At 40.7% G+C, this 128,763-nt stretch overlaps 2 protein-coding genes and 1 long non-coding RNA gene across 6 annotated transcripts; 1 reads left to right on the plus strand and 2 right to left on the minus strand.

Moving 5' to 3' along the window:
* Window positions 1-4,024: 4,024 nt before the first annotated feature.
* On the minus strand, window positions 4,025-12,634 carry LOC307134431 (E3 ubiquitin-protein ligase TRIM39-like). The gene is made up of 7 exons (XM_079830172.1): window positions 12,376-12,634; window positions 8,695-9,266; window positions 8,425-8,520; window positions 7,004-7,234; window positions 6,774-6,912; window positions 5,639-5,674; window positions 4,025-5,002 (listed from the first exon to the last, which is right to left on the minus strand). The coding sequence occupies exons 2-7, from the start codon at window positions 9,262-9,264 to the stop codon at window positions 4,455-4,457; spliced, it is 1,620 nt and encodes a 539-aa protein (XP_079686298.1). The 5' UTR covers window positions 9,265-9,266; window positions 12,376-12,634; the 3' UTR covers window positions 4,025-4,454.
* On the minus strand, window positions 4,187-120,749 carry LOC307134426 (E3 ubiquitin-protein ligase TRIM39-like). 4 transcript variants are annotated; one of them, XM_079830167.1, is made up of 8 exons: window positions 120,523-120,638; window positions 114,972-115,561; window positions 114,696-114,791; window positions 86,306-86,539; window positions 86,076-86,214; window positions 84,949-84,984; window positions 84,454-84,797; window positions 4,187-4,659 (listed from the first exon to the last, which is right to left on the minus strand). In XM_079830167.1, the coding sequence occupies exons 2-8, from the start codon at window positions 115,557-115,559 to the stop codon at window positions 4,621-4,623; spliced, it is 1,476 nt and encodes a 491-aa protein (XP_079686293.1). In that variant the 5' UTR covers window positions 115,560-115,561; window positions 120,523-120,638; the 3' UTR covers window positions 4,187-4,620. The 4 variants fall into 4 exon arrangements, with proteins under 4 accessions (XP_079686293.1, XP_079686291.1, XP_079686292.1 ...); XM_079830165.1 differs by lacking the exon at window positions 4,187-4,659 and having other exon boundaries at window positions 83,978-84,797; window positions 120,523-120,749; XM_079830166.1 differs by lacking the exons at window positions 4,187-4,659; window positions 120,523-120,638 and adding an exon at window positions 120,212-120,293 and having other exon boundaries at window positions 83,988-84,797.
* Window positions 99,315-101,825, plus strand: LOC307134440. Its single transcript, XR_013817568.1, has 3 exons — window positions 99,315-99,398; window positions 100,663-100,785; window positions 100,879-101,825. It is a non-coding gene; the product is annotated as an uncharacterized lncRNA (long non-coding RNA).
* Window positions 120,750-128,763: the final 8,014 nt, after the last annotated feature.

Below are 128,763 nucleotides of genomic sequence, written 5' to 3' on the forward strand. Positions count from 1 at the left end.
GCGTTCATCATGTCTGTTATCTGGTAAAGCGCTTCGCTGGGCAGAAACTCTCTGGTCTCAAAATAACTTACTAACCCAATCTCTCACCAGTTTCACCACCCATTTTAAGGAAGTGTTTGGAAAACCCTCCTGGGACTCAGTGATAGGTGAGCAGCTTTACCATTTAAAACAAGGATCAATGTCTGTCAATGAGTATGCCCTCCAGTTTAGAACCCTCGCTACTGCCAGTGGCTGGAACGAGCAATCCCTGCTAACGACCTACCGGCAGGGTCTGGATCCTCGGGTGTGGTTGCATCTCACTGCATACGAGGATACCATCGGGCTCGAACGCTTCATCCAACTCTCCATCCGCTTCGCCAGTCGTGTATCGAAGAACACCAGGGCCAGCCGTTGTTTTGTCCGACCCTCCGCCGACCAGAGTTTGTCAGTCCTCCAGAACCAGCCCACGAACCTATGCAACTGGAGAATTCTTGACTGTCGGCCGCTGAGTGGCAGAGGCGGCTGACCCAGAATCTATGTTTGTACTGTGGCACTCCAGGCCATTTCATCACTGAGTGCCCCATTCGTCCTCCACGTGCCATGGTGAGTGCCATTATCCCTTCACTAAGAAAAATGCAACCACTCACCACTACTGTAAACCTTACTGCTGCCGGTCTGTCTCTTCCAGTTACTGCACTCCTCGATCAGCCGGCAACTTTATCTCGGGCACCCTCTGCCGCCAGCTCAAGCTCTGGACATCAGCCACTCCGACAGTCTATCAAATCCAGTTGATAACCGAAAAACCACTCAGCCGACGACGGGTATGCTCCTCCATGGGTCCCATCAGCATCCAAGTGGGTGTCCTCCTCGTGGAAGATCTACATTTGCTGGTTCTGGAGGAATCCACTGCTGACATCATCCTAAGGTGCCTGTGGTTGGAGCAGCACAATCCTGTCATCTCCTGGAAGACGGGAGAAGTCCTGAAGTGGGGCGACAGTTGTTTTCCGGACTGTTTCTCTGCACTTCCAGCACGTCGATCTCCAAGTTCTCAAGATCACCCTGTCTGTGCCAAGTCCATTGAAAGCCCCGTAGAGAAACGTTCGTTGGACGTCCCTTCCTGCTGCGCCCCCTTCAGCTACGTCTTCTGCCCCAGACGTGCTTCCAAGCTGCCTCCATACCGGCCATGGGACTGTGCCATTTATCTGCTGCCGGGTGAACCAGTGCCCCGAGGAAAAATTTACCCTCTGTCACTTCCGTAGGAGAAGGCCATGGAGTACATCAAGGAGGCACTGGAGCAAGGCTACATTCGTCCATCTACTTCCCCTGCTGCGTCGAGCTTCTTCTTCATGGCAAAGAAGGACGGAGGCTTGAGGCCCTGCATAGACTACCATAGACTTAACAACATCACAGTCAAGTTCCGTTATCCCTTTCCTCTCGTCCCAGTTGTCCTGGAACACCTCCGTGGTGCCACTGTGTTCACAAAGTTGGACCTCCGCAGTGCATACAACCTCATCCGAATGCATGAGGGAGACGAGTGGAAGACTGCCTTCGTCACGCCCACCGGCCACTACGAATACCTTGTGATGCCGTATCGATTAGCCAATTCCATATTGGCTCCATATTGACTCCGTATTCCAGGATTTTATCCATGAGGTGCTCCAGGAGTTTCTCCATAAGTTTGTGCTGGTCTACATTGACGACATTCTGATCTACTCCCGGAGCATGGCCGAACACCGCCACCACGTTGCAGAGGTCCTCCGACGCCTGAGGAGCTTCCAGCTATTCCTGAAAGCCGAGAAATGCTCTTTCCACCAGCCCTCGGTGCAGTTTCTGGGATATAACATCGACCGCAGTGGCACAATCCACAATCAAAGAGCTCCAAAGATTCCTCGGCTTTGCTAATTTCTATCGTCAATTCATCCAGGGTTACAGTTCCATCACCAGTCCACTCACCAGCCTCCTCCGTAATCAGCACAAGTCTCTGTCTTGGACTCCATCTGCCACCGAAGCCTTCAAGACTGCCTTCACCACCGCTCCCCTCCTCGTCCACCCCGACCAAGAGCTGCCCTTCGTCGTGGAGGTGGATGCATCTACAACTGGAGTGGGAGCGGTCCTGTCGCAGCAGCAGGGGAACCCCAGTCGTCTCCACCCATGTGCCTTCTCGCGCAAGCTCAACCCGGTGGAAGTTAACTACGACATCGGCAATCGGGAACTCTTTGCCATCAAGCTGGTCTTGGAAGAGTGGAGGCACTGGTAAGAGGGCGCTCTATCAAAAACCTGAAGATACCGAGCCCATTCTGCCCAACCAGTTGTATGTCAACCCCATCGTCTGATCAGAAGTGACCCAGCCCTCTGCCAATGCCTCCACCAACGCTCTGCCGGGTTGCCCACCAGGCTTGCAGTTCGGCACCCGTCCACGACGCACTCCTCCCACACATCACTGGGCACTGGCCACCCCGGGGTCAATGAAACCCTCTCGTTGCTAAAACAGCACTTCTGGTGGCCACGCATGATATCCAATGTCAGAAGGTACGAGCAGGGATGCAAGGAATGCGCCATGTCCAAGAGCCCTCGTCATCTACCTGCGGGTAAACTCCATCCTCTGCCCATTCCTAACCACCCCTGGTCACACCTAGGAGTGGATTTCATCACGACCTCCCATGTCTCAGACAACTGTACCTGCATCCTCGTGGTGATAGACAGATTCTCCAAGTCCTGCCGCCTACTTCCCTTACGAGGTTTACCCACCGCCATGGAGACTGCTGAATTGAAGTTTAATCATATCTTCCGTTATTATGGCATCCCTGAAGACATCATGTCGGACAGGGGGCCCCAGTTCCTATCAAGGGTATGGAAGGCCTTTTTTACCCTCCAAGGTGTGACCGTCAGCATCTCACCGGGATACCATCCTCAGTCGAACGGGCAGACGGAACGTAAGATCCAGGAGATTGGCTGCTTCCACCGTACCTTCTGTCACGGCCACCAGGACTCCTGGAACCAGTTCCTTGGATGGGCCGAGTACGCACAGAATTCCCTACGGCAACCTTCCACCGGACTCACTCCATTCCAGTGCGTACTCGGCTATCAACCTCCTCTGTTCCCGTGGTCGGGAAATCCATCGGACGTACCCGCGGTCGACTACTGGTTACGGGAGAGTGAGAGGGTCTGAAACTCTGCACATCACCAACTTCAACGGGCCCTCCGCAGACGCAGGATGACAGCCGACCTTCGCCGCTCCAGAACTCCAACATTCCAGGTTGAGCAGAAGGTCTGGCTGTCGACCCGGGACATCAGACTGCGTCTGCCGTGCAAGAAGTTGAGTCCCAGATTCATTGGCCCCTTCACCATCATCCAGCAGATCAACCCCGTCACCTTCAAGCTCCAACTTCCTCCACAGTACCGTATTCACCCCACTTTCCATGTGTCTCTCCTTAAGCCTCACCAGCCTTCTGTTTGTGACCCCACAGAGCCTGGCACTACCCCAGAGCTTGTAATGTCACAAGCACGCCAGGCTCCACCCTCTCCCAGTCACAGCGCACTACATCACCAGAGTACTGATCACATGCACCTGCACCTCATCATCACCGTAATCACTGTCTGCACTTAAGCACCACGCTCACAGTCATTCACTGTCCGGTCTCGTTCGCAACAAGCTTACGCTACTGCTTACCTCAAGGACTCCTCTACGATACTTACTTGTTCCCATTGTGTCTTCAAGTCTCCAGTGTGTCTCCTGTCTCCATAGCTCCTTCTGCCTAAATGCCATCACCATCTGCAAGCAAGAGTATAGTATTACCCAGTTATCATCTATCATCATCTGAACTCTCTCACCTGACACTCACCTGATCCGCTCACTTCCTGGTTTCATCAATAAACATGATGAAGGTAAACAGATGATGGAGGTAAACAGACCTCCATCATCTGTTCTCCGTGTCCCTATGCTTGTAACATTAACTCATTTCTAATTTGTTCTATTCTTATGACAAACATGCCTAGTTTTAACATGGGGTTAACATTTGATATGGTACCTTGTTTTTTTTTTATTGTATTATTATTATCATTATTATACCTTGAAGTACCATAGAGTTGTGTATATGAATATGGTAATCATACAGTTCTATGATATACTGTATATCTGATGTACCGCAGTAATATCACAGAACATTTTGTAATTGAAATGGTAGAAACAGCCTTGATACGATTTATTAGTGTTATCATAGTTTGGTTTATTTTGATTAAACCATTAATCACAGGCAATTTCACTTTGTCAGGTGGATATGGTAAAAAAAATAGCATGAATAATTATGAAAAGCTAAAAAAAAGTATTAGTTAAACAAGCGTTATATTTTTACATAAAAAGTTTAGTTATAAATGATAGAGTTTAACAATGAAAAAAATAAAACGTTTTAGTTTTTTTTTTATATATATAAATCATTATTTTCCTTGTGTATTTCCTATTAGTGCAGTAAATTGATTCATTTATTGTAATTGACAGGTGTGATGATCAGAGGAGTTGAGTTTTTACCTACATCATTAAAGCATGGGCTAAAAAATGGATAGAGTTTCCCAGTGAAAGACTGAGCAGTGAAAGAGTAGATATGAGAGCTGGACTCCACATCATAAAAGGAGACCAGACCCTCCTCATAATCCACAAACACACCGACCCGCTGCGGCTTCACTCTCAGAGAAAGAGAGACAGAGAGATCATCACAGGCCAAATATTCATTCCCATTCACCAGAACCACAGTCCAGTATCCATCCTCAGGACTGAGTGTGATCTCTGCCTTCCTGTTACTGGATTCTCTGACCACTCCTAAATCCCATCCAGTCTTTCCCTTCACCAGCACCTCAAAGTAAAATCTCCCTGAGGAGAATCCCTTTTTTCCCATGACATATATACATGTATCAAATCTCTGTGGTTTGTGTGGGAGTTTCTGTCTAATGTCTCCATGTCTCACTTGTTTTCCATCATCAGACAGGATGAGTTCAGGATGAGCTGTATCAGGATCCAGAGTCACATCCACTGAGAAAACAGAGAATATGCATCACAACACAGATATTTTGTGATGTTTGTAATATGTAATCAGTGTTTAATCAAACTGTAGGTCAGTGATGAAGCTGTGAGTGTATGAATGTAATCTAGTGTAGTACACAGACACACACACACACACACACACACACACACACACACACACACACATGTTTGTTTTTGTGAAATGTGAGGACATTCCATAGGCGTTATGGTTTTTATACCGTACAAACCGTATTTTCTATCCCCTTACACTGCCCCTGCCCCTAAACCTAGCCCTCACAGGAGACTGTGCAGTTCACTTTCTGTGGAAAAAAACTTGTTTTGTGTGATTTATAAGCATTTTGAAAAGTGAGGACATGGGGAACGTCCTCATATTTCACCCTCTTTTTGTAATACCTATGTCATACCCATGTCATTATACACATTTGTGTCCTGATATTTCACAAAAACATGCCCACACACACACACACACACACACACACACACACACACACACACACACACACACACACACACACACACACACACACACACACACACACACACACACACACACACACACACACACACACACACACACACACACACACACACACACACACACACACACACACACACAGACTGTACCTGCATACTGCTGCATCCTCTTCAGATCTGTAGAAACTGATGACAATAAAACATCATCAGATCTTTGACATGTTTATGTGTGGAATTATAGACAAAGTTTAAGATCATATTTAAAGAATTGTTTACAACAGCGGTTTTCAGTCTTTTAGATGCCACACGGACCCCTGAATATGATCATCCCTGTGTGAGAGACCCCATCTTAAAATTTACAAGCATCTGTCTTTTATGAACACTCAATTTATACACAAAAAAAATTATATTATAAATATAAAATTAGTTTAAATTACATGATTATATATTTTGTTTTACTCATTGTATTAAATGTATAATTTATTTCTTGCTTATTTTATTTATTTTAATCAAATTGAATTAATTTAATAGATTAATAACTAACTAATATATCTTTTTTAAATCACATTTTTATTTATTTAGATCAAATGTATTACTTTATTAATTTATTTGAATCTAATTATTATTCTTTATTTTTCTAGTCTTCTCCACAGAGCCCCTGTCACTCTCTTGCGGCCCCAGTTTGAAAACCCCTGGTGCACAACATCATGTTTTATCTGATCAGTGTGTGTCTCCTTCACCCCTGTGTGTTTGAGCTCTAAATACTCCTACTTTTAAGAACATCTTTGTGAATGTTTTGTGAAACATTTCAGAATAATCTCAGTTTTGGATTGGAATAGTGCTGGGTTTATTCAGCAAAGACAACACTATAAAAGTAAACTTTAATCAAATTAAAATGAAAGCCCAGCACTGCAAAGCTCTTTGAACTACAGGTCTGAAATTCTCCTCTAAAGAAGAACAAATGTGCATTTTAAATCCATGATGTCTATTGATTTGATTTTCTTCTGCTAAACTGATTTTATCTGACACATAATCACAACATTTAGATGAGACGGCTGAAAAGACCAACAGAAAATGGCAGAAAATTAGTGTGTTTGGAGATGTACTAAAGCCTCAAGTTTCTGGTTACAGTGATGAAGCTTCTAAAACAAGATTTACAATTTACTGCATGTTTCTGAAATTAGAGCTGAAAATGAGCCACAAACACACAACATTCATTCTTCATTACTGATATTAAAAGATGATGAATATCTGTATCTGTACGATGTATTTGATATTGTCGTACCAGTTAGTGTGAGTTTCTCCTGTAGAGTGTCCTGCAGTTGAATCAGAGCTCTCCTCAGAGTCTCCAGACTCTCATCAGTCTTCATACTGATCTCAGGCCAGTTCCTGGTGTTTCTAGAGCTGCACAGGGATGAGTAAATCTACAGCAGGAGAGAGGAGAAATCCTTCAGCATGGGGAGTGTTATGGTGTCATATACTGCATTATCATTGATCAGAGAGATGTTGACTGACCTGTAGGAGGTGGAGGTGATCTTCAGTGTGTGAGAGCTGCTCCAGCTCAGTGTTTCTCATCTTTAGCTCAGTGATCTGCTCCAGCTCTTCAATGAGCTCTTCCTCCTGTTTCTCTGCTGCTTTCTGCTGCTCCTCCATCATCTCCAGCAGTTCAGTCTGACATCTCTCAATGGAGCGGATGAGATCAGTGAAGAGCTCAACACGGGCTGCTTTCTCCTCCTCTGTGTTTCTCTGCTCAACCAGGACAATCAACTTAATATTCATTACTATTTCTCATACTTCAGTGTTTTTAGAGAGGTTTCAAAATCCCTTAACCAAAATATTTAACTTCATCCTGCACTGTTTGCACTGAATGATTCCTCAAATCACGTCTTGTTGAGGAGAGGTGTGTTATAATTTTACTAAGTGATCAGGTGATCGCAGACATGTTGATATTCAGATCAACAGCGCGACTGCGAGTCTGATTTTGAACAAGAAGTTAATATTAAATAACTTACATTTTAGACAAATGATTGTCCGTTACTTTGTGTATTTGTCCGGACCACCAAAAAGAGATTCAAACAAAGCAGCAACACACTGGCTGCGTCTGAAATCACACACTCTCTTGAGTAGGTTATTTTGAATATGTGATTACTTCACGGCCGCTAAAAAAGTAGTATGTATAATATAGTATGAATGTGTGTAGTATGAATGTAATCTATTCTAGACGTACTACATCCGCCATGTTGTCATTATCATGTGACATACCAGCATCAGTTACATCACTTCACTGTCATTCATAAATCCTCTCCCGTGGCCTCATGGGATAGTAAAGTGTCCATCGTATGCACACTTCAGAATCTCGCCAGAAGCAGTAGGTCATCCGGGGACTTTTTGTCTACACTTTTATGAGTACTGTGAATTTGGACTTCTCTTGTCATTAATGTTATTCACCTACTATATAGTAGGGAAGTATGCGATTTCAGATGCAGCCAATGTAGTGGTGATTCGTTCCGGAATGAATCTTCTGTTTTTAATCATTTGAGTGAAATCAATGACTCTCTCATAAAGACACAAGTCACTTGTCGCCACCTACTGGTCTATCGATGTAACCTGCACAACGAGTCTCAAATCCCCAGCACTAAAACACAGACTGAGACAACAGCCAGACCTGCAACTGTCCATATTGTAAAGAAACATTCAAGCACAGACCTGATCTCAAGATTAATACCACACTCAGAGAGCTCGTAGATCACTATAAAAAGAAAAGTCCTGAGAAAAAACCTGAAGTTCTGAAAAAACCTGAAGTTCGTGACAGACTGTCTGTAACAAACACAGACAAGCGGAGTAATACAAACAGTGAAAAGTCCCAGTGCTGTTGGACTGTATATCAGGACTCTTGGAGGACCTATTTAACTTAAATTAAATTATTTTAAACTCACTTTTCTGACTTCTGCTGAGTGTTTGACGTCTTGAATCTTCTTGATTCTGTCCTGGATCATCTGCTGTCTGTCTTTCTGTATCTTCATCAGTTCAGTCTATAGACAGAGAACACACACACATTTATCATAACAGAGATTTACTGTCTTCTGAAGGAAACACACAATTATTTTCATATTAAGCTTTTATTACATAAGATTAAATAAAATGTTTTTCATCTTGATTTGAGCCCTTAAAAACCCAATAAAAGTAGCTTTAATAGTAACTTTTACCTTCTTCTCTTCACACTCCTCTTCTACAGGAACAGTGTTGTGGTTCTTGTGATCTCCGTCAGTGCAGGACAGACACACGATTGTCTGATCATCTCTACAGAACAGCTCCAGAGGTCTCTCATGTTTCTGACAGATATAGTCCTCCAGATTACTCACTGGATTGATCAGTTTGTGTTTCTTTAAACCTGCCACTCTCAAATGAGGCTCCAGGTGAGTTTCACAGTAAGAGCTCTGACACACCAGACACGACTTCAGGGCTTTCTGCTTTCTTTCCACACAGTAGTCACACACAACTTCAGGTTTTTTCAGAACTTCAGGTTTTTTCTCAGGACTTTTCTTTTTATAGTGATCTACGAGCTCTCTGAGTGTGGTATTAATCTTGAGATCAGGTCTGTGCTTGAATGTTTCTTTACAATATGGACAGTTGCAGGTCTGGCTGTTGTCCCAGCACTTATTCAGACAGGTCTTGCAGAAGTTGTGTCCACATGGAGTGCTGACTGGATCAGTGAACACGTCCAGACATATAGAGCACTGAAGCTCCTCAGTCAGTGGACGGCTGGAGGAAGACATCGCTGGAGAGAGAAATGATGAAGATAAATAACTTGCAATACTAGTCTGAAGCACACTGAATTCAAGTTTCTCATGATCTTAAAGATATTTAGTTTGAAGGGCTTCTTTGTAAAGTATTGAAATTATGATGAAGATGATGATGATTTTTTTTATATGGATGAGTTGGAGCAGACTGAGAAGGAAAAGAATCAACAAGTTTAAAAAGAATCCCATGATTCACCTCATGAATTTGGTTGAATGTAAAGAGCAGCTTTGAAGAAATCAAAAATTATTCTCAAATATTGTGTGACAAAGTCTAGTTTGCATGAAACGTGTAATTTTAATCGTGTTTAATGTAAATGTGATTTTCAGCTGCAGTTTAGCCAAAACGTTGCAAAACGTTTTTTAAATGGAAACGGTGCTGCGTTGAACCATTGAACACCCTGTTCTGATGTCGCAAGAGTTGCAACCTTGGCAGCTGAGAAGGCCATTCTTTGTGTTCTTTAATACTGCAAAATACGCTCGATGCAATCACTGCCCTTGCCGTCCAGAATAAAAGAGAACATCCCCATTCCATCTAATGAACTTTTTTATCTCCTGGTAATCAATTCTAATTTACATCATTTTATTTCTAGTTCTTACTTTATTAATACCTTGTATTTTCTTTTTCATTTTTATGTAAAGCACTTAATAACCATTGTGTATGCAATTTGGTATGAAGCAGTGGCGGCTGGTCAATAGAGGGCGCTGGGGAGCCTCCCCCATCAAAATTCCAGAAATATACATGTATACAAAAATGATATAAAAGTGAAATAAAAATAAAATAATTTACTCATACGATGTGCTGGCTGTTAGTAAGAGCCTCAGCATTCAATAAAAACTGTCTTTGATGGGTTAACTATTTTATGTTCTTCAATATGTTTCATGCGGTTTCATGTGTGAGGGACGCCGGACAAATGGATGTCTATCTGAGTCTAAAAATATACGGGCAGCATGTGACCTGAAGCTGGTCTCTAATTGGTTCTTAAAGATCCTCCTCCGGACACAGGTCGTTGCGTCCCTGGCAAATCAGAATTGGATGCATGTTATTTTATCCAATCTGATTGGTTCTTGTCACCTGTCATTCAACTTTCCGTTCTTGGCCACTAAAGCGGGCAACACAGTCACTCCGACTCCGCCAAAACCTTGCTAGAATGATCAGTTTCGTAGAGATAACTGCAGTTTAACCAAATTCTTTCACAAGGCGTTCGTTGGAAGATCCCGAACCGGACCAACGTGATTTACAAATCCAGCAGCAGGCCATTGACAGAGGATGAAGCTGCACTCGGAGCTTCACACACTTGTTATGAGAAACGGAGGTGGCTGACTGGATGTGTTGTTAGCAATGCCCTTTATTGCTTTCCCTGTCTTTTATTTCAAAGTGTCGGTACTGAAGTTTTGTGGACAACAACGGGGGTAAGAGACCTCAAATATCTTACTGAACAATGCAAACGTCATGACACTACTGAGATGATTGACTTTAATCAGAGAGTCATTGAGAAATTTGCTGGCCAGAAAGAAATGTATGTTCAAGTAGTCAACATGCTAGTCTGTTGTGGCTGTTTTCTTATGTTTTTCATTTCCTCATTCAATTATATGTGGGAAATGAATGTGTAAAAAGATAAAAGTGAAGACACTGTTTTCTCTTTTAATGCTTGAATTTAGTCAACATGCATCTTGATACTGCCCCCCCACCCCCACCCCACAAAAAAAAAAAGCCTATACTTAATAATTATAATTATCACCAGCCGCCACTGGTATGAAGCTAAAAATATAAACAACTACATCATCATGTTGATATGCTATGTTTACTATAAAACTCTTACGACAATAGGCTTGTTTGAGATGAGCGAAATCTGCGCAGAACCGATCACCGGTGATCAGCGCGAGATGCATTCTGGTAAGAAAAGTGTCCGAGGGCGGTCCGCCTTGCTCTGATGTCATGCTGACGTATGTCAAAAAACTCTCGCGAGCGAAAGGCGGATGTGTCGGATTTTGCAGTCGAGCGCAGTTGCTCTCCACCGACTGCGCTGAGCAAAAGCATGATGGGAAACGACTTGCTGACGACACAGCTTAATCCTTATTGGTTTAAACAACTGTGATGTATGGTTCTTTTTTTTAAATGTTTGATTTTAAAACTCTGATATCATGTTTTTATGTGTGAATATTCCCAAACTCTCTAACAAAGGCGATCTCTCTGTGGGTTATGTGATTGTTGTCATATTTATAAATATATATATATAAAAACATGTATGTAGGCCTAATTAAAGTAAAAATGATTGATAAACACGTCTTTCGAATGGAAATAAATAACAAAAACTTTGGGTGTCTTGTTCATAATATTTTATTTTCATATAAAAGTAACAGAACAAATTACATCAAGTTTATCAGCAACAAAGCGCACGAGTGTGAATCCCGCGATATCCGCCTTTGATCTCGCAGGTGTCTGATCCACTACGAGAAGAGAGAACTGTCCGGCTTGCCTGCACTTTTTTCACTCCTCCCCTCACTGCAGCCGCCTAGTCTCGGCTGAATTTCAGGCCAGGCGAGGCGCATCTCAAACAAGCCTAATGACGTCTTCTAATATCTTCAATTGTTGTGTATACTGAGCTGCAGCGGACACACTTGTAAACAACTTTACTTGGACCCATTGTGCGAGCTGTCTCTTTAATACCGCGCTGATTGGGCCGACAAACGAGAGAAAACGCATCTCAAACCCGTTGCACACCGTTTCCAGGAAACATGACGTTCAACCAGAAACCGTTGCAAAACGTTGCGCACCGGTTTGAGCTTTGAACATGCCCCAAGTTTGTGTTCAGTCTGTCTGCAGCTCATTTACTTCCTGTTTCTTTAGTCTTTATGTCACGGGACAAAATGACAGAAACACCAAACTTTGCTTCACAACCAATCAAATTACAGACTTTTAAATACAATTCTGAAACCGTTTCAGTGCAGTAAACAACTAAAGTAGTTGAGTATTAGACATAAACCTGGTTGTGTTCAACTTATTCCAGTTTGACATAAACCTACTGAACCAGATCACTTCCATTAGAAACCTGTTCAGTTCAATCTCTCTTATATTTCTATCATTACCTGTGAGGATCAGATGTGTCCACAAGACTCTTTGAACGGCTCTTGTTTGAAGAGGTTGATCGTTTCAGGCGTCCGTATTGTTGTTGAGTTTCACTTTCTCTGAATCTCTCTCTGAACTGCAGTGATGTCAGAGCTCCTCCTGTATTCACACTTTCATTTGTCACACATTATGACTGATGTTTCTTTCAAAATAATCTCATCGTTTGTATTTTAAACCAATGAAGAAATTGCTCCCTATAGAGCTATAAGGCCATCTAGTGGCAAGAGTAATGGAATAGTATAAGTCATATAAGGTAAGCATACGCACACGCGCACGCACACCTCTCAAAAAATTTAACACAGTGATCTGAACACTTTGTAATTGTCCTACACAGATTGTAAGTAGGCCTAATACAAATCATATGCATAATGTTCTCAAAACATTCTCAAATGTGTTCACAATAGTTCACACAGCCAACCAAAATTGTAATATTGGAAAAAACAACTGCAGTTTTTTTTATTGGTTGTACAAAAATCACAATCCTTTGTGCACCATTTTCCCAAACACAACAAACTAAACTCTGTTATTTGTTAAATTCTCAGATGCACTCAATTAGAAACGTGTGTGTTACTAATACACACAACACAGGAAATGCACATTCCCTGTTACTGTAACACAGCTACCTCAATTACAAAAACTACAAAAGGGGAAAAGAAAAACAAACAAAAAAAGAAGAATGGGAAAAGGAAGAGGTGTAAGAATGAGAGGATAGAGGGACAGTGTGTGGCGGGAAGGGCTCCTGGCAAAAGGGGACACTCTACAATGTTGCTGACTACGCCACATGATGACCAGGGAAATATTAGTACTTATGAGTTAATCACAAACGTTTATTTATACAATATTCAGCAGTGATCATAAATAGGGTTGGGTACCGTTCACATTTTAACTGGTATCGGTACCAAACGGTACCTTTTTTCAGTACTTTTGGGATGTTTACATAAATAACTGTAAAGAAGTAATTTATAAAAGTGTTATTGACATTATGCCAGAGCTGGCCTGGTCGCTGTCTGCCATTGTCTGTAATGTTTGATTACTGTAATATTTACTAGTAAATAGTAGGCTACTAGGTACTTAATTTAATTAATAAAAACAACCATATTATTATTTTTTCTTTTTAATTTAATTTCTATGAAAATATTTGCCACAAATTATGTGTTATGTATTTTCTGGTAATCAAATGAAGACATAATTAATAACATTTATTTTAATTTAAACTTTTTTGTAAAACAAAGTGCTGCACAACTGAGCTGTATATGGTTAAAATTAAAATTAATTTATAAAAAAAAACTTGATAATTTATTATTATTACATTAGTGTTAGTATTATTATTACATTGAGACATATCCAAATTCTACTGTACAACAGTCATTTATTTGTCAAGTTAGCCAAACTTTTATTTTGACGGGTTGAATACCTTTGAGTTTCTGTGTGTTTATGACATGACGTTAGTTTTTCTCAAATGTAAAATGCTCATGAAGTGACTCAGTGGCTCTGGAGATGACGTTCGTGCGTTCATGTCCTCATATGAGAGGCAGAGATGGAAACATGCGACCGTCACGTGCGATTCTGAGTGAGAGTGTGTGAGCCCAGCAAGCAATAGCCGTCATTTCACCGTCTAGGCTAACTATAGACCCGATATAGTCCGGCTATGAGTAGCCCACTTTTAGCCAAAATAACCTTGAATTTGGTTACATGTAATTTTTGCCCAAATAACTTGTGAGATGTATGATATTCCATCATGTAAGCAAACTCAACCATGATTACAAGGTGTTTGGTTTCATTTCTTTAACATGTTCTATGCGTAGGCTGTGCGTAGCCACGATTTAGCCCCTATACAGACCGGCTATTTGTAGCCCACTTTTAGTCAAAAGACAAAACTGATTAATTGTAGTTTTTGGCAATGTAGCGCATGATATTGTTGATATCCCATCATGTTCGCAATGTCAATAATATCTGCAAGATGTGTCATTTCATGACATGGTCTATCTGTAGCCACGATTTAGATCTGAATTGGACGGGCTACGTGTAGTCTGCTTTGAGCCCACCCATTTGTAAACATTTGAATTAGTAGTGCTGTCCCGCATAACATTCACTTAAATTGTAAGACAGTCAAATAATATCGTAGATATTACTGGTCTCTCTACCATTTTAAGTTAAATAAAAAATGCAATTACAACTCTCAACCGCTAGATGGCAACTGTATCCTGTACTACTGGCAAACGGCAGATATCGTGAAAAACATTTCTGTCGTGTCAGTTTGATAGGGGTTTTTTACACAAGAGGAGGAGAACAACAGCGGGCAACAGCAAACGTTAATGGACATTCTTTGGCCTTGTAAGTATCGGTTTTTTCCGTTTTGACGTGTTCATTGAGTTTTGTTATCATGTGTAGGAACCGTGAGATTTTAGCTAGTAATTGTAGAATAAGCCATGTGTGGTTAGCTTAACATGCTACATGTACCTGTAGGTACCTTCAAGGGGATAAACATGAAACATGTGCAACCTATTATAATTTGTTATGAAAGCCACAAATATACTTTTACTCTTTGGATCATTATATGAAAATATGTGTTTTTAACTTGGCAAGGCAAATTTGTATAGCACATTTCAACAAGCCAAAAGTGCTTTACATAAAACATAAAATAAACATTGGGTAATGTAAAAAAACAATATAAGAAGACATTTAAAACCACTTTAAAATAGTTAAATAGAAAATAAAAACATGATAAAATAGGAGAGTAAACGTTACAGTGTAAGAAATGTATCATCATTCTTTTCCAGTTAATAAAAGGCAGCGGCAAACAGTAAAGTCTTAAACCTTTATTTTAAATAATTAAGAGTTGCTGCAGAACTGCAGTTTTCTGTGAGTTTGTTCCAGATAAATTGTGCAAAAAAAAAAAAAAAAAAAACTGAATTCTGCTTCTCCATGTTTAGTTTTGACTCTGGGGACAGAAAGCAGACCTGTTCCAGATGACCTGAGAGGATGGTTCATAATGCAGCCGAAGATCAGAAATGTACTTTGACCTTAAACCATTTAATGCTTTAAAAACCAGCAATAGTATTTTACAATAAATTCTTTGACAGACAGGAAGCCAGTGTAAAAACCTCAGAACTAGAGTGATGTGATCCACTTTCTTGGATTTAAAGACACTAGGTTGATTGAAAATTATCCAGCAATCAGTCAACAAAGCACAACAATAAATATACAGAACACTTACATGCACAGCACATTGCACACACACACAGGAATAAAATCAGCTTTCCCAATTGTCTATCTCGTTGTGTTAATGCAACTTGGTGGCTAAAACATGTTTTAAACCCAAAAATGAAAATTCTGTCATTTACTCACCTTCGAGTGGTTTCTTTCGTCTGTTGAACACAAAATATATTTTGAAGAATGTGGGTAATCAAACATATTTATTTTCCTACTATGAAAGTCAATGGCTATCAAATGTCTGGTTACCAACATTCTTCCAAATATATATATATATATATATATATATATATATATATATTTGTGCGTGTTCAACAGAGGAAAGAAACCCATGCAGGTTTTAAACAACTTGGGGTGAGAAAAGGATGGCTCTCTCTTTAAACATGCCACACACATGTATCTAAAGAGAATGACTTTGTCACAATTACTGTAAATAAAGTAAAACATTATGATGTCAACAACGCTTTTCTTGTGCAATATTTTGCAGATGCCGTGATGACCGACTTCCCAGCGGCAACAGAGTTTGGGTTAAGGAATGCAATAAAGCCAACAAAGATGTTTTATAAACCAACAAAGGGTTAACTTTATATTTTGTCATTCTTTATATATTTTTTTTATTATTTTATGTTGTTAATATTCCATATTTCTTATCCTAATTTTATATTTAATTGTATTTTTAACATTTTATTTGGTCATTTTTATGTTTTGATCTTTTTGTATTATCTTAAGTTGTCTATGTTGTTTATGTTATTTTTCTAAATAAAACTTTATATTTAATTTGGATGGATTGTTATTTATGAAAACCTGTTATATTTGAGTGAAAAGAATCCTTTAGCCATGTTGTTGTCTTTTAGATGTATATGTACTAGTAGTAGTCACTAGTCATTCGTTAGCAGTCTAATTGATGACTAATCTATTCTTGGGCTATGATTAGACGTCTATTAGATTTTCACTGACAGCCCAAATTTAGCCTTGTTTTAGCCTAGACCCATATTTGCTGTCTATTAGACGTATATATGTAGTCGTTCAATAGCCGTCTTTTCTTGGGCTATGATTAGACGTCTTTTCTTGGGCTATGATTAGACGTCTATTAGATTTTCACTGACAGCCCAAATTTAGCCTTGTTTTAGCCTAGACGTCTGGGCTGTGTTTTGACGGCTATTAGACGTCTTTTAGACGCAAAATTGCTTGCTGGGAGGTAAACCCATAGACTGTAAACCGCACGTCTACGCATTCATTCGCACAGAGACACGCATGATTCATATTTAAATGGTCTTTTTGCAGTTTAATATTCACAGACACTAGTCTATTTCACAATATGCGTTCTCAGGTACCGAAATTTGGTACAGATTGATTTAATGTGAATCGGTACTCTGTAGTACCGACGTAATTCAGTGGGTGCCCTTAAAAGTAGAGTTCCCAACCCTAATCATAAAACACATAGACACACATAGAAGAGACTGGATCTGAGTAAAGGAGTCTGAGGCTTACCAATGGCAGGTGAGCAAGTTTAGTGAGCACCGAGCTCTTATATCAAAATCTTACCACCTTGTGCACAGGTCTCATCACACCACACACACACAACAAAATCCCACCACTGTACACGAGGGCCTACCAGAGGCCTGCCCTGAAGCCTCGGCTCCTGCAACGAAAGACAAAATGAATCCAAGCGGTTTTCAAAATTATATAAATAATACTGTTTAACCTAGATGAGCAAAAAAGACATAAAACATAGTAACACAAAAGAAAAATAACCACCTCCAATGAGGTTCAAACTCAAAGCACCAAAATTGGAGGTAGATCATTTACTGCCCTTTCACATAAACATACAAATACCAAACAAACCAACCAGATATGCAGAAGCCGATGCAAAAAACAAATTGGAAAACAATTATAACAAAACAGCAAATCAAGACATATACATGCTGAAGAGCAGGTTTAATGCTAGACAAATAAACCAAGCGAATTCGCGCTGGAGAGCAGGTTGTAATCACAGAATGGATACAGCAAATACACGTAGATCAAACAAGCTCGCGCTGGAGAGTAATTTATAGTCACCGGAGAAACTAATGTAGACAAAGCAGCAGCATCAAAGAATGTTGCCCCACAGGCTGTACTGAACACAATGGGTCCCAACTAGTTCTCCGAAAATGAATTAAAACATACAATTACTTAACACATAAATGGATGTGTGTGAATAGCGACCATTACACATACCTTCGTGTGCACAAACAGACGTCAGGCCAATAAGGCACTGGAATACAGCGGGAGAATGTTTGAACAAGACAGCCGCCAACAACCCACAAACAACTGTCCAAAAGGACGCTATAAACGACATAATTTAGCAAGTGACCTCAAGCCACACATCTCAATATTACTTAGAAGCCTAACGACACATACCTGAAGCGGAAGGCAGGCGAAACCGAAAAGGGCGGTCCACGGGCAGTGACGCACAAATGGTGTTCTGACACACGCAGTGCCTTAAAGTCCCCGTTTATATACCCACTACACAGTATGTGATTGGATAACGCGCATACAAGTTTCCAATAAAAAAAATATTAAAAACTCAAGGCACCGTTTATCCCACTACAAGTGGAAGTAGAAAGAGATGAGGGGAAAGGAATAGATGGTATAGGAAGAGGAGATGGAGCAAGATGAGCTGAGGAAGAGGAGAAGAGATGGAAGAGTGGAATGCAATGGTTTTAATGGAAAGTGTCTCAAACACAGAAGGAACAGACGGTGGATGAGAAAACAGTGAAGTTTATTAAACAGAGCCGGGTAGAGCACAAGAGGGACACGGCACAAGAGGGATGAATCACAGGGCGGATGCAGATGACTGCAACTTAGCTGACGAAGACAGACTTGAGGTGGAGGCTAGGAACAGGGCAGACGAGACGATGAAGACCAAGGACTGACGAAGGGAACAGATGAAGATGAACAGGGAATCTCAGGTGAGCAGGTTGGGTATGTGTTGTCTTGACGAGATCAGATGTGGGACTGAGGAGTGAGCGTGGTGATATAGTGCTGGTGATGAGGAAGGACAGGTGCAGGTGATCAGAACTCTGGTGACTGGGAACGAGGAGGCGTGGCAGGTGCAGGTGGCTGAGTGCAGGGAGAGAGTGACTCTGTGACAGTACCCCTCCTCCACGGCCGGCTCCTGACGGCAGAAAACGACGACAGGGACGGCCTCAACCTCTGGGTGCTGAGTGGTTAGGATGATCTTGGTGGAACTGGGTGAGTAAAGTGGAGTCTAGTACATCCTCACGAGCGACCCAGGAACGTTCCTCAGGGCCGTAGCCATCCCAGTCAATGAGGCATTCGATGCGTGTCCCACGTCGTCGGGAGTCCAGGATGTTGTTGACCACCCGGTAAATGGTGTCCTCCTCAGCGATGTCGGGAGGAGGAGGTACGTCGTCACCGGGTTCTGTGGGGAAAGACACGGGGTCAGTGTAAGGTTTGAGCAGGGAAACGTGAAATGAAGGTGCTATCCTGAAATGTGAAGGGAGTTCCAAACGGCAAGTGACTTCGTTGAGCTGCCTCTGCACTTTAAATGGACCCATGTAGCTTTAAATGGACTCAGCTTCCGGCAGGGCCACACCTCTCGCTCTGGTGAAACCAGTGGTTGACAGCTGGAACCTCGGATGGTTAGCCAGACCAGGGGAACAGAGGTTGTTGGTAGCCAAGAACACATTGAAAAGGGGTTAAACCGGTAGTAGATTGGCGAAGAGAGTTTTGAGTGTACTCAGCTCAGGGGAGGAACCGTTTCCAGCTGTCCTGGTTCTGGTGGCAGTAGGACCGCAGGTACCTCCCGATCTCCTGGATCAGTCAGTCTGGCCGTTGGTCTGAGGGTGGTAACTGGAAGATAAGCTGATGGAGACACAGAGGAGTTTAAAGAAGGTTTGCCAGACACGGGAGATGAATTGTGGACCTCGATCCGAGACGATGTCTTCGGGGAGTCCGAAATGACGGAATACAGACTGGAAGAGGGTTTCTGCGGCTTCAAAGGCGGTTGAGAGTCCTTTCAGGGGGATGAGTTTGCATGACTTGAGAACTGGTCGACTATTGGATGGAGGCAGATCTGTCATAAAGTCGATGCCCAGATGGGACCATGGGTGGTTGGGTATGGGCAGTGGTGTGAGTTTGCCTTCTGGAAGGCGACAGGGAGTATTGGTGATGGCACAGACTGAGCATCCCAACGGGAGATATCCTGGGCCATGGCGGGCCACCAGTAGCGTTTGTTAAGGAGCGAAAGGGTTTACTCGCTACCTGGGTTTCCAGAGCCCGGAGAACAATGAGCTGAGTTCATTAGGGAGCAGCGGAGAGAAGATGGTACATAGATGCATCCCTCAGGACCTCCCGGCAGAGCAGGTTCGAGCAAGGTGGCTTAGCGGATCTGTTCATCGATAGCCCACTGGATGGGGCTGAGGATAATGGCTGGAGGGAGAATGGGTTTAGGCGTGACTGGTTCAGGATCAGGCTGATGAAGACGGGAAAGGGCGTCAGCCCTGCCATTCTTGTTTCCAGGTCGCTAGGAGACATTGAAGTCAAATCTAGTGAAAAATAAACCCCAGCGGGCTTGGCGAGGATTCAGGCATTTGGCGATATAGTGCTGGTGATGAGGAAGGACAGGTGCAGGTGATCAGAACTCCGGTGAAATTTTCATGGGCGGGACAGCGGGGCTGGAGCCTGGACGGGGCCGTGGGCTGGAGCCTGGACGGGGCCGTGGGCTGGAGCCTGGACGTGGGCTGGAGCCTGGACGTGGGCTGGAGCCTGGACGTGGGCTGGAGCGGGTACTGTGGGACAGTGGAGCTCCTCATCCACCGTTCCCACAGTAAACGAGGAGCCACCCAGCAGGATGGCATGATCAATATAATCCACCAAAGTCCATGGGACACTGCTAACAGGCATTAGGAAATTTAAAATGTCACTAAGACCATTTCGAAAAATCCCTTTGAGGGCCACCTCATTAAAGTCCACCTGGTAGCACAGTCCACAAAACTCCTCCACATAGTTCTCTATGGCTTGATTTCCCTGGCGTAGATAAAGCAAAGATACAACTGCTGGGTCCATTTTGTAGGTCAAGTATTCTGTAACAAAGGTATCCACTGGAGGCAAGTTGAAGGACCCATGTGCAGTTCTTTATTCCAAACAAAAACAAGGACTTGGCAAAAACAAACTATCAAGAGCTTTAACTAAAAGAACTCACCGACAGCAGGTTACAACATTCAATACTTGACAAAGACACATGGCAAACATGAGGGCTTAAATACACACAGTCTAATGACAAGACAAGTGACACCTGTGAACAGTGATGAGACAATGAACCAATGACATGACAACACATGAGGGCATGGGAATCACATGACAAGACCAGGAAGTGCATGACAAGACTGTGAACATGACACTAAAACAAAGCAAGAACATGATAAACTAAAACATGAACAAGGAACAATGAACATGAACCAACACCAAAACACCCTGTGACACTAATACTGTGTTTGACCCCCTTTCGCCTTCAGAACTGCCTTAATTCTACGTGGCATTGATTCAACAAGGTGCTGAAAGAATTCTTTTGAAATGTTGGCCCATATTGATAGGATAGCATCTTGCAGTTGATGGAGATTTGTGGGATGCACATCCAGGGCACGAAGCTCCCGTTCCACCACATCCCAAAGATGCTCTATTGGGTTGAGATCTGGTGACTGTGGGGGCCATTTTAGTACAGTGAACTCATTGTCATGTTCAAGAAAACCAATTTGAAATGATTCAAGCTTTGTGACATGGTGCATTATCCTGCTGGAAGTAGCCATCAGAGGATGGGTACATGGTGGTCATTAAGGTGGACATGGTCAGAAACAATGCTCAGGTAGGCCGTGGCATTTAAACGATGCCCAACTGGCACTTAGGGGCCTAAAGTGTGCCAAGAAAACATCCCCCACACCATTACACCACCACCAGCCTGCACAGTGGTAACAAGGCATGATGGATCCATGTTCTCATTCTGTTTACGCCAAATTCTGACTCTACCATCTGAATGTCTCAACAGAAATCGAGAGCAGAGCATCAGCATCCGGGCAACATCAGACCAGGCAACATTTTTCCAGTCTTCAACTGTCCAATTTTGGTGAGCTTGTGCGAATTGTAGCCTCTTTTTCCTATTTGTAGTAGAGATGAGTGGTACCCGGTGGGGTCTTCTGCTGTTGTAGCCCATCCGCCTCAAGGTTGTGCGTGTTGTGGCTTCACAAATGCTTTGCTGCATACCTCGGTTGTAACGAGTGGTTATTTCAGTCAAAGTTGCTCTTCTATCAGCTTGAATCAGTCGGCCCATTCTCCTCTGACCTCTAGCATCAACAAGGCATTTTCGCCCACAGGACTGCCGCATACTGGATGTTTTTCCCTTTTCACACCATTCTTTGTAAACCCTAGAAATGGTTGTGCGTGAAAATCCCAGTAACTGAGCAGATTGTGAAATACTCAGACCGGCCCTTGTGGCACCAACAACCATGCCACGCTCAAAATTGCTTAAATCACCTTTCTTTCCCATTCTGACATTCAGTTTGGAGTTCAGGAGATTGTCTTGACCAGGACCACACCCCTAAATGCATTGAAGCAACTGCCATGTGATTGGTTGATTAGATAATTGCATTAATGAGAAATTGAACAGGTGTTCCTAATAATATTTTAGGTGAGTGTATAGCCTCGTTCAGACTGTCAGTCCAAATCCAATTGGAATCTGATCTAATGTTAAAGGGTAACTAAACCCCTGCTCAGAGCTTAACTCCACCCACTGGCAATTTTCAAAAAATGCTGGAAAAGTGGGCAGAGCCCGGCGGACACAGAGGGGACAAACCGAGGGCGGGGCTGAGCGGAGGGCGTGCACCTGAGACCCGCAGTGATGGGTTGATTGACAGCTGTCAGACTCGCGAGTCGCAAAGAGGGAGAATGACTGGAGTGACGCCAGCTTTGCAACAGAGCGGTCATTCTCCACCTTCACCTGAAGTGGAGGAGGGTGGATTGTCTGTAACAGACACAAACCCGGAGCCTTATCAATGCGAGCCGCTGCTCAAACTGCGTTAACTCCCGATGCCGACGATGCTAGTGAAGCAGCCGCGCAAGAGAACTGACCTAATCTATCTGCGTCCGCGGCAACCACTTGTGTCAGGGTTTGAAAGCGCGTCGCCTGTATGAAAATTATCTGTACACATGACGCGCGGCAATAATATCGCAAGAAAAGCCTGACGTGTAGTGACAACTGCATTATTTAACCGTATTTTCTTCAATACAATGTTAAAGCAAGTGTCAAGTGAGTTTCATTCATAATGTTTCCACTTCATGTAACATGACAGTTCATACTGGAGTGAAGCCGTTCTCATCGTGTGATTGGGGGAAACATTTCTGAGGGCGTGGTGAGCTCGTGCCAGGGGCGCGGATAGTGAGCCGTTGGAGGTACCATCCTACGTCACGATGTACCACAACGTCCAATAGGAAAATTCAACTGCAGTAGCCACCGTTCAACCTTAAGAGGGCAGCACTTTGGCGGTTTTACACCATATTTTATAGAATTAAAACACTTTATACTCAAATGTCAAAACATTTACTCGAATCAATGAACAGCATTAATAAAGCCCCAGTATTACAGATCATTAACTAAAAAAAGTTGGTTTAGGGTTTAGTTACCCTTTAAACGAGGCTTATGTCGGGTGTGATGTAATTTACAAGGCAGGAAGAAACAGTGTTTGAGAGGACAGCTGAAAGAAAATATCTGACTATATAAAAGGAAGTGAATCAACTGAATTTAAAGAATAATATATATAGGTTCTCAAAGGGCAAGAGTCCAAGACGCTTGAAGAAACCATAAGTCTAAAGCTGGAGTACTGTGAAAAGTTTTAGGCACTTGTGTAAAATGCTGTGAAGTTAGGATGCTTTCAAAAATAATGTCATAAATAGATTTTATTTATCAAGTAACTTATTTTAGACAAGATGTCCTTGTTGTATGGCCAGATCCCAGTGCAGTGAAATCCTTCTTGACATTCTGAGGTGACGCTGCCAGGTGCAAGATTTTGTGGACCATCTCTGGCAGGTCATAGATGGTGATCGTTGTTCCAGGATGCCTCTGGTGCCACTTGTCCATCTCACTGTTTAGGTGTTTCTTTAGTGGCCCATAAACAGTTCTATCCAGTGGTTGCAGTTGGTGTGTGCAGTGTGGGGGGGGAAAGACAATAAACCACACCATTCGCCCGACAGAAGTTGACAGCTTCAATTTATACATGAGAGGAGTGGTTGTCCAACAGGAGCAAGACTTTGTTGTCTTTTGTTGCCCTGGTATACTGAACAAAATTCTGGAGGAAGACAACAAAGTCCTGCTCCTGCATCCAGCCACTACCATTGGCTGCGCAAATTGAGCCCTCTGGTCGACCTCTGATGAAATGATGTAATGTTACCCAGGGCATTTCCTACCAAGGCCATGGTAACAAGGACCCCCCTCTCTGCAGATGTTACACTCCCAACTCTTCTCTCTCCCTTAGTTGCAACAACGCGTCCAGGATTCTGGACTGTTGTTTGGCCTGTTTCGTCCATATTCCAAACGTCCAAATTGACCTTTAGAGGGAGTAAAGTTTAAATGCGTATTTGGCCCGAACCCAGAGTACCCCTCCCCCCGTCTCTGTTAAACCCATCAGAACTAAAAACTGCAATCACTCACTCCATCATGTTTTAAATACTGCAATACACACTCAAAACACAAACAGTGCTTTAAAATGTGACTCCAATACATTCAGCCATTAATGAGTGGTGCAGGCGTCATTATTAATCATAATTAGGACTAAAGATACACAATCAAAAATAATTTACCAGATATAAAACACTCACAAAGAAGTAAACTAGGAGACCTGGGCGGAGCAGGAGACCTGGGCGCTGGGCGGCCATGGCGGGTCAGGAGCCGAGGGAGGCCATGGTGGGACAGGAGTCCTTGCTTCATTCTTATTCTGTGGCGCGCAAGTACACGACTTAGTGCAGAAATTTTTACACTGTGTATATTTTGAAAGATGGTGTCATTATCAATTATGCGCTGCTGTATTTCGCGCAGTCTTATTGCATTATTGGCAATCACCATGTTCACTATATGGGTCTCTTGCTCTGGAGTGAACATTCTTCCTCTGCCCCCAACATCTGGACGTCTAGCAATTCTGTAAAGTAACAATTTCAGTATTTTTGCATGTATGGTACTGTTAAGTTTCTCATTAGAGTATGGCAGTGCTACAAAGTACTTACCGATTCTCATTTCGAAATGTCCTAATGATGCTTGCCACAGTGTAGCGGCTCAAATTAGGCTGAACCAGTTGGCCAGCTTCCCTCAGGGTCATCCCATGGTTGATGACATGGTCCACTATTGTAGTTCTGATGTCATCAGTTATTCTATTTCTTACTCTTCTTACCCTTCCTCTTTCCCCTCCTCGTCATCTTCTTACTCCTCCTTGTCCTCTTCCTCTAACTTCCTTTAACCCTCTCGCTTCTTCAACTCCACGTCCTCTTCCTCCTACTTCTTCACCTCCACGTCCTCTTCCTCCTCCTACTTCTCCACCTCCGTGTCCTCTTCCTCCTCATCCTCTTCCTCCTACTTCTTCACCTCCACGTCCTCTTCCTCCTCCTCTTCCTCCTACTTCACCTCTGCGTCCTCTTCCTCCTCTTTCTTCACCTCCACGTCCTCTTCCTCGGCCTCCTCTGATTCTCACTCTTCTCACTCTTACTGCTCCTTCCATTGTACTCAACACAGACAGCTTACCTGTGGCTTATTTATAGTGCTTAGGCTGATTGCAAAGTGAACTAATTATCTAAAACAGTTTTCACATGTGAAAGTGTGCCAGACAGTTGGCAAAATAGTGTTAATGATAGCCATACATCAGGGCTCGACATAAGCAATGGCCCGATGGCCCGGGGCCAGTAAAAGAGTATGTTGGGCTAGTTGAATGGCCAATCACTGGCCCGCGCGGGCCAGTGATTGGCCATCCGCAAAGGCAAAACAAACGTCATACCGTCACAGAATTGGGAAGGCGTTGGCTCTCAGTACCTCACCGATGTAGCATGTCGAAGGTAAGTTACTCAACTAGCTAGCTAATATATCACCGTAACTTTGCTCATAAATGATAGATCCAAAGTGCGTGTAGCCTACTTGACTTGTGTCATGAGTGAATTTGGGTGTCATTCCAAAGGCAGCGCGCACGCTCCGAAACAGACCGAGACGAGTAAATTATACTTTCGGTTTCATGTGCACGTCAGGGATGGCTGACACAAAACTGTAGTTCCGAAGCTTTGCGCGATCAGAAGCACAGATGTTTCGAGTCGAACGATCCGAAGCGTGATTCAAAACACCTATGTCACGTGACTACGGCTAAATGAAGCCAAAAATATCTTATATAATGTGTATCTTTGTTAATTGTTTATCTTTTGTATATATAAAAACAATTAACAAAGATACACATTATATAGGCAAACACAGTGCTAACATTACTGGTCAGGCAATAAAAAATTCAGTTACAATGACAATTTGGTTATTTTTGCATGTCTCCAGGGGCTCTCTAGCTCTTAATTAATTTACTCCATTTGCTGTAGGCTATTGATTAATCCTAATGTATACAATACATACAGCTTAATGGAAAAGTTTTCCTTATATTTCTTTCAGGGCCAATAAAAATATAGAAGGGGCCAGCAAAACTCTGATCTACTGGCCCCAGGGGCCAGTGGGAATTTTTTTTATGTTGAGCCCTGCATATATGTGTATAATTTTGCTAGGAGTGTGTTGGAAATTTGGTAATTGAATGTAAGCAGTGAGTTGTGTTTAAAGTTCTGCAAAAAGAGTGTTGTGCAGTGAATTGTGCCTACAGTTTTGCAAAGTTTGTGTTACAAAAGTGCATACTGAGTGCAAAGCAGTGTTTGTGCTTTTAGTTTTGCAAACTCAGTGAGTGGTTTTGCTATACATATTAATAGTTTTAGAAATTGTGCTACAAGAATCACGATTAGCGCTTAAGCATTCAGAAAAAACTGTAATGTAAAGTAAGTACTTGACATCCAATATTTTATAGGATGGGGGCTTACATAACCTGACATTTTGAATGTGATAACCAGTAGCTTCCTTAAACACTTTCAAGCTTAATAAACACTAACCAAGTAAAGTCATAATGTTTGTGCTTGGCTCCTCAGAGAAACAACTTGATAATAAATGTAAAGAAATATTTATGGTTGTTAACATAATCACATATTTAAAATAAAGAGATGATGTTTGCATAATTAGTTAGAAAATAAGCTTACCCGCTGTTGATATTTTATATATTAAACTGGCTTTAAGAATATTCATTCCTTTTTGGATGACTGTATAGTGACTAATACAAAGTTACCAGTGTATTGTAGCAATAATCACTGTTTTATGTGAGGGTAGTCTTGGGGAAAAAAAGCGCTTATTGATCAAATGACCTTGCTAGACTTAATGTTTTTTCTTTTTCTTTCACAGACTGCTCCTTCTGGGGCAATATTGCAAGCTCCATCTGCAGTTCGACTGCATTGTTTGTGGTCGGAGACCCTGCCACAGGAAGACCACAGGTGGATTGCCAACAGACTTTTTAAAACGGGGCCCAAGGGGAAACCAGAGCTTCGTGAAAACTTACAGCTCTGGTATTACCCACCACAGCCAGCACTTACCTACAATCAGGCTCCAGCTCCAGACAGATTTTTTTGTCATGCTCTGTTGCTGTGGATGCCATACAAGCTGTGGAGGGTAAAGGTTCTCTGTCCCAATCCTGCCTGTAGACAGCATCAGCTGACAGGTGGCGGTCTGCACAAAAGGGCACTGCAGGTTCTGGACATCGATAGAATGTACAACATGGTCACAGAAACCCTAATCTGTGCCAAGTGTAAAGCCACGCATGTGTCTTGGAGTCAGACTGTCCTGCAACAGCTGGATCTGGGTCATCGATCTGAGTTTCGGGTCATCCTCACGCGGAAGTAAGTACACTTTCATTCCACATCCACTTGATAGCCCTTCATCACATTTATTTTCAAATACCTTAATAAATTGGATTTTGCTTTTCCTAAGGTATTCCTGTGATATGTGGGTCATTCCGTTCCTGCGCGAACGTGGCCTAGGCAACAGTCCAACGCGGATCATAAAACAGCTGCGTGAGAACCACAGTGAGGAGTGGCTCCAGCGTCTGGCCCGGTACACCACGCAATGTTTGGACTTCCTCAATGCACCTGGGGTGTTGCCAGTAAAATTTCAGGAACCCCCAGAGCCTACAGTGGTGCCAAGCTGCAAGTGGCTGCTTACAGTGAACAGTCAAGACATCCTGACAAGGCTGGATGAAATCCATGCCAGGATAACATCCACCTATGGCTCTATCTTGAAGATGGATTCCACTAAAAAGGTTAGTGGTGGATTTTTGTTCATTTATGATGCTGTTTATTATATCACAGCATGGCACTCTATCTGTGGTGTGCAGTTTCATTACATTCACAGCATGCTTCATATCATGTCTGTTACAGATCACCAAGAAGCTGGCTGGGACGGCGAGGGGAACGGGACTCAGGCTTACCTCTGTTGGCAACGAGTTTGGTCAGGTGCTCATATCATAAGTGTGCTTACAGCCCAGGAAGGAGCAGGACTGGACATAATGGTAGATGGTCTGGTGAAACGGTACCAGAAGGCTGGTGTGGACCCACCTGCTGTGTTGTACGTGGACTGTGGCTGCTGCACTGAGGTGGGCGAGACCAAGCTGAAAACAAGATTCAGAGGTTGGCCAGATCTCATGGTCCGCTTGGACATCTGGCATTTTATGTGCAGGATTGCCTTGGGTAGTACAACTGATGCCCATCAGCTGTATCCCATCTTTATGTCACGGCTGTCAGCATGCATTTTTGAGTGGGATGCGGCTGATGTTTCTGAGCTTCGCAAAGCAAAGAGAGAGCAGTTGATATCTCAGGGTTGGTCTGCGCTGACAGATGAAGATGTCAACAAGCATCTTACCAGGATGGAGCTGGCTCTCCATTGCCGGAGGAGGACCCATGGAGTGGAGACTACCATCCTTCTCCTTGAGCAGCTGCTTACAGAGCTCCTGAGCAGCAAGGGCAATGACTCCCTGGGTGTTCCTCTCCTGGACAGAGAAAGGATGGAGCACATCTGGAATGTCCTGAAGAAGCATGTCAAATGCATTCAAGATCCCCCTGGTGTTGTGCTTTACACAGAGACGGGGAGCTTAACCAAGGGTGGCATGCTTCTGAAGACATACAGATGTGCAAGAGGCTCCACTTCTCTCGAGTCCTTTCATTTACATCTAAACCGTTTCATCCCAGGTAAGTCTTTGTCACACAACTTGTGCATCTGTAAAGAAAGAGCATTATGTGTCTTTGTATGTTTCTTTAACACCTTCATCTTTAACACACGGTTGTGTCTATTTACAGGGACCAGTGCAAACAGTCTGAATTTTCAGATTTATCTGCTGGAGGGTCTACACCGGTGGAACCAGGACCGGGAGGCTGCTTCCCTGTCATCGGAGCCATCAGCTTTGCGCAGCTACACAGGAGAACTAGTTCACTGTGTAAACGGCAATTATGAAAAGCTGTTTGGCAGGAAAGTGGTCCCCACATTTTGTGCCCCTGCATGTTACACTGGTGAGTGAATTTGTTATTGTTTATAAATTTGCCATTTCTGTGTAATCTCAGTCTATATATTAGATTATAGTCTACTGTATCATATTTTAATGCAAATTTCTAAAGGCCTCTACATTTTAAACATGATCAAAACTTTTCTGGAAAACTTTTCATGCCCTCTGTCATCTGATTGATATTCCATATTTTTTTTAGCAAGTAAAAGGCCTTTTATTATAATTGTACAAACAACCTCCTTCAGCTCGTGCTTCACGTGTCTTTCTGCTGTGAAATCTGCACTGATTTTTAGAAAGTAATTCTAAAGAATAACTTTTAAATTATTAGTAATATTTGATGAACATTTACTGGACTGAAGCAACACAGGTTTACTTGATTAGAAAAATCATTTTACAGGTAAATATCAAATAATGGTTATCAGGCTTTTGAGGAACGTTTATTTGAACATCTCTCAATCATCATTGTATTGCATTGCATTATGTTTTGCCACCCACAATTACAGTTTTCAATTGCTTAGGGGGGGTAGAGAGGGGAAGAGAGCAGAAGGGGTAAGAGGGTTAGAGAAAGTAAGAGGGGTAGAGAGGGTAAGAGGGGTAGAGAAGAGGGGTAGAGAGGGTATATCATTAGAAAAGTAGAAATTTTACAAATGTTTAAGATTGAGAACAGCCGTGTGTAAATGAATCAAACAGAATCAGATTGTATGAGCCAGGTGTGTGCCATACGGTGTCAGAATTGGGTTTTGTTCAATTGTTGTACAATTTTGAAAGAAGCGTTTCATTTTGCAAAAGAACTGAGGTGTTCTGCTACTTGATGTGTGAATTGTGTGTAGTGTTTTGACAAAATGAGCCTTGTTTTTTAAATTGTACTTAAGCAATCGTAAAAAAAACTGTAAAGGTTTTGGGCCTCTGAATAAAAAAAAAAAATGTTTTTCTTCTCCTCAACTATGAGCTCCATATTCTCACAACATTACACTATATCAGTGGTTCTCAACCTTTTTTCAGTGATGTACCCCCTGTGAAATCTTTTTTCAGCCAAGTACCCCCTAACCAGTGCAAATCATTTTTGGTTGGAAAAAAAAGACTTTAAACAGAGCACTGTGCCATCAGTGTCTGATTTATTAAACTTTGGAAAAGATAAACAAATACAAAATTCAAACATTTGAAAAAAATTAACTATTTCGAACATTTTAAATGATAATAATCCATGACATTTATTGCAAATATTTATCATCATTAAAATGTAGTGATTCAAACTAATGTAGTGAAAACAGTGACCATATTTCTGAAATTGAAACCAGGGACATTTCCTATTTGAGTGGTCAAAATATCACTAAAATCTAATTTATTATTATATTTTAATTAAAAAACAGGGACAATACATTTTTGAATGTTTTTGTTGTTGTTGTGGAGTCCTATTATATTAGTATATTATTATTAACATTAATAAGTATTATGATTTAGTTTGATTATTAGGATTTTTGGTCTGGATTTAATACAATAAAAAAACACAAAAAACACAAACAATGAAAACAGTTAATGGTAAGCTAACCATTGTAAAAGCAGTTCAAAACAATATTGTAACATGAATTGATAAATAACATTGTATAATTAGGGGCCAAGCACCGAAGGTGCGAAGGCACCTATTGAAACCGTTCCCGTTCCTATTATTATTAGGGGCCAAGCACCGAAGGTGCGAAGGCACCTATTGAAACCGTTCCCGTTCTTATTATTAGGGGCCAAGCACCGAAGGTGCGAAGGCACCTATTGAAACCGTTCCCGTTCTTATTATTATTATTCATCTTCTTCTTCTTCTTCCGCCACGAAGTCTATGGCAGCCCATAGAACCGTATGGTAAAAAGTTGTGAAATTTGGCACACTAATAGAGGACAGTCTGAAAAGTCACCATAGCAAATTTGGAGTCTCTAACTCAATCCCTCTAGCGCCACCATCAGTCCAAAATTTGACTCATGTTTATGCTAATAACTTTTGAACCATATGCACCCTATGACGTCATTTTCCGTCATAAAAATTTTCCCGCCATTTTTTATTTTCCGAAAAACCTACTTTTGCGAACTCGTCCTAGACGGTTCATCCGATTTGCACGAAAATTGAACCAGATCATCTTCAGACCATGCTGACAAAAAATCTTGCAAATCAAGTTGATTCGTCAAATCATTTGCGATAAACGCGCAAACAAATTTTACGTAGCGGTTGCAAAAGCACTCTTAAGGCAATATCTCCGCAATGCTTTATCGTATTTAAACCAAACTTGGTACATGTCATCACAAGCATGACTTGAGGCAACATGCAGTGTGTCGGCGCAGCGCCACCTACTGGTCCGGAGATACAAAAAATGGCTGTTTTTGCTTATAACTTTTGAACCGTTTGTCCAAAAATCATAAAAGTGGTCTCGTTAGATTCAGGACGGCATGCCGAGTCGTCTGATATTCAATTTTACCATATCGGCCATTTTGGCTGTCGGCCATTTTGAATTATGTGCTAAAATGCTATATTTTACAAATGCATTAGTGTATTGTTACTAAACTCGGTATGTGACTTCCACTCCATGCCCTGAAGGTACTCAAAAAGTTTTGGGGCAGTGCCACCTTGTGGTCAAAAGTTATAACAAACTTGACAAAAATGCTAATAACTTTTGATTTAATTAGCTTAGTATAATGAAACTGGTCATAATACATTCATTGGCTCATGCCGATTCAATTGCATCCTATAACTTCATTTTCGGTCATGATAATTTCCCCGCCATATTTAATTTTCCAAAAAACCTACTTTTGCGAACTCGTCCTAGACGGTTTGTCCGATTTGCACGAAAATTGAACCAGATCATCTTCAGACCATGCTGACAAAAAATCTTGCAAATCAAGTTGATTCGTCAAATCGTTTTTGATAAACGTGCACACAAATTTTACGTAGCGGTTGCAAAAACAATCATAAGGCTATATCTCCACAATGCTTTATCGTGTTCAATCCAAACTTGGTACATGTCATCACAAGCATGACTTGAGGCAACTTGCAGCGTTTCGGCGCAGCGCCACCTACTGGTCCGGAGATACAAAAAATTGCTATTTTTGCTTATAACTTTTGAACTGTTTGTCCAAAAATCATAAAAGTTGTCTCGTTAGATTCAGGACGGTATTCAGAGTTGTCTGATATTCAATTTTACCATATCGGCCATTTTGGCTCTCGGCCATTTTGAATTATGTGCTAAAATACTATATTTTACAAACGCATTAGTCTATCGTTACGAAACTTGGTATGGGTCTTCCGCACCATGCTTTGAAGGTACTCAAAAAGTTTTGGGGCAGTGCCACCTTGAGGTCAGAGGTTATAACAAAATTTACAAACATGCTAATAACTTTTGATTAAATTAGCCTAGTTTAATGAAACTGGTCATAATACATTTATTGGCTCATGCCGAGAACATAGATACTAATTTTGCCATATTTGGTCAAACATCCTGTCCTCAATGTTCTTATTTGATCAAAACCTACTTTTTCAAACTCATCCTAGACCGTTTATCCAATTTCCACCAAAATCGAATCGGATCATCTTCAGACTATGTCAACAAAAAGTTAGGGATTTTGCATCAATAGATGAAATTGTTTTTGTAAACCGCAGTGACGAAGTTGAGCCATGATGCCAAAATGACTCTTGAGGCTGTATCTCTGCAATGCTTTGACATATTGGCATCAAACTTTGCATGTGTCATTGTTCCCTTATTCTGACTACACCACATCAATTTCGTAACTGTGTCACCTATTGGTCAAAAGTGATAAACCATTAACTTATATTATCAGTGACTCTATATATGATATTTCAGCCATTTTGCCTAATCTTCTTAAACTGTATAATTGTTAATTGTTGCAGTTGGTCTGACACTCTCAGACTACAATGCATTTTTCAGCCTTTTTGCCTAAAATCATCTTAAAACGTGATTAATTGCTTATTGCTCCAGTTGATCTGACACTGCCAGCCATTTTGGCATGTCTTGTCTTCTTCTTTGCGCTTGGCCCCGGTATTGCTGCTTGCAGCTATATTTAGGGGCCAAGCACCGAAGGTGCGAAGGCACCTATTGAAACCGTTCCCGTTCTTATTATTATTATTCATCTTCTTCTTCTTCTTCTTCTTCCGCCACGAAGTCTATGGCAGCCCATAGAACCGTATGGTAAAAAGTTGTGAAATTTGGCACACTAATAGAGGACAGTCTGAAATGTCACCGTAGCAAATTTGGAGTCTCAAACTCAATCCCTCTAGCGCCACCATCAGTCCAAAATTTGACTCATGTTTATGCTAATAACTTTTGAACCATAAGGGCTAGAAACAAAATTCTTTTTTCCTCTGATTCCTTGGCTCAAGACGATTCGATTGCACCCTATGACGTCATTTTCCGTCATAAAAATTTTCCCGCCATTTTGAATTTTCCGAGAAACCTACTTTTACGAACTCGTCCTAGACGGTTCATCCGATTTGCACGAAAATTGAACCAGATCATCTTCAGACCATGCTGACAAAAAATCTTGCAAATCAAGTTGATTCGTCAAATAATTTGCGATAAACGCGCAAACAAATTTTACGTAGCGGTTGCAAAAACACTCTTAAGGCAATATCTCCGCAACGCTTTATCGTATTCAAACCAAACTTGGTACATGTCATCACAAGCATGACTTGAGGCAACATACAGCGTTTCGGCGCAGCGCCACCTACTGGTCCGGAGATACGAAAAATTGCTATTTTTGCTTATAACTTCTGAACTGTTTGTCCAAAAATCATAAAAGTGGTCTCGTTACATTCAGGACGGCATGCCGAGTCGTCTGATATTTAATTTTACCATATCGGCCATTTTGGCTGTCGGCCATTTTGAATTTTGTCAAAAAATGCTATATTTTACAAATGCATTAGTATATTGTTACTAAACTCGGTATGTGACTTCCTTGCTATGCCCTGAAGGTACTCAAAAAGTTTTAGGGCAGTGCCACCTTGTGGTCAAAAGATATAACAAACTTGACAAAAATGCTAATAACTTTTGATTAAATTAGCCTAGTATATTGAAACTGGTCATAATAGAGTCATTGGCTCATGCCGATTCAATTGCAACCTATGATGTCATTTTCGGTCATGATAATTATTCAAACCAATCTTGGTATATGTCATCACAAGCATGACCTGAAGCAACATGCAGCGTTTCGGCGCAGCGCCACCTACTGGTCCGGAGATACAAAAAATGGGTGTTTTTGCTTATAACTTTTGAACCGTTTGTCCAAAAATCATAAAAGTGGTCTCGTTAGATTCAGGACGACATGCCGAGTTGTCTGATATTCAATTTTACCATATCGGCCATTTTGGCTGTCGGCCATTTTGAATTATGTGCTAAAATGCTATATTTTACAAATGCATTAGTTTATTGTTACTAAACTCGGTATGTGACTTCCACTCCATGCCCTGAAGGTACTCAAAACGTTTTGGGGCAGTGCCACCTTGTGGTCAAAAGATATAACAAACTTGACAAAAATGCTAATAACTTTTGATTTAATTAGGTTAGTATAATGAAACTGGTCATAATACATTAATTGGCTCATGCCGATTCAATTGCACCCTATGACGTCATTTTCGGTCATGATAATTTCCCCGCCATTTTTAATTTTCCAAAAAACCTACTTTTACGAACTCGTCCTAGACGGTTTGTCCGATTTGCATGAAAATTGAACCAGATCATCTTCAGACCATGCTGACAAAAAATCTTGCAAATCAAGTTGATTCGTCAAATCGTTTTTGATAAACGTGCACACAAATTTTACGTAGCTGTTGCAAAAACACTCATAAGGCTATATCTCCGCAACGCTTTATCATGTTCAATCCAAACTTGGTACATGTCATCACAAGCATGACTTGAGGCAACTTGCAGCGTTTCGGCGCAGCGCCACCTACTGGTCCGAAGATACAAAAAATGGCTATTTTTGCTTATAACTTTTGAACCGTTTGTCCAAAAATCATAAAAGTTGTCTCGTTAGATTCAGGACGGTATTCAGAGTTGTCTGATATTCAATTTTACCATATCAGCCATTTTGGCTCTTGGCCATTTTGAATTATGCGCTAAAATACTATATTTTACAAACGCATTAGTCTATCGTTACGAAACTTGGTATGGGTCTTCCGCACCATGCTTTGAAGGTACTCAAAAAGTTTTGGGGTAGTGCCACCTTGTGGTCAAAGGTTATAACAAAATTTACAAAAATGCTAATAACTTTTGATTAAATTAGCCTAGTTTAATGAAACTGGTCGTAATACATTTATTGGCTCATGCCGAGAACATAGATTCTAATTTTGCCATATTTGGTCAAACATCCTGTCCTCAATGTTCTTATTTGATCAAAACCTACTTTTTCAAACTCATCCTAGACCGTTTGTCCAATTTCAACCAAAATCGAATCGTATCATCTTCAGACTGTGTCAACAAAAAGTTAGGGATTTTGCATCTATAGATGAAACCGTTTTTGTAAACCACAGCGACGAATTTGAGGCATGATGCCAAAATGACTCTTGAGGCTGTATCTCTGCAAAGCTTTCACATATTGGCATCAAACTTTGCATGTGTCATTGTTCCCTTATTCTGACCACACCACATACATTTCGTAACTGTGCCACCTATTGGTCAAAAGTGATAAACCATTAATTTATATTATCAGTGACTCAATTTATGATATTTCAGCCATTTTGCCTAATCTTCTTAAACTGTATAATTGTTCATTGTTGCAGTTGGTCTGACACTCTCAGACTACAATGCATTTTCAGCCTCTTGCCTAAAATCATCTTAAAACGTGATTAATTGCTCATTGCTGCAGTTGATCTGACACTGCCAGCCATTTTGGCATGTCTTGTCTTCTTCTTTGCGCTTGGCCCCGGTATTGCTGCTTGCAGCTATATTTATTATTAGGGGCCAAGCACCGAAGGTGCGAAGGCACCTATTGAAACCGTTCCCGTTCTTATTATTATTATTCATCTTCTTCTTCTTCTTCTTCTTCTTCTTCTTCTTCTTCCGCCACGAAGTCTATGGCAGCCCATAGAACCGTATGGTAAAAAGTTGTGAAATTTGGCACACTAATAGAGGACAGTCTGAAATGTCACCGTAGCAAATTTGGAGTCTCAAACTCAATCCCTCTAGCGCCACCATCAGTCCAAAATTTGACTCATGTTTATGCTAATAACTTTTGAACCATAAGGGCTAGAAACAAAATTATTTTTTCCTCTGATTCCTTGGCTCAAGACGATTCGATTGCACCATATGACGTCATTTTCCGTCATAAAAATTTTCCCGCCATTTTGAATTTTCCGAAAAACCTACTTTTACGAACTCGTCCTAGACGGTTCATCTGATTTGCACGAAAATTGAACCAGATCATCTTCAGACCATGCTGACAAAAAATCTTGCAAATCAAGTTGATTCGTCAAATCATTTGCGATAAACGCGCAAACAAATTTTACGTAGCGGTTGCAAAAACACACTTAAGGCAATATCTCCGCAACGCTTTATCGTATTCAAACCAAACTTGGTACATGTCATCACAAGCATGACTTGAGGCAACATACAGCGTTTCGGCGCAGCGCCACCTACTGGTCCGGAGATACGAAAAATTGCTATTTTTGCTTATAACTTCTGAACCGTTTGTCCAAAAATCATAAAAGTGGTCTCGTTACATTCAGGACGGCATGCCGAGTCGTCTGATATTCAATTTTACCATATCGGCCATTTTGGCTGTCGGCCATTTTGAATTTTGTCAAAAAATGCTATATTTTACAAATGCATTAGTATATTGTTACTAAACTCGGTATGTGACTTCCATGCTATGCCCTGAAGGTACTCAAAACGTTTTAGGGCAGTGCCACCTTGTGGTCAAAAGATATAACAAACTTGACAAAAATGCTAATAACTTTTGATTAAATTAGCCTAGTATATTGAAACTGGTCATAATAGAGTCATTGGCTCATGCCGATTCAATTGCAACCTATGATGTCATTTTCGGTCATGATAATTTCCCCGCCATTTTTAATTTTCCAAAAAACCTACTTTTGCGAACTCGTCCTAGACGGTTTGTCCGATTTGCACAGAAATTGAACCATATCATCTTCAGACCATGCTGACAAAAAATCTTGCAAATCAAGTTGATTTGTCAAATCGTTTTCGAAAAACACGCACACAAATTTTGCGTAGCGGTTGCAAAAACACTCATAAGCCTATATCTCCACAACGCTTTATCGTATTCAAACCAATCTTGGTACATGTCATCACAAGCATGACCTGAGGCAACATGCAGCGTTTCGGCGCAGCGCCACCTACTGGTCCGGAGATACAAAAAATGGCTATTTTTGCTTATAACTTATGAACTGTTTGTCCAAAATTCATGTCTTCCGCACCATGCTTTGAAGGTACTCAAAAAGTTTTTGGGCAGTGCCACCTTGTGGTCAGAGGTTATAACAAAATTTACAAACATGCTAATAACTTTTGATTAAATTAGCCTAGTTTAATGAAACTGGTCATAATACAGTCATTGGCTCATGCCGAGAACAGAGATACTAATTTTGCCATATTTGGTCAAACATCCTGTCCTCAATGTTCTTATTTGATCAAAACCTACTTTTTCAAACTCATCCTAGACCGTTTGTCCAATTTCCACCAAAATCGAATCGTATCATCTTCAGACTGTGTCAACAAAAAGTTAGGGATTTTGCATCAATAGATGAAACCGCATAGTTTTTATAGTTTTTTTAAATAGTTTTTGTAAACCGCAGTGACGAAGTTGAGCCATGATGCCAAAATGACTCTTGAGGCTGTATCTCTGCAATGCTTTGACATATTGGCATCAAACTTTGCATGTGTCATTGTTCCCTTATTCTGACCACACCACATACATTTCGTAACTGTGCCACCTATTGGTCAAAAGTGATAAACCATTAACTTATATTATCAGTGACTCTATATATGATATTTCAGCCATTTTGCCTAATCTTCTTAAACTGTATAATTGTTAATTGCTGCAGTTGGTCTGACACTCTCAGACTACAATGCATTTTCAGCCTTTTGCCTAAAATCATCTTAAACGTGATTAATTTCTCATTGCTGCAGTTGATCTGACACTGCCAGCCATTTTGGCATGTCTTGTCTTCTTCTTTGCGCTTGGCCCCGGTATTGCTGCTTGCAGCTATATTTAGGGGCCAAGCACCGAAGGTGCGAAGGCACCTATTGAAACCGTTCCCGTTCCTATTATTATTATTATTCATCTTCTTCTTCTTCTTCTTCTTCTTCTTCTTCCGCCACGAAGTCTATGGCAGCCCATAGAACCGTATGGTAAAAAGTTGTGAAATTTGGCACACTAATAGAGGACAGTCTGTAATGTCACCGTAGCAAATTTGGAGTCTCAAACTCAATCCCTCTAGCGCCACCATCAGTCCAAAATTTGACTCATGTTTATGCTAATAACTTTTGAACCATAAGGGCTAGAAACAAAATTCTTTTTTCCTCTGATTCCTTGGCTCAAGACGATTCGATTGCACCCTATGACGTCATTTTCCGTCATAAAAATTTTCCCGCCATTTTGAATTTTCCGAAAAACCTACTTTTACGAACTCGTCCTAGACGGTTCATCCGATTTGCACGAAAATTGAACCAGATCATCTTCAGACCATGCTGACAAAAAATCTTGCAAATCAAGTTGATTCGTCAAATCATTTGCGATAAACGCGCAAACAAATTTTACGTAGCGGTTGCAAAAACACTCTTAAGGCAATATCTTCGCAACGCTTTATCGTATTCAAACCAAACTTGGTACATGTCATCACAAGCATGACTTGAGGCAACATACAGCGTTTCGGCGCAGCGCCACCTACTGGTCCGGAGATACGAAAAATTGCTATTTTTGCTTATAACTTCTGAACTGTTTGTCCTAAAATCATAAAAGTGGTCTCGTTACATTCAGGACGGCATGCCGAGTCGTCTGATATTCAATTTTACCATATCGGCCATTTTGGCTGTCGGCCATTTTGAATTTTGTCAAAAAATGCTATATTTTACAAATGCATTAGTATATTGTTACTAAACTCGGTATGTGACTTCCTTGCTATGCCCTGAAGGTACTCAAAAAGTTTTAGGGCAGTGCCACCTTGTGGTCAAAAGATATAACAAACTTGACAAAAATGCTAATAACTTTTGAATAAATTAGCCTAGTATATTGAAACTGGTCATAATAGAGTCATTGGCTCATGCCGATTCAATTGCAACCTATGATGTCATTTTCGGTCATGATAATTTCCCCGCCATTTTTAATTTTCCAAAAAACCTACTTTTACGAACTCGTCCTAGACGGTTTGTCCGATTTGCACGAAAATTGAACCAGATCATCTTCAGACCATGCTGACAAAAAATCTTGCAAATCAAGTTGATTTGTCAAATCGTTTTCGATAAACGCGCACACAAATTTTGCGTAGCGGTTGCAAAAACACTCATAAGCCTATATCTCCACAACGCTTTATCGTATTCAAACCAATCTTGGTATATGTCATCACAAGCATGACCTGAAGCAACATGCAGCGTTTCGGCGCAGCGCCACCTACTGGTCCGGAGATACAAAAAATGGCTATTTTTGCTTATAACTTTTGAACTGTTTGTCCAAAAATCATGTCTTCCGCACCATGCTTTGAAGGTACTCAAAACGTTTTGGGGCAGTGCCACCTTGTGGTCAGAGGTTATAACAAAATTTACAAACATGCTAATAACTTTTGATTAAATTAGCCTAGTTTAATGAAACTGGTCATAATACAGTCATTGGCTCATGCCGAGAACAGAGATACTAATTTTTCCATATTTGGTCAAACATCCTGTCCTCAATGTTCTTATTTGATCAAAACCTACTTTTTCAAACTCAACCTAGACCGTTTGTCCAATTTCCACCAAAATCGAATCGTATCATCTTCAGACTGTGTCAACAAAAAGTTAGGGATTTTGCATCAATAGATGAAACCATTTTTGTAAACCGCAGCGACGAAGTTGAGCCATTATGCCAAAATGACTCTTGAGGCTGTATCTCTGCAATGCTTTGACATATTGGCATCAAACTTTGCATGTGTCATTGTTCGCTTATTCTGACCACACCACATCAATTTCGTATCTGTGCCACCTATTGGTCAAAAGTGATAAACCATTAACTTATATTATCAGTGACTCAATATATGATATTTCAGCCATTTTGCCTAATCTTCTTAAACTGTATAATTGTTAATTGTTGCAGTTGGTCTGACACTCTCAGACTACAATGCGTTTTTCAGCCTTTTGCCTAAAATCATATTAAAATGTGATTAATTGCTCATTGCTGCAGTTGATCTGACACTGCCAGCCATTTTGGCATGTCTTGTCTTCTTCTTTGCGCTTGGCCCCGGTATTGCTGCTTGCAGCTATATTTCATCTTCTTCTTCTTCCGCCACGAAGTCTATGGCAGCCCATAGAACCGTATGGTAAAAAGTTATGAAATTTGGCACACTTATAGAGGATAGTCTGTAGTGTCTCCATAGCAAATTTGGAGTCTCTAACTCAATCCCTCTAGCGCCACCACCAGTCCAAATTTTGACTCATGTTTATGCTAATAACTTTTGAACCATAAAGGCTAGAAACAAAATTCTTTTTTCCTCTCATTCCTTGGATCAAGACAATTCGATTACACCCTATGACGTCATTTTCCGTCATACAAATTTTCCCGCCATTTTGAATTTTCCGAAAAACCTACTTTTGCGAACTCGTCCTAGACGGTTCATCCGATTTGCACGAAAATTGAACCAGATCATCTTCAGACCATGCTGACAAAAAATCTTGCAAATCAACTTGATTCGTCAAATCGTTTTTGAAAAACACGCAAACAAATTTTACGTAGCAGTTGCAAAAACACACTTAAGGCAATATCTCCACAACGCTTTATCGTATTCAAACCAAACTTGGTACATGTCATCAAAAGCATGACATGAGGCAACATGCAGTGTTTCGGCGCAGCGCCACCTACTGGTCCGGAGATACAAAAAATGGCTGTTTTTGCTTATAACTTTTGAACCGTTTGTCCAAAAATCATAAAAGTGGTCTCGTTAGATTCAGGACGGCATGCCGAGTCGTCTGATATTCAATTTTACCATATCGGCCATTTTGGCTGTCGGCCATTTTGAATTATGTGCTAAAATGCTATATTTTACAAACTCATTAGTCTATCGTTACGAAACTTGGTATGTGTCTTCCGCACCATGCTTCGAAGGTACTCAAAAAGTTTTGGGGCAGTGCCACCTTGTGGTCAAAGGTTATAACAAAATTTACAAAAATGCTAATAACTTTTGATTAAATTAGCTTAGTTTATTGAAACTGGTCATAATACATTCATTGGCTCATGCCGATTCAATTGCATCCTATGATGTCGTTTTCGGTCATGATAATTTCCCCGCCATTTTTAATTTTCCAAAAAACCTACTTTTGCGAACTCGTCCTAGACGGTTTGTCCGATTTGCACGAAAATTAAACCAAATCATCTTCAGACCATGCTGACAAAAAATCTTGCAAATCAACTTGATTCTTCAAATTGTTTTCGACTAACGCGCAAACAAATTTTACATGGCGGTTGCAAAAACACACTTAAGGCAATATCTCAGCAACGCTTTATCGTATTCAAACCAAACTTGGTACATGTCATCACAAGCATGACTTGAGGCAACATGCATCGTTTCGGCTCAGCGGCACCTACTGGTCAGGAGATACAAAAAAAAATCTATTTTTGCTTATAACTTTTGAACTGTTTGTCAAAAATCATAAAAGTGGTCTCGTTAGATTCAGGACGGCATGCAGAGTTGTCTGATATTTTCTGACAATTTTACCATATCGGCCATTTTGAATTATGTGCTAAAATACTATATTTTACAAACGCATTAGTCTATCGTTACGGAACTTGGTATGTGTCTTCCGCACCATGCTTTGAAGGTACTCAAAAAGTTTTGGGGTAGTGCCACCTTGTGGTCAAAGGTTATAACAATATTTACGAAAATGCTAATAACTTTTGGTTAAATTAGCCTAGTTTAATGAAACTGGTCATAATACATTTATTGGCTCATGCCGAGAACAGAGATACTAATTTTTCCATATTTGGTCAAACATCCTGTCCTCAATGTTCTTATTTAATCAAAATCTACTTTTTCAAACTCATCCTAGACCGTTTGTCCAATTTCCACCAAAATCGAATCGTATCATCTTCAGACTGTGTCAACAAAAAGTTAGGGATTTTGCATCAATAGATGAAACCGTTTTTGTAAACCGCAGCGACGAAGTTGAGCCATTATGCCAAAATTACTCTTGAGGCTGTATCTCTGCAATGCTTTGACATATTGGCATCAAACTGTGCATGTGTCATTGTTCCCTTATTCTGACCACACCACATCAATTTCGTATCTGTGCCACCTATTGGTCAAAAGTGATAAACCATTAACTTACATTATCAGTGACTCAATATATGATATTTCAGCCATTTTGCCTAATCTTCTTAAACTGTATAATTGTTAATTGTTGCAGTTGGTCTGACACTCTCAGACTACAATGCATTTTCAGCCTTTTGCTTAAAATCATCTTAAAACGTGATTAATTGCTCATTGCTCCAGTTGATCTGACACTGCCAGCCATTTTGGCATGTTTTGTCTTCTTCTTTGCGCTTGGCCCCGGTATTGCTGCTTGCAGCTATATTTATTATTAGGGGCCAAGCACCGAAGGTGCGAAGGCACCTATTGAAACCGTTCCCGTTCTTATTATTATTATTCATCTTCTTCTTCTTCTTCCGCCACGAAGTCTATGGCAGCCCATAGAACCGTATGGTAAAAAGTTGTGAAATTTGGCACACTAATAGAGGACAGTCTGAAATGTCACCGTAGCAAATTTGGAGTCTCAAACTCAATCCCTCTAGCGCCACCATCAGTCCAAAATTTGACTCATGTTTATGCTAATAACTTTTGAACCATAAGGGCTAGAAACAAAATTCTTTTTTCCTCTGATTCCTTGGCTCAAGACGATTCGATTGCACCCTATGACGTCATTTTCCGTCATAAAAATTTTCCCGCCATTTTGAATTTTCCGAGAAACCTACTTTTACGAACTCGTCCTAGACGGTTCATCCGATTTGCACGAAAATTGAACCAGATCATCTTCAGACCATGCTGACAAAAAATCTTGCAAATCAAGTTGATTCGTCAAATCATTTGCGATAAACGCGCAAACAAATTTTACGTAGCGGTTGCAAAAACACTCTTAAGGCAATATCTCCGCAACGCTTTATCGTATTCAAACCAAACTTGGTACATGTCATCACAAGCATGACTTGAGGCAACATACAGCGTTTCGGCGCAGCGCCACCTACTGGTCCGGAGATACGAAAAATTGCTATTTTTGCTTATAACTTCTGAACTGTTTGTCCAAAAATCATAAAAGTGGTCTCGTTACATTCAGGACGGCATGCCGAGTCGTCTGATATTTAATTTTACCATATCGGCCATTTTGGCTGTCGGCCATTTTGAATTTTGTCAAAAAATGCTATATTTTACAAATGCATTAGTATATTGTTACTAAACTCGGTATGTGACTTCCTTGCTATGCCCTGAAGGTACTCAAAAAGTTTTAGGGCAGTGCCACCTTGTGGTCAAAAGATATAACAAACTTGACAAAAATGCTAATAACTTTTGATTAAATTAGCCTAGTATATTGAAACTGGTCATAATAGAGTCATTGGCTCATGCCGATTCAATTGCAACCTATGATGTCATTTTCGGTCATGATAATTTCCCCGCCATTTTTAATTTTCCAAAAAACCTACTTTTACGAACTCGTCCTAGACGGTTTGTCCGATTTGCACGAAAATTGAACCAGATCATCTTCAGACCATGCTGACAAAAAATCTTGCAAATCAAGTTGATTTGTCAAATCTTTTTCGATAAACGCGCACACAAATTTTGCGTAGCGGTTGCAAAAACACTCATAAGCCTATATCTCCACAACGCTTTATCGTATTCAAACCAATCTTGGTATATGTCATCACAAGCATGACCTGAAGCAACATGCAGCGTTTCGGCGCAGCGCCACCTACTGGTCCGGAGATACAAAAAATGGGTGTTTTTGCTTATAACTTTTGAACCGTTTGTCCAAAAATCATAAAAGTGGTCTCGTTAGATTCAGGACGACATGCCGAGTTGTCTGATATTCAATTTTACCATATCGGCCATTTTGGCTGTCTGCCATTTTGAATTATGTGCTAAAATGCTATATTTTACAAATGCATTAGTGTATTGTTACTAAACTCGGTATGTGACTTCCACTCCATGCCCTGAAGGTACTCAAAACGTTTTGGGGCAGTGCCACCTTGTGGTCAAAAGATATAACAAACTTGACAAAAATGCTAATAACTTTTGATTTAATTAGGTTAGTATAATGAAACTGGTCATAATACATTAATTGGCTCATGCCGATTCAATTGCACCCTATGACGTCATTTTCGGTCATGATAATTTCCCCGCCATTTTTAATTTTCCAAAAAACCTACTTTTACGAACTCGTCCTAGACGGTTTGTCCGATTTGCATGAAAATTGAACCAGATCATCTTCAGACCATGCTGACAAAAAATCTTGCAAATCAAGTTGATTCGTCAAATCGTTTTTGATAAACGTGCACACAAATTTTACGTAGCTGTTGCAAAAACACTCATAAGGCTATATCTCCGCAACGCTTTATCATGTTCAATCCAAACTTGGTACATGTCATCACAAGCATGACTTGAGGCAACTTGCAGCGTTTCGGCGCAGCGCCACCTACTGGTCCGAAGATACAAAAAATGGCTATTTTTGCTTATAACTTTTGAACCGTTTGTCCAAAAATCATAAAAGTTGTCTCGTTAGATTCAGGACGGTATTCAGAGTTGTCTGATATTCAATTTTACCATATCAGCCATTTTGGCTCTTGGCCATTTTGAATTATGCGCTAAAATACTATATTTTACAAACGCATTAGTCTATCGTTACGAAACTTGGTATGGGTCTTCCGCACCATGCTTTGAAGGTACTCAAAAAGTTTTGGGGTAGTGCCACCTTGTGGTCAAAGGTTATAACAAAATTTACAAAAATGCTAATAACTTTTGATTAAATTAGCCTAGTTTAATGAAACTGGTCGTAATACATTTATTGGCTCATGCCGAGAACATAGATTCTAATTTTGCCATATTTGGTCAAACATCCTGTCCTCAATGTTCTTATTTGATCAAAACCTACTTTTTCAAACTCATCCTAGACCGTTTGTCCAATTTCAACCAAAATCAAATCGTATCATCTTCAGACTGTGTCAACAAAAAGTTAGGGATTTTGCATCTATAGATGAAACCGTTTTTGTAAACCACAGCGACGAATTTGAGGCATGATGCCAAAATGACTCTTGAGGGTGTATCTCTGCAAAGCTTTCACATATTGGCATCAAACTTTGCATGTGTCATTGTTCCCTTATTCTGACCACACCACATACATTTCGTAACTGTGCCACCTATTGGTCAAAAGTGATAAACCATTAATTTATATTATCAGTGACTCAATTTATGATATTTCAGCCATTTTGCCTAATCTTCTTAAACTGTATAATTGTTCATTGTTGCAGTTGGTCTGACACTCTCAGACTACAATGCATTTTCAGCCTCTTGCCTAAAATCATCTTAACACGTGATTAATTGCTCATTGCTGCAGTTGATCTGACACTGCCAGCCATTTTGGCATGTCTTGTCTTCTTCTTTGCGCTTGGCCCCGGTATTGCTGCTTGCAGCTATATTTCATCTTCTTCTTCTTCTTCTTCTTCTTCTTCCGCCACGAAGTCTATGGCAGCCCATAGAACCGTATGGTAAAAAGTTATGAAATTTGGCACACTTATAGAGGACGGTCTGAAGTGTCTCCAGAGCAAATTTGGAGTCTCTAATTCAATCCCTCTAGCGCCACCATCAGTCCAAAATTGGACTCATGTTTATGTTAATAACTTTTGAACCATAAGGGCTAGAAACAAAATTCTTTTTTCTTCTGATTCCTTGGCTCAAGACAATTCGATTGCACCCTATGACGTCATTTTCCGCCATGATAATTTTCCCGCCATTTTTAATTAACCGAAAAACCTACTTTTACGAACTCGTCCTAGACGGTTCGTCCGATTTGCACGAAAATTGAACCAGATCATCTTCAGACCATGCTGACAAAAAATCTTGCAAATCAAGTTGATTCGTCAAATCATTTGCGATAAACGCGCAAACAAATTTTACGTAGCGGTTGCAAAAACACACTTAAGGCAATATCTCCGCAACGCTTTATCGTATTTAAACCAAACTTGGTACATGTCATCACAAGCATGACTTGAGGCAACATACAGCGTTTCGGCGCAGCGCCACCTACTGGTCCGGAGATACGAAAAATTTCTATTTTTGCTTATAACTTCTGAACTGTTTGTCCAAAAATCATAAAAGTGGTCTCGTTACATTCAGGACGGCATGCCGAGTCGTCTGATATTCAATTTTACCATATCGGCCATTTTGGCTGTCGGCCATTTTGAATTTTGTCAAAAAATGCTATATTTTACAAATGCATTAGTATATTGTTACTAAACTCGGTATGTGACTTCCATGCTATGCCCTGAAGGTACTCAAAAAGTTTTAGGGCAGTGCCACCTTGTGGTCAAAAGATATAACAAACTTGACAAAAATGCTAATAACTTTTGATTAAATTAGCCTAGTATATTGAAACTGGTCATAATAGAGTCATTGGCTCATGCCGATTCAATTGCAACCTATGATGTCATTTTCGGTCATGATAATTTCCCCGCCATTTTTAATTTTCCAAAAAACCTACTTTTGCGAACTCGTCCTAGACGGTTTGTCCGATTTGCACAGAAATTGAACCATATCATCTTCAGACCATGCTGACAAAAAATCTTGCAAATCAAGTTGATTCGTCAAATCGTTTTTGATAAACGCGCACACAAATTTTAGTAGCGGTTGCAAAAACCCACTTAAGGCTATATCTCCGAAACGCTTTATCGTATTCAAACGAATCTTGGTACGTGTCATCACAAGCATGACCTGAGGCAACATGCAGCGTTTCGGCCCAGCGCCACCTACTGGTCCGGAGATATAAAAAATGGCTATTTTTGCTTATAACTTTTGAACCGTTTGTCCAAAAATCATAAAAGTAGTCTCGTTAGATTCAGGACGGCATGCCGTGTCGTTTGATATTCAATTTTACCATATCGGCCATTTTGGCTCTCGGCCATTTTGAATTATGTGCTAAAATGCTATATTTTACAAACTCATTAGTCTATCGTTATGAAACTTGGTATGTGTCTTCCGCACCATGCTTTGAAGGTACTCAAAAAGTGTTGGGGCAGTGCCACCTTGTGGTCAAAGGTTATAACAAAATTTACAAAAATGCTAATAACTTTTGATTAAATTAGCTTAGTTTAATGAAACTGGTCATAATACATTCATTGGCTCATACCGATTCAATTGCACCCTATGACGTCATTTTCGGTCATGACAATTTCCCCGCCATTTTTAATTTTCCAAAAAACCTACTTTTGCGAACTCGTCCTAGACGGTTTGTCCGATTTGCACAGAAATTGAACCATATCATCTTCAGACCATGCTGACAAAAACTCTTGCAAATCAAGTTGATTTGTCTAATCGTTTTTGATAAAGGCGCACACAAATTTTGCGTAGCGGTTGCAAAAACACTCATAAGGCAATATCTCCGCAATCCTTTATCGTATTCAAACCAATCTTGGTACATGTCATCACAAGCATGACCTGAGGCAACATGCTGCGTTTCAGCGCAGTGCCACCTACTGGTCCGGAGATACAAAGAATGGATATTTTTGCTTTTATCATTTTTTTAACCGTTTGTCCAAAAATCATAAAAGTTGTCTCGTTAGATTCAGGACTGCATGCCGAGTCGTCTGATATTTAATTTTACCATATCGGCCATTTTGGCTGTCGGCCATTTTGAATTATGTGCTAAAATACAAACGCATTAGTCTATCGTTATGAAATGTGGTATGTCTTCCGCACCATGCTTTGAAGGTACTCAAAAAGTTTTGGGGCAGTGCCACCTTGTGGTCAAAGGTTATAACAAAATTTACAAACATGCTAATAACTTTTGATTAAATTAGCCTAGTTTAATGAAACTGGTCATAATACATTTATTGGCTCATGCCGTGAACATAGATACTAATTTTGCCATATTTGGTCAAACATCCTGTCCTCAATGTTCTTATTTGATCAAAATCTACATTTTCAAACTCATCCTAGACCGTTTGTCCGATTTCCACCAAAATCGAATCGTATCATCTTCAGACTGTGTCAACAAAAAGTTAGGGATTTTGCATCAATAGATGAAACCGTTTTTGTAAACTGCAGCGACGAATTTGAGGCATGATGCCAAAATGACTCTTGAGGCTGTATCTCTGCAATGCTTTGACATATTGGTATCAAACTTTGCATGTGTCATTGTTCTCTTATTCTGACCACACCATATCAATTTCGTAACTGTGCCACCTATTGGTCAAAAGTGATAAACCATTAACTTATATTATCAGTGACTCTATATATGATATTTCAGCCATTTTGCCTAATTTTCTTAAACTGTATAATTGTTCATTGTTGCAGTTGGTCTGACACTCTCAGACTACAATGCATTTTTCAGCCTTTTGCCTAAAATCATCTTAAAACGTGATTAATTGCTCATTGCTCCAGTTGATCTGCCACTGCCAGCCATTTTGGCATGTCTTGTCTTCTTCTTTGCGCTTGGCCCCGGTATTGCTGCTTGCAGCTATATTTATTATTAGGGGCCAAGCACCGAAGGTGCGAAGGCACCTATTGAAACCGTTCCCGTTCCTATTATTATTAGGGGCCAAGCACCGAAGGTGCGAAGGCACCTATTGAAACCGTTCCCGTTCTTATTATTATTATTAGGGGCCAAGCACCGAAGGTGCGAAGGCACCTATTGAAACCGTTCCCGTTCTTATTATTAGGGGCCAAGCACCGAAGGTGCGAAGGCACCTATTGAAACCGTTCCCGTTCTTATTATTATTATTAGGGGCCAAGCACCGAAGGTGCGAAGGCACCTATTGAAACCGTTCCCGTTCTTATTATTATTATTCATCTTCTTCTTCTTCTTCCGCCACGAAGTCTATGGCAGCCCATAGAACCGTATGGTAAAAAGTTGTGAAACTTGGCACACTAATAGAGGACAGTCTGAAATGTCACCGTAGCAAATTTGGAGTCTCAAACTCAATCCCTCTAGCGCCACCATCAGTCCAAAATGTGACTCATGTTTATGCTAATAACTTTTGAACCATAAGGGCTAGAAACAAAATTCTTTTTTCCTCTGATTCCTTTGCTCAAGACGATTCGATTGCACCCTATGACGTCATTTTCCGTCATAAAAATGTTCCCGCCATTTTGAATTTTTCGAAAAACCTACTTTTACGAACTCGTCCTAGACGGTTCATCCGATTTGCACGAAAATTGAACCAGATCATCTTCAGACCATGCTGACAAAAAATCTTGCAAATCAAGTTGATTCGTCAAATCATTTGCGATAAACGCGCAAACAAATTTTACGTAGCGGTTGCAAAAACACACTTAAGGCAATATCTCCGCAACGCTTTATCGTATTCAAACCAAACTTGGTACATGTCATCACAAGCATGACTTGAGGCAACATGCAGTGTTTCGGCGCAGCGCCACCTACTGGTCCGGAGATACAAAAAATGGCTGTTTTTGCTTATAACTTTTGAACCGTTTGTCCAAAAATCATAAAAGTGGTCTCGTTAGATTCAGGACGGCATGCCGAGTCGTCTGATATTCAATTTTACCATATCGGCCATTTTGGCTGTCGGCCATTTTGAATTATGTGCTAAAATGCTATATTTTACAAATGCATTAGTGTATTGTTACTAAACTCGGTATGTGACTTCCACTCCATGCCCTGAAGGTACTCAAAAAGTTTTGGGGCAGTGCCACCTTGTGGTCAAAAGTTATAACAAACTTGACAAAAATGCTAATAACTTTTGATTTAATTAGCTTAGTATAATGAAACTTGTCATAATACATTCATTGGCTCATGCCGATTCAATTGCATCCTATGACGTCATTTTCGGTCATGATAATTTCCCCGCCATATTTAATTTTCCAAAAAACCTACTTTTGCGAACTCGTCCTAGACGGTTTGTCCGATTTGCACAGAAATTGAACCAGATCATCTTCAGACCTTGCTGACAAAAAATCTTGCAAATCAAGTTGATTTGTCAAATCGTTTTTGATAAACGTGCACACAAATTTTACGTAGCGGTTGCAAAAACACTCATAAGGCTATATCTCCACAATGCTTTATCGTATTCAAACCAAACTTGGTACATGTCATCACAAGCATGACTTGAGGCAACTTGCAGCGTTTCGGCGCAGCGCCACCTACTGGCCCGGAGATACAAAAAATGGCTATTTTTGCTTATAACTTTTGAACTGTTTGTCCAAAAATCATAAAAGTTGTCTCGTTAGATTCAGGACGGTATTCAGAGTTGTCTGATATTCAATTTTACCATATCGGCCATTTTGGCTCTCGGCCATTTTGAATTATGTGCTAAAATACTATATTTTACAAACGCATTAGTCTATCGTTACGAAACTTGGTATGGGTCTTCCGCACCATGCTTCGAAGGTACTCAAAAAGTTTTGGGGCAGTGCCACCTTGTGGTCAGAGGTTATAACAAAATTTACAAAAATGCTAATAACTTTTGATTAAATTAGCTTAGTTTATTGAAACTGGTCATAATACATTCATTGGCTCATGCCGATTCAATTGCACCCTATGACGTCATTTTCGGTCATGATAATTTCCCCGCCATTTTTAATTTTCCAAAAAACCTACTTTTGCGAACTCGTCCTAGACGGTTTGTCCGATTTGCACGAAAATTAAACCAAATCATCTTCAGACCATGCTGACAAAAAATCTTGCAAATCAAGTTGATTCGTCAAATCGTTTTCGAATAACGCGCAAACAAATTTTACATGGCGGTTGCAAAAACACACTTAAGGCAATATCTCCGCAACGCTTTATCGTATTCAAACCAAACTTGGTACATGTCATCACAAGCATGACTTGAGGCAACATGCAGCGTTTCGGCTCAGCGGCACCTACTGGTCAGGAGATACAAAAAACAATCTATTTTTGCTTATAACTTTTGAACTGTTTGTCAAAAATCATAAAAGTGGTCTCGTTAGATTCAGGACGGCATGCAGAGTTGTCTGATATTTTCTGACAATTTTACCATATCGGCCATTTTGAATTATGTGCTAAAATACTATATTTTACAAACGCATTAGTCTATCGTTACGGAACTTGGTATGTGTCTTCCGCACCATGCTTTGAAGGTACTCAAAACTTTTTGGGGTAGTGCCACCTTGTGGTCAAAGGTTATAACAACATTTACGAAAATGCTAACAACTTTTGGTTAAATTAGCCTAGTTTAATGAAACTGGTCATAATACATTTATTGGCTCATGCCAAGAATATAGATACTAATTTTGACATATTTGGTCAAACAATCTGTCCGCAATGTTCTTATTTGATCAAAATCTACTTTTTCAAACTCATCCTAGACCGTTTGTCCAATTTCCACCAAAATCGAATCGTATCATCTTCAGACTGTGTCAACAAAAAGTTAGGGATTTTGCATCAATAGATGAAACCGTTTTTGTAAACCTCAGTGACGAAGTTGAGGCATGATGCCAAAATGACTCTTGAGGCTGTATCTCTGCAATGCTTTGACATATTGGCATCAAACTTTGCATGTGTCATTGTTCCCTTATTCTGACCACACCACATCAATTTCGTAACTGTGCCACCTATTGGTCAAAAGTGATAAACCATTAACTTATATTATCAGTAACTCTATATATGATATTTCAGCCATTTTGCCTAATCTTCTTAAACTGTATAATTGTTCATTGTTGCAGTTGGTCTGACACTCTCAGACTACAATGCATTTTTCAGCCTTTTGCCTAAAATCATCTTAAAAGGTGATTAATTGCTCATTGCTCCAGTTGATCTGACACTGCCAGCCATTTTGGCATGTCTTGTCTTCTTCTTTGCGCTTGGCCCCGGTATTGCTGCTTGCAGCTATATTTATTATTCATCTTCTTCTTCTTCTTCCGCCACGAAGTCTATGGCAGCCCATAGAACCGTATGGTAAAAAGTTATGAAATTTGGCACACGTATAGAGGACGGTCTGAAGTGTCTCCATAGCAAATTTGGAGTCTCAAACTCAATCCCTCTAGCGCCACCATCAGTCCAAAAGTTGACTCATGTTTATGCTAATAACTTTTGAACCATAAGGGCTAGAAACAAAATTCTTTTTTCCTCTGATTCCTTGGCTCAAGACGATTCGATTGCACCATATGACGTCATTTTCCGTCATAAAAATTTTCCCGCCATTTTGAATTTTCCGAAAAACCTACTTTTACGAACTCGTCCTAGACGGTTCGTCCGATTTGCACGAAAATTGAACCAGATCATCTTCAGACCATGCTGACAAAAAATCTTGCAAATCAAGTTGATTCGTCAAATCATTTGCGATAAACGCGCAAACAAATTTTACGTAGCGGTTGCAAAAACACACTTAAGGCAATATCTCCGCAACGCTTTATCGTATTTAAACCAAACTTGGTACATGTCATCACAAGCATGACTTGAGGCAACATACAGCGTTTCGGCGCAGCGCCACCTACTGGTCCGGAGATACGAAAAATTTCTATTTTTGCTTATAACTTCTGAACTGTTTGTCCAAAAATCATAAAAGTGGTCTCGTTACATTCAGGACGGCATGCCGAGTCGTCTGATATTCAATTTTACCATATCGGCCATTTTGGCTGTCGGCCATTTTGAATTTTGTCAAAAAATGCGATATTTTACAAATGCATTAGTATATTGTTACTAAACTCGGTATGTGACTTCCTTGCTATGCCCTGAAGGTACTCAAAAAGTTTTAGGGCAGTGCCACCTTGTGGTCAAAAGATATAACAAACTTGACAAAAATGCTAATAACTTTTGAATAAATTAGCCTAGTATATTGAAACTGGTCATAATAGAGTCATTGGCTCATGCCGATTCAATTGCAACCTATGATGTCATTTTCGGTCATGATAATTTCCCCGCCATTTTTAATTTTCCAAAAAACCTACTTTTACGAACTCGTCCTAGACGGTTTGTCCGATTTGCACGAAAATTGAACCAGATCATCTTCAGACCATGCTGACAAAAAATCTTGCAAATCAAGTTGATTTGTCAAATCGTTTTCGATAAACGCGCACACAAATTTTGCGTAGCGGTTGCAAAAACACTCATAAGCCTATATCTCCACAACGCTTTATCGTATTCAAACCAATCTTGGTATATGTCATCACAAGCATGACCTGAAGCAACATGCAGCGTTTCGGCGCAGCGCCACCTACTGGTCCGGAGATACAAAAAATGGCTATTTTTGCTTATAACTTTTGAACTGTTTGTCCAAAAATCATGTCTTCCGCACCATGCTTTGAAGGTACTCAAAACGTTTTGGGGCAGTGCCACCTTGTGGTCAGAGGTTATAACAAAATTTACAAACATGCTAATAACTTTTGATTAAATTAGCCTAGTTTAATGAAACTGGTCATAATACAGTCATTGGCTCATGCCGAGAACAGAGATACAAATTTTTCCATATTTGGTCAAACATCCTGTCCTCAATGTTCTTATTTGATCAAAACCTACTTTTTCAAACTCATCCTAGACCGTTTGTCCAATTTCCACCAAAATCGAATCGTATCATCTTCAGACTGTGTCAACAAAAAGTTAGGGATTTTGCATCAATAGATGAAACCGTTTTTGTAAACCGCAGCGACGAAGTTGAGCCATTATGCCAAAATTACTCTTGAGGCTGTATCTCTGCAATGCTTTGACATATTGGCATCAAACTTTGCATGTGTCATTGTTCCCTTATTCTGACCACACCACATCAATTTCGTATCTGTGCCACCTATTGGTCAAAAGTGATAAACCATTAACTTACATTATCAGTGACTCAATATATGATATTTCAGCCATTTTGCCTAATCTTCTTAAACTGTATAATTGTTAATTGTTGCAGTTGGTCTGACACTCTCAGACTACAATGCGTTTTTCAGCCTTTTGCCTAAAATCATCTTAAAATGTGATTAATTGCTCATTGCTCCAGTTGATCTGACACTGCCAGCCATTTTGGCATGTCTTGTCTTCTTCTTTGCGCTTGGCCCCGGTATTGCTGCTTGCAGCTATATTTAGGGGCCAAGCACCGAAGGTGCGAAGGCACCTATTGAAACCGTTCCCGTTCTTATTATTATTATTCATCTTCTTCTTCTTCTTCCGCCACGAAGTCTATGGCAGCCCATAGAACCGTATGGTAAAAAGTTGTGAAATTTGGCACACTAATAGAGGACACTCTGAAATGTCACCGTAGCAAATTTGGAGTCTCAAACTCAATCCCTCTAGCGCCACCATCAGTCCAAAATTTGACTCATGTTTATGCTAATAACTTTTGAACCATAAGGGCTAGAAACAAAATTCTTTTTTCCTCTGATTCCTTGGCTCAAGGCGATTCGATTGCACCCTATGACGTCATTTTCCGTCATAAAAATTTTCCCGCCATTTTTAATTTTCCGAAAAACCTACTTTTACGAACTCGTCCTAGACGGTTCATCCGATTTGCACGAAAATTGATCCAGATCATCTTCAGACCATGCTGACAAAAAATCTTGCAAATCAAGTTGATTCGTCAAATCATTTGCGATAAACGCGCAAACAAATTTTACGTAGCGGTTGCAAAAACACTCTTAAGGCAATATCTCCGCAACGCTTTATCGTATTTAAACCAAACTTGGTACATGTCATCACAAGCATGACTTGAGGCAACATACAGCGTTTCGGCGCAGCGCCACCTACTGGTCCGGAGATACGAAAAATTTCTATTTTTGCTTATAACTTCTGAACTGTTTGTCCAAAAATCATAAAAGTGGTCTCGTTACATTCAGGACGGCATGCCGAGTCGTCTGATATTCAATTTTACCATATCGGCCATTTTGGCTGTCGGCCATTTTGAATTTTGTCAAAAAATGCGATATTTTACAAATGCATTAGTATATTGTTACTAAACTCGGTATGTGACTTCCTTGCTATGCCCTGAAGGTACTCAAAAAGTTTTAGGGCAGTGCCACCTTGTGGTCAAAAGATATAACAAACTTGACAAAAATGCTAATAACTTTTGATTAAATTAGCCTAGTATATTGAAACTGGTCATAATAGAGTCATTGGCTCATGCCGATTCAATTGCAACCTATGATGTCATTTTCGGTCATGATAATTTCCCCGCCATTTTTAATTTTCCAAAAAACCTACTTTTGCGAACTCGTCCTAGACGGTTTGTCCGATTTGCACAGAAATTGAACCATATCGTCTTCAGACCATGCTGACAAAAAATCTTGCAAATCAAGTTGATTTGTCAAATCGTTTTCGATAAACGCGCACACAAATTTTGCGAAGCGGTTGCAAAAACACTCATAAGCCTATATCTCCACAACGCTTTATCGTATTCAAACCAATCTTGGTATATGTCATCACAAGCATGACCTGAAGCAACATGCAGCGTCTCGGCGCATCGCCACCTACTGGTCCGGAGATACAAAAAATGGCTATTTTTGCTTATAACTTTTGAACTGTTTGTCCAAAAATCATGTCTTCCGCACCATGCTTTGAAGGTACTCAAAACGTTTTGGGGCAGTGCCACCTTGTGGTCAGAGGTTATAACAAAATTTACAAACATGCTAATAACTTTTGATTAAATTAGCCTAGTTTAATGAAACTGGTCATAATACAGTCATTGGCTCATGCCGAGAACAGAGATACTAATTTTTCCATATTTGGTCAAACATCCTGTCCTCAATGTTCTTATTTGATCAAAACCTACTTTTTCAAACTCATCCTAGACCGTTTGTCCAATTTCCACCAAAATCTAATCGTATCATCTTCAGACTGTGTCAACAAAAAGTTAGGGATTTTGCATCAATAGATGAAACCGTTTTTGTAAACCGCAGCGACGAAGTTGAGCCATTATGCCAAAATGACTCTTGAGGCTGTATCTCTGCAATGCTTTGACATATTGGCATCAAACTTTGCATGTGTCATTGTTCCCTTATTCTGACCACACCACATCAATTTCGTATCTGTGCCACCTATTGGTCAAAAGTGATAAACCATTAACTTACATTATCAGTGACTCAATATATGATATTTCAGACATTTTACCTAATCTTCTTAAACTGTATAATTGTTAATTGTTGCAGTTGGTCTGACACTCTCAGACTACAATGCATTTTCAGCCTTTTGCTTAAAATCATCTTAAAACGTGATTAATTGCTCATTGCTCCAGTTGATCTGACACTGCCAGCCATTTTGGCATGTCTTGTCTTCTTCTTTGCGCTTGGCCCCGGTATTGCTGCTTGCAGCTATATTTATTATTAGGGGCCAAGCACCGAAGGTGCGAAGGCACCTATTGAAACCGTTCCCGTTCTTATTATTATTATTCATCTTCTTCTTCTTCTTCTTCTTCTTCTTCTTCTTCTTCCGCCACGAAGTCTATGGCAGCCCATAGAACCGTATGGTAAAAAGTTGTGAAATTTGGCACACTAATAGAGGACAGTCTGGCATGTCACCGTAGCAAATTTGGAGTCTCAAACTCAATCCCTCTAGCGCCACCATCAGTCCAAAATTTGACTCATGTTTATGCTAATAACTTTTGAACCATAAGGGCTAGAAACAAAATTCTTTTTTCCTCTGATTCCTTGGCTCAAGACGATTCGATTGCAACCTATGACGTCATTTTCCGCCATGGTAATTTTCCCGCCATTTTTAATTAACCGAAAAACCTACTTTTACGAACTCGTCCTAGACGGTTCATCCGATTTGCACGAAAATTTAACCAGATCATCTTCAGACCATGCTGACAAAAAATCTTGCAAATCAAGTTGATTCGTCAAATCATTTGCGATAAACGCGCAAACAAATTTTACGTAGCGGTTGCAAAAACACTCTTAAGGCAATATCTCCGCAACGCTTTATCGTATTCAAACCAAACTTGGTACATGTCATCACAAGCATGACTTGAGGCAACATACAGCGTTTCGGCGCAGTGCCACCTACTGGTCCGGAGATACGAAAAATTGCAATTTTTGCTTATAACTTCTGAACTGTTTGTCCAAAAATCATAAAAGTAGTCTCGTTACATTCAGGACGGCATGCCGAGTCGTCTGATATTCAATTTTACCATATCGGCCATTTTGGCTGTCGGCCATTTTGAATTTTGTCAAAAAATGCTATATTTTACAAATGCATTAGTATATTGTTACTAAACTCGGTAAGTGACTTCCATGCTATGCCCTGAAGGTACTCAAAAAGTTTTAGGGCAGTGCCACCTTGTGGTCAAAAGATATAACAAACTTGACAAAAATGCTAATAACTTTTGATTAAATTAGCCTAGTATATTGAAACTGGTCATAATAGAGTCATTGGCTCATGCCGATTCAATTGCACCCTATGATGTCATTTTCGGTCATGATAATTTCCCCGCCATTTTTAATTTTCCAAAAAACCTACTTTTGCGAACTCGTCCTAGACGGTTTGTCCGATTTGCACAGAAATTGAACCATATCATCTTCAGACCATGCTGACAAAAAATCTTGCAAATCAAGTTGATTCGTCAAATCGTTTTTGATAAACGCGCACACAAATTTTAGTAGCGGTTGCAAAAACCCACTTAAGGCTATATCTCCGAAACGCTTTATCGTATTCAAACCAATCTTGGTACGTGTCATCACAAGCATGACCTGAGGCAACATGCAGCGTTTCGGCCTAGCGCCACCTACTGGTCCGGAGATATAAAAAATGGCTATTTTTGCTTATAACTTTTGAACCGTTTGTCCAAAAATCATAAAAGTAGTCTCGTTAGATTCAGGACGGCATGCCGTGTCGTTTGATATTCAATTTTACCATATCGGCCATTTTGGCTCTCGGCCATTTTGAATTATGTGCTAAAATGCTATATTTTACAAACTCATTAGTCTATCGTTATGAAACTTGGTATGTGTCTTCCGCACCATGCTTTGAAGGTACTCAAAAAGTGTTGGGGCAGTGCCACCTTGTGGTCAAAGGTTATAACAAAATTTACAAAAATGCTAATAACTTTTGATTAAATTAGCTTAGTTTAATGAAACTGGTCATAATACATTCATTGGCTCATACCGATTCAATTGCACCCTATGATGTCATTTTCGGTCATGACAATTTCCCCGCCATTTTTAATTTTCCAAAAAACCTACTTTTGCGAACTCGTCCTAGACGGTTTGTCCGATTTGCACAGAAATTGAACCATATCATCTTCAGACCATGCTGACAAAAACTCTTGCAAATCAAGTTGATTCGTCAAATCGTTTTTGATAAAGGCGCACACAAATTTTGCGTAGCGGTTGCAAAAACACTCATAAGGCAATATCTCCGCAATCCTTTATCGTATTCAAACCAATCTTGGTACATGTCATCACAAGCATGACCTGAGGCAACATGCTGCGTTTCAGCGCAGTGCCACCTACTGGTCCGGAGATACAAAGAATGGATATTTTTGCTTTTATCATTTTTTTAACCGTTTGTCCAAAAATCATAAAAGTTGTCTCGTTAGATTCAGGACTGCATGCCGAGTCGTCTGATATTTAATTTTACCATATCGGCCATTTTGGTTTCGGCCATTTTGAATTATGTGCTAAAATACAAACGCATTAGTCTATCGTTATGAAATGTGGTATGTCTTCCGCACCATGCTTTGAAGGTACTCAAAAAGTTTTGGGGCAGTGCCACCTTGTGGTCAAAGGTTATAACAAAATTTACAAAAATGCTAATAACTTTGGATTAAATTAGCCTAGTTTAATGAAACTGGTCATAATACATTTATTGGCTCATGCCGTGAACATAGATACTAATTTTGCCATATTTGGTCAAACATCCTGTCCTCAATGTTCTTATTTGATCAAAATCTACATTTTCAAACTCATCCTAGACCGTTTGTCCGATTTCCACCAAAATCGAATCGTATCATCTTCAGACTGTGTCAACAAAAAGTTAGGGATTTTGCATCAATAGATGAAACCGTTTTTGTAAACCGCAGCGACGAATTTGAGGCATGATGCCAAAATGACTCTTGAGGCTGTATCTCTGCAATGCTTTGACATATTGGTATCAAACTTTGCATGTGTCATTGTTCCCTTATTCTGACCACACCACATCAATTTCGTAACTGCGCCAACTATTGGTCAAAAGTGATAAACCATTAACTTATATTATCAGTGACTCAATATATGATATTTCAGCCATTTTGCCTAATCTTCTTAAACTGTATAATAGTTAATTGTTGCAGTTGGTCTGACACTCTCAGACTACAATGCATTTTCAGCCTTTTGCTTAAAATCATCTTAAAACGTGATTAATTGCTCATTGCTCCAGTTGATCTGACACTGCCAGCCATTTTGGCATGTCTTGTCTTCTTCTTTGCGCTTGGCCCCGGTATTGCTGCTTGCAGCTATATTTAGGGGCCAAGCACCGAAGGTGCGAAGGCACCTATTGAAACCGTTCCCGTTCTTATTATTATTATTCATCTTCTTCTTCTTCTTCTTCTTCTTCTTCTTCTTCCGCCACGAAGTCTATGGCAGCCCATAGAACCGTATGGTAAAAAGTTGTGAAATTTGGCACACTAATAGAGGACAGTCTGACATGTCACCGTAGCAAATTTGGAGTCTCAAACTCAATCCCTCTAGCGCCACCATCAGTCCAAAATTGGACTCATGTTTATGCTAATAACTTTTGAACCATAAGGGCTAGAAACAAAATTCTTTTTTCCTCTGATTCCTTGGCTCAAGACGATTCCATTGCACCCTATGACGTCATTTTCCGTCATAAAATTTTTCCCGCCATTTTGAATTTTCCGAAAAACCTACTTTTACGAACTCGTCCTAGACGGTTCATCCGATTTGCACGAAAATTGAACCAGATCATCTTCAGACCATGTTGACAAAAAATCTTGCAAATCAAGTTGATTTGTCAAATCGTTTTCGATAAACGCGCACACAAATTTTGCGTAGCGGTTGCAAAAACACTCATAAGCCTATATCTCCACAACGCTTTATCGTATTCAAACCAAACTTGGTACATGTCATCACAAGCATGACTTGAGGCAACATGCAGTGTTTCGGCGCAGCGCCACCTACTGGTCCGGAGATACAAAAAATGGCTGTTTTTGCTTATAACTTTTGAACCGTTTGTCCAAAAATCATAAAAGTGGTCTCGTTAGATTCAGGACGGCATGCCGAGTCGTCTGATATTCAATTTTACCATATCGCCCATTTTGGCTGTCGGCCATTTTGAATTATGTGCTAAAATGCTATATTTTACAAATGCATTAGTGTATTGTTACTAAACTCGGTATGTGACTTCCACTCCATGCCCTGAAGGTACTCAAAAAGTTTTGGGGCAGTGCCACCTTGTGGTCAAAAGTTATAACAAACTTGACAAAAATGCTAATAACTTTTGATTTAATTAGCTTAGTATAATGAAACTGGTCATAATACATTCATTGGCTCATGCCGATTCAATTGCATCCTATGACGTCATTTTCGGTTATGATAATTTCCCCGCCATATTTAATTTTCCAAAAAACCTACTTTTGCGAACTCGTCCTAGACGGTTTGTCCGATTTGCACGAAAATTGAACCAGATCATCTTCAGACCATGCTGACAAAAAATCTTGCAAATCAAGTTGATTCGTCAAATCGTTTTTGATAAACGTGCACACAAATTTTACGTAGCGGTTGCAAAAACACTCATAAGGCTATATCTCTACAATGCTTTATCGTATTCAATCCAAACTTGGTACATGTCATCACAAGCATGACTTGAGGCAACATGCAGTGTTTCGGCGCAGCGCCACCTACTGGTCCGGAGATACAAAAAATGGCTGTTTTTGCTTATAACTTTTGAACTGTTTGTCCAAAAATCATATCTTCCGCACCATGCTTTGAAGGTACTCAAAACGTTTTGGGGCAGTGCCACCTTGTGGTCAGAGGTTATAACAAAATTTACAAACATGCTAATAACTTTTGATTAAATTAGCCTAGTTTAATGAAACTGGTCATAATACAGTCATTGGCTCATGCCGAGAACAGAGATACTAATTTTTCCATATTTGGTCAAACATCCTGTCCTCAATGTTCTTATTTGATCAAAACCTACTTTTTCAAACTCATCCTAGACCGTTTGTCCAATTTCCACCAAAATCGAATCGTATCATCTTCAGACTGTGTCAACAAAAAGTTATGGATTTTGCATCAATAGATGAAACCATTTTTGTAAACCGCAGTGACGAAGTTGAGCCATTATGCCAAAATGACTCTTGAGGCTGTATCTCTGCAATGCTTTGACATATTGGCATCAAACTTTGCATGTGTCATTGTTCCCTTATTCTGACCACACCACATACATTTCGTAACTGGTCAAAGTATTGGTCAAAAGTGATAAACCATTAACTTACATTATCAGTGACTCAATATATGATATTTCAGCCATTTTGCCTAATCTTGTTAAACTGTATAATTGTTAATTGTTGCAGTTGGTCTGACACTCTCAGACTACAATGCATTTTCAGCCTTTTGCTTAAAATCATCTTAAAACGTGATTAATTGCTCATTGCTCCAGTTGATCTGACACTGCCAGCCATTTTGGCATGTCTTGTCTTCTTCTTTGCGCTTGGCCCCGGTATTGCTGCTTGCAGCTATATTTATTATTCATCTTCTTCTTCTTCTTCTTCTTCTTCTTCCGCCACAAAGTCTATGGCAGCCCATAGAACCGTATGGTAAAAAGTTGTGAAATTTGGCACACTAATAGAGGACAGTCTGAAATGTCACCGTAGCAAATTTGGAGTCTCAAACTCAATCCCTCTAGCGCCACCATCAGTCCAAAATTTGACTCATGTTTATGCTAATAACTTTTGAACCATAAGGGCTAGAAACAAAATTCTTTTTTCCTCTGATTCCTTGGCTCAAGACGAATCGATTGCACCATATGACGTCATTTTCCGTCATAACAATTTTCCCGCCATTTTGAATTTTCCGAAAAACCTACTTTTACGAACTCGTCCTAGACGGTTCATCCGATTTGCACGAAAATTGAACCAGATCATCTTCAGACCATGCTGACAAAAAATCTTGCAAATCAAGTTGATTCGTCAAATCATTTTCGATAAACGCGCAAACAAATTTTACGTAGCGGTTGCAAAAACACACTTAAGGCAATATCTCCGCAACGCTTTATCGTATTCAAACCAAACTTGGTACATGTCATCACAAGCATGACTTGAGGCAACATACAGCGTTTCGTTGCAGCACCACCTACTGGTCCGGAGATACGAAAAATTGCTATTTTTGCTTATAACTTCTGAACTGTTTGTCCAAAAATCATAAAAGTGGTCTCGTTACATTCAGGACGGCATGCCGAGTCGTCTGATATTCAATTTTACCATATCGGCCATTTTGGCTGTCGGCCATTTTGAATTTTGTCAAAAAATGCTATATTTTACAAATGCATTAGTGTATTGTTACTAAACTCGGTATGTGACTTCCATGCTATGCCCTGAAGGTACTCAAAAAGTTTTAGGGCAGTGCCACCTTGTGGTCAAAAGATATAACAAACTTGACAAAAATGCTAATAACTTTTGATTAAATTAGCCTAGTATATTGAAACTGGTCATAATAGAGTCATTGGCTCATGCCGATTCAATTGCAACCTATGATGTCATTTTCGGTCATGATAATTTCCCCGCCATTTTTAATTTTCCAAAAAACCTACTTTTGCGAACTCGTCCTAGACGGTTTGTCCGATTTGCACAGAAATTGAATCATATCATCTTCAGACCATGCTGACAAAAAATCTTGAAAATCAAGTTGATTTGTCAAATCGTTTTTGATAAACGCGCACACAAATTTTGCGTAGCAGTTGCAAAAACACTCATAAGCCTATATCTCCACAACGCTTTATCGTATTCAAACCAATCTTAGTATATGTAATCACAAGCATGACCTGAGGCAACATGCAGCGTTTCGGCGCAGCGCCACCTACTGGTCCGGAGATACAAAAAATGGCTATTTTTGCTTATAACTTTTGAACTGTTTGTCCAAAATTCATGTCTTCCGCACCATGCTTTGAAGGTACTCAAAAAGTTTTGGGGCAGTGCCACCTTGTGGTCAGAGGTTATAACAAAATTTACAAACATGCTAATAACTTTTGATTAAATTAGCCTAGTTTAATGAAACTGGTCATAATACAGTCATTGGCTCATGCCGAGAACAGAGATACTATTTTTTCCATATTTGGTCAAACATCCTGTCCTCAATGTTCTTATTTGATCAAAACCTACTTTTTCAAACTCATCCTAGACCGTTTGTCCAATTTCCACCAAAATCGAATCGTATCATCTTCAGACTGTGTCAACAAAAAGTTAGGGATTTTGCATCAATAGATGAAACCGTTTTTGTAAACCGCAACGACGAAGTTGAGCCATTATGCCAAAATGACTCTTGAGGCTGTATCTCTGCAATGCTTTGACATATTGGCATCAAACTTTGCATGTGTCATTGTTCCCTTATTCTGACCACACCACATCAATTTCGTATCTGTGCCACCTATTGGTCAAAAGTGATAAACCATTAACTTACATTATCAGTGACTCAATATATGATATTTCAGCCATTTTGCCTAATCTTCTTAAACTGTATAATTGTTAATTGTTGCAGTTGGTCTGACACTCTCAGACTACAATGCATTTTCAGCCTTTTGCTTCAAATCATCTTAAAACGTGATTAATTGCTCATTGCTCCTGTTGATCTGACACTGCCAGCCATTTTGGCATGTCTTGTCTTCTTCTTTGCGCTTGGCCCCGGTATTGCTGCTTGCAGCTATATTTCATCTTCTTCTTCTTCCGCCACGAAGTCTATGGCAGCCCATAGAACCGTATGGTAAAAAGTTATGAAATTTGGCACACTAATAGAGGACAGTCTGAAATGTCACCATAGCAAATTTTGAGTCTCTAACTCAATCCCTCTAGCGCCACCATCAGTCCAAAATTAGACTCATGTTTATGCTAATAACTTTTGAACCATAAGGGCTAGAAACGAAATTCTTTTTTCCTCTGATTCCTTGGCTCAAGACATTTCGATTGCACCCTATGACGTCATTTTCCGTCATAATAATTTTCCCGCCATTTTTAATTAACCGAAAAACCTACTTTTGCGAACTCGTCCTAGACGGTTCATCCGATTTGCACGAAAATTGAACCAGATCATCTTCAGACCATGCTGACAAAAAATCTTGCAAATCAAGTTGATTCGTCAAATCATTTGCGATAAACGCGCAAACAAATTTTATGTAGCGGTTGCAAAAGCACTCTCAAGGCAATATCTCCGCAACGCTTTATCGTATTCAAACCAAACTTGGTACATGTCATCACAAGCATGACTTGAGGCAACATGCAGTGTTTCGGCGCAGCGCCACCTACTGGTCCGGAGATACAAAAAATGGCTGTTTTTGCTTATAACTTTTGAACCGTTTGTCCAAAAATCATAAAAGTGGTCTCGTTAGATTCAGGACGGCATGCCGAGTCGTCTGATATTCAATTTTACCATATCGCCCATTTTGGCTGTCGGCCATTTTGAATTATGTGCTAAAATGCTATATTTTACAAATGCATTAGTGTATTGTTACTAAACTCGGTATGTGACTTCCACTCCATGCCCTGAAGGTACTCAAAAAGTTTTGGGGCAGTGCCACCTTGTGGTCAAAAGTTATAACAAACTTGACAAAAATGCTAATAACTTTTGATTTAATTAGCTTAGTATAATGAAACTGGTCATAATACATTCATTGGCTCATGCCGATTCAATTGCATCCTATGACGTCATTCTCGGTTATGATAATTTCCCCGCCATATTTAATTTTCCAAAAAACCTACTTTTGCGAACTCGTCCTAGACGGTTTGTCCGATTTGCACGAAAATTGAACCAGATCATCTTCAGACCATGCTGACAAAAAATCTTGCAAATCAAGTTGATTCGTCAAATCGTTTTTGATAAACGTGCACACAAATTTTACGTAGCGGTTGCAAAAACACTCATAAGGCTATATCTCTACAATGCTTTATCGTATTCAATCCAAACTTGGTACATGTCATCACAAGCATGACTTGAGGCAACATGCAGTGTTTCGGCGCAGCGCCACCTACTGGTCCGGAGATACAAAAAATGGCTGTTTTTGCTTATAACTTTTGAACTGTTTGTCCAAAAATCATATCTTCCGCACCATGCTTTGAAGGTACTCAAAACGTTTTGGGGCAGTGCCACCTTGTGGTCAGAGGTTATAACAAAATTTACAAACATGCTAATAACTTTTGATTAAATTAGCCTAGTTTAATGAAACTGGTCATAATACAGTCATTGGCTCATGCCGAGAACAGAGATACTATTTTTTCCATATTTGGTCAAACATCCTGTCCTCAATGTTCTTATTTGATCAAAACCTACTTTTTCAAACTCATCCTAGACCGTTTGTCCAATTTCCACCAAAATCGAATCGTATCATCTTCAGACTGTGTCAACAAAAAGTTAGGGATTTTGCATCAATAGATGAAACCGTTTTTGTAAACCGCAACGACGAAGTTGAGCCATTATGCCAAAATGACTCTTGAGGCTGTATCTCTGCAATGCTTTGACATATTGGCATCAAACTTTGCATGTGTCATTGTTCCCTTATTCTGACCACACCACATCAATTTCGTATCTGTGCCACCTATTGGTCAAAAGTGATAAACCATTAACTTACATTATCAGTGACTCAATATATGATATTTCAGCCATTTTGCCTAATCTTCTTAAACTGTATAATTGTTAATTGTTGCAGTTGGTCTGACACTCTCAGACTACAATGCATTTTCAGCCTTTTGCTTCAAATCATCTTAAAACGTGATTAATTGCTCATTGCTCCTGTTGATCTGACACTGCCAGCCATTTTGGCATGTCTTGTCTTCTTCTTTGCGCTTGGCCCCGGTATTGCTGCTTGCAGCTATATTTATTATTAGGGGCCAAGCACCGAAGGTGCGAAGGCACCTATTGAAACCGTTCCCGTTCCTATTATTATTATTATTCATCTTCTTCTTCTTCCGTCACGAAGTCTATGGTAGCCCATAGAAACGTATGGTAAAAAGTTATGAAATTCGGCACACTTATAGAGGACGGTCTGAAGTGTCTCCATAGCAAGTTTAGAGTCTCTAACTCAATCCCTCTAGCGCCACCATTAGTCCAAAATTTGACTCATGTTTATTCTAATAACTTTTGAACCATAAGGGCTAGAAACAAAAAATTATTTTTTGCTCTGATTCCTTGGCTCAAGACGATTCGATTGCACTCTATGACGTCATTTTCCGTCATAAAAATTTTCCCGCCATTTTTAATTTTCCGAAAAACCTACTTTTACGAACTCGTCCTAGACGGTTCATCCGATTTGCACGAAAATTGAACCAGATCATCTTCAGACCATGCTGACAAAAAATCTTCCAAATCAAGTTGATTCGTCAAATCATTTGCGATAAATGTGCAAACAAATTTTACGTAGCGGTTGCAAAAACACACTTAAGGCAATATCTCCGCAACGCTTTATCGTATTCAAACCAAACTTGGTACATGTCATCACAAGCATGACTTGAGGCAACATGCAGCGTTTCGGCGCAACGCCACCTACTGGTCCGGAGATACGAAAAATTGCTATTTTTGCTTATAACTTCTGAACTGTTTGTCCAAAAATCATAAAAGTGGTCTCGTTACATTCAGGACGGCATGCCGAGTCGTCTGATATTCAATTTTACCATATCGGCCATTTTGGCTGTCGGCCATTTTGAATTATGTGCTAAAATGCTGTATTTTATGAACACATGAACGGATTGTTACGAAACTCGGTTTGGGTCATCAACACGGTGCCCTGAATGAGCCCAAGAAGTTTCGAAACAGCGCCACCTAGTGGAGAATTTTTTTTTTCAAATGCTTATAACTTTAGGTGAGATTGACTTATTTTCATGAGAGTAACTTTTTTTGTCTCCTGAATCCTCGCCGAGTCCAACGATACCAGACTTGCCAGGTTTCGGTGTATTATTTGTGCAGCGTTGTAATTTAGCACTTTAAAAACATTAGCTGATATCTTCGAAACCGCTAGTCCGATCGAGACGAAACCAGCATCAGAAGTTCGGAAACATAGGTCGATAGCTATACAATAATGCCCAAATGTCAAAATATTGATAGTAAGGGGGTGTAAAATCCAATCAAAGTCAGGTGTCAGTCATTTTTCATGTGTTTTTTCATATAAATGTATATAACTCCAAAACTAAACAAGATATTTTCACCAAAATTGACACAGACATGTATGGGCTCACTCCAAGGACACATAAAAAAATGATAGGATTGTGCCACTTGGTGGCGCTATAATAGAACAAAACATGAAATTCCCATTGACTACAATGCAGTTTTATGATATAAAATGCTATGCTTCACAAATGAATTGGTGTATCATTACGAAACTTGAAATTGGCCATCAGCACCATGCCTTTAAGCTGCTTAAACGGTTTCAAAACAGCACCGCCATGTGGTCCATACTTATAATGAAAAGGCCTCTTGAGGCTATATCTCTGCAATGACATATTGACACTATATTGACACTCTGCTTTGATATATTGACACCAATCTTTGCATGTGTCATTGTTCCCTTATTCTGACCACACCACATCAATTTTGTAACTGTGCCACCTATTGGTTGAAAGTGATAAATCATTAAATCATTATTATTGACTGTATTTATCATTTTACAGCTATTTTGCCTAAAATCACCTTAATAGGTCTTTAATTGCTCATTGCTGCAGTTGATCTGACATTGCCAGCATTTTTGGCATGTCTTGTCTTCTTCTTTGCGCTTGGCCCCGGTATTGCTGCTTGCAGCTATATTTATTATTAGGGGCCAAGCACCGAAGGTGCGAAGGCACCTATTGAAACCGTTCCCGTTCCTATTATTATTATTATTAGGGGCCAAGCACCGAAGGTGCGAAGGCACCTATTGAAACCGTTCCCGTTCCTATTATTAGGGGCCAAGCACCGAAGGTGCGAAGGCACCTATTGAAACCGTTCCCGTTCTTATTATTATTATTCATCTTCTTCTTCTTCTTCTTCTTCTTCTTCTTCCGCCACGAAGTCTATGGCAGCCCATAGAACCGTATGGTAAAAAGTTATGAAATTTGGCACACTTATAGAGGACGGTCTGAAGTGTCTCCATAGCAAATTTGGAGTCTCTAATTCAATCCCTCTAGCGCCACCATCAGTCCAAAATTGGACTCATGTTTATGTTAATAACTTTTGAACCATAAGGGCTAGAAACAAAATTCTTTTTTCTTCTGATTCCTTGGCTCAAGACAATTCGATTGCACTCTATGACGTCATTTTCCGCCATGATAATTTTCCCGCCATTTTTAATTAACCGAAAAACCTACTTTTGCGAACTCGTCCTAGACGGTTCATCCGATTTGTAGAAAAATTGAACCAGATTATCTTCAGACCATGTTGACAAAAAATCTTGCAAATCAAGTTGATTCGTCAAATCGTTTTTGATAAACGCGCACACAAATTTTACGTAGCGGTTGCAAAAACCCACTTAAGGCTATATCTCCGAAACGCTTTATCGTATTCAAACCAAACTTGGTACATGTCATCACAAGCATGACTTGAGGCAACTTACAGCGTTTCGGCGCAGCGCCACCTACTGGTCCGGAGATACAAAAAATGGCTGTTTTTGCTTATAACTTCTGAACCGTTTGTCCAAAAATCATAAAAGTGGTCTCGTTAGATTCAGGACGACATGCCGAGTTGTCTGATATTCAATTTTACCATATCGACCATTTTGGCTGTCGGCCATTTTGAATTATGTGCAAAAATGCTATATTTTACAAATGCATTAGTGTATTGTTACTAAACTTGGTATGTGACTTCCACTCCATGCCCTGAAGGTACTCAACAAGTTTTGGGGCAGTGCCACCTTGTGGTCAAAAGTTATAACAAACTTGACAAAAATGCTAATAACTTTTGATTTAATTAGCTTAGTATAATGACACTGGTCATAATACATTCATTGGCTCATGCCGATTCAATTGCACCCTATGACGTCATTTTCGGTCATACAAATTTTCCCGCCATTTAGAATTTTCCGAAAAACCTACTTTTACGAACTCGTCCTAGACGGTTCATCCGATTTGCACGAAAATTGAACCAGATCATCTTCAGACCATGCTGACAAAAAATCTTGCAAATCAAGTTGATTCGTCAAATAATTTGCGATAAACGCGCAAACAAATTTTACGTAGCGGTTGCAAAAACACTCTTAAGGCAATATCTCCGCAACGCTTTATCGTATTCAAACCAAACTTGGTACATGTCATCACAAGCATGACTTGAGGCAACATACAGCGTTTCGGCGCAGCGCCACCTACTGGTCCGGAGATACGAAAAATTGCAATTTTTGCTTATAACTTCTGAACTGTTTGTCCAAAAATCATAAAAGTGGTCTCGTTACATTCAGGACGGTATTCAGAGTTGTCTGATTTTCAATTTTACCATATCGGCCATTTTGGCTCTCGGCTATTTTGAATTATGTGTTAAAATACTATATTTTACAAACGCATTAGTCTATCGTTACGAAACTTGGTATGGGTCTTCCGCACCATGCTTTGAAGGAACTCAAAAAGTTTTGGGGTAGTGCCACCTTGTGGTCAAAGGTTATAACAAATTTACAAAAATGCTAATAACTTTTGATTAAATTAGCCTAGTTTAATGAAACAGGTCAAAATACATTTATTGGCTCATGCCAAGAACATAGATACTAATTTTGCCATATTTGGTCAAACATACTGTCCTCAATGTTCTTATTTGATCAAAATCTACTTTTTCAAACTCATCCTAGACTGTTTGTCCAATTTCCACCAAAATCGAACCGTATCATCTTCAGACTGTGTCAACAAAAAGTTAGGGATTTTGCATAAATAGATGAAACTGTTTTTGTAAACCGCAGCGACAAATTTGAGGCATGATGCCAAAATGACTCTTGAGGCTGTATCTCTGCAATGCTTTGACATATTGGCATCAAACTTTGCATGTGTCATTGTTCCCTTATTCTGACCACACCACATAAATTTCGTAACTGTGCCACCTATTGGTCAAAAGTGATAAACCATTAACTTATATTATCAGTGACTCTATATATGATATTTCAGCCATTTTGCCCTAATCTTCTTAAACTGTATAATTGTTCATTGTTGCAGTTGGTCTGACACTGTCAGACTACAATGCATTTGTCAGCCTTTTGCCTAAAATCATCTTAAAACGTGATTAATTGCTCATTGCTCCAGTTGATCTGACACTGCCAGCCATTTTGGCATGTCTTGTCTTCTTCTTTGCGCTTGGCCCCGGTATTGCTGCTTGCAGCTATATTTATTATTCATCTTCTTCTTCTTCTTCTTCTTCTTCTTCTTCTTCTTCTTCTTCTTCCGCCACGAAGTCTATGGCAGCCCATAGAACCGTGTGGTAAAAAGTTATGAAATTTGGCACACTTATAGAGGACAGTCTGAAGTGTCTCCCTAGCAAATTTGGAGTCTCTAACTCAATCCCTCTAGCGCCACCATCAGTCCAAAATTAGACTAATGTTTATGCTAATAACTTTTGAACCATAAGGGCTAGAAACGAAATTCTTTTTTCCTCAGATTCCTTGGCTGAAGACAATTCGATTGCACCCTATGACGTCATTTTCCGTCATAAAAATTTTCCCGCCATTTTTAATTTTCCGAAAAACCTACTTTTGCGAACTCGTCCTAGACGGTTCATCGGATTTGCACGAAAATTGAACCAGATCATCTTCAGACCATGCTGACAAAAAATCTTGCAAATCAAGTTGATTCGTCAAATCGTTTTCGATAAACGTGCAAACAAATTTTACGTAGCGGTTGCAAAAACACACTTAAGGCAATATCTCCGCAGCGCTTTATCGTGTTCAAACCAAACTTGGTACATGTCATGACAAGCATGACATGAGGCAACATGCAGTGTTTCGGCGCAGCGCCACCTACTGGTCCGGAGATATGAAAAATGCCTATTTTTGCTTATAACTTTTGAACCGTTTGTCCAAAAATCGGAAAAGTCGGCTCGTTAGATTCAGGAAGGCATGCCAAGTCGTCTGATATTCAATTTTACCATATCGGCCATTTTGGCTGTCGGCCATTTTGAATTATGTGCTAAAATGCTATATTTTACAAATGCATTAGTGTATTGTTACTAAACTCGGTATGTGTCTTCCACTCCATGCCCTGAAGGTACTCAAAAAGTTTTGGGGCAGTGCCACCTTGTGGTCAAAAGTTATAACAAACTTGACAAAAATGCTAATAACTTTTGATTAAATTAGCCTAGTATATTGAAACTGGTCATAATAGAGTCATTGGCTCATGCCGATTCAATTGCAACCTATGATGTCATTTTCGGTCATGATAATTTCCCCGCCATTTTTAATTTTCCAAAAAACCTACTTTTGCGAACTCGTCCTAGACGGTTTGTCCGATTTGCACAGAAATTGAACCATATCATCTTCAGACCATGCTGACAAAAAATCTTGCAAATCAAGTTGATTTGTCAAATCGTTTTCGAAAAACTCGCACACAAATTATGCGTAGCGGTTGCAAAAACACTCATAAGCCTATATCTCCACAACGCTTTATCGTATTCAAACCAATCTTGGTAGATGTCATCACAAGCATGACCTGAGGCAAAATGCAGCGTTTCGGTGCAGCGCCACCTACTGGTCCGGAGATACAAAAAATGGCTATTTTTGCTTATAACTTCTGAACTGTTTGTCCAAAATTCATGTCTTCCGCACCATGCTTTGAAGGTACTCAAAACGTTTTGGGGCAGTGCCACCTTGTGGTCAGAGGTTATAACAAAATTTACAAACATGCTAATAACTTTTGATTAAATTAGCCTAGTTTAATGAAACTGGTCATAATACAGTCATTGGCTCATGCCGAGAACAGAGATACTATTTTTTTCCATATTTGGTCAAACATCCTGTCCTCAATGTTCTTATTTGATCAAAACCTACTTTTTCAAACTCATCCTAGACCGTTTGTCCAAATTCCACCAAAATCGAATCGTATCATCTTCAGACTGTGTCAACAAAAAGTTAGGGATTTTGCATCAATAGATGAAACAGTTTTTGTAAACCGCAACGACGAAGTTGAGCCATTATGCCAAAATTACTCTTGAGGCTGTATCCCTGCAAGGCTTTGACATATTGGCATCAAACTTTGCATGTGTCATTGTTCCCTTATTCTGACCACACCACATCAATTTCGTATCTGTGCCACCTATTGGTCAAAAGTGATAAACCATTAACTTACATTATCAGTGACTCAATATATGATATTTCAGCCATTTTGCCTAATCTTCTTAAACTGTATAATTGTTAATTGTTGCAGTTGGTCTGACACTCTCAGACTACAATGCATTTTCAGCCTTTTGCTTCAAATCATCTTAAAACGTGATTAATTGCTCATTGCTCCAGTTGATCTGACACTGCCAGCCATTTTGTCATGTCTTGTCTTCTTCTTTGCGCTTGGCCGCGGTATTGCTGCTTGCAGCTATATTTCATCTTCTTCTTCTTCTTCTTCCGCCACGAAGTCTATGGCAGCCCATAGAACCGTATGGTAAAAAGTTATGAAATTTGGCACACTAATAGAGGACAGTCTGAAATGTCACCATAGCAAATTTTGAGTCTCTAACTCAATCCCTCTAGCGCCACCATCAGTCCAAAATTAGACTCATGTTTATGCTAATAACTTTTGAACCATAAGGGCTAGAAACGAAATTCTTTTTTCCTCTGATTCCTTGGCTCAAGACAATTCGATTGCACCCTATGACGTCATTTTCCGTCATAATAATTTTCCCGCCATTTTTAATTAACCGAAAAACCTACTTTTGCGAACTCGTCCTAGACGGTTCATCCGATTTGCACGAAAATTGAACCAGATCATCTTCAGACCATGCTGACAAAAAATCTTGCAAATCAAGTTGATTCGTCAAATCATTTGCGAAAAACGCGCAAACAAATTTTACGTAGCGGTTGCAAAAGCACTCTTAAGGCAATATCTCCGCAACGCTTTATCGTATTCAAACCAAACTTGGTACATGTCATCACAAGCATGACTTGAGGCTACATGCAGTGTTTCGGCGCAGCGCCACCTACTGGTCCGGAGATACAAAAAATGGCTGTTTTTGCTTATACCATTTGAACCGTTTGTCCAAAAATCATAAAAGTAGTCTCGTTAGATTCAGGACGGCATGCCGAGTCGTCTGATATTCAATTTTACCATATCGGCCATTTTGGCTGTCGGCCATTTTGAATTATGTGCTAAAATGCTATATTTTACAAATGCATTAGTGTATTGTTACTAAACTCGGTATGTGACTTCCACTCCATGCCCTGAAGGTACTCAAAAAGTTTTGGGGCAGTGCCACCTTGTGGTCAAAAGTTATAACAAACTTGACAAAAATGCTAATAACTTTTGATTTAATTAGTTTAGTATAATGAAACTGGTCATAATACATTCATTGGCTCATGCCGATTCAATTGCATCCTATGACGTCATTTTCGGTCATGATAATTTCCCCGCCATATTTAATTTTCCAAAAAACCTACTTTTGCGAACTCGTCCTAGACGGTTTGTCCGATTTGCACGAAAATTGAACCAGATCATCTTCAGACCATGCTGACAAAAAATCTTGCAAATCAAGTTGATTCGTCAAATCATTTGCGATAAACGCGCAAACAAATTTTACGTAGCGGTTGCAAAAACACACTTAAGGCAATATCTCCGCAACGCTTTATCGTATTCAAACCAAACTTGGTACATGTCATCACAAGCATGACTTGAGGCAACATAAAGCGTTTCGGCGCAGCGCCACCTACTGGTCCGGAGATACGAAAAATGGCTATTTTTGCTTATAACTTCTGAACTGTTTGTCCAAAAATCATAAAAGTGGTCTCGTTACATTCAGGACGGCATGCCGAGTCGTCTGATATTCAATTTTACCATATCGGCCATTTTGGCTGTCGGCCATTTTGAATTTTGTCAAAAAATGCTATATTTTACAAATGCATTAGTATATTGTTACTAAACTCGGTATGTGACTTCCATGCTATGCCCTGAAGGTACTCAAAAAGTTTTAGGGCAGTGCCACCTTGTGGTCAAAAGATATAACAAACTTGACAAAAATGCTAATAACTTTTGATTAAATTAGCCTAGTATATTGAAACTGGTCATAATACATTTATTGGCTCATGCCGAGAACATAGATACTAATTTTGCCATATTTGGTCAAACATCCTGTCCTCAATGTTCTTATTTGATCAAAACCTACTTTTTCAAACTCATCCTAGACCGTTTATCCAATTTCCACCAAAATCGAATCGTATCATCTTCAGACTATGTCAACAAAAAGTTAGGGATTTTGCATCAATAGATGAAACCGTTTTTGTAAACCGCAGTGACGAAGTTGAGCCATGATGCCAAAATGACTCTTGAGGCTGTATCTCTGCAATGCTTTGACATATTGGCATCAAACTTTGCATGTGTCATTGTTCCCTTATTCTGACTACACCACATCAATTTCGTAACTGTGCCACCTATTGGTCAAAAGTGATAAACCATTAACTTATATTATCAGTGACTCTATATATGATATTTCAGCCATTTTGCCTAATCTTCTTAAACTGTATAATTGTTAATTGTTGCAGTTGGTCTGACACTCTCAGACTACAATGCATTTTTCAGCCTTTTGCCTAAAATCATCTTAAAACGTGATTAATTGCTCATTGCTCCAGTTGATCTGACACTGCCAGCCATTTTGGCATGTCTTGTCTTCTTCTTTGCGCTTGGCCCCGGTATTGCTGCTTGCAGCTATATTTCATCTTCTTCTTCTTCTTCTTCTTCCGCCACGAAGTCTATGGCAGCCCATAGAACCGTATGGTAAAAAGTTGTGAAATTTGGCACACTAATAGAGGACAGTCTGAAATGTCACCGTAGCAAATTTGGAGTCTCAAACTCAATCCCTCTAGCGCCACCATCAGTCCAAAATGTGACTCTTGTTTATGCTAATAACTTTTGAACCATAAGGGCTAGAAACAAAATTCTTTTTTCCTCTGATTCCTTGGCTCAAGACGATTCCATTGCACCCTATGACGTCATTTTCCGTCATAAAAATTTTCCCGCCATTTTTAATTTTCCAAAAAACCTACTTTTACGAACTCGTCCTAGACGGTTTGTCCGATTTGCATGAAAATTGAACCAGATCATCTTCAGACCATGCTGACAAAAAATCTTGCAAATCAAGTTGATTTGTCAAATCGTTTTCGATAAACGCGCACACAAATTTTGCGTAGCGGTTGCAAAAACACTCATAAGCCTATATCTCCACAACGCTTTATCGTATTCAAACCAATCTTGGTATATGTCATCACAAGCATGACCTGAAGCAACATGCAGCGTTTCGGCGCAGCGCCACCTAATGGTCCGGAGATACAAAAAATGGCTATTTTTGCTTATAACTTTTGAACTGTTTGTCCAAAAATCATGTCTTCCGCACCATGCTTTGAAGGTACTCAAAACGTTTTGGGGCAGTGCCACCTTGTGGTCAGAGGTTATAACAAAATTTACAAACATGCTAATAACTTTTGATTAAATTAGCCTAGTTTAATGATACTGGTCATAATACAGTCATTGGCTCATGCCGATAACAGAGATACTAATTTTTCCATATTTGGTCAAACATCCTGTCCTCAATGTTCTTATTTGATCAAAACCTACTTTTTCAAACTCATCCTAGACCGTTTGTCCAATTTCCACCAAAATCGAATCGTATCATCTTCAGACTGTGTCAACAAAAAGTTAGGGATTTTGCATCAATAGATTAAACCGTTTTTGTAAACCGCAGCGACGAAGTTGAGCCATTATGCCAAAATTACTCTTGAGGCTGTATCTCTGCAATGCTTTGACATATTGGCATCAAACTTTGCATGTGTCATTGTTCCCTTATTCTGACCACACCACATCAATTTCGTATCTGTGCCACCTATTGGTCAAAAGTGATAAACCATTAACTTACATTATCAGTGACTCAATATATGATATTTCAGCCATTTTGCCTAATCTTCTTAAACTGTATAATTGTTAATTGTTGCAGTTGGTCTGACACTCTCAGACTACAATGCATTTTCAGCCTTTGGCTTAAAATCATCTTAAAACGTGATTAATTGCTCATTGCTCCAGTTGATCTGACACTGCCAGCCATTTTGGCATGTCTTGTCTTCTTCTTTGCGCTTGGCCCCGGTATTGCTGCTTGCAGCTATATTTCATCTTCTTCTTCTTCTTCCGCCACGAAGTCTATGGCAGCCCATAGAACCGTATGGTAAAAAGTTATGAAATTTGGCACACTAATAGAGGACAGTCTGAAATGTCACCATAGCAAATTTTGAGTCTCTAACTCAATCCCTCTAGCGCCACCATCAGTCCAAAATTAGACTCATGTTTATGCTAATAACTTTTGAACCATAAGGGCTAGAAACGAAATTCTTTTTCCCTCTGATTTCTTGGCTCAAGACAATTCGATTGCACCCTATGACGTCATTTTCCGTCATAATAATTTTCCCGCCATTTTTAATTAACCGAAAAACCTACTTTTGCGAACTCGTCCTAGACGGTTCATCCGATTTGCACGAAAATTGAACCAGATCATCTTCAGACCATGCTGACAAAAAATCTTGCAAATCAAGTTGATTCGTCAAATCATTTGCGATAAACGCGCAAACAAATTTTACGTAGCGGTTGCAAAAGCACTCTTAAGGCAATATCTCCGCAACGCTTTATCGTATTCAAACCAAACTTGGTACATGTCATCACAAGCATGACTTGAGGCAACATGCAGTGTCTCGGCGCAGCGCCACCTGCTGGTCCGGAGATACAAAAAATGGCTGTTTTTGCTTATAACTTTTGAACCGTTTGTCCAAAAATCATAAAAGTGGTCTCGTTAGATTCAGGACGGCATGCCAAGTCGTCTGATATTCAATTTTACCATATCGGCCATTTTGGCTGTCGGCCATTTTGAATTATGTGCTAAAATGCTATATTTTACAAATGCATTAGTGTATTGTTACTAAACTCGGTATGTGACTTCCACTCCATGCCCTGAAGGTACTCAAAAAGTTTTGGGGCAGTGCCACCTTGTGGTCAAAAGTTATAACAAACTTGAAAAAAATGCTAATAACTTTTGATTTAATTAGCTTAGTATAATGAAACTGGTCATAATACATTCATTGGCTCATGCCGATTCAATTGCATCCTATGACGTCATTTTCGGTCATGATAATTTCCCCGCCATATTTAATTTTCCAAAAAACCTACTTTTGCGAACTCGTCCTAGACGGTTTGTCCGATTTGCACGAAAATTGAACCAGATCATCTTCAGACCATGCTGACAAAAAATCTTGCAAATCAAGTTGATTCGTCAAATCGTTTTTGATAAACGTGCACACAAATTTTACGTAGCGGTTGCAAAAACACTCATAAGGCTATATCTCCACAATGCTTTATCGTGTTCAATCCAAACTTGGTACATGTCATCACAAGCATGACTTGAGGCAACTTGCAGCGTTTCGGCGCAGCGCCACCTACTGGTCCGGAGATACAAAAAATGGCTATTTTTGCTTATAACTTTTGAACTGTTTGTCCAAAAATCATAAAAGTTGTCTCGTTAGATTCAGGACGGTATTCAGAGTTGTCTGATATTCAATTTTACCATATCGGCCATTTTGGCTCTCGGCCATTTTGAATTATGTGCTAAAATACTATATTTTACAAACGCATTAGTCTATCGTTACGAAACTTGGTATGGGTCTTCCGCACCATGCTTTGAAGGTACTCAAAAAGTTTTGGGGCAGTGCCACCTTGTGGTCAGAGGTTATAACAAAATTTACAAACATGCTAATAACTTTTGATTAAATTAGCCTAGTTTAATGAAACTGGTCATAATACATTTATTGGCTCATGCCGAGAACATAGATACTAATTTTGCCATATTTGGTCAAACATCCTGTCCTCAATGTTCTTATTTGATCAAAACCTACTTTTTCAAACTCATCCTAGACCGTTTGTCCAATTTCCACCAAAATCGAATCGTATCATCTTCAGACTATGTCAACAAAAAGTTAGGGATTTTGCATCAATAGATGAAACCGTTTTTGTAAACCGCAGTGACGAAGTTGAGCCATGATGCCAAAATGACTCTTGAGGCTGTATCTCTGCAATGCTTTGACATATTGGCATCAAACTTTGCATGTGTCATTGTTCCCTTATTCTGACTACACCACATCAATTTCGTAACTGTGCCACCTATTGGTCAAAAGTGATAAACCATTAACTTATATTATCAGTGACTCTATATATGATATTTCAGCCATTTTGCCTAATCTTCTTAAACTGTATAATTGTTAATTGTTGCAGTTGGTCTGACACTCTTAGACTACAATGCATTTTTCAGCCTTTTGCCTAAAATCATCTTAAAACGTGATTAATTGCTCATTGCTCCAGTTGATCTGACACTGCCAGCCATTTTGGCATGTCTTGTCTTCTTCTTTGCGCTTGGCCCCGGTATTGCTGCTTGCAGCTATATTTGTATTTAAGTTTATACTATATGAATTACTTTTTTTACTCCAAAAGTTTTGTTACGTTTATGTTTGAAAAGAATTCTTACTGTCCTTAATTGGTCTTGTTATTTAGCATTTTAGGATTATTTTAAACAGAAAATATATGTATTCAGGAACTTTTGGGGACAAAACAATCCCCCACCTTGTTGAGGCTCTGTTATAAAGCACATACAATATTACTTTAAATTAAAAACGAATAGTTAGTATGTTACTACCTTGAAAGCGACAACAAGGTTTATTTTGATATTTGACGATAATGGCGCTCGGTACATTGTTCATGTAGTAGCGGCGCGCGCTACCAAGTAGAGTCCGTAGCAGTATGTTGGTTGGGCGCTTTTTTCCAATATATCTGCGGGTTGTTTGGAACGAGCTGTAAAACGAGGACATTTCCGGGGACAACTCCAGTCGGGGACAGAACATTAAAAACCGGGACTCTCCCCGGGAAACGGGGACGTCTGGTCACCCTATGATCCAAGTGATTGACAGGTGATGCCAGGCAGCATACGACAGGTTGGGTCAAACCATCCTGGTATGGGGGAGACTCTGGGTTTTTAGGATAATGAAATTGAATAGCCTACTGAAAATAAAATTCATTTTATGAACTTATGCTTATATTTTCCTGAAATATTTATTAAATAATTATTTTTAAAGGATTTTTGCATGGATGCTACTTTTTAAATATATGTAGGCTATATTTTAAAATCTCACGTACCCCCTGGAGTGCCTTCACGTACCCCCAGGGCTACGCGTACCCCCATTTGAGAACCACTGCACTATATGAGCTACTACAAAAGCCTACTTTATCAAATATCATACACGACATTGTATTTAATTTCTGCTTGTTTATTGTGTTTGTTTCAGGTGAGCTCATTGGAGTGCAGTATCTGTACCAGCAGACAGGTCAGTCACTGCAGGACATGAATCCAGACTCTGAGCAGACCGCAGAGCTCATTGAGGACCTCAGTGTGGAGGAGCGAGATGAAGATGAGGGCTTCTGTGACATCAGCGAGGATCAAACTATTACAGATCCGGAAGCTGTTCTGTCACCATCCTCCTCCACACGGACACTGGGTTCTTCCACCCTGGTCACCAGCAGTGCTGCATCTGTACTGGGCTCCACATCCCCTTCACTGGTCCCTGACCCCACACATGGCCTCACACAGTCTCCTTCATCAGTTGGACCCTCAGGGACTGCTGTCTCTCCTCTCCCCTCAGAGCCAGAGGATGCTGGTCAGGATGACGATGACGATGACGATGATGATGATGATGATGATGATGGAGAGATGGTAAATACCACTCCTTTGTATTTCTTTCAAATCAAGTAGAATAATTCAAACAGTGATGAATTAACATCCAGTGCTTTAAATCCAGACTTTCCACATATTCTAAATTTAAAAATACAGCCTAAAGTCATAAACAGCAAATATGCATCAAGTCAGCTTTATTTCTATAGTGCTTTGTACTATACAGATTGTGTCAAAAGAGCTTTATGATGATAAACAGGAAAACAACAGAATTATGCTTTAAACAGATGTGATGTAGTAATTTCATTGTTTGTTTGTGTTTTTTAATAGGCTGTTGACTACCAAAATATCCCGGGTTACCAACATGTAGAGAGGCTGGCAGAATATCTGGTGGAGCTCCGGGGTCACACAGCCCTCAGTCTGACCAACCAGGAAGCCAACACCATAATTGCTCTTTGGCAGAACCTTGATGACCGGGACAAGGAAGGGGTGGTGAGAGCAGCTTGACAGAAAAAAAGACTGCTGAGTGGACGCTTCAGGGTACCAAAGAGGCCCACTCAAACCCCTGGTGTAGAAAGCACCACCAGATGTGTGCTGGGTGGAGACCATCTTCATAAGACTTTGCACTGCTCACCCTAGCCCCAAAAGGAAAGGCAAGGGAGCCCTGTCAAGATGGTCTCTGATCCTGCAAGACTATCGCAGGATAAGGCAGCTTGTACTGGGCAACGGCTTGGTAATGGGAGGGACGTCAATACAGCTGATGGAGGTTAACCAGAACACCCTGATTCAGTGGCACAACAACAGACAGAAGAAGCAGGAACTGTCTGTGCTGCTTTAGGGCATTCAGTTGCCTCAGCCCCTCCCTGAAGATCAGGAGCCTCTCCAGGTTGCCAAGCGCCTACGCATGGAGTCAGAACAACCAGAGGAGCAGCACCAGTACAAGCTACCAGAGAGCACAGCAGGTCAGGCAAAGCAGAGGCAGACTGCTGTTGGGCGACCCCCCTCTCAGACCCAAGGCACCAGCACAGAGTCAGATGTTGGTTACACCATCAGCACCTGGATCATCACTGCAGATGGTGCCGAATATTATTATACCAGCAGCACCAGGTTTCCAGGGTGTGCCAATGTTTCAGGCTGTGCCAATGTTCCAGGGAGTGCAAATGGTCCAGGGAATGCCAATGATGTAGCCACTGTTACAGCCTGCAGTGGTGCGGGGCACCAGCTCACAGCCTGCTACACTGCCATGCCCAAGAGACCCTACAGGAGAACTGTAGAGGCGAACACTTGCAAAAAATGTGGGCAATTTAAAACAACTGCAACTGGACACAGCCAGTACAGGGGCAGGGTGTTTTGCCCACAGACTGAGACCATGACAAAAGAGGTGTGGTTAGAAGAAATAAGGAGAACCACTTCTAAATAATGTATATATATTTTTTTGTATATAGTATTGTATATAGTGTTCAGTAATATTTAACCTTTTAATTTTGTTTTTAAACATTATTTAACATTTTATTTAATATTCATTACTGTTCTGTTAACATAAGAATATAACCTAAAAATACTTATTCAGATCAAAAATAATGCAACTACTAAATAATAATAAGACTGTTCCATTGGTAACTAATTACATATGTATATTTTATTAACACTGGAACATTATGCATTCAAAAATGTGTTTATTTAATTAAAATATAAATATTACAAAAGTTGTCTTTAGCTGGATTCGAACCCCGGTCTTGGTGAGCACCTGCAATAGATAGTGATTAACATGCGTGATTTTCCAACACAAAGAAACTGGGAAAGTTATCACAAGACATATGCTAAGGAAGGAATATCTCCAAAAGTCACATTTCACCCTTTCTTTTCTTCATTTTTCTTTTCCTTCTTTTCCTTCTTCCCCTTCTCTTTCCTTCTCCCCCCTTTTCTTCCCTTCTTCCCTTCTTCCCCGCCTTTGTTGGACTATTGTTCCCCAGCTTGAGCGCCGACTCTCTAACCATTAGGCCACGACTGCCCCTGTATGTGTGTTCTGTGGCGGCTTTGCTGGCTTATATGAGCATTAACATTGTGCTTAACATTCATGTAAGGATGAGAAGTTATTCAATGTGGAAGGGATGTGGTGAAATGAAAAACTTACCTTAGAAAAAAAACTTTCGCCGATATCTTCGACTGGAGAAGCGAATGTACTTCAAAATTTGCACGATTGAAGAGAACGCTAATACGCTTGTGCAAAGCAAATATCACAGATCAGACTTGTTGCGCACGCAAGTTATTTGAGGTGTTTTAAATGTAGCTACCCTTGTACCAACTGTACCTGGTCTACCCCACTCTGCTTATTATCACAAACATGCCAAATATTAAAAATAAAAGGATTACAATGTAAAAGATTATTATTGTGCACATAAAGATACAAATTTCTACATGTGATAATGGATTGGCCTAGTCATTGCATGTATCAGAATACCTATTTGCAGTAATGACGAATGAAATTGGCTACTATTTAACCAATCGTGGCAATACACACATGTATTTCATGAATTCACACTTACATCAAATTTAGAGGGAGTAAAGTTTTAATGCGTATTTGGCCCAAACCCAGAGTAGTCCCCCCAGAGTATGTAAGTGGTTAGAACTAGAACTCACCCTAACATCTCTGAGCTTGTGTAAACCCTCTATGTGAAGTTCATTCTAACGGCTTCTAGTTACGCTCTATTTTAAATCTTGAGACCTTTTTTAATCAAATAATGGCACGCAGAACTAAAAGATGACTATGGAACGTGTCATTTCTAATCTATTTAAAAGCAGCTGTGCTCAATGTTAAAAAAATACATGAAATATAAGTAGCAACATAAATATGCATCTTTAAAAGAACAATCTGTACTTTGTCCTCAAAGAAAGAAAATATTTTTAATAAGGTTTCATTTTATAAGGTAGCTACTCTTTTAGAAGGTTTCATATTTGTTTCATCATATCAGCACCATCAGATATTTAACAGTCCTATATTTTATTTGAAGATGTAGGCTATACTAAACTCTATCAATAAAAAGAGCATTTAAATGAATCTGATGTGTGTTTACATTTGTCTATTGAATTTAACTCATTTCGAATTTATTCTATTTTATTCTTATGATAAACATGCCTAGGTTTACCATGAGGTTAATATTTAACATGGTACCTTGTTTTTTTAAATATTATTATTATTATTATAATACCTTGAAGTATCATAGAGTTGTGTATATGAATATGGTAATCATACAGATCTATGATATACTGTATATCTGATGTACCGCAGTAATATCACAGAACATTCTGTAACTGAAATGATAGAAACAGCCTTGATACGATTTATTAGTGTTATCATAGTTTGGTTTATTTTGATGAAAAAATGTATCACAGGCAATTTCACTTTGTCAGGTGGAGATGGGAAAAAATGACATGAATAATTATGAAAAGCTAAAAAAAAAGTATTAGTTAAACAAGCGTTATATTTTTACATTAAAATTATAGTTATAAATGATAGATTTTAACAAAGAAAAACAAAAAACAAAACATGTTTTAGATTTGAATTATATAAATCAGTATTTTCATTGTGCATTTCATATTAGGGATGTAAATTCATTTATTGTAATTGACAGGTGTGATGATCAGTGGAGTTGAGTTTTTACCTGCATAGTTTAAGGATGGGCAGAAATATGGATAGAGTTTTCCAGTGAAAGACTGAGCAGTGAAAGAGTAGATATGAGAGCTGGACTCATCATAAAAGGAGACCAGACCCTCCTCATAATCCACAAACACACCGACCCGCTGCGGCTTCACTCTCACACACAGAGAGACAGAGGGACCAGCACAGGCTTCATATTCATTCCCATTCCTCAGAATCACAGTCCAGAATCCATTACTGGGACTCAGTGTGATCGATCCCTTCCTGTTAATGGATTCTCTGACCACTCCTAAATTCCAGTCAGTCTTTTCCTTCACCTGCACCTCAAAATAAAATCTCCCTGATGAGAATCCCTCCTTTCCCAGGACAAATACACAACTATCAAATCTCTCTGGTTTGTCTGGGAGTTTCTGTCTAATGTCTCCATGTCTCACTTGTTTTCCATCATCAGACAGGATGAGTTTAGGATGAGCTGTATCAGGATTCAGAGTCACATCCACTGAGAAAACAGAGAATATTAAATCACAACACAGATATTTTGTGATTATGTTTTTAATATGTAATCAGTGTTTAATCATACTGTAGGTCAGCACACGCACGCACACACGCACACGCGCACACGCACACGTACACACACACACACACAGTACCTGCATACTGCTGCATCCTCTTCAGATCTGTAGAGACTAATGACAATAAAACATCATCAGATCTTTGACATGTTTATGTGTGGAATTATAGACAAGCTTTACGGTTATATTTAAAAAATTGTTTACAACAGCGGTTTTCAATCTTTTAGATGCCACACGGACCCCTGAATATGATCATCACTGTGTGAGGGACCCCATCTTAAAATTTACAAGCATCTGTCTTTTATAAACACTCAACTTATACACAAACAATTAATATTATAAATCTAAAATTAGTTTCAGTTACATTATTATATATTTTGTTCTACTCATTGTAGTAATGTATTATTATATGTATTTATTGCTTATTTATTTAATTTTAATCTAATTTTTATAAATTTATTTGAATAATATTTTATCTATTTTATTCTAATTAAAAACGAACTAATATATTTTTTATCACATTTTTTCTAATGTATTACTTTACTCATTCATTTGAATCTAATTATTATTATTATTATTTTTACAGTTTTTCATAGTCTTCTCCACAGATCTCCTGTCACTCTTTTGTCTTGCAGCCCCAGTTTGAAAACCCCTGGTGCACAACATCGTGTTTTATCTGATCAGTGTGTGTCTCCTTCACCCCTGTGTGTTTGAGCTCTAAATACTCCTACTTTTAAGAACATCTTTGTGAATGTTTTGTGAAACATTTTATATTTATATTTTAGAATAATCTCAGTTTTGGATTGGAATAGTGCTGGGTTTATTCAGCAAAGACAAAACTATAAAAGTAAACTTTAATCAAATTAAAATGAAAGCCCAGCAATGCAAAGCTCTTTGAACTACAGGTCTGAAATTCTCCTCTAAAGAAGAACAAATGTGCATCTTAAATCCATGATGTCTATTGATTAGATTTTCTTCTGCTAAACTGATTTTATCTGACACAATCATATTTAATGTGTTTGCAGATTTACTTAAGCCTCAAGTTTCTTACAGTGATGAAGCTTCTAAAACAAGATTTACAATTTACTGCATGTTTCTGAAATTAGAGCTGAAAATGAGTCACAAACACGACACTCATTCTTCATTACTGATATTAAAAGATGATGAATATCTGTATCTGTATGGTGTATTTGATATTGCCGTACCAGTTAGTGTGAGTTTCTCCTGTAGAGTGTCCTGCAGTTGAGTCAGAGCTCTCCTCAGAGTCTCCAGACTCTCATCAGTCTTCATACTGATCTCAGACCAGTTCCTGGTGTTTCTAGAGCTGCACAGGGATGAGTAAATCTACAGCAGGAGAGAGGAGAAATCCTTCAGCATGGGGAGTGTTATGGTGTCATATACTGCATTATCATTGATCAGAGAGATGTTGACTGACCTGTAGGAGGTGGAGGTGATCTTCAGTGTGTGAGAGCTGCTCCAGCTCAGTGTTTCTCATCTTTAGCTCAGTGATCTCCTGCTCCAGCTCTTCAATGAGCTCTTCCTCCTGTTTCTCTGCTGCTTTCTGCTGCTCCTCCATCATCTCCAGCAGTTCAGTCTGACATCTCTCAATGGAGCGGATGAGATCAGTGAAGAGCTCAACACGGGCTGCTTTCTCCTTCTCTGTGTTTCTCTGCTCAACCAGGACAATCAACTTATTATTAATTTCTATTTATCATACTTCAGTGTTTTTAGAGGGGTTTCAAAATCCCTTAATCAAAATATTAAACTTCATCCAGCACCGTTTGCACTGAATGATTCCTCAAATCACGTCTTGTTGAGGAGAGGTGTGTTATTACTTTACTAAGTGATCAGGTGATCGCAGACATGTTGATATTCAGATCAACAGCGCGACTGCGAGTGTGATTTTGAACAAGAAGTTAATATTAAATAACTTACATTTTAGACAAATTATTGTCCGTTACTTTTTGTGTATTTGCCCTGACCACCAAAAAGAGATTCAAACAAAGCCGCAACACACTGGCTGCGTCTGAAATCACACACTCTCTTGAGTAGGTTATTTTGAATAAGTGATTACTTCACAGCCGCTAAAAAAGTAGTATGTATTATATAGTATGAATGTGTGTAGTATGAATATAATCTATTCTAGAAGTACTACATCCGCCATGTTGTCATTATCATGTGACTTACCAGTGTCAGTTACATCACTTCACTGCCATTCATAATCCTCTCCCATGGCCTCCTGGGAAAGTAAAGTGTTCATCGTATGCACACTTCAGAATCTCGCCAGAAGTAGTAGATCATCCGGGGATTTTTTGTCTATACTTTTATGTGTACTGTGAATTCGGACTTCTCTTGTCATTACTGTTATTCACCTACTATATAGTAGGGAAGTATGCGATTTCAGATGCAGCCAATGTAGTGGTGATTCGTTCCTGAATGAATCTTCTGTTTTTAAAGCTACACTGTGTAACTTTTTTTTGTTTATTCTTAGCTAAAAACACTTAGTTCTTTAAAAAATATATGTGCTCATTAATGTATATTTACTTCTTTCAAGTAATAAAGTATTCTCGTAAATTTATAATATGCCATTTAAAATACATACGGGTAGGGGTTCGAATGCAGGTTGCCATGTTGCCCCTCCATCTTGAAAGTACATTAGCCAAAGAGGGACATACCAGTAAATTCAAGCTTCGCCTTTTGCGTTTTAACACTCTATGGCACTGTACAAAATTCCCTGCCTCGCGCATGTGCATGTCAAGGGCGAGTGGTAGGACTTCCGGACGCACAAGCAGCAGCTCGAGCTCAGGGGGACCATAAAATCCCCCGGCTAAATCAAACAATTAAAAAAAAACGAAAAGTAAAGCGAGTGAACATCGAACGGGTAATGGATCAGAGACTTTAAGAATGGATGATACAGATGAAAAGGAGGATGATATGGAGGTTGGGTGGACAAATATAGATGGAAGGTCACGAAAGAAGGAATCTAAAAAGAGGAAAAAAGGTAAGGAGGAAGGATCAGAAAGTAGTTTGGTAGCGAGTGAGGAAGAAGGGGATGGAAGAAATAAGATCATAGGAGGATTTAGGGTAATATTACAATTTAAAGACGCGGTAGGAGTTTTAGGAATAAATCCGTTGGAGTTGACATACGAATTGAGGAAATTAGTAGGTGAGATAGAGTTTGCAAAAGTGTTGCGAGATGGTGCTTTATTGATAGCATGTATGAATGAAGAGCAGAAAAACAAAGCTATAAAACTAAAAGTAGTGGGAAAGAAGTCGGTGATGAGCTTTAAGATTGTAGGACAGACGTCGTGGGTGTTTGGTGTGATAAACGTTCCGTTAGGAGTTAACATGGAGGAATTAGAAAATAATCTAGATGGAGAAAAGGTCATTGATGCAGTCCGTTTACAGATGAATAGGGATGGAAGAAGAATAGATAGCTTGTCAGTGCGTCTAAAGTTTGAAGGGAAAGAATTGCCAGAACGGATTAAGATGGGTTTTATCAGCTACTCGATTAGGGAATACATAGCCCCACCGTTGAGGTGTTATAATTGCCAGAGGTATGGACATACTGCAGCAGTATGTAAAGCTAAAATTAGATGTGCGCGTTGTGGAGGGGAGCATGAATTTGGGAAGTGTGATGAAGGAGTTGGTTTGAAATGTTGCAATTGTGGAGGAAGGCATAATGCGGCATATGGTGGGTGTGAGGTAAGGAAAAGGGCAGTAGAAGTACAACAGGAGAAAGTCAAAAATAATCTAACTTATGCTGAGGCGGCAAAAGTAGTAAGCGTTAGGAATAAGCTTAGTGGTACAGAACGAATGGTGTGTGAAAAGATGAATGAAGATTATCAGCGGTTGAAAACTTCGCCCAACAGTTTTCAACTGCCCAGAAGCAGACTGAGGCTCTCAAGCATGTACTGCCCCGGCGGCCAGCTGCTGCTTCCACCCAGCCGCCGGCACAGTCGCCTCAGCCTGCTCGCCGCCGAGGACGCCCTCCTAAGGCTCCCGCCCCTCCCACCCGGTCCCAGCAGCAGCCTTCACCCGGGCCGGGTCGCGGAGGAAGCCGTACGTCCAAGTCCCCTCAGGCCGCCCCGCGCCCCGCTAAACGCCAGGCCAAGCGGCGCTCCTGAGACGGACGGCTCAGGGATGGGAAATTCTTTCGAGGAGATGGTAGCAGGACCACTCCTTCCCCCGGTGGAGGGCCGGGGGAGAATCCTTTGTTCAGCTGCTGGCCCCCGGGTCAGCAGCACCCTAATCTGGTCAAAGAAAGAATTAACACTCCCATCCCTGAGCCCCCAGAGTCCGGTGATGCCAGTGCGCGCCACCCACGGGTCCCGCCACTCGCATCCCACTCTGTCGCCAGCCCCCTGGCAGAGCAGACCCCAGTGGAACGCGCGTCCTTCCCTGGTCTCCTCTGTCAGGACGCAGCCGTTAACCGCACCCCCACACCGGGACGCCCAACAGCCTCCCTTGTCCGGGTCGGTAACGCTGCATCGCTGCCCCACATCGGGTACGTCTGTAGTCCGAATGACCCCGCTCGTACAGTTCCTGGGAGCCTGGCTTCAGATTCCAGGGCTGTCCGGCTGGGTCGAGAAGACAGTCAGGCGCGGCTATGCGATTCAGTTCGCGCAGGTTCCTCCCTGTTTCCGGGGAGTCCGCTTTACTATGGTCGGGGCCAATGCCCCTGTCATGAGAGCGGAGGTTGCCACCCTACTGGCGAAGGGTGCGATCGAACCTGTCCCTCCAGCCGAGATGAAGTCCGGGTTTTACAGCCCGTACTTCATTGTACCCAAAAAGACCGGTGGGTTGAGGCCAATCCTGGACCTGCGCATCTTGAACCATTACCTTCACAAGTTTCCGTTCAAGATGTTGACAGCGAAACGCCTTTTCGAATGCGTTCGTCCCGGCGATTGGTTTGCAGCGATCGACCTGAAGGACGCCTACTTTCATGTCTCCATCTTACCTCGACACAGACCGTTCCTACGGTTTGTTTTCGAGGGGCGGGCATACCAGTACGCGGTCCTCCCATTCGGGCTATCTCTGTCCCCTCGCGTCTTTACGAAGATTGCCGAGGCAGCCCTTGCGCCCCTACGGCAGCACGGGGTTCGTATCCTGAACTACCTCGACGACTGGCTCATACTGAGTCACTCTCGAGAGCAGGTTTGCGAACACAGACATCTGGTTCTCCACCACTTAGCCTGTCTGGGCCTTCGGGTCAACTGGGAGAAGAGCAAACTCTGCCCAGTGCAGAGGGTCTCTTTTCTCTGTATGGAGATCGACTCGGTCGCCATGTGCGCGCAGCTTACGAGCGAGCGCGCGCAGTCTCTGCTGACTTGCCTCCGTCAAATCGAGAGCAAGAGTGCGGTTCCACTGAAACATTTTCAGAGGCTCCTGGGGCATATGGCATCGGTAGCCGCGGTAACGCCGCTCGGATTGCTACATATGAGACCGCTTCAGCACTGGCTTCGCGATCGAGTCCCGAGATGGGCATGGCGGTCTGGCACGCTCCAGGTCCAAGTGACCCGGGCCTGCTTACAGACACTCACTCCGTGGTCGAACCTCAGTTTTCTACGGGCCGGAGTGTCTTTAGAACGAGTTTCCAGGCATGTTGTTGTATCAACAGATGCCTCCGCCACGGGCTGGGGTGCCATGTGCAATGGACAAGCAGCCGCGGGCTCCTGGACAGGACCCCAGCGCAAACTCCTGCATGTCAATTGCCTCGACTTGCTGGCAGTACGGTTCGCCCTGCACCGCTTCCGAGCGTTGCTGAGGGGTCAATACGTACTTGTCCGGACAGACAACACGGCCACAGTAGCGTACATCAACCACCAGGGCGCTCTACGCTCCCGCCATATGTCTCAACTCGCCCGCCATCTCGTTTTATGGAGTCAGAAGCACCTGAGGTCCCTTCGTGCTATCCACATCCCGGGGGTCCTGAACCGTGCAGCCGACGAGCTCTCACGGATTCAGCCACTTCCTGGAGAATGGAGACTCCATCCCCAGACGGTCCAGCTGATTGGGGAACAGTTCGGCGACGCACAGGTAGATCTGTTTGCCTCCCAAGACTCTTCCCACTGCAGCCTGTACTATTCCCTGACCGAGGGCATGCTCGGCACGGATGCACTAGCGCACAGCTGGCCCCAGGGCCTACGCTTATATGAGTTTCCCCCAGTGAGCCTTCTCGCACGAGTACTGTGCAAGATCAGGGAGGACAAGGAGCAGGTCATGTTGGTCGCCCCGTATTCTCAGAACTGCTACTCCTTGCGACAGCCACTCCCTGGCCTATTCCTCTGAGACCGGACCTCCTCTCTCAGAGACGGGGCACCCCTTGGCACCCGCGTCCAGCGCTCTGGAAGCTCCACGTGTGGCTTCTGGACGGGACGCGGCAGGTTTGAGTGGCCTGCCACCTACGGTGGCCGCCACCATCACTTCCGCTAGGGCAGAGTCTACACGACACCTCTATGCGTTGAAGTGGAACCTCTTCGTCACCTGGTGCTCTTCCCGCTAAGAAGACCCCTGGAATTGCCCGATCAGGTCCGTGCTTGAGTTTCTCCAAGAGGGGCTGGAGCGAAGGCTGTCTCCCTCCACCCTCAAGGTGTATGTGGCTGCAATATCTGCCCATCACGTCCTCTTGGGAGATAAAAAGGTAAGTCAGCACGACTTGATCATCAGGTTTCTGAGGGGAGCGAGGAGACTGAATCCTCCTCGCTCTCCTCTCGTTCCCTCTTGGGACCTCTCAGTAGTCCTAAGTGCTCTGCAGAGGCCTCCCTTTGAGCCTTTGCGGTCGGTTGACATTAAGTTCCTGTCTATGAAGACGGCCCTGCTGACCGCATTGGCCTCTCTCAAGAGGGTCGGGGACCTGCAGGCTTTTTCAGTTGACGAAGCGTGCCTAGTATTCGGGCCGGCTAACTCTCACGTGATCTTGAGACCCCGGCCTGGATATGTGCCCAAGGTTCCTACCACTCCCTTCAGAGATCAGGTAGTGAACCTGCAAGCGCTGCCTTTGGAGGAGGCAGACCCAGCCTTGGCATTGCTCTGTCCAGTACGCGCTCTCCGCGCTTATGTAGACAGGACGCAGTGTTTCAGGACCTCAGACCAGCTCTTTGTCTGTTATGGTGGAGAGCGGAAGGGAAGTGCTCTCTCAAAGCAGAGGTTGTCTCACTGGATAGTAGACACCATTGTTTTGGCATACCAGCAGCAAGGTAGACCATGTCCCCTTGGTGTGAGGGCACACTCCACCCGGAGTGTGGCCTCCTCTTGGGCTCTAGCGCATGGCGCCTCGCTAACAGACATCTGCAGAGCTGCAGGCTGGGCGACACCCAACACATTCGCCAGATTCTACAATCTCCGAGTGGAGCCAGTGTCCGACTATGTACTCGCCCCCCCGAGGGGCCGGTAATGGGCCAGGCTTAGGTGTCTTCGCTTGCTCGCCACTCCACTCCACGGACTGGATACGTGCGATATTTTCCTCAGGTGAGCTCTCCGAGAGCCCTGAGCTCCTCCAGCACTGTCGACGCCGACATCAGTTCAGTCTGCCCTTTCGAGCCCAGACCCTCATGTCCGGCCAGGTGCCCCGTGTGCATGGTTCCCTCCGGCGACCCCCACACGAGTATTTCCACCGTAAGCCTCCTCAGTGAGCAGGTGTCTTTCCCTTGGCAAGCCCTGCCACCCCTAGGGTTAAAAATCCACCTTCGGCTGGTACCCTAGAGTTCTTCCATATGCAGCCCACAGCGGGTCATATGTGTACTCTTAAGTCCTCCCTACGGGTAGGCATCTTTGGCATTCCCTCACTGGGATATGCTTCCCAGTGTACCTTGGTAATCCTGTGATAAGTGGGAGTCCTACGGCCTTAAGTGGCGGGATCTCACACTTACGCAGGGCACTGGACGACAGCTGAGTGGCGCGGTTATATTGGAACCCCCATTCGTCAGTCACTGAGGTACGTCGGAGTGACTGAACGAAAGGGAACGTCTCGGTTACGTATGTAACCCTCGTTCCCTGAGGAGGGAACGGAGACGTACATTCCTCAGCCACATCAGCTGTGCTGCTGGAACGCGGAGTTCAGATCTTGGCTCCGCAGCAGATACATAATGCGATGTTGCCAGCGTACTTCCTTATATACCCACGCGGTGGGGCGGAGTTACGTATGCAAATTCCGCATTGCCCATGGCATTGGCACGCCATTGGGCGCTGTTAAACACCTCGAAGGTAATTGGCTTCTAGGCGAAACCCCCATTCGTCAGTCACTGACGTACGTCTCCGTTCCCTCCTCAGGGAACGAGGGTTACATACGTAACCGAGACGATTCAATTATCAAATTAGAATCAGATATTAGGAAAGCTTTTATCAATAAAGAAACAGTAATAGCAGTTTTCTTTGATGTTGAGAAAGCTTATGACATGTTATGGAAAGAGGGTTTGCTAATTAAATTAAATCAAATGGGAATAGGTGGAAGAATATATAATTGGATTAAAGAGTTTTTAATTGAAAGAAATATTAAAGTCAAAGTTGGAGATTACATTTCAAGGGAGGGAAGAGTTGAAAATGGTACTCCACAAGGAAGTGTCATAAGTCCTCTTTTATTTATAATTATGATTAATGATGTTTTTGCAACAATAGGGGAAAATATAAATAAATCTTTGTTTGCAGATGATGGAGCACTGTGGATTAGAGGTAGGAATGTTGAGTATATTGTTAATAAAATGCAAACAGTTTTAATAAATGTAGAAAAATGGTCTTATAAATGGGGTTTTAAATTTTCAGTGGATAAAACTAAATATATTTTCTTTACAAATAAAAGGAGAAGTATAGATTTAAAGTTGAAATTATATAATAAAGAGTTAGAACAAGTTAAAGTGATAAGATTTTTAGGTATGTGGTTTGATGCAAAGGTTACATGGAATAATCACATAAGTAAGATGGAGGGAAAATGTAAAAATATTTTGAATGTAATGAGGTGTATTTCTGGACGTGAGTGGGGAGCTGACAGATTGGCATTAAAAACCATTTATTCAACAATGGTTAGAGCAATATTAGACTATGGATGTATGGTATATGGCTCAGCAGCTAAATCAAAGTTAGAAAAATTAGAAAGAATACAATCACAAGCTTTGAGAATTTGTTGTGGAGCTTATCCCTCCTCCCCAGTCCCAGCGTTACAGGTGGAGATGGGGGAAATGCCAGTTCATCTAAGAAGGAAACAATTGATTTTGACGTATTGCGCCAGCTTAAAAGGCCAGCCAACAGGATAATCATCCAATAAAAGGGTTACTTGACACTTGTTGGGAACATGGAAAAAAGAAAGTTCATAGTTTTGGTTGGATTATTGAAGATTTAGTGCGGGAGATGCAACTAAATGAGTACAGAGTTATCCCAACAGTAATAATACCAACGATACCTTTATGGATTTTACCACAACCAAAAGTTGATTTATTCTTATTGGAAGAAAGACAAGATAAAGAGAAGTTACTAGAAGCAGAATTGACAAAACAATATATTGGGATTAATTATGAACAGTATGTTCAAGTTTTTACAGATGCATCTAAGAATCCACAGAATGGTCAGGTGGGAGTAGCGTATGTTATTCCAAGACTGAAAGTGTCAGGAGGGAAAAGAATATCTAATCACGTGTCGGTATTCACAGGAGAGTTGCTAGCCATTTTGATAGCAATGAATAAAATATATGAAATGGGGATAAATAAAACCGTAGTGTGCTCAGATTCAAGTTCAGCTTTATTATGTCTGGAAGCTCAACAGTCTGAAACTAGACAAGATATTGTTTTGGAGATCCTTCAGTTATTATACATGTTGCAACAGATAAATAGGACGGTTCAGTTTTTGTGGGTTCCGGTACATTCAGGAGTGGCAGGGAATGAAGAAGCAGACCAATTAGCTAAACAAGTAATGACAAAGGAGAATATAGATATGCAAATTCTGCATAGTAAAGCTGAAATTAAATCAATAATTAAAAAGGGGATAAATACAAGTTGGCAATTGTTTTGGGATAAAGAGTTAAAAGGCAGACATCTACATTTATTACAACCAATGGTAGGTAAAGGAAGGAATTCAAGAGGGAGAAGAAAGGAAGATTGTGTTCTTTCAAGAATAAGGTTGGGACATACAGGGCTGAATTCAACATTGAACATAATAGGGAAGCATCCAACAGGACTGTGTGATTGGTGTGGAGTTAGAGAAACTGTAGAACATGTACTTATTCAGTGTAATAGATATATGGAGGAGAGAAGTAAGTTAATCAATGAACTTCAAAAAAATTGTGAGCAGCAAGTAACATTAAAAGAGATTTTGAATCCAGTAAGAGGTGATAGTCTATTAATACAATTTTTAAATAGAACTCAGTTAATTCATAGAATATAGATTATTATTAAGGTTATTACTATTTCTCTGGGCTTAGAGGGACTTCGGCTGTAGATGGAGGAGCTGAACACGCAGCAACATCGAAAGCTTGAGTTCTGATAAGACTGGGTAAAGGGATTTCAAGTCTCTGATTCATTGCTTCAGTAGATGGCGGTAATGCTCAATTTGTGATTGCGAGCCGCCAATAAAAACGAAGAAGAAGAAGAAGAAGAAGAAGAAGAAGAATGTGCGTGTCAACTTGTTCAGACTGGTGCATGCGCAGAGTTTTCATCTCTGCAGCTCCAGTAACAGAGTTATACAGAGTTTTCCTGGCTTGTTTATTCCTCAAAAGTCTGTTTTTCCTTGTGTGGTATTTCTGTGCGTTAATAACTCTGTAAGTAATAATAGTTATTGTCATTGTAGATGTGTTTCAGAGTGTGTCATCACGTAATTCAGTTGATGTCACCTCAGAAGTATTTTGTGTCAACATACAATAGCATAATGCTCACCTATTTGAATTATCATTCAGTTATTTTGTTATCAACAATGTTTATTCGTTTATAGAAAATATTTGCTTGTAATGTATGTTGATGGAAATATGTATCAGCTCTGATCGGCATATTAACAATTGTTATACAGAGCGCACTGCAGTGCTAACGTTAAAGCTGCGCACACACTTTTGTAATCCGACACCACTTGTTAGCAGCAGCTGCAGCTCCGCTCCTTTTAATGCAGCTGCATTTAGCGCCTATATATGGTACAATAAGCTCTGGTTTACGGTTACATTATACAAATGTAACTTATAAGTGTCATGAATTCACCGATTCATAGAAGTTGACTTCAATATCTTTGATTCAGTGCAACAGCAGAGATCAGTACTTTGTAAGCGCACGTGAACACATGTGATAGTCTTATTCTTTTAGTCAAAACACAGCAGCGACAAGCCGCAAACACTGCATGAAAACACTGAAATCCGGCACTATCCGGGCATGGTATACTCCTGTGTAATTTGATGTTTACCGGATGTATGTGGGAAAAAGCGGATCAGAGTAACACGGAACAGTATATTTCCAGAAAAACCCGGAAACCTCACGTATGCGGACGTAAACAGGAATCCGTGAAATTTCACGGACATATACAGCTGAAACACTGCTGGGTGTGCCAGGACTGAAGACTGTTAGGTGTGAAGAAGACCTTTCATATGTTAATGACTGACACTTGTGCTGGCTGTTCTCAGAGGGAGGGGGGGCAGGGGAGCACTTCAGGATTGAGAATTATCTCTGGTCTACTGTAGGCTACAGCAAACAAGCTTTTTACACAGAAAAAAGAATTCTTAAGGCCCTGAAACACTAAACTGAACTAGCAATGACTAAAGCCGACTGTGGGGTTGGTTCACGTTGCCTGGGTCTGGGCCAAACCATCAGAATGGTGTGTCTGGGCCTTAAAACCCCTGCATGAAAAGAGTCTCTTAATCAAATATTTTTTATAAAAACAGTACAAAATAAAAACCCTGTCTGAACATATACGTTCACAAAAAAATCTGAATATGTAATGAAATAAACAAAGAAATGTAATGGAATTAACAAAGGATAATTAACCAAACATTTTAGACTATCCCCAAACAATTTTTGCAAAGTTTTACAAATTGTAGGCAATAATAGAATTAAATAAAGAGGAGATGAAATGTGGAAAATGAAAAAGTTTGTTTTAAAAACACCAAAAACTGATATGCTCAAAATAAAAATATGGAATAAAAAAGAGCAGGGATTCACTTGCTCAAGAAACACAGAAACACAAGCAGATCTTTCAGCTCTGCAACTGTTCACAAAAAGTGTCACTCCAAGATTCTTAACTTTAACACGCTGCAAAAGAGGGGCGTTTTGAGGTTTGAAATCCACCACTCACAATAGATGTAGGTGCAACCAATAAGGTTACCAATAAAAATAAGGCAACCAATAAAAATAATCCTAATTTTACAGAAAAAAACTTCAGTTTATTTACAGTATTTTCTTGTAATTTTGAATTATGTTTAAAAAGATGTAAAATTACAAACAATATCTAAATAAACAACTTGACTGTTATTTTAAGGATTATATCATTAATGACAAACTACAGTAATTCTCATTTTTTTATACAGGAACATAACTGTATTATTTTTCTGTTTTCATAAATAACAAATTCATGCAAAATTACAAACAATATCTGTAAATTAACAACTGTAATACAATATTTAGCTCATTATATTAAAGATTTATGTTTATGTCCATACTAACAATTTAACATTATTCTTTGTCATTTTGAAGTAAATCTTATTAGTTTTATATTTACACTGTAAAAATAAAAACCTAAAAAAACAGCAGCTACAGCTGCAAAACAAAAACCGTAAAATTAAAGTCAAATATCTTAAGTCAAATAAAGTTAAAAAACTTCACAGAAATTTACATTAAACGTTTTAGAGAAAACACTATTAGTTTACAGATTTTTCCTTATTTAAATTAAGATATTTTAATTTAATTTTCTGTTTTACAGTGAAGGTGTATTTTTACATTCAATTCTGGATACAAATATAACAAAATATATAGCAAACTAAATATCAAACAATAATTGTTTTTAAAGAGTACAAATCTGCACTGCTCTCCAGGTTGAAACTTCTGCCCACACCACAAAACACCATTTGACCAATTAATTAAATATAACAGCAAATAAAAATAAATATACACATTTTCTAACTGTTGTTTAAAACAAGTTTTTTCTATATTTGCAAGGCTATTTGCTGTCTTTCCGTGTTCTTTTGAGCGTGATTGGTCAATCTGAACGTCATCCAGAAATCTGGCCAATGACAGTGCGCGCCTCCAGTTTGAATTATACACCCGTTGCCGTTGCCGTTGGAGTTGATCGCGGCTTCTAATCTTCACGTCGGTCTATTAATGGCATTGCATGGACCATTTAAACCTGTTAAAATCTTATTTTGGACGAATTTTGATGGTGGGATGTCGACTGAGAACGAAAAAACATGAATACGAACAGACTAAGTTTCCAATGGCGGACAGCAGACGGCAGAAGGTAACGTAAATCCCTTTATATTTGTTCTACTGCTCATCAAGATATAACGTTAGTGCATTAAAGTCATATGCTAATCGTGATTAACTTACATATTCTGTTTCTGTGTTTTGTTGTGTTGTAATATTGTTAAGATAGGGCTGGGTGTTATGGCGATCTGATGATACTGACTATTGTTAGCGATTTTGCTGTAAACGTTAACATTACCTTTTTATATTGCGGAATGGGAATATAGCGTATATAACGCAGCACTGACTGTACTAAAACTTTTTGACATTTTGACAAGGAAACATGCATGAATGTAGAATAATGAACGGGACATGCATGTGTTAAAATAAGCCTCTCTCAGACAGCATGCGATTCCGAAATCAATTATCTTTCTGTAAAATGCACACAGTTATCTCAGTAAGCCTGTCATGTGAGGTATTCACTTGATTTAAACAGTCAGTTATGTCTTAAGTAAAGTCAAACAGTTCAAGTTAACTTGGGGAAACCCGGATGCGTGTCATTATGTGCATCCGTTCTTAAAGGGGCTGCAGCTTTGTCATCATTTTAATAAAACAAAAGAATAGAGAAGACCTTCTGCTTCTTTAAGAATCAAGTGATATTAATTAATTGAATATCATACAGTGAAGACTTTTAAAGCAGTATTATTCTGTAGCATTTTAATAAAATATCCATCAAAATAAATATATTGTGATATCGTTATTGTAAAATTTCTCATGTATGTATAATTATATGGTCATAATGCCCATCCCTACTGTCAGCTAGTTTTAAGATCAAGCTTGTCATGAAATGTAACAGAGCTTTGGAATGAGTAATCCGAAAACACTGTCATGTACACTTGTTCAACAGAGAGGACAGGAAAACACCATACTTGGACTCTGAAGAATTATAGGCAAACCAGGATTTTGGATCTACTGTGAAGTTTTTGTATGGGCCTGGTGAGTATGTTTTGCAAGTCCATGTCCGTAAGTTGATAATTAATATTAATGTTTTATCAAACAAATTAATATTCATTTGTGTGTGTGCATGTTTCTTCCCCCCTCATGATCCAGAAGTTTTGGATCCATGATCCTGAAGAACTTTTACAGATGTTGACCCTGAATGTGTAAAAGGTAATCTTAAAAATTATTTTAATGTTCTCTGTTTTTTTCTGTAATGTAGACGCATGCATTTTCTGTGAAGTTGCTTTGAAACAATATCAGGGTTTTTCCTACATTGAAATTTTTTTGCCGGCCGCCAAAACAAATTTTTGTCCCGCCAAAGCCTTATTTGTTGAGTTATTGTGATTTTATGAATGATGTAGAACAGATGACTGCTGCACTTGAGTTAACTGAGTGACAGAGAGAACGACCAGTGAGCTCATCCCGCTCGCACGCTCTCTGTCTTCAAAATAAGCATTCTTAGCTTTCTAATGTTTCACATATTACGTTAATCAAAATCAAAAGGTCGGAAGACCGAATCCATGTTGCACGTGGCGCTATCAGACGTCTTCCTTTAATTACCGCTGGGTGTGAAATGCGCTCAAAAAACATTGACTGATTCTCTGACCAGCTGCATAAAGCATACTTTAAATAAACAGGAAACAAATCCTATCCGGTTATGTAGTGTTTTCTGTGTGTTGACAAATCTTTCGCAATGTTCTAACAGACGGGATTCACACACAACGCGTCTGCTAATGTCCGATTTGCCACCTAATGACTCCTTTGAACTGAATCATTTTAACAACTGGTTAGAACTGAACTGTCCAACACTGAACTCACGAATTAGTTTAATCATTTACTCAGAACAACACCTGAAATGAGAACACAAGTGTGCTTACCCACTTTAGCAAGAGTGGATAGTAAGAATTAGTTTTAATTATCAACAGTCTTTCAGCTTATTTATGTTCATAATGTGTAGTAAAATAAATCGCCTAAAATCATTTAGTTTAGACTGGAGTGAAGTGAACCCAGAACAAAGTTGTTGTTAGCTAGCTGATTGTATATGGCAGAAAATTAGGCTATTTGTTCATTTTTTTAATATTGATATGATTACCAAAACAAACAATTATCAGTAAATAGTGTAAAAATGAGGGAAAAAAACAAACATCAAGGTATCAAAATAAGATAAGCAAAAGTTACAAACTTTCTTTGAATTTATTTCAAATTTATTGTCAGTTTTGTGCTTGCAGATCAAGTGGGTAGGGTATTTTTTTTTAGTGTGTGTGTGTGTGTGTGTGGACGACCATGTCTGTCAGCCACCACCGAAGACCATTTTTGACCCAGGAAAAACCCTGAATATGTATTGTGAAAAGCGCTATACAAATACATTTTAATTGAATTGTTTTACTTGCTTTTATTGGCATTAACTATATATTATTAATGTATTATTTGGCAGGTCGCAAGATGTATTTTATTTTGTGAGACTTTGCTGAGGAAGTATTCTTTGGCTCAGTCTGAAAAGGCCCAGAAAAGAAACACTATGAAGAACATCACACAGAACCGTCAGAGAAAGAGACGGGTAAGTTAAGAAACCGGTTAAGCTTTTTCCCTCCAGAATGTTACTATACTCCTCTCTGAGTTTTAGTGGTTAATTTACTGTCATGTTTTGCAGTTGCTGGAAACCAGGTCCAGGGTTGCACAAACCAACACAGAACCTGTGGAAGACCGCAACTATAGACCTGATGAAGATGAAGATGATGCTGTTGTTGATGGAAGGCTTGGTTAGGCTAGCTACTACAAACCAGACTAGACTGACCCACACTACACATCACATCACCAGCCCATCACGGCAGTTTGAAAAAATGTTCAAAACTCAAACAACATTGTGTTAGAGTTGGTCACAATTATTTTATAATTTTAATATTCAATTGTTCCATTTTATATTTTCTTTATTCCTATGTTTATATACTTATACTTTTATTGGTTCCCATATATAGAACATTTACATATATTTTATATACACTTTTTAATTTATAGATTTCTTTGTCTCGTTTTATGATGTATACTTTGTATGTTTGTTCCTTTTTAGATGTCCATGTTGCTTTTGATCTCCATGTTTTGTATTGTTGTTCCTCTTACGTCGCCTTCCTTTAGAAACATTTTGTTCACTTATCTTTTCCCCCATTCATTTGAATGTATGTTTATAATGCTCTTTGTTCTTTTTATTTGGTTATATTGTTTACTTGGAATATTTATGTGTATTTTATATACACTTTTTTTTGTCTTATAAATTTATTGTTCTCATTTTATATTGTTTAATTTGTATATTTATTCTTTTCCTTTTTATGTTCACTGTGTATTTTATTCCTTTACATCTGTCTTTTAAATGCATTTTGTTAATTTTTTTTCCCTTTTTGTTTCTTTACCAATTCAATTTAACGTATATTTATGTTCTTTGGACTGTTTATATTTTTACATTTGTTCCTTTACATTTTCATCCCTTTTAAATACATTTAGTTCACTTGTTTTTGTTTCACCATTGTTTTAATGTTCGTTTATAATGCTGTTAAGAATGTTTTTTTTTTTATATATACCTTTTTAATAAATATTTCAGACTTTCTCAAATTGTTTTGTGTGTATTTTTCTTTTGGGAGGGAGAGGGGATTATTTTATATATATATATATTATATATTAATTAGCAAAATCTGCATAGCTGGCCTATAACCAATCAAGTCCCTATGCTACAAAACCTAGCCCACCCTTAGCCTTAGAAGTAACCAATAAAGTCACTTGACTGGGTTTTCAATGCGTCCTGTCCTCCAATAGCAGTCTGGGTTTTGGGAGTGGTTTTAAAAAAAACAACCAATCCAGTTTGAGATGAAGGACCAATAGGGGGTGGAAGGCAAAGCTGTTTAGAGGTGTGAAAATGTCTCCTGGGAAAAACTTGATGGGATTATTTGCCATGGCAACAAATGGCTGTAGCATGGGAGTATACGGCCACAACATACATCCGATTTGGTACCATTTCGGATGAATACGGACATATACGGATCCATGGAATTTGACCTATCCGGCCAGTATACTCCTGGATTCTTCTGAATTTCAGCAGTGTATACAGGAGTATCCTGGTCCGGATACACCTTTTTTCATGCAGTGAAACCTAATCAGCAGCGCCTCCTAGTGGAGCGTAGTAATTACTAAATTAAGTCACCTCACATCTCCCCTCTTAAGCTGATTAACAACAGCAGAATAAACATTTGCAACTTGTCTATAATCAATAAAGAAGATACCAATTGTGATTCAACTTAACCAATATCTAATATAACATTTAGCTGTATGTGTGTTAATTCTACTATGCAGTAAACACAGCCCAAAAGAAAGAGGAAAACAAAACAATAGCAATTGGTTTGGTGTTTCTAAACTTCTCTTAACTCGCTCTAGAAGGGTGTACCTTAAAACATCATTAGTAAAGGACATTTCTATCTCAAACATAATCCTTAAATCTAACAGGTGGCTTAATAGCTCGACCAGCAAGGGTCCTCTTTGGGGACAAACCAGAGCCAGTAGGAATGGTGGGAACACAGGGCACAGATGCATTAGTGTCAGCGAGCGGGGCATCTGAGTCAACTGGGTCAGGAATATCAAAGTCACTAGTCTCTGACGCAGTAACTTGGGTTGATGACTCGGGCACTTCCTGTAAATGCCTCCTGTTCCTACGTGCTACAGTCCCATGGTCGGTTTGAACGATATAGGATCTGGGCTCTGGTGCTTTTGCAATGACTTTCGCTGGGGTCCTCCAGCCCTTCTCCCCGTCCAGCTTAACTGTAACACTCTGGCCCGGCTGTAGTGTTGACAAGGGCCTAGCTGAATGACGCCTGTTGCAGAAGAAGCGGTAGGCTGATTTAGTCTGTTGGTCTTTCAGTCTTAAAGTTTGGTGATCAACTACAGTTGGACGTAACTGCTGGGGCAACACCGGCACCGTAGTCCTGATCTCACGGCCAAACATGAGGTGAGCTGGGCTGTGACCTGTTGCGGTAATGGGAGTAGCTCTGTAGCTCATCAGGGCGACCTGTGGGTCTGGCTGTCGCAGGATTCTCTTGGCGATGGCAACGCTCCTCTCAGCCGCTCCGTTTGCTTGCGGGTAGTGAGGGCTGGACGTCGTGTGCTGAAAGTTGTATGTCTCACTGAACTGTCGGAACTCGCCTGAAACGAACTGGGGGCCATTATCCGTGACTAGCTCAAGAGGAATACCCCACCTCGCAAACATACACTTAAGCTGTGAGATGACTTGGTTACTATTTGTGGTAGGCAGATGTGAAATCTCAATGTAACGTGAATAGTAGTCTGTCGCTACCAAATATTGTTTACCATCCTGCTCACACAAATCAGCTGCTATTTTCTGCCAAGCACCTTGTGGCAGTGGTGTGGTAATCAGTGGCTCTTTTCTTTGGGTTGGTTTGTTCTTACAGCAAAATTCACATGTGCTGACTAGCTCCGCAATGTCTTTCCCGACACCTGGCCACCACACTGACATGTTGGCCCTCTTCCGGCACTTTGTGAGTCCCTGATGACCCGCATGTATTTGTGACAGTACAGTCTTTTGCATTGTGGATGGAATAACAATGCGGTCATCATGCATTAAAAGTCCGCTGACTTCTGACAGGTGAGCTCTAACTGTGTGATATTTGAGCAGGTTGTGTGGCAAGCGTGACAAGTCTGAGGGCCAGCCATTGTTCGTGTAACGAATCACAGTTTGCAGAATGTTATCGTTGCTTGTGGCCTCTCTTATCCTGTTTAATCTGTCTTTAGTGATTGGCCTTGTTTCAATCACTGCCTGAACATAAGCTTTTACCTCATGCTCAGTGTCGGACACAGTACAGTCCTGCAGAGGATTACGAGACAGAGTGTCCGCCACAATGAGCTGCTTCCCTGGAACATGAACAGCTTCTGGATTGAACTTCATTAAGCGCATCAAAAGTCTCTGACACCTAACAGGTGCTTTGTCCAGGTCGTATGTGTTTATCAGCGGAACAAGGGGCTTGTGATCAGTCTGCAAAACAAATCTGTCCATGCCCTGCAGATATCTCCCGAACCGCTCGCACGGCCACACGCTGGCGAGGCATTCTTTTTCTATCTGGGAGTACCTGCGCTCCGTCTCTGTCAGTGTCCTTGAACAAAAGGCGACTGGGCGGAGTCCCTCGTTGTGCTCCTGCAGCAGTGCGCCCCCCAAGCCATAACTGCTTGCATCCGCACTTACAACGGTCGGCCTTGTTGCATCATAGTATGCCAAAACAAGTGCTGAAATCAACATTCCTTTTACCTTTTTGAAGGCATTCTCTTGTGCCTCTCCCCATGTCCACATTGTGTCGCTTTTCAGTAGAGAGTTGATGGGGTGCATTGTTGTAGAAAGATCCGGGAGGAATTTTCCCAAATAATTAATCATCCCGATTCTCTGCCGTAGTTCTGTTATGTTTGTCGGGCTGGGAAGCTCCGCGATGGCTCTGACTTTCTCAGTGTCCGGTTTGATGCCATCCTTTCCGATGATGTGTCCAAAGTAGTGGATCTCAGATTTGCGGAACTGACATTTATCCTTGTTTAGCTTCAGTCCTGAAGCTCTGATCGTTTGCATCACCGCTTGCAGGTTCCGGTCATGGTCCTTCATGTCTTTGCCATAGACCAGAATGTTATCCATTACCACCACTGTGCCCGCAAGGTCTTTGAGGAGAGAACTAATTTTCTGTTGAAATATTTCAGGATCTGATGTAATGCCGAAGGGTAAACGGCAGAAACAGAAACGACCCACGGGTGTAATGAAAGTCGTGAGCTTCCTGCTGTTCTCATCGAGCGGAATCTGCCAAAACCCACTTGAAGCATCGACAGTGAAGAACACTGTTGCACCTGACAGCTTTGGAGCAATATCCTCTAAATTCGGCAGAATGAATCGCTCTCGTTTAACAGCTTTATTAAGTTTAGTCAGATCTACGCAGATCCGTGGTTTCTTGTTCTTTTTTATCACAGGCACCATGGGAGCACACCAGTCTGTGGCTTCTTTTACTTCCTTTACGATGCCCAGAGACTGCATCCGTTTCAGTTCCTCCTCCACTTGAGGTAAGATTGGGAATGGTATGCGCCATGGGGTAGCAATGCTGTTGGGCTGAGCGTCTGGCCTCAGCTCTATTTTCACTGGTTCACATTTCAATAGTCCAATGTCCCCAAAAACGTCATCATATGATTCAAGCCCATTAACTCTGCACACTAGTCCCATTTTGATAGCTGTTTTACGACCCAGCAGGGTTGTAGTGAGGGGGCCTGACATAACATAAATCCAAAAGGGAAATATTTCACCATACCTTTCACAGGTAGTCATGAATTTGCCTTTACAAATCAGTGTTCCACCTGGGCTGGTGAATGTCGACTTCGTTTTGATCAGAAGAGGGCGCTGTTGCAGTTTCAAAAATGTCTCCTCTGGAATCACAGTGACATCTGCGCCCTTATCAATCCGAAACGTGACGGTTGAGCCATTTATTTCTAAATCCTCATACCATTTGTCTTCTTCGCTGTCAACGACCTCAGCAACAGCCCCTAGAAACCAGGCACTGCCCTCATCACTATCACATTCAGTAACGTCTCAGGTTACTTGCGTAACCTATGTTCTCTGAGTAGGGAACGAGACGCTGCGTCACTTTAATTACGTAATGGGACGCCCTCTGGGTGTGCCGATTGTCTGAAGCCCTTATAGAATCACGCCAATTGATTGGCTGATGGCGCGCACGTCGCCCCACCTGACGTAGTCACCTATATTAGCGCTCGCGCGCGCCATCTGCTCCTCAGATTTCTCTGCCGAAAAGGAAAGCCTGTCGGCAGCGCGAAGAGCTTGGCAGCGTACGCAGCGTCTCGTTCCCTACTCAGAGAACATAGGTTACGCAAGTAACCTGAGACGTTCTCTTTCATAGGTTCACTCGACGCTGCGTCACTTTAATGACGTAATGGGAACGATATACCAAACACGCCAAGCTAAAGCGCTGCCGTATCTGGCTCAAAGAACACCAGATAACCTACATGACTAGGTTAAGCAGACAGGACATGCGAACCCGGAGCCATGTCGAGATCCAAACTATAGAATCTCACAAAAGTGTGCGGAGAGGACCAACCTGCCGCCACACAAATATCTTCCAAAAGAGCCCCTCTAAAAAGTGCTTGAGAGGAAGCCACACCTCTGGTAGAATGCGCTCTAATATCAAGAGGTGAAGGTAAACCACGCACCTCATAAGCTAAGGAAATAGCCTCTGTCACCCAATGGGAAACCCTTTGCTTCGAAGCGGCAAGCCCGCGGCGGCCAGCACCGAAGCACACCAACAGCTGGTTAGATTTCCTCCAACTGTCTGAACGGTCAACATAACACTTCAACGCTCGAACTGGGCAGAGCAAATGAAGTTTCTCGTCTTCCTCCGAGTCAAACGGAGGGGGGTGAAAGGAGTGAAGAGTAATAACCTGAGAGCGAAATGACGTGGACAAAACTTTGGGCACATAACCTGGCCTAGGTCTTAAGGTAACCTTGACTAAGCCAGGGGCAAAATCCATACAGGTCCCACTAACAGAGAGAGCCTGTAGATCGCCCACTCGTTTCAAAGAAGATAGAGCTAACAAAAGAGCAACTTTGAGAGTCAGAATTCGCTCAGGAGCTGACTCCAAAGGCTCAAATGGAGCCAAAGTTAGCCCTTCAAGGACCACGGAGAGGTCCCAAGAGGGAATACCAGGGGAGCGTGCCGGTCTCAGGCGCCTAACCCCTCGCATGAAAGATGAAACCAGTCTATGCTTGCCTAGCGGGATTTCGTCCGACTCCCTACCGGCAGCTATAGCTGCGACATAGACCCGAAGGGTGGTGGCCGCTGCTCCAGCAGCAAATTTCTCCTGCAGGAACTCCAGAACTGAACCAACCGGGCAGTTAACTGGATCCGCTGCATGAGTCGAGCACCACGACTCAAAGACCCTCCACTTGGAGGAATAGAGCTTCCTTGTGGAGGGGGCTCTCGCATTAGCAATGATCTCCTGAACGTCTGCAGAAAGACCAGCGTTTAGTATCGTTGGCCCTTGATGGGCCATACCCACAACTTCCAAATCTCCGGGTGAGGGTGCCAAATCCTGCCCTGAAGTTGTGTCAAAAGGTCCTTCCTGACCGGTATCTCCCATGGGGAGGAGTCCAGGAGGAGAACCATCTCCGAGAACCAAGTCTGGGATGGCCAGTGTGGAGCCACCAGCAGGAGGCTGGCCCCACTCTCCCTTACTCTGTACAGAACCGCCGGAATCAGCTTGATGGGCGGGAACGCATAGAGTTTCAGATTGGGCCATGGATGCGCGAACGCATCTATCCCCAACGGGGCCGGAGAGCTCAGAGAAAACCAGAGCCGACACTGGGACGACTCCTTCAAGGCAAAGAGGTCCACTTCCGCTTTCCCGAACATCTCCCAAATCTGTGACACAGTTTGAGGGTTCAGCATCCATTCCCCCGACCGGAGCTTCTGTCTCGACAGATAATCTGCAGCGAGGTTCAAGACTCCGGGTACATGGACTGCTCTCAGGGACAAAAACTTGTCCTGAGACCACAGGAGGAGTCGGCGCGCATGCCTGTCCAGGGTGCGCGACCGTGATCCTCCCTGGCGATTTACGTGAGACACCACTGCCATATTGTCGGTCCTGACAATGACATGATGCCCCCTGAGTGAGGGGAGAAAATGCTGAAGGGCCAGGGATACCGCTCTCAACTCCAGGCAATTTATGTGCCAGGAGAGAACTTCCCCCTCCCAGATCCCCATAGCTGGTCTGCCCTCGAATACCGCACCCCAGCCGGTAAGAGAGGCGTCCGTCGTAACCATTTGGCGACGGAAAACAGCCCCCATCTTGACCCCTTTCTGAAGAAAAAGAGGGTCCCGCCACATTGATAGGGCACGAAAGCAGCCGCGTGACACCTTCAATAGGCGAAGGGCCGATCCTGTTGACCGAGCCCCTGAGCGTTTCATCCACCAGAGGAAGGGCCTCATATGGAGCAGTCCCAGGGGAAGCACCGGGGAAGCTGCGGCCATGAGACCCAGAAGCCTGCGACACGTACCCACAGAAACATGATGGCCTAGCCTGAAGCGGACCAAGCATGTTGTGATACTGGAAATCCGAGCAGGGGCCAAACGGGCCTGCATCGGAACGGAGTCCAGACGAACACCTAAGAAGGTGGTCTGCTGAGCCGGAGTAAGAACGCTCTTGTCTGTGTTCACTCTCAAGCCAAGAGATTGAACGTGTCGAAGAACGACATCTCTGTGATGACAGGCTAACTCCCTGGAGTGGGCCAAAATGAGCCAGTCGTCCAGGTAATTGAGAATACGGATGCCCTGGAGCCTCAGCGGGGCCAGAGCAGCATCCATACACTTCGTGAACGTCCTTGGTGCCAGGGCAAGGCCGAAGGGAAGGACTTTGTATTGATAAGCCTTCCCTTTGAAGGCGAACCTGAGAAACTTCCTGTGTCGTCTGACAACCTGAATATGGAAGTAAGCATCTCTCAGGTCTATAGTGACAAACCAGTCCTCCGCACGTATCTGAGACAAGATAGTCTTTAGCGTTAGCATCTTGAACTTCCCTTTGTAGAGGGCGAAGTTCAGGCGGCGGAGGTCCAGGATGGGACGCAGACCGCCGTCTTTCTTCGGAACAAGGAAATAACGGCTGAAGAAGCCACATTTCTCCTCTGTTGCCGGAACTTCCTCTATTGCCCCCTTTAGGAGGAGAGAAGAGAGCTCTTGTTGTAGCACAGAAGCCTGAGAGGCGCTGTTTACTACCGTCTGAGCGACCCCGTCGAAGCGAGGAGGGTTGCGACAGAACTGAAGCGTGTAGCCTGACTGAATCGTGCGGAGGACCCAGGATGATATCCCTGGCAAAAGTTTCCACTCGAGGAGGAAATTTGACAAAGTGGGAGGTATGATGAGGTGCGGTGGACATACCTGAGTTGGGGTGTCGAGCTGGACCTCTGAGGGGGGTGTGGCCATCCGCAGAGGAGAGCACGTGGCGTCCTGGCGCGGAGTAGACAGTGGAAGGCTGGGCCGCTCTGGTTCCCGGAGAAGAACGGATGTGTCTCCGTCTGGACGAGCGGCGGATGGTGAGCCAATCAGACGTGAGGGGAGAAAGCAGAGAGCGTCTCCTTCCTCCAGCGCCGGAAAAGGCGAGGATATAGTCGGTTCTGTATTCCGAAGCGCGCTGGGCGGCGGAAATGACAGAGCTGGATAGGGAGAGCTGGTGGGGGGCGGGCAGAAACGCTTGCGCGGTCTGACCCAGCCCCGGTCGTGAACTGCAGCTCCCCTTTTTCTGACCGGAGGGTCAGGAGCGACTCGAAGTGGCCGAAGCAGAAGGTTTGCTGGGCCGCTTTGGGTCGATGCGTTTGTGAGGACGTTGACGGGGAAATGGACGACCGCGAGCTCCCCAGACCGTGGTGGGTGGAGGATAACTCTGGTCGCTCCTCCGGGCGGTAAACTCTCTTTTGAAAGAGGGGCGATCTCTGGACTGAGAGGGGGAGGGGGAAGGAGCGTCCCTCGCTCTCCTCGGCATGAACTGCTTAAGAGCGGCAGACTGGGATTTTGCAGATCTAAACTTCTCAACCACAGTGTTAACCGCCTCCCCAAACAATCCGGACTGGGAAATCGGAGCGTCCATAAGGAAAACTTTCTCCTTATCGCGAATCTCAGTGAGATTAAGCCATAAGTGGCGCTCCGCCGCCACCGCGCCCGCCATAGAGCGCCCTACAGCGCGAGCTGTGTGTTTAGTTGCTCGTAACGCCAAATCCGTGGCTTTACGAAGCTCCTTTACAGCTTCCGGCGTCAAACCGGTGCCCTCGTCCATTTCCTTCAGTACATCCGCCTGATATGCCTGGAGAATGGCCATAGTATGAAGGGCCATGCCAGCCTGACCAGCCGCCATGTAGGATTTTCCAATCAGGGCAGAAGTGGTCCTGCACGGCTTAGTGGGAAGAAGGGGGCGGGACTTCCATGAGGGAGCTGAAGATGGCGCGAGGTGAGTGGCCAGCGTGTCCTCAACCGCGGGAATAGCGGAATAGCCCTGTTCCTCAAAACCCACGAGGTTAGTGAAATCAGCGGCTGCCGCGTTAGTTAGGCGGGCTGAGAACGGCTGCTTCCAGGATCTAGAAATCTCACTGTGTAGATCACTGAAAAATGGTAGCTTCCTCCGCGGAGGCCTAGAATTAGGGCCGCTGAGGAATCTCTCATCCAACCGAGAAGATTGAGCTTCGCGGGGTTCATCCGGCCACTCGATCGCGAGCTTCTGTGTAGCGCGCGCGAGTACATCCACGAGCTCGTCATACGCCGCTGATGGCCGCGCTTCCTGGCCGCTTGGCGGGAGAGCGTCGTCAGTATTTGCAGCACCGAAATCCTCGGAGTCGGATGCTGCAGTGAAAATGACATCCTCCAGTCCGAAGGAAAACCGCATCGCGTGCCTCCAGGCTGGGACAGAGATAATCATGCGAGTATTCCACAGGCGGAGTCCCGCGCACATGCTCGGGGGAGAGAGGGAGAGAAAGGGCGAGGCCCGTCTGCTCGCACTCCACATCCTCGAGCTCTACATCCGAACCCCAGGTCGCGGATCCAAGAGAGGCCTGCGCGGCCTCGGGAGCGCGACGGGGAAAAACGGATGACTCCCTCTCAAAAACCGCGAGCCTCGAGCGGAGGGTTTTGAGAAGGAGGTTATCGCAGTATTTACAGTTAGAGAACCCCTGAACCGCGTCGCGTGCGTGTGGAAATCCCAGACATTTAAAGGTCCCATGGCATGGCATTTTTCTATTATTTTATAGTGTTTCCTGAGGTGTACTTATATTGTTAGTATGATTTTTACATCATAAAATGTCATAATTTAGAAATAAAAGGCATTTTTTCTATACTGCTGTTTGCCCTGTGGCTGACTGCCCTGCTTCAAGAGGCGTGTCTGCTGTGAGACTTCAGGAAAAACGCCCACTGTTGTGATTGGCTGATATCTTTGCATTTTAAATGAGCGGAGGGGGCGTGGTTTAACGAGCCACGAGCAGGCACGAGTCTGCCAGAGACAGATGGACCTGTGTTCACTTCACATCAGTTCTCAGCATGTCTCAGTTCAGGGTGAACTGTTGTAGTTACTAGAATATACTTCTGGTTATTAGTTTATTTCTAGTCAGAGGGACTGTCACTCATGTCAGAAAGTTAGTAAATTATGGATCAGCGCTGACTCGAGACGCGAACCGTTTAGAACGATTCAGTCCGATTTGGTGAACTGGTTCGGTTCACTAAAAAGAACCGATTCAAAAGAATGATTCGTTCGCGAACAGGACATCACGGAGACGGAGCGATTGCTAACAAAGTTATTTATAGTAACTACTGAGTTATGAGAGCGCTGTCAGTCAGCGCGAGTTTATTGTGTTTGTATCTGAGAGTTCTGAATAAACACGAGTCCCAGTCACACCGAGTCCTCTTCATCATTATTCTACCAACTTTGTAACACATGCAATGTACCATTACAGCGAGATGAACGAGTTAGTAAGTTTGATTAAAGCATTATTTCTAGATATGTTCCAATCATATGAATAGCGTCAGTGATGCGCATTGAGTAACTTACACAGCGCAAACAAAGACACAACAGCAGTAATCGAATGTAATCCAGTTTATTGTGGGGAAAGCTGGCTAGCCTAGCCGGATACCCTCACGCTTACCCCCCTTCTGCTTAATCTCACGCCGCGTTTGGTGCCTCCGCTGTGGGCCAGATGCAGTACTGGGGGTCGGGGATGTTGAAGGCCGAGCTTCGGCGTGTGTGAGGTTTATCTCTAAAGATGTTACTGCTGATGTTAAACAGAAAAGACTGTATGCACATTTTAGAACAGATAGACGCGACGAGGACGTACAAAACACTGACTCACAAGATAGAAAACACGAAAACACTGTTCTGTCGGGAGAGAGAGAAGCCGCAGCGTGTGCACGAATAATAAATAATTAGCTACACATAAGAAATCAATGATCACAGATCAGAAGGAACTGAAGAAAGACTTCTGTTTTCATTTGTACATCCAAACACTGAGAAACTGCCAGTTCACTCGTTCACAAGTAACGTTAATGATCTCTCGAGCGTTTGCATGGGCGTGCCAGATTCTCTGGGCGGAGGAAAGGGAGGAAACCGTTCCTGTTTGGACGTCAAAGCAGGAGACTTCAGGATTGGCTCGTCTGGCCTGTCATTTTCTCAAAGGCAGAGAAAGACAGCCAGAACTCGGGTTTACACCGATCAACATTTCTATCCACTTGGGGACAATATTCAGGCTAGGGGAACTCATATTAATGTTGAAATACCTCATAAAATGAAAATTTCATGCCATGGGACCTTTAACACACTTACTGTGGGGATCGTCGATCGCGATGAAGCGAGTGCACGGCGGTGGGCAACGTCGGAATTCCATAGCACTTCACCACAAGGAGAACAAAGTTCCACAATCCGCGGTCGCTGAAGTGCTGAGGTAGATATCGACAGTTTTTTTTTGGGCCAGAAAAATCGATAACCGAAGGGCATGAAATGGCCGCTTCGTGAAGGCAGAGAAATCTGAGGAGCAGATGGCGCGCGCGAGCGCTAATATAGGTGACTACGTCAGGTGGGGCGACGTGCGCGCCATCAGCCAATCAATTGGCGTGATTCTATAAGGGCTTCAGACAATCGGCACACCCAGAGGGCGTCCCATTACGTCATTAAAGTGACGCAGCGTCGAGTGAACCTATGAAAGAGAACTTTAAGTGCATTCACGTTTTTGGTTTTACACATTGCTTCGAAGTGGCCCATTTACGGCAGCGTTTCCCTGTAGCTGGACATGCACTGTGCTCCTGCTGTCTCCCACACCTTGTACAGCCCTTTCTGTTTGATGACTGTTGTGCACATTTATATTGTTCATTGTCTTTGGCTGTTTGAACTTACGTGCATTTACGGCACCCACTTCAACATTTGTTGCTCTGGCGCTGGCATTTTGTGTTTTTACCAGCTCGGAGTGTCGTGCGATACTGATCGCCTTTTCCAAGGTCAACTCCGGTTCAAGTTGTAGTTTCTGTGACACTTCCCCATCTGCGATCCCAATCACAATCACAATCCGATCTCTTATCTGTTCATCTTTTGTCTGTCCAAAATCACAGTGCTCTGCTAATTTATACAGTTGTCTGACAAACGCCTCCACGCTCTCCCCTTGGAGCTGTGAGTGGCGGTGGAAACAGGCACGTTCATGTATTGTATTTCGTCTTGGCACAAAATGTTCATTGAACTTTCTCAAAACTTCGTCATAGTAGTTATCGACGTTGTCTGGGAACGTGAAAGTGCTAAAAATAGGTTCCGACTCTTTGCCCATTGCATATAACAACGTATTCACTTGTACATCACCGTCTTCTTGGTCTAGCATAGTAGCTATCCGATAGCGGCTAAAACGTTGTCTCCAGATCGGCCACGCCGAAGGCTGGGTGAAGTCAAACGATTCCGGAGCCTGAAACCATGTCGCTGCCTCAGTCTTGTCCAATGGGTGAAAGAGTCACTTCTGACACCATGTCATGAATTCACCGATTCATAGAAGTTGACTTCAATATCTTTTATTCAGTGCAACAGCAGAGATCAGTACACTTTGTAAGCGCACGTGAACACATGTGATAGTCTTATTCTTTTAGTCAAAACACAGCAGCGACAAGCCGCAAACCTAATCAGCAGCGCCTCCTAGTGGAGCGTAGTAATTACCAAATTAAGTCACCTCACAATAAGTATAGTTATACAGTTCTTAACTGTGTATCTTCTGTCATGTCATTATCATGTATATTTACCATCCTAATTTGTTCTCTCACAGAAACCACATGTATGTATATCCACGCAAACCTGTTTATGCCTTGCAATTGGATGACTGAATAAACATTACTATCATCAAAGTTCACTCTGGATTAGCTGCAGTTCTTTCTAGCCGAATAATTAGGCCAGTTGAGTTCCAACCATCCCACTGCGCACAGAATATCCCACAGGCACCGTGTCGAATGTGGACGAGGTCGAACTGGAAGCCATGTTAATCTTGGACTAAATCGGCTACCGTAGGAGTTAAAACGAAATCGGAATTGAGAGGAAAAGAAACTAAAATTCACTGGATGGTCATATACCTTTTCACCGCTAGATGGGGGAAAATATCACACAGTGTAGCTTTAATAATTTGAGTGAAATCAATGACTCTCTCATAAAGACACAAGTCACTTGTCGCCACCTACTGGTCCATCGATGTAACCTGTACAACGAGTCTAAAATCCCCAGCACTAAAACACAGACTGACAGACTGTCTGGAACAAACACAGACAAGCAGAGTGATACAAACAGTGAAAAGTCCTGGTGCTGTTGGACTGTATATCAGGACTCTTGAAGGACGGAAACTAAATAATGTATAATACATATTTAACTTAAATTAAATTATTTTAAACTCACTTTTCTGACTTCTGCTGAGTGTTTGACGTCTTGAATCTTTTTGATTCTGTCCTGGATCATCTGCTGCACGTCTTTCTGTGTCTTCATCAGTTCAGTCTATAGACAGAGAACAACACACACACACACATTTATCATAACAGAGATTTACTGTCTTCTGAGGAAACACACAATTCTTTTCATAATAAGCTTTTATTACATAAGATTAAATAAAATGCGTTTCCTCTTGATTTGAGCCCTTAAAAGCTCAATAAAAGTAGCTTTAATAGTAAATTCTACCTTCTTCTCTTCACACTCCTCTTCTATAAGAACAGTGTTGTGGTTCTTGTGATCTCCGTCAGTGCAGGACAGACACACACATGTCTGATCATCTCTACAGAACAGCTCCAGAGGTCTCTCATGTTTCTGACAGATATAGTCCTCCAGATTACTCACAGGATTGATCAGTTTGTGTTTCTTTAAACCTGCCACTCTCAAATGAGGCTTCAGGTGAGTTTCACAGTAAGAGCTCTGACACACCAGACACGACTTCAGGGCTTTCTGCTTTCTTTCCTCACAGAAGTCACACAGAACTTCAGGTTTTTTACGAACTTCAGGTTTCTTCAGAACTTCAGGTTTTTTCTCAGGACTTTTCTTTTTACAGTGATCTACGAGCTCTCTGAGTGTGGTATTAATCTTGAGATCAGGTCTGTGCTTGAATGTTTCTTTACAATATGGACAGTTGCAGGTCTGGCTGTTGTCCCAGCACTTATTCAGACAGGTCTTGCAGAAGTTGTGTCCACATGGAGTGCTGACTGGATCAGTGAACACGTCCAGACATATAGAGCACTGAAGCTCCTCAGTCAGTGGACCGCTGGAGGAAGACATCGCTGGAGAGAGAAATGATGAAGATAAATCACCTGCATTAGTCTGAAGTTTGAAGAAAAATTAAAACACACTGAATTCAAGTTTCTCATGATCTTAAAGACATTTAGTTTGAAGGGCTTTTGTGTAAAATATTGAAATTATGATGATGATTTTATTATATTGATGAGTTGGAGCAGACAGAGAAGGAAAATAATCAACAAGTTTAAAAAGAATCCCATGATTCACCTCATGAATTTGGTTGAATGAGCAGCTTTGAATAAATCAAAAATGATTTCTCAAATATATAAGAGATCATGTACAGTCAGCTGGTCATTACTGCAAAATGAACCCAGATAAGCTGATCAATACCTCAATGTGAAGTCGTACTGTACATTCCTGAACAGTATTTTAAATATCACCATATGAGAAGAGTGAACGTCATTCATGCGCTAATTCTTTTCTGTGTCACTAGCCGCGTTTCCATTACCCTTCAAATTGCGCAAATTGAAATTGCGAATTGAAAATACGCCCAATGGAAACGCTGTCATTTCGCAATATTTTTTTGTCGACTTTTAAAAAATATCGCAAAAGTTTTGCGCAAATCTGTAATGGAAACGCGGCTACTGACTTATGGTTTTTCGCTATTGTTCAAGCCTTTCAAGAAATATATATATTTTTTTAACAAAACATTGTATTTCACAATATAAATTATGACCAATATACTGATAAGACATTTGTAATACTGCATATGTTTTACACACTGTATTTGGTCAATCAGGTTTAAATGAAATCTTGCCTCAAAAGTCAGATTTGTAGTTACTTCATATTCTCTCATGACCAGTTTATCAATATTTATATTAAAGTGTTAAAATCTCATTGATGGCGAGGGAAACACAATAGCCTAATGCTGCCTTCACGTGCTATCGGAAATTTTCTAATTCCCACTTTAGAAGTCGGGATTACGAGCTTGTTGCATTCAAGTGCTTTGTTGTCGGAGTGAACAGGAATCATGGTGGACACCAGGTTATTCTTGCCTATTTATTGGGAAAATCTTATTAAAACCAACATCATATGTAGTCTCCCATGCACCGACAACCATATAAACATTCCAGATAGTCCGCTTTCTGCTGATTCTGTAATTTCAGTCAAATGCAGGCTATTTTCGCTGTGTACCAAACATACAACACGCTTCATATGATTACTCTTACATGTAAATATGCACTACATTAATGTCAAGACAAGACGACCTAAAAAAAAACAATAAAACCACACCTGCCACAGCAGTCTAGTTCTCCCCGCCACCATGTTTAAAGTTTATTGCTGCCTTCACGTGCTATCGGAAATTGGGTAATTCCGACTTCTGAAGTCGTGATTACGAGCTCATTGCATTCAAGTTTCAGAATGTGGGGGCGTTCATGTGCAATTTTTTACCTCGGAAACTCGTATTTACGATAATTCCGATAGCACGTGAAGGCAGCATAAGACACGCCCATCTCGGGAATTGGGGTATCAAAATTATTTCCGAACTTCCCAGTGTTATGCTGCCTTCACGTACTATCGGAAATTTCCTAATTCCCACTTTAGAAGTCGTGATTACGAGCTTGTTGCATTCAAGTGCTTTGTTGTCGGAGTGAACAGGAATCATGTGGGACACCAGGTTATTCTGGCCTATTTATTGGGAAAATCTTATTAAAACCAACATCATGCAGTGTCCCATGCACCGACAACCATATAAACATTCCAGATAGTCCGCTTTCTGCTGATTCTGTAATTTCAGTCAAATGCAGGCTATTTTCGCTGTGTACCAAACATACAACACGCTTCATATGATTACTCTTACATGTAAATATGTACTACATTAATGTCAAGACAAGACGACCTAGCTGTTTTGGGGGAAAAAACAATAAAACCACACCTGCCACAGCAGTCTAGTTCTCCCCGCCACCATGTTTAAAGCTTATGACATGCCCATCTCGGGAATTGGGGTATCAAAATTATTTCCGAACTTCCCAGTGGTGAACACGACATCAGAGGGCGTTCATGTGCAATTTTTACCTAGGAAACTCGTATTTACGATAATTCCGATAGCACGTGAAGGCAGCATAAGTCGTATTGTCTTGAAATTAACATAGTACATATTTACATGTGAGTAATCATATGAAGTGTATTGTATGTTTGGTACACAGCGAAAATAGCCTGCATTTGACTGAAATTACAGAATCAGCAGAAAGCGGACTATGTGGAATGTTTATGGTTGTCGGTGCATGGAGACTACAAATGATGATGGTTTTAATAAGACTTTCCCAATAAATAGGCAAGAATAACCTGGTGTCCACCATGATTCGTGTTCACTCCGACAACAAAGCACTTGAATGCAACAAGCTCGTAATCACGACTTCTAAAGTGGGAATTAGGACATTTCCGATAGCACGTGAAGGCAGCATTAAACACGACATCAGAGGGCGTTCATGTGCAATTTTTACCTAGGAAACTCGTATTTACGATAATTCCGATAGCACGTGAAGGCACCATAACTCCTCAGTGAGACTCATAAACTCAATCTGAACTATGACCTTCTGTTTAGATCAGCAACAGCAACAAAGTCATTTAACCTACAAATAAATTAGGGATGGGCAACAGTGGTCGAGTAATCGAGTACTCGAACGTGACAGCGATCATCGATCATGAGAACGATGATCGCCCTGAAAAAAAATATTTGTCTCTTTTTTATTGGTTATTGCGTCGTTTTGCGCGCCGGAGGTCTGATTGGTTAGCGTTATACAGCACATCTCCTGACCGCGGCGAAATAAAGTGAAACTGAGGCGTGCACTGCAGTGATGTCTGGAATCACTGTGATCATTAAATGGTTAGTGCAAGATGTGCAGCGCCAATCTGTCATGTACATAGCATTATAATGAGAACACGATGGAAATTAGAATGCTGTAAATTCTATGTGCTTAGTTCCCGTGTATTAGCTGATCCACAGAGAAACTAGCGAGAACACTCAGACTAGCGCGTGAAGTTCATGTGCGCATTCGCGTCCTTTTCTGCAGATGCACGTTGTAAGATTACTTTTATGTTTTCTATATCTGATTAATCTAATATAAGAAGCGTTTGGTTGAGCTTAATAAGCTAGCAAAGCGCTGCCGTTATACCGGCTGTTGTTCAATCTCTTCAGTTTCAGCTCAAACGCATATTTCATGCTTGACATGATGGTTTAGAGACAGTCATATTCTTTTAAGATAGGCTATTTCTTTCTCAGAATCATTGATATTAGTAATGCAGCAGTGCTATATACTGTTCTCGTATTTTTTAACAGTAGGCTAGACCTAGTTTATTTAAAGTTGTTTTTCGTTATGAGTTCGAAAACGCGCAGTGATGTCTGTAAACGCTTCGATCATGAATAATACAATTAAGTGCATGATAGTCAATCTGTCAAAGCATTATAATGAGAACACGATTTTAATAAAATGTTGTTTCTGTGTGCTTTCGTTGTCCGTTTATCAGCGTTGTAGGGAAGAGCGCATTCAAAATGTTCCGTTTCAAACCCTTCGCCTGTAAAATCTAGCACGCTGAAGTTCACGTGTTCATTCACGTCCTTTTGTGTTGATTTATGTCGTTATAGGTTCATAATAATCTTCATATTAATATTGATATAGGGTGCGTTTGGTTGAGTTTATTAACCAGCTAGCAAGCTCTGCAGGGTGGTGTTATTTCATTGTTTCAGCTCAAATGCAATGCTCGATATTACTGACTTGGTTATTTGAGACGGTCATTTTATAAAGACGTTTCTTTTTCAAAGACATTTATGCATCATAATCTAGCAGTTATTTTTTGTTTTATATGTTCATGTTTTCATATACATGTTTTCATGTCACGTTTGTATTTGTCAACAACCATTTTCATAACAGTTTTCATTATATCAATGACGGACATGCCCCGCCCCCTGCACATGCCCCGCCCCCGAGTACTCGAGTACTCGTTTTTGAGACCTATCGATGATCGAAATGAGAAATTGACAAAAATGCCCATCCCTAAAATAAATATATATACAAAAAATAAACAAATATTGTGTGACCAAGTCCAGTGTGTATGACACTGTAGTTTTAATATTATTTCATATAAATGTGATTTCCAGCTGCAGTTTTGCAGGTTTGTGTTCAGTCTGTCTGCAGCTCATTTACTTCCTGTTTCTTTAGTCTTTATGTCGTGTGACAAAAGGACAGAAACGCCAAACTTTGCTTCACAACCAATTAAACGACATAATTTGAATACAATTATGATACAATTTCAGTGCAGTAAACAACTAAAGTAGTTGAGTATTTGACATGTTTAAACCTCTGTTCCAACTTATTCCAGTTTGACATAAACTGTGGCCGGAAGTCATTCATTCTCAAAGGGAGCCCGGCGGCGAGCTTATGTTTACTATAAAACTCTTACGACAATGACGTCTTCTAATATCTTCAATTGTTGTGTATACTGAGCTGCAGCGGACACACTTGAAAACAACTTTACTTGGACCCATTGTGCGAGCTGTCTCTTTAATACCGCGCTCATTGGGCTGACATATTTTACACACCCACCAAACGAGAGAAAACGCATCTCAAACCCGTTGCACACCGTTTCCAGGAAACATGACGTTCAACCAGAAACCGTAGCAAAACGTTACGCACCGGTTTGAGCTTAGAAAATGCCCCAAGTTTGTGTTCAGTCTTTCTGCAGCTCATTACTTCCTGTTTCTTTAGTCTTTATGTCACGGGACAAAATGACAGAAACACCAAACTTTGCTTCACAACCAATCAAATTACAGACTTTTAAATACAATTCTGAAACCGTTTCAGTGCAGTAAACAACTAAAGTAATTGAGTATTAGACATAAACCTGGTTGTGTTCAACTTATTCCAGTTTGACATAAACCTACTGAACCAGATCACTTCCATTAGAAACCTGTTCAGCTCAATCTCTCTTATATTTCTATCATTACCTGTGAGGATCAGATGTGTCCACAAGACTCTTTGAACGGCTCAAGAAATATTCTGTTGTTTGAAGAGGTTGATCGTTTCAGGCGTCAGTATTGTTGTTGAGTTTCACTTTCTCTGAACTGCAGTGATGTCAGAGCTCCTCCAGTAGTTACACATTTACATTTGTCACTGTGTTCAGTGTAGCCTATTATGACTGATGTTTCTCTCAGATTAATCTCAGCGTTTGTATATATATATATATATATATATATATATATATATAAATAAAATAGTTTACACATCTAGATGTGTGTCTGAATGCATACACTCTAAAAAAAAAAAGGTTCTATATTGCACCAAAAATGGTTCTTGGCTCGTAATCATAGGGGAACCTTTTTTAGTGCTATATAGCACCAATTTTGGTGCTTCAGTGGTTCTTCAGCGGTTCTTCAGAGGTTCGTCAGCGGTTCTTCAGAGGTTCTTCACCGGTTCTTTGACTAAGGTGCTATATAGCACCTCTGAAGAACCACTGAAGAACCACTGAAGCACCAAAATTGGTGCTATATAGCACTAAAAAAGGTTCCCCTATGATTACGAGCCTTTTTTTTTAGAGTGTACTGAAGAGAAATGATGTAGCAACATAACAATTACACAATGTAAAAACTGCACATAATGTAATAAGTATTAGGCTACATTATTATTGTAAAAAAAATTCATAACGTAATCACTCTAAACGTAATAAAATCTTGAGCTCATAATGGGATAACAGTTTTTACAATATAAGAACTGTATTACATTATACTCACCAAAAGCATGTAATATTTCCATTATTGTAATAGCTTTTAAAACATAAAAAACTTATACTTATAGTAAACTTTAAAAATGTAACTAATGGACTTAAATATTCATGCTATTATTATTATTATTATTATTATTATTATTATTATTATTATTATTATTATAAAAAGGATTGGTATTCCTTTACAGTAGATTTTAAAAATCTAAATCCAGTCTTAACCTGCCTACAAAATACACCAGAGACGGTAGTAGAAGTATATTAAAAGTGCAAAGTTCTTATTTTATTTATTTATCTTGATTTTTAAAATGTAGGCATACTGTAAAGGAATACAAATGCTTTATGTTTAAGTAACATATAATAATAATACAAATATTTAGATGCTGCAATTCACAGGTAGTTTGACTGGCTTTAGATTTTTTTAAATGTGCTATAGGGGAATACTAATATTTTTATGTTTTAAAAGCTATTACAATTATGAAAATGTTTTTGGTGAGTTTATAATGTAATAATGTTCTCATTACGTTATTACATTATGAGCTCAAGATATTATTACATTTTGAGAATCATGAAATTTCATGCTATATTAATTTTTCCACAAGAGGTCGGCAATGAGACCCAAAGATATTTTGTGCTGAATTATGGAGTCATTTTGAATTTCAGTAATTTAAGCACATTCTTTACATTCTTTCAACTATTTATTATATGATAAAACCTAGTAATTTAAACGTAAAGTTAATAAAATTAAAAAAACGTCTAAAAAAAGCATTAACAAAAGATCAAAATGAAATGAAATAAGCTTTCTGGACAAAAAAAAAAACCCACCAAGTATAATTTTAGGGCTTCAGGTCATTTTCACCTGCGAGGGAATGATTTGTTACAAAGTGTGAGGGAAGGATGTTGATTGCCAAAAATTGTTCATACACCAAATGTGTCACGTCTGACTCAGGAAAAGAGGAGGAGAGGAGGATCTTACAATATAAATACTTTAATTATCAAAGACTATAACAAAATCAACAACTTCACATGAATGAAAAATACAAACTGAGGGCATATACACAGGATAATGCATAACTGAACAAGACAGAGGTGCACAACTCAATTGGTAACCCCAGAAACAAACATAATGAGTAACCAAGGAAACTAAACAGCATAGGAAAACATGAACTGAAACTAAATGAAAAAAATAGTCCATAAAAACAGAACATAAACCTGACAAAATGTCTTTCAGTGTAGCTGGCCCTTCGCTCTAATAGCCAGATTTCTGATGCAAGTTTCTGTTTTTTTTTTTTAATGCAGCTGGAGCAACCGTATCTCAGAGCTTTTGCTGTTCACAAGTCACACCAACACCAATAGACACGTTAGTCAGGTTTTGTCAGATCAGTGTGTTGCTGCTCCTGTCTGCATCTGTTGCCGTTGGTCGGGGCTTGTTTTTGCCGATTGAACATGCTGAATCTTACAATGTCTGAGGATTGATATAGGCCTACTCTAAAAAGACATACTGGAGACATACTGTACATTAAAGGTCCCATGGCATGAAATTTTTTTTTTTTTTAGGTTTTTCAACATTAATATGAGTTCCCCTAGCCTGAATATGGTCCCAAAGTGGCTGGAAAAAATGACAGGCCAGCCAATCTTGAATGTTCCTGTTATGTAATCAAAACAGGAACGGTTACCTCCCTTTCCTCCTCCCAGAGAATCTGGCACGCCCATGCAAGCGCTATATTTGTCCTCGAGAGATCATAGCTTGTGAACGAGTGAATGCTGGCAGTTTCTCAGTGTTTGGATGTACAAATGAAAGTTTTTTTTCAGTTCCTTCTGATCTGTGATCAGTGATTTCTGATGTGTAGCTAATTATTTATTATTCGTGCACACGCAGCGGCTTCTCTCTCTCCCGACAGAACGGTGTTTTCGTGTTTTCTATCTTGTGAGTCAGTGTTTTTGTACGTCCTTGTAACGTCTATCTGTTCTAAAATGTGCATAAAGTCGTGAGTTTCTGCTCAACATCAGCAGAGCCACATCCTTAGAGATAAACCTCACACACGCCGAAGCTCGGGCTGCACTGACCGGTCGGCCTTCAACATCACCGACCCCCAGTACTGCATCTGGCCCACAGCGGAGGCACCAAACGCGGCGCGAGATTAAGCAGAAGGGGGGTAAGCGTGAGCATATCCGGGCTAGCCAGCCTAGCCCCACAATAAACTGGATTACATTCAATTACTGCTGTTGTTTCTTTGTTTGCGCTGTTTACTCAATGCGCGTCACTGACACTTTTCATATGATAGGAAAATATCTAAAAATAATGCTATAATCAACACTTACTAACTCGTTCATCTTGACAGCTGTAATGTAATGGTACATTGCATGTGTTACAAAGTTGGTAGAATAATGATGAAGATGGGCTCGGTGTGACTGAGACTCGTGTTTATTCAGAACTCTCAGATACACACAAAATAAACTTGCCCTGACAGCGCTCTCATAACTCAGTAGTTACTATAAATAACTTTGTTAGCAATCAGTGTTGCCAGATTGGGTTGACGATTTCCAGCCCAAAAGCTCGCTAAAACCCGCTCAATCCAATAAAAAACCACCCAAAATTTGAACTGCCAAAATAATGTGTGATATAATTGTATTGCCATGTCAATCAAGGTTGATTAGCACCATTATCTCCTTAAAACAAAATAATGATGACAAATAAAATAAAAATAAATACAATTCCCAGGAAAACAGATCAAACAGGGCAAATACATTCAAATACAGTCATGCATGACTAAAAAATGTACAAGTGGAAACTGTCAAAATCTTCACGAAATAATCGATGATCATTTTCAAATGTCAAAAGTAAGAATAAACTAATTTAAGCTAGTGCAAAAAGCCCAATATAAGTGATTGGAATAAACAACGTAATTAGCAGGCCTTACACATACATTAGCTACTGCACACACCACAGCCAAAATGTGCCATTCACTGATACATACAGTACGGTAGTTATACAAAAAAAAAAAAACAATAAGAATGCGTTTATCTTTGTGTTGTACTTTAGCTTCAGACAGAACTACAATAATGTTATGTCTTTGGTGAAGTACATATTTGCAGAACTTAACACAGGCAAAATGGATTAATCGTTGATTCAAACCTCTTTCAGCAGCTGTTGGGACGAGTAGAGCGCAGTCTAGACGCTTTAAAAGGTGCAGATGTCCTGGCCAGTGTGCTCATGATGGACAGGAGTCATATATTCCGTGTCAATTCAAGTCATTCAACTGTGCTTGGAGTTAGTTATATTTATAGAGTCTTTTAGTCACATGTGTAATCCACGTTTTGAGAGTTGGTTCACTCTCCCACTCATTAATGTAGATAACTTACTGTATATTATGCCACTTTGGCATAGAGATCACTTGATATCTCGCTACAATTTCGCGCTGAAAACCTGTCATGAATGAGCGAGTGTGTCTCCATGCTGATCGCTGATTGGCTGATAGTGCGTGCTCATCGGCGACGTCAACACCAGCGCCAGCTGACTCTACGCTGGGCCAGTGTGTGTCATGATGACTGATTTTATGGAGTACAATCACACTTGAGTTTGTTATTAACCAATTAGACTATACAATTTAGATGTTTGAAACCCGCCAAACTGACCCCAAACCAGCCCAATCTGGCAACACTTTTAGCAATCGCTCCGTCTCTGGTACATTAGTTATGTCCGGTTCGCGAACTAATCATTCTTTTTAACCGGTTCTTTTTAGTAAATCGAATCAGTTCACCAAATGCATCTGTTGCCGTTGGTCGGGGCTTGTTTTTGCCGATTGAACATGCTGAATCTTACAATGTCTGAGGATTGATAAAGGCCTACTCTAAAAAGACATACTGGAGACATACTGTACATTAAAGGTCCCATGGCATGAAATTTTAATTTTATGAGGTTTTTCAACATTAATATGAGTTCCCCTAGCCTGAATATGGTCCCAAAGTGGCTAGAAATTTTGATCGGTGTAAACAAAGTTGTGGCTGTCTCTCTCTGCCTTTGAGAAAATGACAGGCCAGACTAGCCAATCCTGAAGTCTCCTAGTCAAAACAGGAACGGTTACCTCCCTTTCCTCCTCCCAGAGAATCTGGCACACCCATGCAAGCGCTATATTTGTCCTCGAGAGATCATGGCTTGTGAACGAGTGAATAGTGGCAGTTTCTCAGTGTTTGGATGTACAAATGAAAGTTTTTTTTCAGTTCCTTCTGATCTGTGATCAGTGATCAGTGATCAAATCGGACTGAATCGTTCTAAACGGTTCGCGTCTCCAGTCAGCGCTGATCCATAATTTACTAAAGTTACTAACTTTCTGACATGAGTGACAGTCCCTCCGACTAGAAATAAACTAATAACCTGAAGTATATGCTAGTAACTACAACAGTTCGATGAACTGATGAGAAGTGAACTCAGGTCCATCCGTCTCTCTGGCTGCAGCTCGTGCGTCGTAGACCTCGTTAAAAAACGCCCCCTCCGCTCATTTCAAATGCAAAGATGTCAGCCAATCACAACAGTGGGTGTTTTCACTTAAGTCTCACACCAGATACGCCTCTTGAAACAGGGCATTCAGCCACAGGGCAAACAGCAGTATAGAAAAAATGCCTTTTATTTCTACATTATGACATTTTATGATGTAAAAATCATACTAACAATATAAGTACACCTCAGGAAACATTATAAAATAATAGAAAAATGCCATGCCGTGGGACCTTTAATAAACACATTGTAATATGCAAATAATTTTTAGTCCACTCAAGTATAGCTTGCATTACATACACAATAAATAAAAATACATAATTCCCCAAATTCTCCAATAGAGGCCGCCATTCTCTCACAATGACTGATGTCATCAGTTTTATTAGTGTTGGGTGTGATGTAATTTACAAGGGAAGAAACACAGGAAGAAACACTGCTTCTACAGTGAAAGTTTGAGAGGGCAGCTGAAAGAAAATATCTGACTCTATCACTGTAAGTGAATCAAATTCATTTAAATAATAATTTATATAGGTTCTCAAAGAGCTCAAAAGATAACACTTAAAGGGTTAGTTCACCCAAAAATGAAAATTATGTCATTAATTACTTACCCTCATGTCGTTCGACACCCGTCAGACCTCCGTTCATCTTCGGAACAGAAATTAAGATATTTTAGTTGAAATCTGATGGCTCTGAAAGGCCTCCATTGGCACAATGGCACGGTTCACTCTCAAGACCCTTAAAAGGTACTAAAGACGTCGTTACAAAGTCCATCTCACTACAGTGGTTCTAAAATAACTTTATGAATCGGGGAGAATAGTTTTTGTGCGCAAAAAAACCCTAAATAACGACTTACATAGTGATGACGATTTCAAAACAAGGCATCATGAAGCTTCGAAGCGTTATGAATCAGTGAGCCGAATCATGATTCGGATCGCGTGTCAAACCGCCAAACTGCTGAAATTTGGCGATTCAAACTGCTCATTCGACTGGCCGATTCATAAAGTTATTTTAGAACCACTGTAGTGAGATGGACTTTGTAACGACGTCTTTAGTACCTTTTAAGGGTCTTGAGAGTGAACCGTGCATTGTGCCAATGGAGGCCTTTCAGCGCTATCAGATTTCAACTAAAATATCTTCATTTGTGTTCTGAAGATGAACGGAGGTCTTACGGGTGTCGAACGACATGAGGGCAAGTAATTAATGACAGAATTTTCATTTTTGGGTGAACTAACCCTTTAAGTTTAGTCATGTTAAAAGCTTGTATTTGCAGGCTATGTGTCACGTTCTCTCGTCTCTGGACTTTTGTTATACTTCCTGTTTCCTGTTCTGTCCGCCATCTTTGTAGTCCTTCTGTAGTTCCCCTGATTGTTACAATTATTAGCACTTGTGTTTCCTTAGTTCCTGGTCAGTCGTTGTTTGGTGTTTTCTTGTGGATATCAGTTCTCCGTGCTCCTGATTAATGATTTGGATTACTAATAAACCCCTGCACTTAGAGATCTGCATTTTCACCTGCATTCTGTGAAACTTGCGTTACGATATATGTATACATTTCTATTAATTTAAACACATTTTAATATTGATTGTCAATTCAAACTCATTTTGTTCAGCTTAATGCAACATGTGTATTACATATTTACACAATTTCATGTGTATTTCACAATTTCATTTGATTATATTATTACCATCTAATGATAGAGCAACTACCCATAGATCATAACTCACTTTAATATATAACCAACCCTTTTACAATCAAAAAATATTAAAATAAATAAATAAAGTATCTTTAAAAGCATTAGACTCCTAACCGAATGAAAAAAATAAAATAATAATAATAATAATAAAAAAACCCCTCTTTTATTAGGTTTGGCATTTGTGTCTCTAAACCATAACAGCACCTTCAGATATATAAGTGTTATTTTTTTATTTGAATATATGCTCAACTGTATTTTTTGTGCATTTAAATAAAACGAATGTGTGTTGGAACTCTATTGCACCTCATTCGTTTCTTATTGGAAAACATTCCTTATTTTACCATGGTGTTAATATTTGATAAAAGCATAAACACAGGTTCAATAAATTAATACAGAAAGAGATTTATTAATAATTAACAATCCATTTATTCAGACTTGAGGAAATCCCGGAAGGGCTGCCTTACAGTTTGGGTTCTAAAGAACATTATGCCTTCCAGATGACATGAAGCAATTCACACAACCAAGCTCTGAAGCATTGAGAGTCTGAAGATTTCCAGTTCAGAAGAATTATAAAGCAACAATAATGCCCATCAACAACGGTCGTTGCTTAAAGGGGTCATAGAATGACATTTTTGTACAAGTTAATATGATTCTTTAGTGTCTAAATGAAAAGTTTGTAATATACTTTAATTAAAAATTCTCATTAGTATTGTAAGAAAACACTCAATTTACCTGGTCAAAACCAGCCCAGTTTTCAGCAAGTCATTTCAGTGTATGTGACTTTAAATGATAATGAGCTTTGCTCACCCCGCCCCCTCTGCTCTGTGGGGCGTTCGGTTCGACCCGACACAACACCACAACACACGTGGAGTGTTGCCTTGACAACATTTGAGGGTATATTTTCGAGAAATAATGGCAACGGGAGTCTCTGAGGACACATCTAAGCAACCTTATCATTTTGAACCGGAGTCGGACCAGGAACAGATGACGAACCCATCGAAGTTCGAACAGGACGTTTCTGAATGGTTGGTTAACGTCATGTCACTTTGATCTATCTTTGTACTGGCAGAGTAGCGTAGTTGCTATGTGTTTACTGATGTGTTAGTTCATTGACAGATTGATGTTATGTTATAAGATTTTTTTTTTTACATTACTTCTTAATCAGTAACAGACACCGTTATAAACCATGTACAAAAGTAAGCTTAGTGTAGTGTTACCACGTTAACTTTAGCACCCGAGTACACAGTTTGTAATAACAAACATAACGCGTTGTTCATTATAA

This window comes from Gobio gobio (assembly GCF_949357685.1).
Source record: "Gobio gobio genome assembly, chromosome: 11".
NCBI classification, from domain to species: domain Eukaryota; kingdom Metazoa; phylum Chordata; class Actinopteri; order Cypriniformes; family Gobionidae; genus Gobio; species Gobio gobio.

Excerpts from the sequence above, each read along its gene's own strand:
- LOC307134431 (XM_079830172.1), bottom strand. The coding sequence starts at position 9,264 with ATGTCTTCCTCCAGCCGTCCACTGACTGAGGAGCTTCAGTGCTCTATA. Across the intron at positions 6,913-7,003 it reads ATCACCTCCACCTCCTACAG|ATTTACTCATCCCTGTGCAG; the intron begins GTCAGTCAACAT and ends CTCCTGCTGTAG. Across the intron at positions 5,675-6,773 it reads GGAGAAACTCACACTAACTG|TTTCTACAGATCTGAAGAGG; the intron begins GTACGACAATAT and ends TATTGTCATCAG.
- LOC307134426 (XM_079830164.1), bottom strand. The coding sequence starts at position 120,063 with ATGGGTCCAAGTAAAGTTGTTTTCAAGTGTGTCCGCTGCAGCTCAGTA. Across the intron at positions 86,540-114,695 it reads ACTCAGCAGAAGTCAGAAAA|AGAAACACAGAGAAGGAGAA; the intron begins GTGAGTTTAAAA and ends CTGGTTGAGCAG. Across the intron at positions 84,985-86,075 it reads GGAGAAACTCACACTAACTG|TCTCTACAGATCTGAAGAGG; the intron begins GTACGGCAATAT and ends TATTGTCATTAG.